At 44.7% G+C, this 142314-nt stretch overlaps 7 protein-coding genes and 3 long non-coding RNA genes across 15 annotated transcripts in view; 3 read left to right on the forward strand and 7 right to left on the reverse strand.

Moving 5' to 3' along the window:
- Positions 1-13291: 13291 nt before the first annotated feature.
- On the reverse strand, positions 13292-27474 carry PCYT2 (phosphate cytidylyltransferase 2, ethanolamine). Of its 2 annotated transcripts, none has more exons than XM_083726173.1 (13): positions 27255-27474; positions 22420-22508; positions 21774-21935; positions 21209-21275; positions 20747-20831; positions 19622-19666; positions 18437-18575; positions 17201-17283; positions 16997-17074; positions 16723-16788; positions 16136-16201; positions 15681-15769; positions 13292-14471 (listed from the first exon to the last, which is right to left on the reverse strand). In XM_083726173.1, exons 1-13 carry the CDS (start codon positions 27335-27337, stop codon positions 14348-14350), a joined length of 1176 nt encoding a protein of 391 aa, XP_083582299.1. In that variant the 5' UTR covers positions 27338-27474; the 3' UTR covers positions 13292-14347. The 2 variants fall into 2 exon arrangements, with proteins under 2 accessions (XP_083582299.1, XP_083582300.1); XM_083726174.1 differs by lacking the exon at positions 27255-27474 and adding an exon at positions 26474-26698.
- Positions 27475-28606: 1132 nt separating this feature from the next.
- Positions 28607-44257, reverse strand: SIRT7 (sirtuin 7). Its single transcript, XM_083727680.1, has 12 exons — positions 42981-44257; positions 40791-40926; positions 37932-38845; positions 37610-37747; positions 36363-36467; positions 34111-34181; positions 33896-33968; positions 32820-32918; positions 32497-32733; positions 30625-30705; positions 29490-29596; positions 28607-29089 (listed from the first exon to the last, which is right to left on the reverse strand). Exons 3-12 carry the CDS (start codon positions 38025-38027, stop codon positions 28888-28890), a joined length of 1209 nt encoding a protein of 402 aa, XP_083583806.1. The 5' UTR covers positions 38028-38845; positions 40791-40926; positions 42981-44257; the 3' UTR covers positions 28607-28887.
- Positions 41078-54369, reverse strand: MAFG (MAF bZIP transcription factor G). 5 transcript variants are annotated; one of them, XR_014561381.1, is made up of 4 exons: positions 54194-54369; positions 47533-47594; positions 45844-47447; positions 41078-45475 (listed from the first exon to the last, which is right to left on the reverse strand). XR_014561381.1 is itself a non-coding variant. In XM_083727851.1 (3 exons), the coding sequence occupies exons 2-3, from the start codon at positions 47566-47568 to the stop codon at positions 46995-46997; spliced, it is 489 nt and encodes a 162-aa protein (XP_083583977.1). In that variant the 5' UTR covers positions 47569-47594; positions 54194-54369; the 3' UTR covers positions 41078-46994. The 5 variants fall into 5 exon arrangements, 4 of the variants coding, with proteins under 4 accessions (XP_083583977.1, XP_083583979.1, XP_083583976.1 ...); XM_083727851.1 differs by having other exon boundaries at positions 41078-47447; XM_083727853.1 differs by lacking the exon at positions 54194-54369 and adding an exon at positions 53882-54029 and having other exon boundaries at positions 41078-47447.
- Positions 54370-54444: 75 nt separating this feature from the next.
- On the forward strand, positions 54445-58663 carry LOC310839291. Its single transcript, XR_014561397.1, has 2 exons — positions 54445-55040; positions 57408-58663. It is a non-coding gene; the product is annotated as an uncharacterized lncRNA (long non-coding RNA).
- A 3342-nt stretch (positions 58664-62005) lies between these two features.
- LOC310839295 lies at positions 62006-74644 on the forward strand. The gene is made up of 3 exons (XR_014561402.1): positions 62006-62405; positions 73640-73767; positions 74138-74644. It is a non-coding gene; the product is annotated as an uncharacterized lncRNA (long non-coding RNA).
- Positions 65631-73800, reverse strand: PYCR1 (pyrroline-5-carboxylate reductase 1). Its single transcript, XM_083727794.1, has 7 exons — positions 73661-73800; positions 72118-72188; positions 71239-71418; positions 69801-70022; positions 68440-68532; positions 67838-68001; positions 65631-67749 (listed from the first exon to the last, which is right to left on the reverse strand). Exons 1-7 carry the CDS (start codon positions 73725-73727, stop codon positions 67605-67607), a joined length of 942 nt encoding a protein of 313 aa, XP_083583920.1. The 5' UTR covers positions 73728-73800; the 3' UTR covers positions 65631-67604.
- Positions 74645-81283: 6639 nt separating the features above from the next.
- Positions 81284-83602, reverse strand: LOC310839377. Its single transcript, XR_014561479.1, has 2 exons — positions 82226-83602; positions 81284-82169 (listed from the first exon to the last, which is right to left on the reverse strand). It is a non-coding gene; the product is annotated as an uncharacterized lncRNA (long non-coding RNA).
- A 4707-nt stretch (positions 83603-88309) lies between these two features.
- Positions 88310-92112, reverse strand: MYADML2 (myeloid associated differentiation marker like 2). Its single transcript, XM_083727908.1, has one exon. It carries the CDS (start codon positions 90427-90429, stop codon positions 89527-89529), a length of 903 nt encoding a protein of 300 aa, XP_083584034.1. The 5' UTR covers positions 90430-92112; the 3' UTR covers positions 88310-89526.
- Positions 92113-97882: 5770 nt separating this feature from the next.
- On the reverse strand, positions 97883-114962 carry NOTUM (notum, palmitoleoyl-protein carboxylesterase). The gene is given in 12 exon segments (XM_083727895.1): positions 97883-99171; positions 100020-100067; positions 100688-100835; positions 101319-101419; positions 101769-101960; positions 103616-103718; positions 107472-107530; positions 108506-108566; positions 111338-111433; positions 112815-112867; positions 114090-114728; positions 114730-114962. Coding segments are annotated over 12 exon segments (1926 nt in total). The 5' UTR covers positions 114849-114962; the 3' UTR covers positions 97883-98864.
- An 8745-nt stretch (positions 114963-123707) lies between these two features.
- Positions 123708-142314, forward strand: part of ASPSCR1 (ASPSCR1 tether for SLC2A4, UBX domain containing) — a 64183-nt gene continuing 45576 nt past the window's right edge. The window contains exons 1-4 of the mRNA XM_083727903.1: positions 123708-124005; positions 125812-125867; positions 131935-132049; positions 140212-140312. Coding sequence (XP_083584029.1) covers positions 123907-124005; positions 125812-125867; positions 131935-132049; positions 140212-140312 — 371 coding nt within the window. The 5' untranslated portion in view covers positions 123708-123906. The remainder of the gene's footprint in view (positions 124006-125811; positions 125868-131934; positions 132050-140211; positions 140313-142314) is intronic.

Here is a 142314-nt window from a genome sequence, read left to right on the forward strand (position 1 = left end):
CAGAGGGGACGCGGGTAGCGCTGTGCGTTAAACCACAGAGCCTAGGACTTGCCGATCAGAAGGTTGGCGGTTTGAATCCCTGCGACAGGGTGAGCTCCCATTGCTTGGTCCCTGCTCCTGCCAACCTAGCAATTTGAAAGCACGCAGTGCAAGTAGATAAATAGGTACCGCTCCAGCAGGAAGGTAAACGGTGTTTCTGTGCACTGCTCTGGTTCACCAGAAGCGGCTTAGTCATGCTGGCCACATGACCCGGAAAAACTGTCTGTGGAAGTGGACAGTTCTCTGCCTGTAAAGCGAGATGAGCGCTGCAACCCCAGAGTCGTCCATGACCGGACCTAATAGTCAGGGGTCCCTTTACCTTTACCTATAGCTGAGTCCAGAGAGAGAGAAATTGCTGAAACAACGCACATAGAAGCCAGTGTAGCATTGTGGTTAGAGTGTTGCACTAAGACCTGAGAGATCAGTTCAAACGCCCAGTCTGCCATAAAGCCGCTCACTGTATTTTACCCCAACCTACCTCACGGGTTTGTTATGAGGATAAATGGGCGGAAGTAGAACTGTTGTGTGGTTCCTTGAGAAACACTGTGTTTTCATGTGTTCCACCCCCAAACCAGCTGTGATCCGATTTGAAAATGTAAGCCACATGGAGACATCCATGTCCCCACTCTGCCCACTGGTCTGGACAGACAGCAGGAGACGTGGAAACACATTTAACCCTACTGATGTGTACAACAACCAGCAAATGTGCTTTGAAACATGGGTGGGTGGGTGTGATCTCATTGCATTTTAAGCCAGCAATGTGTACACAGCCAAGGAGTGGAAGGGAGATCATCAATGAGTAGAAGCAGGTTCAAGAAGAAAATCAAGTCTAGCTCAATAGTGTCTGCTACACAGATTGGCAGCAACTGTCCAGGGTTTCAGCCAGAGATCTTTCCCAGGTGCTGTGGCTCAAACCTTGGAGTTTTTATGTGCAAGGTGTGTATTCTGCCACTGAGCCAGGGCAGGACATAAGTAGAATTGGCAGCTCCTTGCCTTCTCCACAACCGTTAACATCTTTGGAAGAGGAACATGCAGTTAAGAAGCACTGCCATCCACCCATTTGCTGCAGTCTCTCACCCACAGAGCATTGCTGGAGTTGTGCTTGCAAAATCAAGACAAAAAGAGGATGGACCAGTAGAGTGGTGTACCACCTAAGTGGGAGAAGCCATTCCTGAATGTTCTGATGCTGTTTTAAGAGTAGCAGTTGTCATATCTGGGTCCACAGCAAGCAAATCGACATGTGAAAGCACAGCCCCCACTCTTCGGTTTGGGAATCCCTTAACCAAATTACTCTTCCCTGTGTAAATGTGTAGAATTATGGGGGTGGAAGAAAGTGGTAGTGGGGAACATCTAAAAGGGATGGGGAGGTTTCTTCGCCACCTGGGTCATTCCAGGCGGGAGCTTAATTTGCATATGGGTCCATTAGATATTGCAAAGGGATTGTTAGCCTCAGGGTTTTTGTTACATATCTGAAATATACTCAGAGTCGAGAGTGGATTTCATGCTCCTTATTCAGCTCATAGTGGTGAGGAGGAATGGAACTTCCCCCAGAATGTCTGCTTTATATACATTATTTACACAATGGGCCCCACGTGATTGGCTACTTCCGGGATTCACCTGTGGGCCAATCAGGTTGCGGATTCACTTCCAACTGGATCTGGATTGGGTGGCTCCTGTGGACCAATCAGACTGCTGCATTTTGGATCCTATTCAATTCAGTACATAACAATATCATTTCCACCCACCCCACCCACCTAGGAAGGGTGCATCTGGATTAAATGGGAGGCAAGGGAATAGAGGTCATTATTTGGATGGCAATGATGTTGTTTGCAAAAAAAAAGCTTGTACGCAGGAGCAGGAACACTGATCAAACAAAAACTACAACAACAACCATCTGGAGTATCACCTTTCAGAAATTAGACAAGTCCAGTTTCAAAACCAGCAAAGTTCTTCATTCCCATAGCAATTCCCCTCTGTAACATCCGCCATTTGTCAAGCAGAACTTTTTCTTCTGTACTTACTGACAAGGAAGTGTCTCCATGGCCTCCTGGGCCCCATCAGGCCTGTGACAAGCATGAGTTTATAGGATCCCGCCAAGTGCCACCGCTGCTCAGCCAGTGGAAAATTACTGGCTGGAAGCGACTGACAAATTGGTGCTCATAAACTATGTGCTATGTCCTCCTCCTGAGCCCTGGCACTCATGGCTGCAGCAGTGGCTGAAGGCCCGTGAAGCAAGGAGGGGAAAGAGATGGCACACATGGAGGAATCAGAGAACTGGGGATCAGGAGACAGAGTGAGGTTTGGGTGCTACACAGGAAAATCCAGCACAGTGGTACCTCTGGTTGCGAACGGGATCCATTCTGGAGGCCTGTTCGCAATATGAAAAGCTCGCAACCTGAAGCGCTGTATCTGCGCAGGTGCGCGGCACGATTTGGTGTTTGTGCGCATGCGCGAAGCACAATTTAGCGCTTCTGTGCTTGCGCGAGCGGCAAAACCTGGAAGTAACCCTTTCCTGTACTTCCGGGTCACCGCAGGACACAACCTGAAAAAACGTAACATGAAGCAAACGTAACATGAGGTATTATTGTACTTTTTTCAGCCGGAACTCAGTTCTGGCATCTCTCAGGTGGGAACCATGGCCATTATAAGAGAACAAGAGAGGTATGCATGTTGAGTTACAGCACCTCTTTTCCGGGGGGGTGGGAAGCACAGGGAAAAATCCATAGACTACTGCAGGGATGGGGAACCCATGGCTCTCTAGATGTTGCTAGATTACAACCCCCATCATTCCTCAGTGGCCTTTGGCCATGCTGGCTGGGGCTGATGGGAAGAGGAGTTTAACAAACACAGCCTGGGTTAATGGCCCCATTGCATTCAGTAGCTCCTTAGACTGTTAAGGAAGTTCTCACCTTCACTGCTCTTTCATACTATATCCATGCTAGCCTGCCCCTCCACTTCCCCAAACCCTGCAACAGCTTTGAGTTTTCCACCACAAACATCTGGTATATAAACTTGATGAAATAAATAAGTAAACAAACACACACTGAACTCTGATATTCTCTCTCTCTCTCTCTCTCTCTCTCTCTCTCTCTCTGTTACACACACTCACATTCACACACACACACACACACACACACACACACACACACACACACATCAGCTCTCCACCCAGACCTCATAAGGTAACATAAAACGGTAAGGGACCCCTGACCATTAGGTCCAGTCGTGGCCGACTCTGGGGTTGCGGCGCTCATCTCGCTTTATTGGCCGAGGGAGCCAGCGTACAGCTTCCGGGTCATGTGGCCAGCATGACTAAGCACTTCTGGCGAACCAGAGCAGCGCACGGAAACGCCGTTTACCTTCCCGCCAGAGCGGTACCTATTTATCTACTTGCACTTTGACGTGCTTTCAAACTGCTAGGTTGGCAGAAGCAGGGACTGAGCAACAGGAGCTCACCCCGTCGCGGGGATTCAAACTGCCAACCTTCTGATCGGCAATACCTAGGCTCTGTGGTTTAGACCACAATGCCACCCTCACTTATTTTCTCTCACTGCCTTACTCTGCCTGTTGGTGGGGACCAGGTTAGCATCTCTTGTTTCCATCTTTTCCCCAACTACAGGACAGCCACACATACGTGCAACTTATCCTGCACTGAAAGTGATGCTCTCTCCAGAGCAAAGCTTAAATGCATCCTGAATTGGGTGCCTATATTGGGGGTGGGCAGAGGTGAGAGGCATTTAATCTCATGTGACAAGCCGTTTGCAATGGAAACAAGGTGTTTCCCAGCCTGGCGCACCTAAATCTGAAGGACTGCTAGTTCTTTCCCTTCCTCTCCTCCAGTCAAAATTATTGGGAATTAGAGAAATGTCATGACTGCCCATGAAGAGGGGGCTGGGGCTAAATGCACCACCAATGCACATCCCACATGGTATTAAGAAATCAATGGGTTTTATCCTACAACTAGCCTACTCTCCGGATTCAACTCGGTCAATAATATATTGGAAAAGTGTCCATCCCATATCTCGACTGCTCCTGTTCTTTCAGTGGTTATGTAATTAAAAAGTCCATCAGGTTCTGGAGATCCCTTCATCCATCTCTGCAAGTACTGGTCCAATGTAATCATGCTGCAATGTTGGGGGCAGGTTTTGGTTTTTTTAAGGGTGACTGCAGGCAGTCACACTGACACTTCAATTTCCTCAATAATATCATCCTATACTGAACACCTTACCCCATATCTTATCCGATAAGCATTTGCTGTTACTGTACAAGGTGAGACACCCCATTTCATGAATATAAGTTGAAAAGAAGATCACAGCATATATAAGCATAAGCTAAGGTGACCACAGTGTATAGTGGACGCAGGTGGTACTGTGGTCTAAACCACTGGGCCTCTTGGGCTTGTTGATCAGAAGGTTGGCGGTTTGAATCCCTGCTACGGAGTGAGCTCCCATTGCTCTGTCCCAACTTCTGCCAACCCAGAAGTTCGAAAGTATGCCAGTGCAAGTAGATAAATAGGCACCGCTGTGGTGGAAAGGTAAACAGCGTTTCCATGCGCTTTGGTTTCCATCACGGTGTTCTGTCGTGCCAGAAGCAGTTTGGTCATGCTGGCCACATGACCCAGAAAGCTGTCTGTGAACAAATGCCAGCTCCTCTAGATGTTAGATCCTGCCTGAGATCCTGTACCCGTACTTGCCTGGTTTCCTGCCTCGTGTCCTGCCTTGGCCCTGTCAGACTGACTCCTAGCGGAACCTTCGGATTCTGGACCAGTCCTGGACTGCGTTTCATGGGTTACCCCTGGGCCCAGCACACAGAGGTCCTTTACCTACCTTTTTACATCCACATAAGCTGAGAGGAACACCACAATGAACTAGTCTCAATTACTATGTTCTGCCTCCCTTCTCTGCCTCCATCCATCTTGGGAGACAATGCAGTTGTCCCACTTTGGGATAAGGACAGGAGTGTAAACATACTCGGAATGTGGCCTTGGGAGTACTATGAAAAAATTATCCTTTCTCTGCTTCCCCCCCCCAAAAAAACCCCCCATTCCCTCCCTTTTTTCTGTTTTCAGTTTAATCTTGGAAATATCCAAGAACTTTGCTGTAAACTTTCCCACTCCCCAAACTTCTTGGCCCCAGGGGACGTTTCCCCCCCCCCCCATGATTCCAAAAGCACAGCCATCTCAGACAGGCAGTGCCAGTTGCCCACCTACACATGGATTGGGTTCCTCTGTCTCCTTTAGGCTGCTCCATCATCCCACCAGTTAGCAGTTAATTCCACTGACATTTATTGACATTTGGAAGGTTGGGCGGAGTGGGGGGGGGACCCTGGCTCTGTGGAGGCTGCCAGACACAGCACACACCCTGCGGTAGCAATAACAAGCTAGCTCTACGCATCCTCCCATTTCCATACTAATCACCTCCCCAACCCCAAACCACCTGCACGCCCAGACAGCAGCCCCAGGCCCTGGAAAGAGCCAGTGCCAAGGAGCAGTCGCTGCCACCCGTGCTACAGAGCAGCAGGCAGGACAAGAAGTGCTCAGAGAATTCCACTGGCGACACTCAAAGATGAAAGAGTGATGCAGAGCCCCACATGGAGCCCAGTAACAAAGGGGTTGGGGAAGAGTACAAAGAAACACTCTGTGACACTGTGCTCACTCTGGTGCTAGAGAGGGAATATCTTTTTGTGGGCTTCTTTTCTACAGTTCAGGAATGTGCCCTCACCCCCCCCCCCCAATATGGCTCGACTACAACTTCCATCTTTCTTTGACCATTGGCTTCATCTAACAGAATCTAGAGAGCCACAGATTCTCCATCCCTGCACTGGCTCCCCTCCATAAAAGACAAGTGAAGTTCAGGGAGCATAAAGACCATGGAAAGTACCCCGAAATTCCTAATTTTGAGGACAAGCTCCCTCCTTGTTCTGGTTCTCATGTGCAGCTATCACTCCACAGCTCTTAAATGGCCACTGGGTTAAGCAATTTACACAGCATTGGGTGCACTTGTGTGAATTATCCAAGTCAATCACCATCCCATTTATTGCAAAGCTATAATTGCATCTGTACTGCCTTCCATTTGTGATAGCCTCAGGTGAGAGTAGAAAACCCAAATGATGAGTCAAGTTAGAAAACAACAAGCAGTGCCTTCTCAAAGGACCTTGCAGACCCTTTGATATCAGAACAGGAGCTATGAGCTTCACACACTAACACTTTCCACACAAATTGGGAGAGGGAGGGAACAGAGACACGACTGCAGCTCTGGTTTCAGAGTACCAGGTGAGGTGGCACTCTCAAAGAAAACAGAAGCAGCAGCAGTAGTTGCCTGGGAGGAGAGAAGGACTCCTTCCCAACCACTGAGTTCCTCCCCAAAAAGAACAAAGCCAGAGTGCTAACGATTTGGAAGAGAGGAGGTAGCTGTCAATTCCGCCTTATCAAAAGCATTCAGTATGTAATTTGGGGTGGCCAGTGGTCTGGGGTGATGGGGATTGTGGTTCATTCCAGCAACACTTGGAGGGCCCTATCCCTGAACTGTAAGAGGCAAGGAGCCCTCTCAAGTGCTTGATGGACAGGATGTTCAAGAGGATGAGGTGTCAGATATGATCCTTTGTACAGGATGAGTCCTTTAAAAGAGGCCTCGTGGAAGCAGAGTACACATGTTCCACAGGGCCTCTTTTAAAAGACTCACCCTGTATATAGACCCCTTCTGACACAAAGGGTGCTGTCACAAGCAGGCTAAGGATATTGACTTCCTCTAAAGGTAAAGAAAGTGTAAAGGACCCCTGGACGGTTAAGTCCAGTCAAAGGCAACTACGGGGTTGCGGCACTCATCTCACTTTCAGGCCAAGGGAACCGGCGTTTGTCCACAGACAGCTTTCCGGGTCATGTGACCAGCATGACTAAACCGCTTCTGGCACAACGGAACACCATGACGGAAACCAGAGTGCATGGAAATGCCATTTACCTTCCTGCCATAGTGGTGCCTATTTATCTACTTGCACTGGTTTGCTTTCAAACTGCTAGGTTGGCAGGAGCTGGGACAGAGCAATGGGAACTCACTGTGTCTCAGGGATTTGGTCTGCCGACCTTTTGATCAGCAAGCCCAAGAGGCTCAGTGGTTTTTAGACCACAGCACCACCTGCATCCCCATAGTCACGTTTGACTGGACTTAACCATCCAGGGGTCCTTTACCTTTTACCTTGACTTCCTCTAAGACAGAGTCACTCAGATAACACCAGTCCCAACTGAATTAATCAAACTAAATCTGAGGAGGACAGTAGAAACTATTCTAAGGAACATTATACTCAGAGGACAGCAGCTGTACCACAGCTAACAGAAACTTCCACAAGACCTTTTATCCACGGAGCTCAGCTCTCTTCTTCTCATCTTATATAATTTCCACTGTATCTGACACAAATCCATCCTTTGAATCTTGTTTATGTGTTCCCACAGACACACAAAGTTAGGTACACCCAGAATAATGGAAGGGATGAGGGGAAAGAACCCTCACAAACCAGCTACCAACAAAGCGCTACTGAAGAGGTGACCATAGATCACAATCACCTGAGTGGTTATTGAAGAGAGCTTGCTCTCTCACCATCACTTGTGCTAACCCCTCCAGCTACTGTTGTGCCACTGGGGTACTTCTAGATTCTTCCTGTGACATAAAATCAATTTCTTTGTAGCAGCGTTCTTCAAGCCCAAGCCTTGCTGGCTCCTGAAAGATACCAGACAATAAATAAAATACCCAAGTAGAGCATTCAGAAATAAGATTTTACATTTAGTTCTAGCAACCAGGGCCAGAGCTCCATGGTGGAGTGTCTGCTTTGCATGCAGAAGGTACCAGTTGCCATCCTTGGTGTCTCCAGTACAAAGACTCCTGCCTGAAATTTGTCTATAAAGCAACAACCAATCAGTATAGACAATACTGAGCCAGGCTTACCAATGGCCTCATTCAATATAAGGCATCTCCCTATGTAATGCATTGAAATACCTTTTCCAATAATTCGACAACGTGCCATTGTCATAACATATAATTTGTCACACAATGTGCTTTATATTAACAGGCATTGGTGTGCAGCTCATCTATTACAGTGGTAGGTACATTGGTTGTCGAACTTAATCCTTTCTGGGAGTCCGTTTGACTCCAGGAGTGGTTCAAAAATCAAGGCACGGCTTCCGATTGGCTGCACTCAACTGGAAGCCGTGTTGGACGTTCAGCTTCCAAAAAAGTTGACAAACCAAAACACGCACTTCCAGGTTTGCTGTGTTCGGGAGCCAAAATGTCCAAGTACCAAGGCATTTGACAACCAAGGTATGACTGTATAGCAAGTATCCCATACTGTCAAAATATTTTGGACTACAACTCCCATCAGCCACAGCCAACACAGCCATGCTGATTGGTTGCTGAGAGCTGTAGCCCAAAACAGCTGGAGGACATGAGGTTGGGGAAGGCTGATGTGTGTTTTTGTGTGGGCAAAGTTTTCATTCCCATTATAGTCTAACACAGTGTTTCCCAAACTTTGTAGTTTTTGGACTACAACTCCCATCATCCCTACCCTAGCTAGCAGAACTAGTGGTCAGGGATGATTGGAATTGTAGTCCAGAAACAGCTGGAGACCCAAGTTTTGGGGGAAATCGTCAAACATATACCCAGTTCTGCCATTGCTTCACATTCTAGTGATCAACAAAACAGAATCCTAGTAAGAGCAGGTTTGACTCTCAGCGGCTGGAATCACTAGAAAGGTGGGAAAGGTTTAGCACTTACTTCCACAGTGTCCCTAAATCATTCTTTCACTCCCTCCCCTTTTAATGAATAGTACCCATTCACATGTGTACCCATTCACAAATATAGTACCCTTTCACAAAGGAAAGTGCATGACGACACTATTACGGTGAGACCAACCTGCCCTCATCCATAATGGTGCCTTACATCTTCTGAGGGCCCTTGCATACAAACTGTCCTTCTGCATGCAACTCACCTGTATGAAGCCTATCTTACACCGCAGGCTCTGTATTGGTCTGCTGATGCTCTTGACCCCCAAAATTCACACTTGCTGCTCTGCTAATACTGACAAGAAAACGTGGGCCCCTCCAAACTGGTGTTTCATTGTGGAAGTTTTCTGCAACGTGCTCTTGATACAATAATAGCAGTGCCTCCACTCCTTAATATTAAGCAATGGGAAGGCAGATCAAGCCAGAATTAAGGACTAGTTAAGATTCACTTTCCCTTATTCCTTCCTACATAAGCACATCAGTCTAGGCTCCAAGATGAACGGAAAATTCCCCAAGATGTGTAGTGAACCCTTTTACAAACATAAAAAGTTCAGCACAGGTATATTTAAGCATATATTGTGGTCATTTTTAATAAGTGGGTCACAGGGCATTCAGTTTCATGGTATAGTGGAACCTTGGTTCTCAAACGGCTTATTTGTCGAACAAATTGGCTCCTGAATGCTGCAAACCCAGAATTAAGTGTTCTGGTTTGCAAACATTTTTCGGAAGCTGAACGTCCGATGCTCCTGCAGCCAATCAGAAGCCATGCCTTAGTTGTCGAACGGTTTCAGGAGTTGAACAGACTCCCAGAATGAATTAAGTTCGAGAACCGAGGTACCACTGTATCCCTGTAGGTCAGGCCAGTAGACACTTAGGGATTAAGTAAAGGTAAAGGGAACCCTGACCATTAGGTCCAGTCGTGACCGACTCTGGGGTTGCGGCGCTCATCTCGCTCTATAGGCCGAGGAAGCCGGCGTTTGTCTGCAGACAGATTTTGGGTCATATGGCCAGCATGATTAAGCCACTTCTGGCGAAACCAGAGCAGTGCACGGAAACACCGTTTACCTTCCCGCCGGAGCGGTACCTATTTATCTACTTGCACATTATGTGCTTTCGAACTGCTAGGTTGGCAGGAGCAGGGACCGAGCAACGAGAGCTCACCCCGTAGCGGGGATTCGAACTGCCGACCTTCTGATTGGCAAGTCCTAGGCTCTGTGGTTTAACCCACAGCGCCACCCGCGTCCCAGGGATGAAGTACTCTGTGTTAAACTTTACTGATTCTAAAAACTGGCCACAGGAACAGAATACTGGACTAGAAAGTGGACCATTGGGGTAATGTAGGCAGTGGCATTGGAAGAATCTTCAGTCCTCCAGATGTTATTAGGCTCCAACTTGCATCAGCCTGGCCAATGGCCCTGTTGTAGTCCAGGATCATCTGGAGAGCTCCAGGCTCCCCACTACTAGTTTAATGGAACAAGATTGCTCCTAAAAGTGAGCGAGCAATGACTGCCAGGTCCCAGAGCTTTTATTGAGACAGGCAACAGTAAACAGCCTCCATTTGAAATTCATGAACCTTCCCCATAATCTAACTCCAAGTTCGTTACCATCTCCCATTCCCCAAGGGGGAAACAACCCATCAGCAAATGCCAGCACAGAAAGGCAGGGACCCACAGGCACTTTAAGAGCAGGGAAAATGTAAAATGCAAAAGGGTTTGTGATCAGAAAGAACAATAAGGTGTTGTGAGTAACTCCAGCTCCGCCAGGCACTGCTCATTGCATTTGATTGAGTAGACCTGAAGTTTCAGATTCAGGCTGCGAAGCAGCAGGGAAGGCAAAAATTAAATAAGTCTGACATTTTTAATAACAATTTTCAAACAGTTGGAAGCCAGCGGCACCTTCTTCCTATGGAAATGCACAGCCCGCGGTAGATTTGCCACTTTGGGCTGAGCTGTTTGCATTTAATGACAAATCCTTTCCAAATCTCACACTCTGCAGAAGCGGCCGGGCCCAGAGGAGTTTCAAGTTTCAGAGAAATTAATTCAAAAATGGTAACAAGGCGAAGATTAAAAACAAACATGAGATGCTCAGAAGGAGAGGAGTTTCAGGGCATGAATGCCACTTTGTTAAGGTTCCAGCGAGAGGTGGGATGGGGCACAGAGCTCAGTCAACGGCCCATAGGCAGGTGGCACTTGGCTAGGAAAGGAGGAGAGGAGGTGCCCAGGCCACAGCAGCCCCTCTTGTCCAGGTGGGCAGTCAGAGTGGCAAAGGAGACTGAAGCCTGGAAGTGCTGTGAAACTACTCCGTGCTCCCCAAAGACAATCTTCCTCACCAAATATTACATGTTTGGTGGCAGGGTCTTGAATCTGCCAGCCACTCTCTGCAGAAACCACATCATCACCATCATCATCATCATCATCATCATCATCATCATTACTATTACAGCTGTTAGGATGAACACAACAATTTCCTCTCCCCCCAACCCCACTACTGGTCTCCTTCCCACCCACCCTTCTACTGATCCTTCAAGGCCACTTCCCACCACTTCTTCCCTAAAAAACGAAAGCTACCCCTAGAAATCAATGGGCCAAGTGTCGTTAACAGCAGAGCCAAAGAAGCTAACAGAGCCATTCCATTTTCTAATGGAAGCCTTGTCCAAGTGAGAACAAAAAAGGGAACACAAACTTTGGCCAAATAAATAAATAAAAATAAGGGTTTAATGTTGTTGTTTAGTCGTGTCCAACTCTTCGTGACCCCATGGACCAGAGCACACCAGGCACTCCTGTCTTCCACTGCCTCCCGCAGTTAGGTCAAACTCATGTTGGCAGCTTCAAGAACACTGTCCAACCATCTTGTCCTCTGTCGTCCTCTTCTCCTTGTGCCCTCCATCTTTCCCAGCATCAGGGTCTTCTCTTCTCATGAGGTGGCTAAAGTATTGGAGCCTCAGCTTCAGGATCTGTCCTTCCAGTGACCACTCAGGGCTGATTTCCTTCAAAATGGATAGGTTTGATCTTCTTACAGTCCATGAGACTCTCAAGAGTCTCCTCCAGCACCATAATTCAAAAGCATCAATTCTTTGGCGATCGGCCTTCTTTATGGTCCATCTCTCACTTCCATACATCGCTATTGGGAAAACCATGGCTTTAACTACACGGACCTTTGTTGGCAAGGTCATGTCTCTGCTTTTTAAGATGCTGTCTAGGTTTGTCATTGCTTTTCTCCCAAGAAGCAGGTTTAATAAGGGATACTAAAAACAGAATTTGAGGAGCACGTTGCTTAAACCATGAAGGCCAACCATAAAGACAGTCAACAAAAATCTTTAAATACGTTAACGACAGGAGACTGGCTAGGGAGGCGGCTGCCAAGGGAGTTAAAAGTAGGGCAAAGGAGGTTAAGGAGAGTGCAGAGAAGCTGAACGACTTATTTGCATTTGGCTTCACAGCAGACAGGGCCTGCCTGCTCATGAGGCACAGTGAGGCAGCTGCCTCAGGGTGCCAGGCTCCTGGGGCAGTGCTGCCACTGCACACCCAGTGTGCATTGCCACAGGGCGGTGGGCTCCTGCCACTTGCTGCTGCAAACACCCCCTGCTGCTTGCTGCTGCTGCCTGGTGCTCATTGCTTCATCCTGCTCCTCCTTCGCTGTGCCCATGCCACCCCACTGCTGCAGCCTACCCACTGCTGCGCCTTCTCCTCCTGGGGAAGCCCTGAAGGACTGGTAGTTGGGGTGTGTGGACTGTGGCGTGTGTGGCCATGGATTGGTAGTGGCAGGGGGGCACAGCTACAGCAGAGGGCGATCAGGAATCCAGGAGTGGCGAGTGTCTGTCAGTGGTGAGTGGCAGGGACAAGCTAGTGGGTGCCTGATGGCAACTAGAAGCTGGAGGGGGGGCACAGGGGGAGTGGGAAGGAAGAAGCAAAGTGGCAAAATGTCACAGGAAGGGCCTTACAGCAGAAGATATAGAGCAGAACCCTATGCCTAAAATGACTTCCATTGCAAAGGGAGTCCAAGGAACTGAGGGAAATAGTGGTTATGAGAGATTATGTTTTAGGCTTTATAAACAAAATGAAAACTAACAAATTGCTAGGTGGTGCATCTTTGTGTATGTCGTGTTGCCGCTCATCCCATCTTCAGACGTGAATTTCCCACTTAAAGAATACAGAAGTTTCTGGGAAATGTAACACAAGGCGCAGTCCCATACCCACCAACATTTCTCTGATGACAATAGGAATGTCCCATTCCATAATGTTAATTTTACTATTTATACCCTACACACATTTTATTGGGTTGCCCCAGCACTCACAATGACCAACCACATGCTTCTCAGGAAGCCCAAAAGCAGGGCTAATAACAATAATATGGGGGCTATTGTTTTTTTGTTTGTTATTATGGTATGTATTTTGTACTTTTACACTGTAAACTGCCCTGTGATCTTCAAAGGAAGGGTGGGATAGAAATTTAATAAATAAAATAAAGTAATCACTCCCACACAAGTAAGTCATCAACATTTTATTAATTTCCACCGCTGAAATTGTACAAGAGAGATAGAAAAGACACAGAGCCTGCCTGGACAGGGAAGAGCCCCATGGTCACATGTGCCCCCCCATGTGTTTCCCACCACACATGAAAAGATGCCTCAGACAGTGATCTGCACCTAGATCTCACCAGAAAGCATTCAACTTTAGCAGCACAAAGCATTTTAAATACAATACGCAGTATACTGGGCTCAATGTATCTGATGGCTCCATCTCTCCGCACAAGAACCACAAGGCCCATTTGGATGAGAATGAAGCCCTGGTTGTGAAGCAACATACTGGGGCTTTAGGATGGAGCTCCAAGCACATTCTGAAGATCTATGCGGTATTTGTGTTTTGTGAGAACATTGAGAATTGCAGTGCCACCAATCTCTTGCTTGGCCATAGTACAGAGTAGTGAGGGCCACTGTCTACCACCGGGGAACCCTGGGACTTGCCTAAGCTCCATCCACTGTTACAGCTTGGAAATATTTTGTAGGTACCAGATGCAAGGCAGTGTGTGCAAGCAGCAACAGGCCACTTAGAGAACCCTTTGTGCCCAAGCTAGGAAATGTAGTGGTCAGTCTGGCTTGGAGCCCAACTCCAGCAAGCACTGCTGTTGAGCAAATGCTCTGGGATCCTATTAATGCTGTAAGCAATGAGCCAGACCAGAAAGGACGGTTGTAAAGATTAAAAAATTGTCTCTGGCAGGCAGAAATCAGAGAGATGCTCCGAGATGCAGAGACTCAATAAGAAGTTGAGCAGAGATAACCCTGACTCCCCAGCTCCAATATGTCAGGTGAAATCACACCATGTTGCAAACATTCATTGGAATTGAAACCTGCTATTGAGAGGGCAATGTTAAAATCTTCCCATGGGAGTGGGCCTGGGCTAACTAGATAGCAGCATCCGGGATCTTCCCCACACACGGGAGAATTATTACCGCAGGCCTTCCTAAGGCTGGCAGCAGTATCCTATCCTCCAGGAAAATATTGCCGCTCCAGGAGGGAAGGATTCTGCTACACCGTTCCCCATGCTAGCTCTCATGATCTTCCTGGCCTGCCTTCCCCAGGGCCCCTTCCTCCTCTCTTCTCTTCATGGCCTCCAGCACAGCCAATTCTTTTGCTTCTTTCTTCTGGTTCCGGGCTTCAAACTCCAACCTGCAACGATCGAGAAATCTGTATCAGCATGGAATATTTAAATCCACTGTGCTCTTTCAATTGTAAGGACAATGATTTTATTATTTGTACCCCCACCCGTCTGGCTGGGTCGCCCCAGCCACACTGGGTGGCTTCCAACATGTATAAAAACATAATAAAACATTGCACGTTAAAAAGCTCCCCTATACAGGGCTGCCTTCAGATGTCTTCTAAAGGTTATATAGTTACTCATCTCTTTGACATCTGATGGGAGGGCGTTCCAGGTTGCCACCACCAAGAAGGCCCTCTGCCTGGCTCCCTGTAGCTTCACGTCTCACAGTGAGGGAACTGCCAGAAGACCCTCAGTGCTGGATCTCTGTGTCCAGGCTGAACGATGGGGGTGGAGACGCTCCAAACAGCCAAGACAGAAAAAATACTACTCTGCTAAGCCACTCACTTCTGCTGCTTCAACACTGATCCCTCCTAGGAGAGGCTCTGGACAAGTAAGCCATCTAAGGCAGCCATGTGGAAGACTCTAGTTGAGGACCCAATGGCTTCAGGGATTCAACATTCTTAAAGGTGCCTGGAAAAGCATGTTCAGAGCTCGGGAACCATCATGGGAACAGACATAGTCTAACCACTATCAGAATTGTGTGGGCAAGGACAACGGATTCGCTCCTGCTTCTTCAAACGGCCCTGGCAGCAGCACCAGACAGAATCCAGTATCGCAACAGACTGCTTGGCACAAAAGCTCTCCCTTGCCAAGACAGTCCTTACAACAGCAAATGCAGCGCTCCAGGTAACTATTATGCACACACCAATGGCTTACTCATACTTGCATAATAAATTCTGGTTGCCATATCTGTTTTCAAAGAATTCAGAATGTGCTAGTACTGTCAAAACTGACAGAGGGAACAGCAACTAGAATATCAGGCAGTGGATAGTTGTAGACTTGAAACTATGGGGAGGCAGCAACGGTGCAGAGCACAGAATCTTTGTTCCAAGGCCCACACTACTTGTTGGTTTTGAACATTGAAATGAAACTGTTGAAATTTCATCTTCAGGGATGTTGGAAAGTATTTTAGCTATTCCCATCTGTGAATTCGTGTTTAGTCTGTAATATGACTAGCATCGTACGGGACTCCAAAATAAAAGACAAGCAAGGAGTTACGGCACAGTAGAATCTAGGCCTTATTATGCCAACGTGAACCAAAGTCAAGATCAGCCAACCTGTTTTTAATTATTCTTTTCACTATCAGATCTGTTGTGAGATTGTTGCCACTGTCCACCAGCCGGAAGATATTGCGCTTTTTGGGTTCCTGCAAATATGGGGAAGAGAGATGAGAGGACACAAGGCAGTGGCTCTTTAGGGGCATTCCAAAGAAGTTAACAACAGGCATTTGCCAAAATAGTTTCTGAATGCCCAATATGTGCCACAGCTGCAGGAAAAGCTGACAACCCAAGTGCATTCAAGGGAGGAACAGAACTGCACTCCTTACCACAGCAAGGAGAGGCTTGCCACTTTGTCACACAAATGACAGGCCAAGCCTTATTGCCCAGTCACCCACATACCCATTTTTCAAAAACAGCCCCCCAGAAGAGAACCCAATTCTCTGCCATGCACTGTGATTTGGACAACAGATGGCATGAAATCGACACTAACCAGGAAGGAGTTTTCTGCTTACCTCATATGGATCTGACCCATTCTTGTCTGGTACCACCTCTGTCATTCCATGGCACACAAAGTCTACCTGCAAAGAAACAGCAATAGTCACTATCACCTTCACTCGCAGGCTCCCCTACAGTATGATGTGGCTACCTGTAAAACTTCAGAAGCAAAGGGACATATCTCTCAAGCGCTTGTCGACCACAGGTACAGTATGAAGGGAGACAACTGCCAGCAACTCACCCACAAAAATATAGGCAGTTACTTCCATGGCTGATCCAAAACATATTGGTACAATCCTTAATGTGTTCTCTTCCTCACAAGCATCCTGGTACTGTAGCCCACCCCTCATCAGATAAGGAACAATAGTCAGGCTGGGTACAGATAATAGCTTTTCAGAACCAGAGGAGATGCTACAGAGTAATTGCTGCTAGCAATACATGCATTCGTTCCCCTTTCCCCAACTACCCCAGCATGTTCCCCAGTGAAACTAATTTACAGGTGTGTATAGATACTTCCTTTTAACAACAGGTTCCCAAGAGCATACACTTCCCGCCCCAGTTAGTAGAAATCACACACACACACAATCAATGGAACTATACTCACCTTAAAATGATCCAGCAGATCAGCAGTGATGGAATAGGGGGCTCCAATCACCACCTCAGAAACATACTAAGAGGGAGGGAGAGAAGAAAACAGTCACTCTGGATTCCCACATCTGCCAATGGCTGTTTCAGTTACTGAACTGTGTATATCAGGCACCTTCCAGTGACATTTTTAAGCTTACCAGGTGGTCTACCACAGCCAGATGTGCTCAGCTTTATCTGGCTCATTCTGACCATGTCCTAGTTGTAAGAGGAAGATTTCTTCTAATACTCACCCTGCAGGCTAGAACACTGAGGGTTCGTTCATGCACATTCATGATTGGATAGTTCTTGCCTTTGTACAGATTCACCTCCTACGAATAAAATATGACAATCAGCACAAGTGGAAGTTTTGCATTCCCATCCCTCACTCCCTCACAGCTGAGGTGAGAAGGAACAAATGACCAACCCTGCCTGGGCAGTGTGAAGCTGATACCCACCTGGTCAAAATGTAGCCCCACAATTATATAAGGTCGCTTTGCTATCTGGTGCGCTTTCTCCAGGAAGTCCACATGACCAACATCTGGAGAGTGTATGTATTAAGGATAAAAGCCTGTGGCACAGAATGAGAAGTAGCGACTTTTTGTTTGCTTCTCATAGACTCTATGCTTCTTTTCCTGGTAGTCTCAGCAACCGCTGTGACAATCTGAGTTACTATGGTTTGGATACACACTGACACTCAGCACTGGAGCAACTGAGTAGCTGTGGAAGTGAACTTACTGCATTGTTTACAGACTTCCAATACCCTATATCAGGGATCAAACGCAGGGCAAACCAATTCTACAGTTGACATAAAAAATCTTGGCACAGCGCTGGTGGTTTGGCACTTGTGACCTATAACTTTAGAGTGATCTTGTAACTCTTTTAAAATGTGTTTTTCCTCTAAAAAATACTAATAAAGCAACAAATGTTGCCTGCAATGACTAAAACTGACAAGCAAAGACAGGTGGCTGAGACCAGCAGATGAATCATGGATGCGTAGGTCTATCAAATGCAAAGTGAAGGTCGGGGGAAGGTGGGTTTCCTTTTGGGAGGGGGGAAACATGGAAAGCCCTGTTTAAGGCATGTCTGTACACATCCTTTATTGTTCATGTGCCTTTCACTCAACCGTTGTTGTAGCAGCAGCAGCTGAAATGTAACAGACTGGGATGCATTGGAATGCGTGATACAGGATGACTCAGGCAGAGTTCAGCTTCTTCGAAGATGGTTGTTAGAGTTTATAACTCAAAGACTCCTGGGCTAGTTTGGCTATCACAGCAGAAAATTCTTAACACATATGGTTTTAAAGAGGAAGTGCAAAAGCCTATGTTTTGAGCTGACTGTATTTCTGGCACATCAGTAAGGAACCTGGGCTCAAAATGCACTCTCTACTACAGTAGCAACTGTAGAAGGGGTAGCAATGCCTTGCAAGGTCTGAGTCAAACAAGAACAACTATAGCTGACTTGTTCTCCTCAGAGTGGTACAATCCACAGAGTTCCATGGGAAGAGTGATTGATTGTTAAACCACTCTGGGAAGGGAATAGGGGTTTCTTAACAACTTTCAACAAAACAAAAGCAAAACACAGCAGGGCCATTTGAGACCTGGGGTACAGTAAGACCAAATACAAGGTGGCAGGAACCCGAAATTTGCCTCACAGACACCTCCTTCCACCCGGCCCAAAAGGAAACAGGATACGAAAGAGGTCAAAAGCACCAGCCACATAGATTATAGTATCTCCTGGTTGTGGCTCCTTGCCAGATGCAAACTGGATGATCTTCTGGGATGTCTGCAGAAACTGGGAAACTCCGGTCCAGGGGCTGTGACTTTTAGGGCACTGGAGAAAAGAGTACAACTTTAATACCTTGGCAGGCTTCAGTTGGGATGAGTTGTGAAAGAAGCAGACTGAAATGTCATTGAGAACACACTCCTAGCACAGGCATGCCACATAGTCAACACAACATCCCACCTTTATCAATAGGTGCTTGCAGACAGATGTTTACTGCCATATCAATGCACAAAAGTTTTTTGTTTTTTTCAGTGTCCATGTGATATTGTGGACAAAATACCAGCCCATATTTTTACCCCATTTGATTTGGATTTCCCCTTTCTGGGAGAAATCTGGAAAGTAAAAAAGAAAACTTTGATGACTCATTTGAGATATCTCAACAACCTATTTGTAGAATTTAGCTCCACCACGCGGCAGCAATAAGTACTGCTTCTACAGCTAGTTTAGTCAACTAATCTGATATACACACATTACAACGCTGGTGCCAAAGCACACATTCCTGAGGCCAGGAAAAAAAGCACAAAGTTTTTCCAAGACACAATAAGCTTCCACATGACTCTACTGTATAACTTGGCAGATACTAAAGGTATTTCAATTGGCAGAAATAGATATTCCATTGAAGTCCTGGTGAGACTAGAAATCAGCTGCAAAAAACCCCAAACAATCTCCTTGATCACTGAGCTGATGTTCACACCAACAAGCTTATCTTTTCACAAAACAACAGGAATTAACAGTTAACACCAGATGAAGCTGCATGTCTGCTACGATTGTCAGGATGAAAGCTGCAATTCATGTCTTTTAATCCTTCACTAAATTGGGAGATAAAACCACTACAGCTTGTCCCACCCATTCTCTCTGTGGCTTTTTCATCTTCATTTTACCCTGTTGTGAGTAGTGTGTTGCGTATCTAGTAGTTACTTAACCATGACATTGTCCCAGATTCTGCCTGTTCCCATCACACCCTCCACTGTTGAAGTCAGGTCTGCTCAGGGTAAAACCGGGCAGGGAAAAGCCACAGTAAAAAATGCAAAACCACACAGCATGCAGGAATCACATCCCAGGCTTCATTTGCAGTCACTGGAAATGGTACTCACTTTCCCAAAGTTATCTGTGTGCTTCCGATAATCCATGTCTTCATCCTAAGAGAGAAAGCAAGCATGTCAATGTATTGTGGGAAAATGCCTATACGACTTTCTAGTTAAGGAAGGAAACACAGGGTGCTAGGGATCAGAAATGGCAAGGGTGGAAAGTTTATTGCCCTCCAGAGGTTGTTGGACTCCAACTCCCATCAGCCCCATCCAGCAAGGCCAATGGTCAAGAGATGATGGGAATTATGGTCCAGCAACACCAGGCCAGCCACAGGTTCTCCACCATTGTGATAGGAAATAGCTGCCATTACTCAGGTTTTCCCACCCTAAGTACATAAAAGGAGTCCTGCTGGATGAGACCAAAGGCCCTTCTAGTACAGCGTCCGTTTTTCACAGTGGCCAGCCAGATACATATGGGAAACCTCTCCCCACCTGTGATTCCCAGCAATTAATATTTGGAAGCATCCTGCCCCTTGACACTGGAGGTAGTACAAGCATTTCACATCCATGTAAAGAAGACAATCTCTCAGTTCAAACTAAAACAGACACTTAATGGGACAGTGTTTGGTTTCCGTCTTCAGCCCACACACATCAAGATGCAAAGTGAAACTCAAGATCAAATGCTTCAATTCCACAGCCCCATGTATATCTTCAGGACAAGCCATCTTGCCCACAAGGCAAATGGCAACAATCTGACACCGACACACAAATATACATGTACACACTCCTGACCTGTGATGTCCTGTACCATTCTCCAGGCAGCCCACCTGAAAACCCTGCTCCCTAATCCCAACGCTGCCATCTGATGACCTACATGAACAGCTTCTGAATCCTTTTCTTCCCTCCTTGCCAGTCCATCAACACAGCACACGTGGTCTAAACACTAAGAGTGATAATTCTGTGCAGATTGCAAAGGCCACTTCATCAAACATATGTTTTTTCTCTTTGCTTTTGGCACCTGCTGCCTCAAAGGCTTCTGCCAAACAGCTTCTAGTCCTGGCGCACGCAAGCAGCAGAGCTTGATACAATCTGTCCAGGAAGCAATCTCAGATCAGAAAGCCCGGATTGCCTTGGTAAGTCAGTGTAGCCAAGAAGCCCCGTTCCCCACCTCAAACTCTTTCATTGACTCACAATGTTGCTGTGGTGAGCCTTGGTCATGAGCAGCATGCGGCCAACCAGATCTGTGGTGGATACTCCCTGAGTGCGCTTACATTCCCTGCAATAAGACAAGCTCAGAGTGAGACAGGGGCCCTTGGCAATGGCTACTCACCATGTTCACACTACGCTCACATTCACATCTCCTTCCTGCCCCAAGATTATCCCTGAAGCACACCACATTTATATGGGGACAAGGGAATGGCACCAAGAAGCCTAATGTAATATTGACACTGAAGCTAAATGGGCTCAGGCACGGCCAGCATTTCTGCAAGAGGCCACCTGGGAATTGACATGTACACAATTCGAACTATATGGAAGGAAAGCAAGATACAAACGCAATGAATAAAATTAACCAATCCGCTTGGCAATGTTTCGTTATTCTGATACGGGGACGGATTTTGAGCAGGGCAACAACAGTCCTAAGCAGGGCGTCACCTGTATCTCCCAGCATTCTTTACTTCCTCGTAGGTGTCCTTGCCATCCACAGTAAGTGTGATATCATCTGTGAAGGGAAGGGGGGAAAACAGATCATTGCTGGCAGATTAGAGAAGCTCCCTAGGAAGACTAATCAGCAAAAGCCTAAAACCACACACCACAGTTAAGTTATGGTGAACTTGTGTATATGAACAGGCCTGCCTTTTTTAAAGCTGGGGGAAGCTTTAGTTCACTGCCCTTCCCAAACTAGATGAGAAAGAGCACTGTGGATCAAACAGAATCCTTTGGGAACACGGATGTAGTAATTTTAGATAACTTGAGTGTTTTTCTGCAGACAGTATTGGTTTCCATTTATTTCTGTTCCCCAAAGCATCCTACTCCTTTTTGGAGCACACCTCTATGGTTTTAGTGTATGCTGAGGAATGGATAAAGTCCAGGATAGTGAATGAACATGAGAATTATTGGCAAAGACAGAAAACCATTTATTTCCGCCTGAGAGCCACAGTTAAATGCAACTGGGCCGATCATTCACAGATAACCAGCTAGAAGAGTATCAGGTACTCACTCCCATGTACACAGAAGTCACAGTTGTATTTATCCAGCGTTTCCAATGTTGTGACATAAGGAGCTCCTGGTACAATCTCGTCCACCCACTTGATGGCCTTCACCATTTTGTATCTCTCCTCTTGAGTGAAGACAGGGGGTCCTTTATGCTTGGAGATCTCCTCTGAGATTTAAGACAGAGAGAGAGAAGTTTGTTAATACCAGGTCTGCGTGCGTTCAACAGGTCCATACGTTTCCTAAGCAAACTGGCATCTCGCATCCTAAAGAGTTCCTAGTCCTCATTGCTTCAGAATAAGCTTTGGAAAAAATATGGGCAGTAGAAGGTGAAGTCTCAAAAGGCTAGACATGGCTTTAAGCGGACAAAAAGACAGTAATTCATCCCTCTCCTCTCTCACAATACACCTCTGACTACTAGATGCTGGAGAAAATCAACACTACTGTCATGCTTAGGCTGTGAGCATCTCAGTGGCATCAGGCTAGCCACCCCCAGATTGTGGACTGTGAAATCATGCAGATGGTAGGGGGAGAATCTAACCATATTGTTACATATTCTGACTGAAAGGAATTTGCTGCTCACAATTTCACTTTCTGGGTTTCTTTCCAGGGGTGTTTCTGAAACAAGGAGAAAAATGGACCAATTTCCTTACCATCTGTGTGGACTCCTACGATCAGATAATCACCCATGGCACGAGCTTGCCGCAGCTGGTTGGAGTGCCCATAATGCACCATATCATAGCTACAAAAAAGAATAGAAAAGACAAAGGGGCTTTTGTGAAGAACTTGCCCTGGTACTGACTGTTATCACAAGACTCTCATCTTGTAATGCTCATAGTACACCAATCAATGCATCATTTCAGCCAGCTATACCACTACTGATGATGGAAAGGTGCTCACAAGCAGCAAAAGATTTTAGTCCTCGTTACATTTATGCTCTTCTGTTAAACATAGATCTGCTCATATCTCTGCATCTCATTTTTGCTCATTGTTACATCATCTGCACTGAGAGGCCCATTGTATTGCTTGATGAATGGAAAACCACAAATGTGCATGATTAAATTATTCAGCCTGAAGACAACCACAAGTGGAAAATCCCAACTTGATTTTAATATTGCAGGAATCTCCAATCTGGACAGACAACTGGCAATAAGGTGAAGGGTTTGCCTGCCTTCAGTTGCCATTTTCAATAGAGAGGCAGGCCTGTGAGGGCAGCGATGGTCACACATGTTTTGCTAAAATGACATAGGGAAGAATTCATAGACCACTTTTGCTTATAACTTGGAGAAATACTCATGGTAAAATCAAAGGTGTAATGAGAGCAAAATTATGCTAATATGGGTTACAAATTAATGAAAAAGACAGCAAAGCCTGAGGAGAGCATGAATTCTTCAAGTTTAATCTAACTCTGGTCCAGAAGGTAGCAACTACATAATTAGACTAAAGGCAAGCAGTTACTAATAGGGCTCTTAGTTATGATTTTGCAATTTAGAATGTCTCTTGGTGCCAGCAGTCCCAGGGGTTATATTCCAGAAGCCACATGGCTTCAAACCTAGTTACCATGACAGCACCTGGAAGGGTTCCAGGTGCCATTTGCCCCCTTCCTCCAACCCTCATTGGAGTCACAGAGGTAATTGATACAAGCAGCTTCTACGCTTCAGAACACACCAAGAGAAGAGATCGCATGCAAGATGTTGGACTCATTGTGCCCCACAGCTCCAAAGAATTTCCTGGTAACATAAACCCTTTGCTCAGTCACTGGAAGTATTCCTGGGACCTTCCCTTAAGGTCCTAGGCTTACTCCATTTCAATAAGGACATGCTGTTCCTCCGTGGAATTCCTTCTCAAGGCTTATCGTACTATTAAAATATTAGACTGCTGTAATACCAGATAATATCTATCGCTAACAAGGCAATTGAGATGCTTAATGAAAATTGACCTTGCCTGCTCTCACATGGAATGCACCCTCCCACTCAGATTATGCAGGAAATTTTAGTCCCACTTCTTAAAGCAGAATGCTATGAACAAACTGCAAACCAGATGGCAAGGAACCTTGCATTAATTATGACTGCATACACAAATATTTCTGAATGCCAGAGTAAGCACAGTACTATTTGTTAATCAGTCTCTCCCCAACAGTTTGATCCCTCCTCCCTCCTCAACCACCCCCAAATGTAGTTTCTGCCCATTGCATCTAAACTCCCTGGTGCTGCTTAGCTCCACTATATTGGCTCTCTACTCCAATTCCTCTCCTGAACCCCGAAAGGAGAGTGGAACCCCTCTGTATTCCGCTGAAAACACCCTCAGCACAGAAAGTTAAACCCAAAGGCTTCTACTCATTTCACATCTTTCTTGACCTGTCACCTTTGATGCATTTAATTACTTTCTATTATTTGACTTCCTTTGTGACTGTCCTCCAGTGATTCTCCTACCTGTCTAAACAATCTTTGAATGTTTCTGTGAGTAGAACCTTTCCTTCTCTTCCTTGAAGATATGTTTTTGAGCCTCTACTATTCTTTCTACACACTGTCCCCAGGTGACCTCATTAAATCTCATGAATTCAGTATCACCTATACACTAAGAGGACATCCAGCTGTTTCTCTCTACCTCAGAACTTCCTTCCATCAATCACTCATCTGCCCATCTTATATTTCTTCTTGGATGGTTAACATAACTTACTTTACACAGTTGTTGAGAGGGAGAAAAAGTGGGATAGCTGCTGTGTGGAGGGAGGGGTAGCTAATGACACAGAAGACAGAATCAGAATTCAAAATGACCCCAACACATTGGAGAACTGGGCCTGGGCTAACAAAATAAATGTCAATAGGGACAAATGTAAGGTTCTGCACTTAGGAGGAAGAACCAGATGCACAAATATAAGATGAGGGACATCTGGCTTACTAGCAGTACATGTGAAAAGGACCTAGGGGTTTTGGTGGACCACAAGCTTAACAAGAATCAACAGTGTGATGCAGCAGCAGCAGCAAAAAAAAAAAGCCTATTCTAGGTTGCATTAACAGACGTATGGTGTCTAGATCAAGGAAAGTAATAGTACCACTCTGTTCTGCCTTGGTCAGACCACACCTGAAATACTGTTTTCAATTCTGGACACCACAACTTAAGAAGGATGTTGACAAGCTGTAACATGTGCAGTGGAGGTCAACCAAGATTATCGAAGGGTCTGGAAACTAGGCCTTACAAGGAGCACTTGAAGGAGCAGGGTATGTTTAGCTTGGAAAAGAGGAGACTGAGAGGAGATATGATAGCCATATTCAAATATCTTAAGGGCTTTCACATGAAAGATGGAGCAAGCTTGTTTTCTCCTACTCTGGAGGGTAGGACTCGGACCAATGGCTTCAAGTTACATGAAAGGAGATTCCGACTTAACATTCAGAAAAACTTTCTGACAGTAAGAGCTGTTCAGCAGTGGAAGAGACTCCCACAAGAGGTGGTGGACTCTCCTTCCTTGGAGGTTTTTAAGCAGAGGTTGGATGGCCATCTATCATGGATGCTTTAGCTGGGATTCCTGCATTGCAGGGGGTTGGACTAGATGACCCTTGGGTCCCTTCCAACTCTTAGTCTAAGATTCTGTGATTCTATGATAGAGAACCTACATCTAAGCAGTATACAAAAATAGTACAACAGACCGATCCTACCCGTGGTTTAGGACATGGGTGGCGCTGTGGGTTAAACCATAGAGCCTAGACTTGCCGATCAGAAGGTCGGCGGTTCGAATCCCCACGACGGGGTGAGCTCCCGTTGCTCGGTCCCTGCTCCTGCCATCCTAGCAGTTCGAAAGCATGTCAAAGTGCAAGTAGATAAATAGGTACCGCTCCAGTGGGAAGGTAAACGGCGTTTCCTGCGCTGCTCTGGTTCGCCAGAAGCAGCTTAGTCATGCTGGTCACATGACCCAGAAGCTGTACGCCGGCTCCCTCGGCCAATAAAGCAAGATGAGCGCTACAACCCCAGAGTCGGTCACGACTGGACCTAATAGTCAGGGGTTCCTTTACCTTTACCTTACCCATGGTTTAGAAGCTAATAGACAGACGGGGGGGGGGGGGACAGTAAGGAAAGGGAGAGGCAAACAGGTAGCACTTTATAAATTGCTCCAGAACCGTCCCTGCAGCACCAAGTTGATGAAACAAGGATAACACGGAAAATACTGAACTCAAAAGTTAATGCACTTGACTTCCCACACCAGGTGGTGACCAGAGGCAATAATAAGGGTGGGCTATTTGGCATTTCAGAACTTTGTACAGAGCAGTGTGACTTTGTATCATTTCCTGCTGAGGTGACGTTTATGCCAGTTACAACCTCCTGGCCCATTTACAATCATGGTGAACAGGCCCAGGGGGGAATTTCATTGAGGCCCAATAAACCCAACCCATAACAATAAGGTACAATTTAGGCCATAGGGTAGTCAAAAGATAGCGATGAGCAAACATCATTTTGCAGCCATGAACCGTACACACCTCTCGGAACAAGGGGAATTCAGGGCATAGGATAATCCAAAAGCGCGTCTCAACGTGGAAATTTATGTTTACAACCGTATTCAAGCTCCAAAGTCCCTGCTACGTAACCCCGAGACGAGAACATCCAGTCCCTTCAATGGGATAAGTTTAGTAGGGCCACGGGAACCAGCCAGCTTCGGGATCGAGCCAATCAGGAGCGACGGCGCCACCCACAGAAGCTTCGCTGCCCACTTACCAGCGGGATCGCAGCCAAGAGCCGGGGCTCTGCGATTGGCGAACTCCAACCGCGAGCGCTCAGCTGATGCGAATTGGCCCGCCGATCTCTTCCACCCACATTCAGAGCAACCCGTCGCAAACCCTGCGCTAGCAGCGGGTACCGTAGAGACAGAAGCCCCGTCGAAACGCAGAGAAGGGGGAGCCGAAGAGGGTCCGCCAAGAGAGAAAAGCAAACAAGAAGGTCGGAGCCTGCCCGGGCTCCGAGCATGATGCAGGAAGCCCTCCCTCCACGTGCATGCGGCACACACACACGACACACACAACGCGCGTTTTCCCCGTGAGCGGACGCACGCCGCGATTCGGCGGCTCCTCTACCCGGAAGCAAGCCTGCCCGCCCCACCGAGCTTGTGGACTCCCTCCGCTAAGCGCGCAGGGCAGCAGCAGCAGCAGCCTCCTGCTCTGGTCCCCGCGCTGCCCGCGTCCCCCGGAGGAGCTTTGGCAGCGGCGCACAGAAAGCCCGAGGGGGCACCTGCAGTGGAAATGCCCCACGGCGGGTGACAGGAGCGCCGCTGTCGCGGACGCGAGCGCAGCCCAGCCGAAAGCAGCGCGGACGGGCGTTGCTATGGGGACAAGGGGCAGCCGCTTCGGGGCGACGGCGGCGGCAACCGCGGCAAAGCGAGCGGTTGCCATAGAAATACCCGGGGAAGCGTCTCTGCTGCTGCTGCTGCAGGTGGGCCCCGTCCCGTCCCCCTCGGGAACGGGCTTGGCTGCCTCCCCCGCCCGCCCACCCAAGCGCTCACCATCCGTCGCACCACACGCGCACGGGCCGGTTGGCGCCTTTGCCAGAAGGGGAGGAGGCCCCAGCAGCTCCGTTCCGCAGCATCTCCAGCCAGCGAGTGCCGGGCTCTTGGGCGGCTGGCCTGACCCCGGCGCTGTCACTCGCTGGGACCTCCCTCGTCACGTGGTCAGGGAGGAGCCGCAGCTCTCGAGCGCGCAGCCATCTTCGGTGGCCGTCACCTGACTAACAGGCGGCGCCTCCCCCCGCTGCCTTACGTCGCGCGCGTCGCCCCGCCCCCTTCACAGGAACCCTCTCCTTGAGTGGGGAATGGGCGCCCCGTTGGCGCCGCCGCCGCACCATCTCCCTTGCGCCGGACGCTCACCGGCCTTCCTCCGCTGCTGGAGACATTTGAGCTCTCTTCCACGCCAGATGTCAAGCTTTGCATCATAATAAGCAAAGTGGCGCCTATTCCCTACCCCAGGACCCTCAAATGCTGTACAGTGGTACCTCGGGTTAAGTACTTAATTCGTTCCGGAGGTCCGTTCTTAACCTGAAACTGTTCTTAACCTGAAGCACCACTTTAGCTAATGGGGCCTCCCGCTGCGCCAACGCTGCGCAATTTCTGTTCTCATCCTGAAGCAAAGTTCTTAACCTGAGGTAATATTTATGGGTTTGCAGAGTCTGTAACCTGAAGCGTATGTAACCCGACGTACCACTGTACATGATATTTTGTAGGACTGCCTTGCTGAAGGGAGACCAAAGCCCTTGTGATTCTGTTTCCCCTGGCACCCACCCTTATACGTCTGAGATACACACTAGGGTTGCCACTTTTGTTCTGGCAAAATACAGCACGGTGGGGTGGGTGCAATTTCCACCCCACATCTGTTGCTTGAGTGATTTCAAAACAATCCATTACAATCAATTGCAGCCTAACAGGATGGCCCCTCTGAAATCTGTCAAACACACTCACACACACACACAAGAATTTGTAACTCTGTCTTTGCTTTGCTACCCAGGGCTTAAATACATGACCTTTCGCACACATGCATTTGGAGAGGATCCCTAACTTGGCAGAGAAAAAGAGCGCTGAGGAAATACAGGACAAGGTGTGTCCTGTATTGAATGCAGGACGTAGCATTTTACACTGAAATAGAGGGTGATCCTGTATTATACAGGACGGGTGGCAACCCTACCCTCAAGACCACTTGCAACAATCTAGCACGATTGTACTGCACATCTTCTGAAAATGTAACCCTTGTTGTAACAGACCCATGTTTAGATAAAACATGCACACCCAAATGTGGTAGTTATCAGCGTTGCTGACATCAACACAAGTCTGGGAATATAAGCTGTGTGCTACAAAAACCATGGCCATTGCCTTTTATTGTTTTATTTTATTAATAATATTTAATAATTGACAGCCCTGAGTATTAAACACCAACCCCTCCTCAGCCACAGCAGAAACCAAGCTAGGCTTCAGCCTCTGTTTACAAACTGAATAGTTATACAAAACATTTATGAAAATAGCAGCTGTGTTTTTCCAGTTAGCCCAGCAATTCTGGTCAAATCCAGTGCAGGTGTAAGGTCTTGTCCTGATTTTAGCAACTTCAGTTGGTCCTCAAGGTTAAAAAAAACACACCCTTATAATGCCATTATCAAGACATTTTTCTTTTCTTGGTGCCTTTTGCACAGCCCCTGCCAAACCAGCCGCCAGAAAGGGGTCCCACGGGTGTCTGCTGTTGCTCTCCCAGCTGCACTTCATGAAGACCTACTGGTGGAGCCACAGCTCTCCTGCTATGACTGCCTTCTTCTTCAGGTTGCAGAGGAACAGCCAAAGAGAAAATGGGGTCCTTTGTTCTGCAAGCACAATAATATGTAATATTAAGTTTGCAGCACGCAGAGAATTACCATAAAGCCCAAGTATCAAGTGAAAGGGTGTGTTTAGAACCATGCATGATATACTCCAGTAAAACAGGGCTGGACTGCAAGTCCTCACAAGTGCAAGTATGTTCAGTGCATATTTCTTTCCTGATACAAACCATGTTTAAATTACATCACATTATGAAGAAACAAGAAGCTATATTTAATTATAAACCTCCGTATGATATTGTATAAGCAGACAAGAGCCAACATTTAGATTAAATGTAGAAGAGCCTACATTTAGCATCTGCTCATTCAAAAATCTGCTACTATCTACAAGAGTGAAGTATTAGTGTATAAGGGCACAGTGCTCAAGCCAAGCATTATCTCTGCTGACCTGTCATAGCAAGGGACGGGAAGCCCCAGCTCATCCATCAATAGCTTCATCACATCATCACATTTCCCATGAAGTTTCAGGGCTGCCAGATCATCCTTTGGTGTCCACTGTAGACAGAACAGTAATACTGTGAATGAAGTGAACTGACTTAGCACTGCTACCATGACATTCACAATGATCTTCACATGTCACGTACTAGGTTTTCACTTTTATTGTAGAAACGTTAGTAACATGTTTATCCCATGGCAAAGGAATGAAACTTCGATATAAACATGTGAACAACATAAAAATTTATTTGAAATCTGACAATGTGGCTGGTTACAGAATTACTTTCAACCAATGATAAGTAGGAATCCACCAGATGGCTTCTAGGCAGTGGCATAGCATGGATGGGACCACAGGGGTTTTTGCCCTGGGCACAAAAATTCAAGATTTTTTTAAAAAAGAGTGCTCCCTGGCCCAGAAAATCTCCCAATGTTCGCCTGGGCAGACTGAGGAGCAGATTTGGGCAACGGCTGGTTGCTACGGAGCCCTCTGCATGGGCTTTACAAAGATACTTGCTCCTGATCAGTTCCCAGTCCCACTCTCTGCCATGCTCGATGCTCATGGGGCACCGCAACTGCCACTCGGGAAGGTCACCAAGCTATTGCCCCTTCATTCCAACCTATCAGCGGGCAGAGCTGAAGAGCTCCGCCCTGCAGCCCCCTTGCTAGCTGGTGCTGCTGAGGTTACCAGTGACAACATGGAATAGGAGTGTGTTAGCCATGGACCAATCAATGAAGAGAGTTTTGGTCCATAGGGATGTTCCATTCATTACCATACATTCTACTCAGACACGTCAATTGCTTATTTTTTGTATATCCTTTAAACCTAAACATTTCTTTTCTTATCTATTTCTCTTTTAGAAACTACTTAGCTTCTTATTCAATCCCATATGCCCAACTGCACAAAAACATATTTCACATTGCACAATTTTTTTGATAATGCACACAATTTGTCCAGCTGCATGACGGAATAAACCCTGAACTTTGGTCCTACCCTATAAACACATGGAAGCAACTAAAGTAATCATATACACTTGCATATATCACCAGAGCAAATTGCTCTGCCCATAAATGACAAGGCTCAAACTAACCTGGAGATTTACAATGTAGAGTTTAGGGCGGCGTCTCGGTGGTTTGCTCATGCACCACAAATGTGGATACTTCTTCAAAACCTGTTGTGAGAAGGACAACACAACCAAAATATTTATCAGTGCGAGAAGAGGGAAGGAGTCCCAAACTTTGAGATACTTGGCAACACAGTTTATCTTTAGTCATCTGTGGTCATCTTTAACCAATGCCTACTACAAACTACTTAGAAGGGGAAGTAGGAAGCCAACTTCCAGGATTACATGGTTGCCAAGGCTTTTGCAGGATTCAACATCTGTAGCAGAATTTCTATCAAATGCAAATGGCCAGTGTACTGTCTCAAGTGTACTGTCTGGATTAATGACGGGCAACACACATGCTTTTGCTAAAATTTAAGTGATCATATTTCTAGTCCAATGGCTAGCATGCCCAAAAGACTCAAACCAAACACTTCTGCAGGTATTGCAACTATTAAAATACACATAACTAGCAGTCACCTCAGCTAGACAGAAGTCATACAGTAAAACAGGTCTAGGCATCAAGTTCCAATGTGGCTTCCTCCCAGGGAAATGTACTTAGGACTACAGTCCCACTTGGCAAGAAACATGAAACACTTTCTAAACTAAAAATACTTTCTCAAAACACCCTCAAGCATGGAGATGGATGGGGAGAAGTAGAAGTGTAAGCAGGACATGATCCTCTGGTAAAACACTGGCCAATTCCTGATGGAACATCTAGTAACAGCTAGTTGCTGGGATTGTTGCAAAGCATGCTGGACTAGATGGGCCTTTCCTTATTGCGCTCTCTAGCAAGTGTCAGGATCTAACAGCAATAAAGCTATACAGCAGACCTGCAAATTATGCACATTTAACTTGTGCGCATTCAGCTCGACACCCCTGGCAATTAAATAATTAATAATAAATAATAATAATAATAATAATAATAATAATAATAATAATAATAATGGAGGTGTCCAGGAAACCTTTGGCATTCCCAACGTGGTTTGACTGTATGCAATTATGGCTTTTTATGCTATGCTTGGAACACAACCCCACCACCACCACAAGTTACGGGTCCACTGTATTTTAACTGTAAGAGATCCAGAATACACATTCTGGATTTATATGATTATATTTAAAAAATAGTGATCTACTCAAATATGGTATAAGGCCAATTCAGGTATCCTTTAGTTCATTCTTACATTTCTCATTTACATAGAGAGGCAAACACTAACATGTTGAAATAATACAAACTGCCTTATTGGGAAACATAAAAAATATATATCCTGGGTTATTTAGCTATGAACCACTTAACTGTATACATCCTTACTTTAATCCAGGTTTGGGGACCTTTGGCTCGCCGGATGTTGCTGAACTACAACTCTCGTCATCCCTGGCCATCAGCCATGCTTGCTAGAGCTGATGGGAATTGCAGTTCACCAATGTCTGTAGGATCAAAGGTTTCCCACTCCTGTTTTAATATCTAATTTAAAAGGGGGGCGGGGAATGTTTTTATTAAAACGCTTGCCTTTTCAGACTTAATTTTTTTAAAGAGCTTCCTATCTTTGACCAGATATTTGAAATCTGTTTTCATAACCTTCCCCTGGCATATATTTGGCTATAACCAATGACACCGGAAAATATTCTCAAAGGATTGTATTGTTACATTTCTAAGAAACTCCAAAGGAGGAAATGCATACATATTTGTGCCTAAGTTGCAGCAACTTCTATTTTTACAAACACTTTCACAATAAACCTTAAAGACTATAAATTGAGGTGTCAGCCTGCTGATTCCAATATAATTCTAGAATTTTTGAAATAAAACCATTACAGAGTATAGTGGAATTGTACATCGAATGACATTTTCTCCCGTCTTACCTTCAAGCTAGATCCCAAGCACAGGATCACATCTGCTTTGCTTGCAGCCTCTATTGCTGCCTCCCAGTTCAAGGGCTGCTGCAAGATGCCCTTCTCCCCAAAGTGTACAATTGTGTCTCTTAGTTGTGCCCCACATTTGTGGCACACTCTGCCGGTATGGTGCCTGTGCAAGGCTGTGCGCTCCGTCACGTCAAACACTCGCACGTATTCACGATTGGGTGTGCAGGATGTGCAAACCTAATTTTGAATGGAAGCACAGAATCTGTGTTATCGTTCCCTATGGCACTATGGTACACTAAGCCCCGCTCTCTGCATATGCTCACCTCTATATACATGTTTCCATGCAGCTCAGATAGGGCTTCCCGAGGGAGCCCACTGCGCAAGTGGAGCCCATCACAGTTTTGTGACACCACATGCTTTACCTAAAGAGGGAAAACAAGAGTGTTAAGCATGGAGAAAGTAGAGTTAAAAGCAAGTCACTTCTTGTTTCCCTTTATCAGCAGTTAAGATATGATCTGCACAGTTTGCATGTTAAATAGCCAACCTTCCCCTCCCTTTCTCACTGCTCTGCCAAAATAGCTGGAGGAGATATAGCTGATTAGCAGGAGCAGAGAGACAGTGGCTAAATGTGGTTGCCTGATAAAGCATGGGTGGACAATAACTGCTCAACAGGAGGGAGCACTACGGTTTCACCTCTATTTGAGGTGCCAGTTAGCGAAAGTAGCAGAGTTAATGATAAAAGACAGCATAGCCTTGCATTCAAAATGAGAGAATATCGTCAAAAAGTTGGGTGGTTTCGCAGACTGGTACCGAATCCATCATTTCCTAATTTAAGAAATTGCATTCAAGAGCAGACAGCTCTTGAAGGAGTGCGTCAAAATTAACGCTATGTATTTGTAACCCATATGCAGCATCACTTCTATGGTGCTGTCAATATACAGTGTCATACCGCAGTCTTTTAAAGTAACCTAGAAAGTACAGAGTGTGTTAAGCAACCTATAAACCTCCCATACAATATGCCACAAACCTGTTAATTCTTCGTGGATTTCTGCTGCCTTTTACAGCAAGTAATATCTATTTATGTGCTATCAGTTCAACCTATAATTCAATCCTGTTCAGGAACCAAGTAACTAACAGGGAGGTTCATTTTCGGAGTCCTAAGTGCCAGCCTCCAACACACATACAAAGACTGTCTATCTCCCTGCTACTCTAAGCCCCATGTCTGATTCACTTTGTCTAACAATACAGCATTTGTGCATGGCTTTATCCTCTGCACTGAGAGGCTCTCCAGCATCCCAGATTCTCCAGACATAATATCCATTTCACATTCACATGTTCCCCACGGGTGCCATCTCTTTTTACCCCTGGGAGTATAGGATTGACTAATATGCAGCCTTACCAGTTTGTGGTTGTGCAAACAGGCGATGCTCATGTGGGTGAGTGTGGGCTCTGCCTCACTCAGATCCACGGCCCTGGCAAGCGGAGAGAAAAACTGTATTAAATAACAGTAATCAATCTCACATGTTCCAGTGGAGCTTTCTCTGAGGAGGCGGAAAAGATCTAAGAAATTTCCCAAGCACCAGGCAAGCATCTGAACGGTCAAGTTTTGGTTACCTGATACTCCTCCCTTTCTGCAGCATTGTCCACACCCCATTAGGGCCTCTGTAGTCAGGAATTGAGGCTGCCTGTTTTACCAGGAGACATAAGAGAAAAGGGACCTTCAGCAATACACAGCCACACTCATCAGCAACTTTGTCTGCCACATCCTAAAAGCCCTGCCAACCCCCATAGTCTCCTGCTCAGACATCTCTCCACTGCTACCATCATCCAAAACTGAAAGCCCTTCATGATACAAGCACCTGCCCCCATCAGTCAACTAACACCATACTGAAATCTGCCTGAGAAATGGCCTCAACATTTTCCTCCATCAGGAAAAATCTTATTCCAAACTTCTTCCTAGCTAGGGCACTTAAGGTTCATATGCTGCTCACATGGCAAACATGTGATTAATCTGCCCTGCTCTTCTGCCTCCCAAATTGCTAAGGCAGATTACCGTACTTTTTCATGTATATACAGTTTACGCCCCTGTGTATAAGACGCCCCCTATTTTGGGGGACTCCAAATTAAGAAAATGGGAGGAGATTGCCAAGAGTTGTTAAGCTTTTTGGGGAGAGGATTGCCCAGAGTTGTTGAGGGTTTTTTTTGAGGGGGATTGCCCAGTTACAGAGCTTATAGAACAATAACTGTATTGTTAGACATTCTCACATATTGCCAATGACACCAATCGTAAGCACGGTCGCCAACAGCACTCACCAATTGCCCGCCAAATTGCCACAGCGGCAGCAAAGCCACAACAGATCTTGCCGCATCCACCAATCAACCACCCAATCAAAGATGACAATCTCCTGCAAGCTGCAGCAACCTATCGCCCGTCACCACACTGCACTATCCATGTATAAGATGAACCCCAAATTTTAACTTAATTTAAAAATAAATAATCCTCGTCTTATACACGGAAAAATACGGTAGTTGTACAACATAACAGAATGGAAAAACCCAGCCAGCCAAGCAGCATCTCCCACTGTCCAACAGCTGCTTTGCCATAGGCAAGTCTGATAAAATGCTATTTTCTTCCCAATAACATGAGACAGCTAGAGGCAAGAACATGATGATTCTGCAGCTTTCCTGCTAGGGACACCTTTCTGAAAGGAGTCTTCTGTATTCTAGATTGAAAGAGACATGCTCCTTAACATGAAGAAACATAATATGCAGACTGGCTGTGTAGACTGGTTCTTAGGTGGGCATGCAAAATGCTAGTTGTTTCTCTGAGACACGAGGAATCAAAGTGACAGTTAAAACTGGCGTTCCTTTAACGTATTTAGCATGTTACCCACTTATTATCCAGAGTAGTTCTAACACAACCTCTTCTATGGCAAAACCTTAATCTATCTCAAAGGGTGTCAGGCAACTAACTAACTATCCAATGCAAAATCAAATGAATTCTGAGACGCCAGAATTCCCACCCAATCAGTTAAAAATGCTTCTGAAATGCTGAAATCAGTATTTCATGCAACTCCACAATGTTGTCACCACCACCTGTGCCTTGCATGCAAAAGGTTGCAGCTTCAATTGGGCTACAAAAGTCTCATCTGAAGTGCTGAAAAGTCACTATCAGTCAGTATATTTATTTATTTCATGAAATCTATATACCATTTAATAGTAGAAAAAAACCCAAAGCAGCTTACAAAAAGAATAGGCAATACTCAGCTAGACATACCAATTCTATGATTGCATATAAGACAGCTTCCCATTGTCCTGCATACATTCAAAACAGTTGTTCCATCATCTCAGTATCCACACTTCCCATACTTCAGACTGGGAGTGCCTCTTCACTACCTCTAAATAAGAACGCTGTTAACAATACTACAACAAACTATTTTCATAAGTTCAAAACAATTGTTCTGTTTCACTTGTGAAAGTGGCCCAACTCACATCAAGAGTCACACTACATGTTATACTCACCACAAGAGAGCAGTCTAGCTCTTCTTGTTCTGCAAACTCCCCAAACAACAGACAGAGAACACTGGACAGGAATCACAATCAAACATGCATGGATGAAAAAGCTGGTTTTATTTTTGCTTACCTCTCTCATTAACAGGTAATTGTCCCTAGGAGGGAACAAAAGCAGTTTGAATACAGTTTCTTCTATATTTATCTGTTGCTGAGGGAGCCTACAGGATTCTCAACAGTCAGAGCTGGACTGCTCTTGCATGGTGAACATAATGTGTAGCCACACACTAATAAATACAAACCACTATAGGATCTTGTACCAGGTGATTTTAGAACAGCCAACCACACAGTCTTACCGTACTGATGCCAGCTCCTGTGTAAATGATGAGATGCTTTGCTCCCTGCACAGCTGCAGAGAGCTTACTGACTTTTCTTTTCAACTCTTCAGGTTCATCACAAACCTAAGAGTGGATGAATGAGGGACTGAAATTATTTCCAAAGGACCACTTCAGCTAAGCCCTGTACAATTCTAATCACATGACATAAACTCAGCCATGTCTTTTAGTCTCTTCCCTTCGCTCTCTTTCTTTTGTCCTCAACTCTACAAGCTTTGTAAAGGAAGACATGAAATAGAAGAAAGAGCTTCAGTAGAAACGTCTTACATGTCAGAAAAAGGATACATTAATGACATGTGGGAGTAAGTGAGGGGGGACCAGCTCATCAAGAACAAGGAGATGGCTAACAAGAGCATTAACCCTAAACATTTTTCTTTAGAAGGCATTCTGATGTAACAGAACTTACTTTCAAGCACATGGACCAAATCAACTTTGGGCTGTAGCAGAAGTTTGATTTTGTAACAACTGAAAGCCAACTTAAATGCTACTCTAACAGCAACTGGCTCCCTTGCCTTAAAGCCCTCAGTCAAATTACACTGCAGGGTTTTCAGAAACACTTTTCACTTTTTAACTGGTCTTCCGAATATGACATATATCAGCTAGGTAATAGTCTGACTGAACTATGTTCTTCCTGGCTCTGCTTTAAAAAATGGGTGGGGTTGCTGTTAAAGGATAGTTCTAAGTGTATATAGGTTTTGAACACAAGCTGCCATGGATGGACATTTGCCCAGAAAAACAGCCTAAATATATTAAATTGAGTAAGTTTTCTCGGGTAGTAAAAATAGAATAATCAGAGGCCTAGGCAAGTCACACTAAGCAGTGTTGGAAAGAATTTACTTTGGACAACGAATTTCTTAAGCAGGCCACATACTTTCCACTGTGTGTTTTGTCACCAGCAGGTAGTAGCTGAACAAGCAAGATAAATGTATACATGGGTAATACCAGATGCTCATCCCCTCCGTCCTTCTCACTAGCTCACTCGTTCACTCTAATCCCAACAGAAGTGAAGCGTCGCCGTAGCACCGTAAAGGCTAACAGGCTCGTTTGCAGACTAGCGCCCACTTAGGGTGCCCCACGCGTGACTCGGTGTTGTTTCTGCCGCCGGCGAGCGACTGACGTGGCTGCCCCGCCGAGAAACCCTCCTTCCTCCGTACTCACTCGCGCTCGTTTACGCATCGAGGGGGGCAAAGCTAGCAAGGCGCACACACCTCCTCCAGCCGCCGCCGCAGCCTCTCGCGCTTCTTGCCAAGTCGCTCCAGATCCCGGACGATCTCCTGACAGCCGGAGAGCAGCGCAGCCTCGTCGGGGCTCCGCTCGGCCGCCGGTTTGCGCAGGATCCGCGACACCTGGCGCCGAACGGCGGGGGAGAAAGAGACGGAGAGAGAGAGAGAGAGAGAGAGAGAGAGAGAGAGAGAGAGGAAGGGGGCGGTTGATGAGGAAGGAGGGGGCTTAGGCGCAATGCAGAAACACCGGCGCCCACAAGCGCTACAGAGACCCACAAGCCCCTCGCCCAACCGTAGGTCCCGATACCTGTCTGCGTCGCTCCCGCTGCTCTTCCTGCCGAAGGAACTCGGCACGAGCCGCCGCTTTCCGTTCCGAGCGGCTCAAACTCCAACCAGCCGCCATCGTCCCGGTGGCTTCCGGATACCAACCAGCCCTGCCGGTGGTTTCCGCTATTTCCGCTTCCGGCCTCCCGGAGCAGCGACCGAGGAAGCTAGAGTGCCCTTACTTTGCGGCCATTCAGAGAGACAGAAGGTGACGAGGCTCGCTGTCAGAACTCCTCACAAAGGAGGCTAGAAGGGCCAACGAGGCTGCTCGCCGGAACTTCCGGTCCAATGGCGACAAGGGTTCCGCCATAGAGATGCCAGAATGACGACGCTCTATAGCCATCTCTTTCTGTGAGATTCTGAAACTCAGAATGAGTTTCATGGACTCGCAGTCCATGGCGGCTTTCACTCCTCCGGCTGGAGAAAGCGTCGGAGGCTCTCGCTTTCCGAGCAGTCGATCGAAAGCGCCGGTCCGCATGCGGGCTAGCCTGACGCCCGCCTCTTCCCGGGATCTTTCCGCTAGAATCTCGCTGCTCCGCGCTGGCATTGAGGTGGAAAGGGTGGTGGCAGCCGAGCACTTTCCAACCTTAGGCGCGCCGGAGCTGCGCTAGTTCTGGCCAGGTAGTTCTCAGATTTGATATTCACCTTCCCTCCTGCCGTTTTCCCGAAAGAGGGGGCCGAAGTCTTAAGCCCATGAACCGTTGGCTGATACAATTTTGTCTAACAGTCCTGACGGTCGAGCAAGAAATTACAGCTAAAGGAGTCAACAGCTGGCATTCATAACTGCTGTGAAGCACCAGTTTTCTGTGATTACTTTTTCCCCAATGGGAAATCAGAAATCGAGGCAACTGCGCAGATCTGGTCATTTCTATACAATTGGCAGCATCAGAAAATAATCTAAGGAAGGCAGAGAAAGTGAGCAATTGACCCTCTCTTATTTGACAGCTGTCAAATGTTCCTTATTATACCCCATAAGCCGTGCACATCCTTGCTGCTATAGCTGGACACAAGCTTTTCTTTTTTAATTACAGTAGAAATGAAAGCCCCATGCTGTAAGTCAGCAACTTTGCTGTTACCAGCATGGTCCTTCATATATAAAGCAAGCGCCTCCAGTTCTACCTGCAGGTTTGATCCCTGCATTTTCAGGTAGGGCTGGTAATGTTTCTTTCTGAAATGCTGGAGAGCTGCTGCCCGTCAGTGTACTGTATACAATACTGTATTGAGATAGATGGTCTAATAATCTGACTGTATAAAACAGTTTCCTTTGTCCCTTATGCTTATTTCCCCTCTTTTTCACTTACAGTTAAACATAGAAGAATATTGCAAGTTAAAAGAAGAGACACAAAGAGAGACAGAGCCATCCATATACAGTGGTACCTTGGTTACATACACTTCAGGTTACATATGCTTCAGGTTACAGACTCCGCTAACCCAGAAATATTACCTCAGGTTAAGAACTTTGCTTCAGGATGAGAACAGAAATTGTGCTCCGGCGGCGCAGCGGGAGGCCCCATTAGCTAAAGTGGTGCTTCAGGTTAAGAACAGTTTCAGGTTCGACCTCCGGAACAAATTAAGTACTTAACCCGAGGTACCACTGTACTGTAGAGGCTTAAGCAGCTAGTTCTGCCCTGTAATTCCAGATGCCTGACTTAGTCCTGACTTACAGTCCTGTTATGACTATAAACAACGTTGTGACATGAGCAAGCAAAAGCCACACAAAGTCAGTAGCCTATCACAGGCACATGGAATACTTATCATAATAAACACATTAAAATAAGTCTTAGTCTGTTTGGTTTATTTTTCAAAATTGAGTGGTGGGGGGGGGTGCGGAATAGGTCTGGAAAATTGTTGATGGGGAAGTGGGGGGCTAATAAGGACTGCTGCCTTCAGACAGAAAGTGTGTACCCCCCCCCCCCAGCAGCACTGGCCTAAACCAAAATACATGGAATTCTGGTGTGATAGCACAGGTTTTATGCATTACATTGTTAATTATGATTTGTTTCTCATGCTAATTTACAAAAACAAATTCATTATGTCTCTTTTATAGTACTTTAAATAACTATCATGTGACATATTGACATATACTGTTTATGTTTTATGTTGTAAACAACCCTTTGGTCTTTCACAAAGGGTGGTAGATGAATTAATCATCATCATCTCAACATCCACTGTGGAGTAAAAACCACCAATAATTTTAAAGTGGTCTGGGAAATAGGAAGATTTTGATGCTCTGATTTTACCCAATACAAGAGAACAGAAATGGACATTTGTCTTGTGCTTTGACCTGCTTCTGAATCACAAAGTTGAGGTCAACAGCATTTATGGCCCCATCCTTGGCCCATTTACATGTAAGTCAATCACACAGAATTAGATTGACCTCCAGATGTACATAGGACTGAAGGACCTGAGCATGTCCATACAAAAGCTAGCCACTCTCTTAAGCAATTAAATATCATCCTTAATACTAGTCAAACTCTAGCTCCAGTAGTGCAGTACCTTATGTCTACTTTAGTAAGGAAATGGCTTTGCTGCAATGTCTTTTTTTTTTAAATTACAACTGGCTTTTTACAAATCAGCAAATAATTGTTTCTTTTTTATGAAGAGTGGTTTTTTTAAAAAAAATAATAGCAGGGTAGTGGATGAGGAACGCAACAGACTTCATGCTTTTAAAACTTTTTCTAAGTAGTGAAATGTTCCAAGTGCTCAGCACAACTGGGGATGCAGTTCTTTTTTAAAAAAGGAAAAAAGTATGAAAAAATTATTTGATGCCATGAGGGATGACAACACAATTCCACACAGCAGGCAGAACAGCAACATAAATGCTAATTGAAGAAAGACTTACAAAGGTCGAAAATGTCCATCCATTGCGGGAAGAAGGCATCAGAAGTGCAAATTTGAGGGAAGTTACTTGGATTGCTTGCAACAAATGGGTAATAATTGCACAAGTATTGTGCTAAAATGGATTGTCTGGGAAGTCCCTAAGAGGAAGCAAATTTGTTTTTTCTTTTCTACAGCAGGGAAAAAAGGTACATTCCCTGCATGAAATCAATCAAGCCTCAGTCAATTCAGTCAGCAACAGGAAACAAATCTGCCAGTCTAAATTTAGTCAGTAATATCATAGGAACCAGCCTCTTTAAAGATTTTTATTGGTCATATACAAAATAAAGAATGCTTCATATCAACAAACATACACTATATACATAAATAAATTAACAACACCTCCACTGGGGCTGTGGCAACAAATCCCCAACAGTTATCAGATATCTACAGATTGAAAAAGGACAATAATTTAGCAATAAATACTGATTAATTCATTGGGCTCTCCCATTGTATAGAAGAGCCCCAGGACTTGACAATATGCTATTACACCCCTGGCACATAGAATTAATCTCCAGTTTTATTAGCTTTGGAGACTGAGATTTATTTATTTATTTATTTATTTATCAAAATACTCCTCTTCCCCCCTTTTAAGAAACATTTTAAAGCAGCAGTGTATTTCTTTTATCAATATGTTGTAAGGACTATCCTCAACATCTGGAGGTTGGAGAGGAAAAGTCCTTAGCCCGTCTCATTAAGTGCTCTGAATATTCTTATTTGTATTGTTTTTCTCCATAATATTCCTTTTGGCAAAGGGTGTAATAAACTCAGAACAAACTGCAGGTGAGGGCAAGAGCAACGACAAGTAGGATTTGTTTTGGAACTCTCTGAAGATAACAACCCCCCTTGCCTTAGCAAGACAGTAACATACCTTAGCCAGACAGTAACATACCTTCATTGGAAAGAGGAGTCTATTCACTTCAACTGCTCAGTGTTCATACAGGTGACAGCCATAAGTGTCCAGAGCTTGTATACATCAGATAGCGGGAGAGGAAAACATAAATACTCATCTCTTGGAAGAACCTGCCTGACGTTCACAGCAAGACTGCCATGAGATACTGTCCTGGTCTCTCAACATGGGGAAGAACCTCTGTTTTAGCAGCCACAGCTACCTGCTACTGCAGGTATCAAAGAAAGCAGCAATGTTATCAAACAGGAAATGACCTTCCTGTGCATTAGCATTTTTTCTGACAAAATATAGCTTGAGACATCAGGAAGGTGTGTGTGTGTGTGTGAGAGAGAGAGAGAGAGAGAGAGAGAAAGGGGGGCTGTCAATAAGTGCTTGCGTTTTCCAGTGGAAGGGAAGGCAAGATGCCGCTGGAGCTCAGCTACAATTCTGAGTGCAGCTTCATCAATACACAGGATGCCAATCCTGTTTAAAGGTAACATATGAAGAAAGCGTAGAATCATAGACTTGGAAGGAACCTCAAAGTCATCTAGTCCAACCCCCTGCCAAGGCCAACTTGCAACATCTCTGGAGTGTGCCAAAGGCACAAGAGATGCAAAAAGGAACACCTGACACAAGGAATGCATGACTTTTAAGCATGAATGCATGTGATGTGTGTGTCCATGCACTCACACACTCCCAGCTATCCAACCTGAGGGCACAATGCGCAAACGCTGAGCAATCTCCACCCATGCCTAAGTGTCAAATACCCTAGTCCTAGCCTGCAGTCTTGCTTGCTTTTTCCAAAGCAAAATAATTGTTCCATAATCAAAGAGATCACTTTTACACAATTCACCACGACATAAAACAAGCCCCCCTCCCTCTCCCCGCCACAAGCCAGCCACATGTGGGCGGAATTATACTTCACGTATTTGCTCTGCATCTAAGTAGAAAGCAAACAAAATGCCCCATAATAAAAAAAGGAGAAATAAACACACAACACCCTTCACAGCAGAAAAACCAAACAAACAAGCACCTCGAAAACAAGAACCATCACACTCCGAATTCTATATACCAGAAAGAGAAATCAAGGGGAAGGGCTTAAGAGGGGCACCTGGGATGGAAAGAACTCATAAACAGTAGGAGACGGACTGAAACTGGGTGAAGGAAGATGGGAGGTCTGAAGGGCCCCTTGAGTGATTGGAAGATTCATCACTTTCATTTCAATCCTTCCCACTTTCCAAAGCCAGAACATGCCCGATAACACACCTGCTGTATTCAAGGTGATGCACCTGCAACTTCTTCCAACAAACCCAGCTGTGGACAGCGTCTCGCCTCTTTAGGCCTCGGAAAGGGCACGAGTTGCAACTCTAGAGGAGAGACTTTCAGTAGGAGCCCTTCTTGCTATCCAAGATCTAGATGGAAATAGTAGACAACTCATTAAGAGGAAGCAGCAATGGAAGCCCGGCCAACTCCAGCAAGCTGTTAAGAACTGTTCTGGACAATAGTCCATGATAAAAGTCAACAAGGTTTGTTGAAAAGAAACTTCTACCCCAGAAAGACAGCCCCACTCAATCACTTTCTCATACAAGCTGTGTTTAAATATCAAAGTTACCACCAAAGGTGTCGTCGCCCTGCTTTCCATGGAGCAGTATACAGTACAGAGAAGCACACCAATGCCTATGGAGAGGCAGGCAGAGGTCAGACAGCTGACATTCAAGAGTTGTTGCTCATCAAGGGAGCAGGGCAGCCCATGGAACTGCCCTTCACGTGACTCTCAAAAGCCAGCTATGACGTGACCTAAGATTTCACTTCACACACACATCCCACCTCTCGCTTGTCAGTTTGGTGACCAGGAAACCCAAGTTACATGCTATTGTGGTTTCTCAGTTTGACAAGTTTGCATAAATATTGCTTCCTCATATTACAACTGTTTGGTTTTCACAGAATTTGGATTTCTTTGGCAAGGACTAGAAAATGGAAGGCAATAAGGGGAAGAAAATACGCACAGCTTGAAGATGGGAGGGAAAGATGTACAGAGAGGTAGAAGGATTAAAAAACAATAAAAGGTAGGACAGCTCTGGACCCAGCAATCCTACATAATCAATCCTCCAATGGTTTCTAAACCTTTTAAACCAGGAGTGAGAGACATAAATCCCTGGAGCCTTACCAGACCTTACAAGCTCACATCTGACCCACAGCAGCCCTAACATACTCCATACAATTCAATCATTTTCAGGTCGGACACCTAACAGCCTTAGTAGGGGAAAGGTGCTGCCTTGCCAATAGCAGCCTCTTACCTATTCTTTCTAAATTTGCAGTATGGAGTAGCCAATATAATTTTTGGTGGAATCTCCAGCAAAGCTAAGTATACATCCACACCAGAGCTCATTTATTATTTAAACACACACCTTCCACACTTTTTTACAATTTGCTCTTCCTTGTTCCTGTACTGCCAACTGCAGAAAAGCACCCCAGGTTGCCATGTCGAAAGAATGGTTGCGATATTTACAAGAACCACTGGTGGTAGAGAGCAGCCCTGTCTTTACATTGTAAAACAGCAAGCTTGCAGTTGGAGAGAGCTCAAGAGGAGGACTTTCGACAACTAATCCTCATTTAAAGCTTTATTTATTTCTTGCACCTAGGAGATGTTCTAGGCAGTGAAATTCTTACACTGAGTGGGTTATTTGGAAGATGACTCCGGGGAATTAATGTTCACCAAATTGAGATGGAAAAAACATTTTCAATGGAAATTGTTGAGTGCTGTTCCCTGGGTATCTGCTGGGTAGGAATTTGGCCCTTCAGCTTATATGAATTTGACCTCTTTGCTTCAAAATTGGCCATTAAGTTTTTCTCTTTAGCCGTGAAGGCCAAATCTAGTAGAATGCCAGTTTGAAAAGCCACCAGATTCTGTACTGCCCAGCCTGAGCTATGCAAGTTTCTTGATCCTGGCAATATCGTAACAGCTGGAGGGTTCTAGTGTCTGCCAATTATAATGCTATTCTTATGCTGCTTCAGTCAAGATTTCTGAACGTGGTCTCAACTAGGACTCACTAGCTGTGCTTGCTCTGAAGAACACTGTTTTCTAGGCAAAGCCCCAAGTTTTAAGTGCACACCTAGAGAGACAGCCTGACAAATATATACTGCCAAAGTCCCAACATGCTCCTCTTGATAATGGGATGACCACCTGCTCCCTGTGAACCAAACACTTCTGGGCAACTATTCTCCTCCTCTCAGAAAAGGGCAGGCTGCCAGAAGGTTCTCCTTTGGAGAACCTCGTGACCAGGCTTCCAACAACACTTTATGAGTATCCAGAGAATAAATAGTAAAGCTGGATTTTCCTGGGTCACACTGACAATCACACACTCATGAATCTCTATGGAGTTTCCATTGGCGCTTCCCAAGTACTTCTCAACATGCCCAATAATAGAAAACAACAGCCAGGAGGTAAGTTGATGGTAGCATTGACAGCAAAATAATTCTTCCCAAGGAATGAACCTAGATATATGCATCCTGTGGCCCAACCCTAGGAAATACTGGAGTTAGTTACATTGCCAGCTCCACTAACTGATTCATGTTGCTGCAGCATGGGCGGTGGCCTCCTCTACCCAACCTTTTTTGAAATGTAGGGACTGACCATTGGAGACCCAGTATCCACAGGAAAGCAAACTCTGTGATGCAAAGTGCCATGGGGGAAGGCAAGAGTGTCTGCCAGTTATAATTTATGCCAGGCATAGGCAAATGGTCCTCCAGATGTTTTGGGACTACAACTCCCATCATCTCTGACCACTGGTCCTGCTAGCTAGGGATGATGGGAGTTGTAGTCCCAAAACATCTGGAGGGCCAAGTTTGCCTATGCCTGATTTATTCAGTTTCAGCAACACCCTAGAAGAGCCAATTTACCTCAGACTTCAGTAGCCGAGGAAGTGAGGCCATCATACACAGATAAACCTTCTAATGAGAGGATGGTCAGAAGGTCATTGGGAAATGCCCAAGAAAGCCCTGCCCTCAGCCCAGGAAAAGCAATAAAAAAAAGACTGCTCACAGGACATCCACACAGCAAAGATGGCCATTGGCACCATCACATCACAGCGCCACACAAGACCTCAGAGCACAGACAACTAAACACAACAGGAGCACAAAAGAAGCGGGTGAGGAGTTCAAGAATAAGTCACTTTTGGTACAATTGCAAAAAGATATCAAACAGGACTAGCCTTTTTTTGTCTTCCCCCCCCCCCTACATTATTTATAAATAAAAGTCTGATAACTCTTTATAAAAAACAACCTTGGAGCCACAAAGACTTAGCGAGAAACTTTTAAAATTTGCTTTTCTTTTTCTTTTCTTTTAAATTAGCAAAGTCTCCAGGAATATGACAGTCAAATATTCTCACCCTTCTCAGGTTAAAAAGGAGACTATTAAATCCAAGTTGTTCATCCAGTTTTACTTTTGAGACTTAGATCATTTAAGAATTCTTTCAAATGAATGTTTCTCTCTTAAATAAAGGGCTATTTAAAACCACATAGACTTGTGTAAACCATCACACTAGAGACACTTGATACTCTCCAAACACAGGAAACAACTAGTGATTTTGGTCTTGTTCAGTGCAACACATTAGGCACGAAACCGGCCTGTAGTCACCACGGTAGAACCTGCCTTTTACCTGACAGGCAGGCTACAACAGTGCCCATTCCTGGCTCCTTTCCCTTCTCAGCAGCACATACACCAGGAAACTGCAGTTTTGCCCCTTCCCTCCCCTTTTAGGAAAAGTCCTAAGGAATCCCACCTTTAAACATAAAAGGCGCAACTAGATGTTAATATAAACATGGTTACACAAACTACCCCCATTATAGCCACTGATACCAAGCAATTTACAAGCAGCAGACTGGACAGCTGACACACAACCCTGGAAGAATGGTATAAGTCATCACTGACAGCAGGTCTTCCAACTTTCTATGACCTCTGCCCTCCCCCCTTTGGGCGATTTCTCTCCCCAAGAATTTATTCCATGCTGCTGAGAATCTCTTTGGCTAGAGTACCGAGGTCCTTCAGTCTCTGTCCCCAGAATACCTCTGGGTGGAAGGTTCTGCTCACACAGAAGGGTTGCATTACCATCAGTCACACCAACCAGAACAAAGCTAAAAACAAAGGGACTGCAGTGACAAGCAGGCCAGCGTGTGCCTGTGTGGGCTAGGCCATCTGGGAGAGGGTTGTGCTTTGGGGATTCCGGATGAGCTTTGTGCCTAACTGCCCTGCACACACAAGCCCAGGCAGTGCTCCTTTCACTAAGACCGGGCGTCCGTTTTGGATTTCACTATTGTGATGACGCTGGTGGTGGCCACCTTGCCGGGCACAAGGGGCCCCATGCTGGCGGCAAGGGGGCCCCGGGCAGGGGTGACAGGGCTCCGGGCCACGGTCCGGGCGAAGTTCTGCAGCGCCTCATACTTGGAGCGCAGGGCATCAAGTTCCATTTTCATGCTGGCATTCTCCGAGGCCAGTTTCTCCACCTCCTGCTGAAGTTCTGCCTTCTGCTTCTCCAGCTCCTCCTTCTGTGTCACCCTCTTGACACGGCAGCTAGCGGCGTAACCCCTGTTCTTCAGGGTCCGCCGGCGTTGCTTTAGCTGGATGATCTCCTCCTTGGACAAGCCCCGCAGATGCTGATTCAGCTCCCGCACAGACATGGTCACCAGCTCTTCATCTGTCAAGCTGGTCCCATTCTCACCTGGCTCCCGCTTCACCTGTGGGGACACAGAAGGGAACACATGTATCACGGGAGCTCTGGTAGTGTCCACGGACGGCTCAGCCCCACTCGTGCCCCATTACCTTCAAGGCTTTGTTTCCTTTGTTGGGGGTCGTCATAACACGCAAGCCTTCACAGTCAGATTCTGCAAGAAAAGAGAACGGCCAGAGGTCACCATCAAACTCAAGATCCTGAGCCCTCATTTACAGATCCCTACTTATCTGGCTCAGGAACCAGGCAGGGAAGTGGGCAGGGCTCCCTGCTGGAACAAATCCCTATGTGCTCCACACAGCATGAACCAAGCAGAGAGACTTACAACAGCTCCTTGCCACCTCTGTCCCTACCAGCCCCACAGTTCTCTATAATACTTGAAGGCAAATGGCAGGGGGGGAATTCAGAACCCTGGGAGGAGCCAGAGCAGGATGAAGCCACATTTAAAAATAGCCTGGCAGCCAGGGTCCTGCACGCCTGTGCCGAGCCAGTCATGCTGACTCAGCATACTAACAGCCTTGCTTACAGTACATGCTTCGTAGTATAACCAAGCAGGAGAGTTGTAGCCCAAGAGGCTTGCCAGGGAACCAGCCTGTCTCTCTTTCCATGATTGGGCTGAAAGCTACACGAGCTACGATGACACCCCATAAACTAGAGAGTTTGTGTGGGAGCAGTCTTCATAAATACTCCCTATGACAGAAGCTGGTGCATATGAATTGACCCAAGCTGTCTCAAGTGTTTCTTTGTCTGGGAAACTGAATAGCAAGACACAGGGGGTGGCGGGCAGGGAGAAGATGGAATGATAGGGAGCATACAGGCTCCTAGAAAACTGCCCCAACCTAGTGCTCTCCAGATATTTGCAACTAACACCTAAGGGACTCAACATTTGGGAGCCATTTCTGGGTTGGAGGAAATGCACAAGTGTGTGTGTGTGTGTGTGTGTGTGTGAGAGAGAGAGAGAGAGAGAGATAGAGGGGGGGGGAGGAAGAGACAGAGAGACAGAGAGACAGAGAGAGACAGAGAGAGAGAAAGAAAGAAAGAAAGAAAGAAAGAAAGAAAGAAAGAAAGAAAGAAAGAAAGAAACTGGACAGTTAGTAGATGGGGTTCAAATAAATAAATAATAATATGACTACAAATTTTATAAGATACATCCAGCATAGGCAATGTTTAGGAATTATGGGAGTTGTAGTACAGGGTGCAAGATTAGGAAAGGCTGGTTTACTGGTTTCATGTCACTATGTTCTAAGCTTCCAGAATGTGTGCCGCTAGGGAAATCTATGCCAAATGCAACTTTTTTAAAAAAAAAGTTTAAAGATTCTCAAGATTCCAGCAATTATGATTTCAGAAATAAGCCTGGGAAGTGTAATCAGGTTTTTATAGTTAAAGCTCAGGAAATCAGAAGGCAAATTGAAGAACCCACACTGATTATACTTTTACATTTAGTAATTTTACATCCATTGTGCTAGTCTAGCGAGAATAAAATTCAGCGTTGCAATGCCAGAATTCACAAGACACATGGGACAGCAAGTACATTTGCAAGCAAATTTTTACTGCCGAGTACATTATTAGAATGTTCTTTTTGAAACCAGCAGACAAAAGTGGATTCATAAAAAAGACATCACATACAGACATGCCTTGGTGTAGCTGTCGGTATATGCCAGAACAGTCTACCACATACCACAAACAAAAAAGAAAGCAGAATCCTGTTGTGCTACTCTTAAGGCTTAATCTGGAACTTTATGCAACACTAGTAATGTTTTCCTGCAGAAGATCTGGGATTGCAGCAAGAGATGAGTCGTGTCTTACAGGTCACATGCATCCCCAAAATGCACACACACTAGGCATCATAAATACTATACCTTTGGCTACTTGTCTGGAATAGTTCAGAAGCCACGGTTTTTCCCTAAGCAAGAAGAAAATCTGCTGGTGTGGCCAGGACTGTGTCAGGGACAGAGGAGTCACTATGCACATCCAGACAGGGATGTTTTTACATCCACCTCCCACCAGGCACATCATCAGCACTTACATGGCATAATAAATGCCTCTCCCACACAGCCCATGTTCTTGTTTGTTAAATGCATAAAACATCAGTTCACATTTATAGCAGAGAATTAAGACAAGCTAGTGTCAGCAAAAGCCAAGGAACGGTCCCCCAGCAGCACCCCCAGAAGGGATGGCTTCAGCGCTTTCCAAGATCACTAATAGGCCAGCAACAACTCTGATATTCCTAGAGCACCGAAAACTGCTGACAAGCAAAGTGCTTATGCCCAAAGGATATGGCTGTGGTCACTGATTAAAGGCTTACTGCACACTAACACAGTGGGTCCCAACTGTCTTACTAGAGGGTCCTACCAACTTATTTTTGTCTTTAAAACTGACAAGTAGGTTCCAAACAATTACTGATCTTGAAGGAAAATACACTTAGCTTGCTGCCCTATAACATCCAAAACCTGATTGCAGGCAATATTGGGACTCGCCATTTGGGAGTCAGCATTCTAAAAATACGTGGGGGGAAGAGACATTAATTGCTAGTTAAGTTTTTTAATTCAGAGAATAGACTAGGAGGAACACAGTATTGCCATCCCCCAAAACACAATTTGCAACAGGGCAAAGGCTTCCCTCTGACACCACAGTAATGCTTTAAAAAATCATGTTCTTTCAATATTGGTAAAATAAATGCTACAGAATGCACAAGTATGCCTCTCAACAGTATAACCCTTTGCTTTCATTTTTTTGACTTTGCTCCATTTAAAATCATGTGCAGTTATAGGTCTCCAGCAGCAGAACTGTAAACGAAAGTCCCCCACTCACTGAATAGCCACAGTACTAGAACTGATACTCCAAACACTCTGAACATTTCTAAAGTACAGAAGCTGCTTAAGCAAAGACCCATCATATGTTTGTAAATCCAGCAAAGTAAGGAAATAATAAAATTCACCATGTCAAGTATAAGTGATGTTCCACAGATATCCCAGGAAAGAGATACTTAGTGGGAGAGTAAATACGCTTAGTGCCCTGCCCAGCCAACTCAAGAATGTCTTTCATAGGGCAAGTCCAGGACTCTAATATAATGTCTAGAGATCAATGTTTAGAATGCAAAGTTACTTATTATAATCTGGGAAAAGAAGAGATGATATAAAGGCTGCCTGGAAATAATCTTTAGTGCTCATAGTTCTCTTTCATTGCACAGGAAATTATTGGGGAAGTCTATGTTGTGAGAAAAAGATGAGACACAGCAAAAGTAACCTCAGTCACTCTGATGGGTCAAAGTATGAAGATACTTGAACTCATCTTTGTATATGAGACTTAGGCATCTTAGTTTCATCAGAAGGAGTAATGTGTGCTGCGTCTGTGCCTAGACAAGCACAACCTTCCTTACTAGAAAGATTTTAAAAGGCCAAAAGAGGGCAGTCAAGAAGTGGAATCCCTACAAAACTTAGCATGTTCTGTACCCAGCATAAATTGGGATGGCACCAGACCCTTCTACAGTCCTGACTTGCTGGCCACAGAAGGACTTATTAACATCATGCAAGGAGGACGGCCGGAGAGAACTGGCATCCAGACAGAGACAAACTTGGTCTAACTCCCCAGACTGCTGATTTCTCAGCTTTTTGACAGCTTCCCGAAGAAAGATCACACTGGAAAGTGCCAAGTGCGACGGCTGCAAAGGGAAAAAGTGCAACCTCGACACATTTTGCCAAGCTCAAAAGGCCTGCACTCAGCACAAGCACCGCCAATTCTTCGCTCACAACAGAGCTGACAGCAGAGCGCATGATTCAACACAGGCCCCATTCTCAACATTCCTGATTCACAGAGCTGTGCCATCAAACTAGTGTAAACATGGTGACGTCACCCATTCCAGGAGCAGAGACAGCCCCATCAGAGGAGGCCCAGCTGCAAGGGATGAGAAAGGAGATGGGCATCACGAGAACAGCAACGGGAGGCTTTTCAACAGGTGAAGTAGGAACAGTAGTTTCAACACTACACTGTACATATCTGCAAGTATATGACTTTCATGTGTTTTATGAGGGCTTGTCTATATATAACTTCTCACTTATGGAATATTTAACCTGAAAGTAGATGCTTACCCTCAAAGCAGACCTGACTGGCCCCAGCAATATCCCTGCTATGCTTAAAAAGTGCCTCAGAACTGCTGTTTACACAAGTTTTCTTCTTACTCAGCAGAACTGAAGTAAAGGGGACCAAAAATCAGTAACCTGACCTCTTCCTACCAGACTGCCAGACTCCTTAGTTATGATCACTGAGGAGCTCATCATATTTATACTTAAAACTGAGCTTGCTCATTTCTCTCCACACCTTTGAATCATTATTTTCAAGTACTGTACAATGCTTCTAGACAAGGCACATCTATTTTGCTTCCTATTTGCCACAAGCTTTGTAAGTAACTGCAATTATCTAAATATCCAAGGAATAATACATTGTCCAGGTTGCCATGTCAGACACCCAGAATGAGAATCAAGACAGCTGTTCATCATCTCCTATCCTGCTACAATGAGACCAGGAAAGAGACATGCTACGCATCAGTCTGTTAGGAACACTAGGTTTGAAGTATCCTCTTACAGAGAATGGAATCAGACTAGATTAACTTTCTCTGTCCTTCTAACATTACCGTTTTAGAATTAGAATCACTTTGTGGAGATCTCCGTCAAAAGGACATCAAACCACAGCTAGCTATTGTCACACAAACCATCTCCATATAATCACAATCTAAATATCTATGACATACTGATTAAGTTGCCCAGTCCCCAGTAGCCAAGCTGCTCTCAAACTGGCAGAGGACAGATTGCCCTCCAGAGTTGTGGCTGTAGACAATAGCATGCTTCAGCTAGCTTCACTGTGGGAACTTCACACAAGGGACTCAGGGTAGGACAGCATGCACTTGTTGCACAGACGTGCTCCATTATACAAATCAAGCAGAGCTGTGCAGGCACAAACAAGGGAATCTGCATCTCTGTGCCCTTCCCACTTCAGTGTGACAGCATGCCAAGCACCTTCACAGAGTCCTTGAGGACATCGTGCCTGTCTGACAAAGACGGCATAGACAAGTAGCAGCAATTTCCATAAAGGTATTCAGGAACTACCATTTTACAAAGTCTACAAAGCTAGCCAAAACAGTAAAGTTAAGACCTACATGTACAGAAAGAGAGAGCACTGAGGACACGTGAGCAGACAGGGCAAACATACATACTGACATAAATCTACAAGCACTTAGGAATGGGTCTCTCACAAAAGTTCTGCCAAGTAACCCTTTTTCTCTCTCTCCCTCCATCACACACAAACACACACACACACTCCCCACATACAGTTACTTCTGTCCTAATGCACATAAACTGCACATGGATATACACTGTATGACATACGCTCAGAAAGCTACAGTTGTCACAACATTTTGAATGCAGGCAAAATATAGACAAGTAGCAGAGAGAAAGAATCTCAGGTGAATCCCCTTCCCAACCATCTCCTGAACTTGCACCCTTCTCTGCTTTATCACCCAGTGAGAAAGTGAGTCAGCAAGTCACCCTCTCTCCCCCAGCTAACCCTTTTGACAGGTCCCATCAGCCGGTCAGCCCCTACCTCCCTTTGTGCAGCATATACCTAGTGGTGACCTCATGTTGATGAGTCAGCAGTGTCTGGGCTCTGCACACAGTAGGCTGTGCCAGGGGATGCAATGGGGTGATTTAGATCGCCCCCCCTCCAATCCCGAATACTCTCTACATATTTCCCTTCCTGTGCCCCACCCCACATAGACTCACTCTTTCCCCCACCCAGACACCTGATGAGTCAGCACGGCAAGCCCTTTAACATTAGCAGACATGGCTGCACATCCCTGGAGACACACACAAGTGTGTAGGGAGCAGCTCCTCCCCCCCCCCCCACTCTAGGCAGGGGAGAGGGAGCACCTGCCCTAAGAAACGGAATAATAAGGTGCCCAACTACTTTTTCATTCCCACTACTTGAGAAGCAAACTCAACAACAATAAGGATCGAGGCAAAACCGGGGGTGGGGTGGCAATGGCATTTCTCTCCTCCTAACGACAGCGGTGGGGAAATAAATACGGCCACCCACGCCGCAGAAACCCCTCAGAAGGAAAGAAAGGGGGAAAGCCACCCACCCATCTGTCAGCAACAGAAAATGAAGTCAACGAGCAAAGGAGAAGAAAGGAGGTGGGGAAACGAAGATCGGCTGCTGAAATACGGAAGCCCGCTCACCTAGACCCACCTATCCCTCCCCACACACTATATTATCATTATCTCTCTCTCTCTCTCTCTCTCTCTCTCTCTCTCTCTCTCTCTCTCTCTCTCTCTCACACACACACACACACACACCCGAGCGCACCCCCCCCCCGAGCGCGCCAGAATATTCCCGGGTGGAAATTGGGGAGGGGGGCCCATGCTCCTGTCAACAGAAGTCTCCACCTACATTGCAAGAGTCGCTTCTTCAGATAATAATCATGAAAATAAATAAACACCGTGGAGAGAGAAACGCTGAACTCCACGGCGCCCGAAATTCCCGGGCGCAATTGGAGAGCGAGAGGCAGGGCTCCCCTAAAAAAGACCCCCCTCCCCGCTTCTATGTCAGACGCGCCCCCCCCGCGCTTATTAATGCTCGCTCGCTCCCTCCCTCCCTCCCTCGTGGAGAAGGGGGGGTGGCGGCGGCGGCGCTGGCTTGCCTTCCTCCCTCTCCCCCCAAAGGTGGAACCCGGGGCCCCAGGCCGCCCGCGCAGTCTCTCACCCTCTCCGCTCGGTGCCGCCGGGGGAGGGGGGGAGCCGGGGCGGGGAGGGGGGGAGGCCGCCACGCAGAGAGGGACCGAGAGTCCGGGGTCCGCCGCTGCCGCCGCTCACGGACACGTCACGTGATGTTTGGGTCACGTGCCTCCATTCATGAAGCCGTTCGGTGCAACCGCCCCGAGCCTTAAAGGGGAGGCGCCCGGAGGTTTCCCCCTCCGACGGATCAAGATAGACGCTCTGAATATCGGCTATATTCAAGCGGGGGTGGGGGGGGAATAGGTGGACGGCGGAAATAAAGAAGAGCCGGAAGGCAGGAGTGGGGCTGCGGAGCCGGTGGGGAAACAAGTGGCTCGCCTGGCGGGCGAGGACAGAGCCAAGGCTGAGCACCTTAAGCGCGGATCGCGCCTGGAGCTCCTACAGGGAGTGGGTTGGGAGGGGGGCACCGTCTCGTGGGTAGGCCCCCGCTGCTTGAGCCATTTGGGGACAAATCCGAGGGAGCCCCGTTGGGCTTCTGGGATTTGAACAAAAGGAATGAAATCAAGGCCGAGGCTTGGATTCTAATAAACAGCCCGCTAGACGAGGTCCAGCTTCAGGAAGGGCTTTCACAGACGAGCGATTTCTGCGGGGTGGGTGAAGGACCGGGAACTCAGGGAGCCCCCCCCCCCGTTTGTGCCTTCCTTCTTCTGTTGCTTCCTTGGAGAAGAAACTTTTGAGAGGGGGCAGCAGAAGAGCTGTGTGGGAAACCCAGGGCACCATGTGCATGTCATGTAGGCATGCATGCCTTTGTGTGGCAGAGAGCACACCCTAGCCCTGGTTCACAGATTAAAAGTTTGCTAAGCACGGATCCTAATGTAAGAGGAGCTCTGATGGAGCAGACAAACGACCCATCCAGTCTAGCATCCTGTCCTCATATAGTGGTCAACTGGATGCCTCTAGAGGGCCCACGAGCAAGACCCTAGTGCAATAGCAGTCTCCTCATTTGTGATTCACAGCAACTAGTATTCGGAGGTATTCTGCCTCCAACCGTAGAGCTAGAATGTGGCCACCATTCTTAGTGGCCATTGGCAGCCCTATTCTCAATGAATTTGCCTAAACCTTTTTTAAAGTCATCCACTGTTGGAGGCACCACTAGAATCTTGTGGAAGCAACTTAAATGCACTTTGTGCTTTTGTCAATCCTGCATCTTCCAACATTCAGCTTCAATGGATGGCCCCAAGTTATAGTTGAATGTGGAAGACTTCTCACTGTCCACTTTCTCCACAGCAGACATGGGTTTGCACATATCTATGATGTCTTGTTTTCTCAACCATAAAGCTCAATTTGTGGTAGCCTTCCCTTATAGGAGGGTTGCTCAAGATGGTTGATCATTTTGGTTGCCCTTTCCTGAACTGTTCCAGTACTACAATATCCCTTGAGGTGAGGCAACCTGAACTGTACGCAACATTCCAAGTGCGGTCACATGAAAGATTAGTATACAGCAGTACCTTGGGTTACAGACACTTCAGGTTACAGACGCTTCAGGTTACAGACTCCGCTAACCCAGAAATAGTACCGCGGGTTAAGAACTTTGCTTCAGGATGACAACAAAAATCGAGCGGCAGCAGCAGGAGGTCCCATTAGCTAAAGTGGTGCTTCAGGTTAAGAACAGTTTCAGGTTAAGAATGGACCTCCAGAACGAATTAAGTTCTTAACCCGAGGTACCACCACTGTAATATAATTATTATGTTGTTGGATTTCAACCCCTTTCCTTATTATCCTCAACACTGAACTTGCCTTTTTCACAGCTGCTACACACTGGGTTAACATTTTGAGCTATTCACCACAACCCCAAGGTCTTACTCTTTTGTCAGTCACCATCACTTCAGACCCCAGCAGCACTTCCATGAAGCCAATGTGCATCATTTATACTTGCTTACATTGAACTGCATTTGGCATTTTAATGCCCAGTCTTCTCTATTTGGAACGATCCCTTTTTAACTCATTGAAAATCCTTTTATTTTAACCACCCAGAACAGTCTGCTATCATCAGCAAACCTGGCAAACTCAGTGCTCTCACCTCTAACTTCTGGTTGTTTATGAACAAGCTATAAAGCAAGGGTCCCATACCACATCCCGGGAGACTCATTTCCCATATTCCTCCACTGGGAGAACTGCCCTTTTATTCTACACTCAGCTTCCTGTTCCTTAAGCACTGATCCATAAAATGACCCGTCCTCTTATTCCATGACTGCTAAGCTTATTCAGGAGTCTTTGCTGTGGGACTTTCCACATGTAAACTGAATTACCCCTATTTTATGGTTGCTGACTCTCAAAAAACAAAACCTCTAAAGGTTTAGTGAAAGGGCTTACCTTTACAGAAGCCATATTGGTTCCGTTTCATCGAGGCTTGTTCTTCATCCTTGGACATTCTTTAATAATGCTTTCCACTAGTTTTCCAAGAATAGATGTTACGTTAACCAAACTGTACTTTCTCAGCTCCTCTCTGGATACCTTTTATAAACGGTGTTGCATTGACCAATGTCAAGTCCTCCGGCTGATATAAGCAACAAGTTAGATATTCTTGTTCAATCAGCAATTTTATATTTTTGCCTTCCATTTCCATTACTGGCATGGAGATGGTCAGATTCTGAGGGAAGGCTGCATCAGTCAGGCACACTGAATTGGTGTTTTTTTAAAATGCATCTTCAGCACAGAAATATATTTTTAACTGAAGAAAACACTGACATCCCCCTCGCCTAGATAGATTTGGTATAACCATTCTATGAACCTTTGTTAATTTATTCAGAAAGAGATACATGAAAGTATTACTCCCTGCCCTTAAGATGCTGTGATTATTCAGCAGTGAGCAGGAGCAATTTGGCATATTTTTAGAGGCACTGCTCTCCAATATTCTGCATGCTCCAGGATAGAGCCAGGTAGACTGTGGGTCTCAGCCTTGGCTCTCATTAAGCCTTGCTTCTAAAAAAAGTATACTGGTCACTGCTCCATATATAAATTGGTGATGTGCAGGCTGGCTGGCATAGGGATAAAAAAGTGAGGAGACAGAGTTGCTGTTTGAAAAGCTGTCCAGTGGGGGATTCTTTTTGCCAAAGGCTTCTTTAGTATTTAAGTTTCCAAAACAGCAATTCTATGGCTGACCCATCCAGATCTGTAAGGCTTAGAATGCCCTTCTATACACCTTGTAGGATGACTGGCATTTCTTATTCTCTTGCTCGCAGTTGGTACTGTACCTGTTCCGCAACTTTACCACAAGGAGTGTGCCTGAGCCAGCACTTTTGCAATTGATTTTCTCAAGCCAGGGAGACTTGCTTACTGGAAAGTTTTCCAAACCAATTCTGCCCATCATTGTATTTTGCCCAGCAGTGCTTGCCTCATGAGTGAAGAGATCATCCACCCAGCTGCTCTGCAACTAACCCCTGTTAAAAGACCCCTCTGGCTCCAGATTTACTGCTGATATATAAAGTTTGCTCAGAGCCAGATGATTGTGCAGCAGGGGCCTTTCAGCCTGCAGGTGCTTGCCTGAACTGTCATAAGGCATTTTGGTTCACTTGCCCAGAAGCTAGCTGACTGAAGACAAGCCCTCATATCCCAAAATACACAGAGACCCAGTGATACATGCTCAGCCATGGGCAGGACTCCTGGCAAACACATCATTTCTCCAGAATTGCCTGAGCTGGATCATCGAGCAGCATGCACCATTTATCTACATGCAGGAAAAGCAGCAGGGCAAGTGTGCTCCAGAAATAAAAGCTCCACTGGCTTTTGGCTTCTGTTTGGAAATACTAGAAACCCACTGTCTGATGCAGGTGTCAATTGGCACCTGCTGTAGGAATTGAATTGGTAATTGTTATCTAATTGCACTGTTTTACATACTGCATGAGAGAGAAAGATGGAGCTGGGGAGGATGAACACTGAGCACATTTCTTCCTTTCCTCTCTTCACCTTCCTGCGCAGCCAGCCCCAAATCTCAGCCCATGTTTCTAATGCCCACTCTGCAATGCTGTCCCCCCTCCCTTAGGAATGCTCCCCCTCCCCACGCTTCTGTTCAGTCTTTGCTGTGTCTACACTTTCTCAAAACTGCGGAAATTGCAGGGAGCAGCGAGGTCTGGACTGAAAGTGCTGATGTAGGGAAGCAGCGCTCACAGCTGTTTCTTGCTTAGGTGCCTGGGACAGGAATGCTGCGGCATGCTCCAAGCCCAGAGATGAGGCACTGCATAAACTACTGTAGCAATGGAGAAAAGCCTGAGCCAGATCCGTTTTCCCCTCCGGAGTTCCAACAGGAGACAAGGCACCCCCCTTTTTTCTTTCACACGCACACTCTATTGATACAAGATTTCATGCAAAAGTGAGAGGAAGCTGAACCTGATTCTTGAAGAAAAGACCACCTTACACAATGCTTGGCACAATGCAGCAGCTTGCTGACACTTCCCTTTTCCCACCCACAGAGTTTTAGCAATAAAGTTGTCTGCCTAAATGTGCTGAGTCTGTAATCTTGTGAGGAGCAGGAGATGTGTTAAATGATGGTGGTACTGAAAAGCCTGATGAGATCCGATGGCCAGATTAAAGGAGGAGCAGGAAGAGGAGGATTGAAGGGTAGATGGTTCAAAAGAAACTCTGACCCACATCAGACATTACTCTAACAGCTAACGCCAAAAAGAAAAGCCATTTGTGTGCAGGGTCTCCCCATTCTGGATGCTGAATTGTTGCTCCAGACACTTGGGTTTGAAGATATTATTACAAATAAAGAGTGGAATGGAGTGCCTTTAAGTGAAATTAAGCACTCAAGAAATTCCAGTCTAGGTTGTCGGTTGCTCTGTAACTCTTTGAAATGTAATTTGGTACTGGCAATTCAATCTTTGAAATTGTGAATCAGCCTTACTGCTGCTGCAGGTTCTATCTAGTGATAGTTCTGGGTATATAATCCATCCTGTTAGCTAAGTCTTTATCTTCTGCCTTTTATTTCTCTTTCCTTTCACTTTTCACATTTCCCTTCTATCTAGGCAAGGGTATAGGGCCTAGGAAGAACAGGATTGTTGGGTGAACGTTTAAATAGATTATTTGCTTTAAAACCTTTTTGAAAAATCCTCATAATGTAGATAAAGGGGTGCAGAGTTTACAACCACCAAAGTAACAAACATCTTTTGGGGGGGAGATACACCTATATCCGAGTAAAACTGGTATTTGTGCTTGTTAAACATACAGAATCCATAGATGTAATAGTAAACAACAAACTGCATTCTGACATGTCACACTTCTAATGTACACTGAATAGAAATTGTTCTGGTTATATTAATGAAAATAATAAAAACAAATTATTTAAAACGTTTTAAATGTCATTTAAATTTAATTTGTTTTTTTTTAAATTCAGTAAAATGTGCACAGCCCGAGCCTATGTTTTGGCAAACTAAGCTTATGGCTGAAGGCTACATCACACATGTGGTTGTGTTTTTTTTACTTTTGACTGGTTTTTTTCTTTTTGGTGAAGTAACCAAACACCCTTCAGGCACTGAGAGTTAAGCAGGAAGAGGAAAGAATAAGAGCCCCCTTTACTCTTTACCTGTCAGGAAAGTCCCAGTATCTTTCCCTCAGCAGGTGAGGCAACAGATTGCCTTCTCAAAATCATTCCCCTTATTGCATGCTCTTATTTCTTGGATTGTGATAAGACACCCAAGGACACAATATTCTTTCCTACACACTTGCTGTGTTTCCTAGTTCCTACTTGTTCAGATGCGTGGAGATGGGAAGCATATGCTCAGTCTCTCTAGACAGATTTTCCTCTTGTCCTCTGGAAAATAAATCCTGTGATTCTCAACCTGAGATTTGGTGTGTGGATTGTGTGTTTATTACATGCATTCCTTGTTCAGAAACGCTAGTGCATGGGAACTTCTTTCCATTCACAATGTTATCATTGTATCAGAAGGGCAGGAAGAGCCACATTTCTCATCCCATTTAGTTAGGCCCTGAAAGTGTGCTGAGGACTGCAGCCATTGCTGCTTAATCCATGGGACAAATGGTAAAGTGCACACAGTACTCACAAATTATTATTATTTTAGTCGTTGCTGGTTCTGGTGTACAGTGGTACCTCAGGTTACAGACGCTTCAGGTTACAGACTCCGCTAACCCAGAAATAGTACCTCAGGTTAAGAACTTTGCTTCAGGATGAGAACAGAAATTGTGCAGCAGTGGCGCAGTGGCAGCAGGAGGCCCCATTAGCTAAAGTGGTGCTTCAGGTTGAGAACAGTTTCAGGTTAAGAATGGACCTCCGGAACGAATTAAGTTCTTAACCCGAGGTACCACTGTACTTTACAATAGGGAATGAGAAAGAAAAAGATGGTTGTGTCCCCCGCCCTTTTTAAACCACATTGTAAGTTGTGTTATGCTTTCTCCAGTATCTCAAAACACACCTATACTTCCAGTTACAGATAGATAGCCGTGTTGGTCTGCCTATACTGTACAATCATTTGTTGTATTACATACATGTATTGAATTGAATTGTTATAATATAGACACCTGTACAGTTAGGTTTATAAGCAAATTATTTAAAAAGGTAATAAACTGATTTTAAAAACCACAGATGCTTAAGCCATTAAACATTCCTAGGACAACCCTAGTGTGCTCATGCTGTCAGGTACTCATTAGTTGTTTCTGCAATGGACCATTATAATCACCCACCAGCAACAATGTATCTCAATAGTCCAAAATCAGCAGCCCCCATTCAGACATAAGAAAGTATGTGACAGTCCTCTCCCCACCCCCCAGAACTATTCCACTTGTGCTCATTCAGAAGTAAATATGGAATAGGGTGTCATGCCATGTCACCTTGACCTAAGTTCCAGCAAGCGTATGGAGTGTTTGTGGAAGTAACTGAGAAGCCATACATAAATGGTTTAATAGCAGCAAGCAGACATGAAAGCTAATGCCACAGGCAGGCATGAGGGCTAATGCCAAAGTGGAAAAGTACCCACAGAATTCTAGATTGATCCATTATCATTCTAGCGTTCTTTCTGTTCCAGATGAACCAAGTTTCTACCCCTACAAAGCTTAATATGACATATACATATGAGTCAGGGAACCTTTTTCAGCCTGAGAGCCACATTATCTTCTAAATCTTCTGAGGGCCACATGCCAGTGCTGGGCGTATCCAGAGGCAAATATGGTTGGAGGGTAATATGCACATTTCAACTTTGTATAGTAGGCTTCTTTCTCCAGCTGTCAACTTTTCCCTTTTCTTGCGAGGAATCCTATTCGGAATAAGGGAATTTCCCTTAAAAAAAGGGAAAAGTGGACAGCTATGCCACCTATCCTTCATCCAGACAAGTAAGAGGATACATTCCAGCCAGGCAAAAACTCAGGGTGTGAAGCAAGAGTCAGTGAGGCGTGTGGCCTCAGTAGGCATTTGAAGGCTAGATAGGCCCAACTGAGTGCATTAGGTCCCTGGGCCTGAGGTTCCCCACACCATTTACAAGGACTATACAGTGGTACCTCGGGTTACATACGCTTCAGGTTACAGACTCCACTAACCCAGAAATATCACCTCGGGTTAAGAACTTTGCTTCAGGATGAGAATAGAAATTGTGCTCCGGCAGTGCGGCAGCAGCAGGAGGCCCTATTAGCTAAAGTGGTGCTTCAGGTTAAGAATAGTTTCAGGTTAAGAACAGACCTCCAGAACAAATTAAGTTCTTAACCCGAGGTACCACTGTAAAAGGAACATATAGGTTAGGGAAACAGCTCCATGTGTGCAAGTGGAGAAAGAACAGGGCTTTTTTTTCAGCCAGAACTTTCCGGAACTCAGTTCTGGCACCTCTCAGCCATCTTGGAGAATCATGGGTTGCCTCAAAGTACTCTTCTTTGGGAGCAAGCCTCTCACAACAGCAACGTCCTGTGAAATGGAGAGACCAACTATATTCAGCCCTTGCAATTACTGAGGATGCAAGCAGTAGCCTTCAGAGAAAAGAGCCGCTCAGCAAATCTGCAGCTTCAGGGCACAAACTGCTCCTCAAGGCAATGTGTACAGATCAGCGTTCCTTGTGGGGTAGCTCCTCCTCCAGCCATACCCACAGTTGGATGGAAAAGAGGACCTTGCCCTTGAACTGGAAGAACTTCCGCCCTTTGCTCAGCAGCTGCTAGGCATTATGGAGAAGGGACAAGGTGGCCCAATGTACATGACGAACATGGCATTTGTCCCGCAGCAAACAGAGGCTTCCCTCATCACAAAGGTAGGTCCTTGGGTTATTCTTCATGCTTGGGTGGATGGGTCATTCACTTTCAAGGCTGGATTCAGACTGCAATCGCACACTGTGGGCCTAGTGCAAATACTACCCACTCCAGGCCTTGTGCCATAGAAATGGAGGCCATAAACGCGACAAAAATCTACAAGGCCATTTCTCTCCCTTTTGTGGCAGCTGGACATCCTCTTGGGTATACAAACTTCAGCAACACACCATATCATAAGGAGGTTAAGAAGCATGGCTCTCTGAAGAGGTTTGCCTTCCAGGGCCAGGCATTCACATGTTGGGGTATCACTCTATTATACACATTCATCATACCCCTTTACAGATGTGGTGTCAGGGTACCTAAATACCGCTGACCATTCCTCCCCTGCAGATCAGGCACAAATTATTACCAATGGGAAACTTTGAACAAGCTCAAATAAAACCATCTTCCCCCTTTCCCTTATAGGGGTATAGAGCAGAAAAACTTGGGTCTCAAATCTTCTCTTCTCTTCTTATTCTGTTGTAACTTTTACCTCGTGTTTCACCTGATTGTACAACTGTTTGGTGATCTGTTTGTTGAACTGCTAATGAGCAGCCATTTCCCACAGACAAGCAATCCAAGGACCATCCATAAAACGTATCGCACACCAAGACTGAGGAGATAGCAAAGTTGCAGCAGGAAAAGTTGAACATCAGTTAAAATTGGGTTGGGCAGATGCGACAGGCATAGGGAAGGTGCTTAGAAGGCCTTTAAAAATGTGGCTTCCTTTATGTACAGAACAGACCTTGCCAAGTGCTTTCACTGAACTGTGTGGCATTTTAAAAAACGAAACAGCAATCCAGAACCTTGGGAGTTCTGACAGGACACACTTCAGTAACACTGACAACTGAGGAAAGTAAGCTGCTTCTATTTGCCTCTTTAAAGACTCCATCACAGAAAATGGTTGCCTCCCCAGATGTAGACGTGTTAGCTTATCCATGAGCAAAATGAGAGGGGAAATGGATAACAGGCCCCCAAAAAGATAAAGGTGTCAGATATAGCATCTCCACTTGTACACTGACCCACCCGATAGGCAGGTATAGGAAATGCTCAATATATACATGCTGAGATTCCTGCATTGCCGTGGGTTGCACTAGATGACCCTTCCAGCTCTACAATTTTATTATTCTATGGCCCTCTAGATGTTGTTGGACTCCAACTTGCCCAACCTGCACAGTGAGAAGGGATGATGGGAAGGTGTAGCCCAACACCAGACGGTCAACAGGTTCTCTATCCCTGCCATTTTACATATATACCTCTCCACCAAAACTCACTCCTCTTCTTACATAAATGAGATATACAATACACTCTACTCTGTCTACACACATGCGCACCATAAATTCTTTTGTACATCAGGTATGCAAACCTGCTCTAAAGCATACCCTGATTTTCATCCTCTCCCCATCATTCACTCACTTACTCGCACATGCATTATACATTACTCCAACTGCAAGGCTGAAGAGAACTCATTCTGTGCTATTTTTTCCAAACTTTTATGCAAGAAGCTTCTTTATAAGCTTCTAGGTCTGCTGTGCTTGTTGACATCATCAAACCATGTTTGAATTCCAGTCATGTTGCACAGTAATCTGACACTTGTAGTGCAAGGATGGTGCAAGCTCCACAGGTTTCAAAATTAAAATCATAAGAGTAAAGCAAGATGCAAATACAAACATTAAAGGTCTGGTGAAAATTATATTAGCTATGGCTTCAGGCAGGGGAAAAAAACACAAATCAGATGCATGGTATGTTCAAACCTAAGCAACCATATTCCTCTATTTGTATTACCAGTACTGATTATTCAAAGGGGAAAAAAATGTCATTTATGCATAATGACTCCCAGTGCTTTTTTCTGGCAGGATGCAGGGGTACACATACCCCTAAACATTTTGTGAATCTAGATTTGGCCTCATTGAGGGGCAAACAAGCACTGATGACTCTTAATAGGAATAAGAAAAATAAGCGACTGCAGGAGCAGAAGGAATGTAAAAAAAGGTTACTTTCAATTATTTAGAAAAATGACAGATTTAGGAGCACACAACTCTTCCCAAACCATACCCTGGCAAGAAAAGAAAAAAAACCCCACAAACCCTGCAATATCTTCAGGGACTGGACTGAGGCTTATGTAGAACAATCTTTAGCATGCTCACTCAGAAGTGAGCCATAGTTAAGTGTGTTTAGAATCGCAGCATTACAGCAATTTATCAATAAGGTACTGGACCCTTAAAATTATGTAAGCCCTCCCTCTGGTGGAACATCTTGTATAGCATGTTTAAACCCAGACAGGAAAAAGTTCAGCATTTCCTGCTTAAGATTAGTATACAGAGTTGTTTCAGCATCAGCAGTTTTTGGGATTCTGGCACCATTAACTGTGTGCACAAACAGTAATTATGCACACAGAATGTATCTCTTATGTTTTTCTGTGTATGGTTGCAACAGTTCTGCAGGATCACAGTTGTCCTGGTGAAGTTATGGAACCCTGAGCCAGATGCACGCAGGAGCAGCAATATCAGCAACAGGCAGAAAGAGCTGGTTAAGAATAAATGTGTTTCAAGAAGTTCCACTAAAAAGCAATACAAATTATAATTCCTCCACTTTTAAGAAAACAACTTCCACCATCAGAAAGCAGCTGCAGGCTAATCAATGGACTGAAGTAACTGCAGTTCATTATTTGAATAGATCTACTCAGAAGTATTATTCAGGATCCTGTCCCTTGTTAGACCTTCAGACTTCCCCAAAGATTTGTGTCTTTAAAAAATATACAGTAAGTGAGGAGGCAGTCTCTATTGGGAGTATTTTTTAAAGTTACCAATTACATAGAGATCTTAATCAGGTGAAATGAAAAAGTATGTATACAGCATATCCACACACATTAAAAGAGATAATTAAGCGTACTAATCTTGCTGCATCTATTGCCCATTCAAATTATCAGAAGTTGACAGAAGTATTGTTCTGCGTTATGTGTGGTCTTGGCAGGCTGACCATTTTTTCATTTTAAGTGGAACATCCATGTCTCCCCACTTTCACAAATAAATCATTCTCTCTCTCTCTCTCTCTCTCTCTCTCTCTCACACACACACACACACACACACACACACACACACACACACACCGTCCTTGAGAGAAGTTATCATGTTCTGGCCTCTCTGAGCAAGGAACACAGGTAATAAACACACAGTCCACACACCAAGTCTCAGGCTGAGAAGCACAGAGTTTATTCTCCAGAGGAAAATGGGGGTTGGGAGTGGAATATGCCCCTAGAGAGACTGAACATAATGCTCCCCATCTCCACACCTTCCAATAAGCAAGAACCAGGAAACCCAGCAAGTATCTAGGAAATAATACTGTATCCTCAGGTGTCTGTCTTATCATCTATCCAAGCGTGACCCTGGTCCACTGTATTTCTTTCACCCACCCGCCAGGTTCGTTATTCCAATCATTACCATATGAAGGGGCTAGAGGGGCAGAGCCTTGAAGGACAAAGGCTTTCTCTTGAAGCTGGGGAGGAGGAGGAATAGAGAATGTCTGAGGAGTTAGCTCCTGAGCACCTTGAAGTAAACAAGTTACAAATAACAACCAACATATTTTGAAAGGATCATGAGGTATTCTACATAAAGCTTCCCAGAGGTTAAGTGTTTGTTTCTAGAGCAAGTGTCATTAGCAAAAACAAAACAAAACAAAACAAAAACCCAAGACCACCAACAACCCCAAACACATTTTTAAAACCTCTTCTCTATATATGAAGAAGCACCTTTGAAGGAAGATAAAAAGCAAGCAAATGTAGTTGAAACAGCAGGCCAGTTCTGACACATCTGGAAACCACGGTTTGATTCTAGCTTGTCATTACTAAACCATACTCACAGAGCTAGAGCAGGGATGGAGAACCTGTGGACCTCTAGATGTTGCAGGATTACAACTCCCAACAGCCAGGGGGAGCATGGTGAACTCCCTGGCATGTCCAGTTAAAAAGGGCTGGGTAGTGGACAATGTAAAAGCCCTTCCTCTGCCCTGGAGAGTTGCTGTCAGTCAATGTTGGAAATAATACAGAGGTAGATGGGCAAGGAGTCTGGCCTGGCATAAGGCAGTTTCCTAAGTTTCTCTAGTAGCTGAGCTACACCAGACTTTTAATCTATATGGACATCTACTTCTGCTGGTAACAAGAGAATGGCATATATGTAGCCAATGCAAAAGTCCTAGCAAGAATAGGAGAAGTTGGAAGGAGGCAGAAACAGAAAAATTGTGAGAAATTTTATTTTACTACTATTGTGGGCAGCATGGTAGGGGCTGTCCAGGTGGAGCTGCCAAGGAAATTTGGGGTCCTCTATACAAAGTGAGACAAACAGTGTGTGGGGAACAGTGGCAATCCAGTTTGCAGTGAGGAGTAAAAAAAACAAGGCCGCTATAGCCCGAAGCCCAGAGTGCCTTGCAGACTGTACAGCAGCCACTATTTCATGAAAATGGGATATACAACAACTGCCAGGACTTGAAGGGCCTGCCTGGGGTCAAGTCCCTGGCCTATTAAATAAGAAGTGTGCCCATACCAGTGAATGTCTACCAGCCTGATACAGCCACAGAAGAAAGACAGCTGGGAGAGACCAGGTTAAAATCTCTGCTTAGACATGGTGCTCCCCAGGTTACCTTGGGCAAGCCATTGTCTCTCAGGGCAATGTACCACACGAGCAGGGCTTTTTTTCAGCCAAAACTCTCTGGAACTCAGTTCCAGCACCTTTCAGGTAGGCACCATTGCCATTTTAAAAGAATGAGGGAGGTGTTCATGGTGAGTCCCAGAACCTCTTTTTCTAGAAAAATAGCACTGTTCACGAAGTTGATGAAAAGATTAACCAAAAGGGTGTGCCCCGGAGGAAGGGAGGAGGATGTAAATAACAAAACACCATAATCACAACTACATGAGCAAAATTCCTCAAGGTCAGAAGTACACACAGTCACCCACCCAATGGAAAGTGGTGCTGGTGACAGTCTGCCTCCTGCTCAGCCCCCAGAAATGCTGGTCCCTGCTACCCTTTAATTAATCACATCTGGATGCTAAAACCCCGTTCTCCTGCAGCCGCAAAACCAGGCTAGGCCCCACCACAAAAAAATGGCTTAAGCTACTGATTCCCCTGAAAGGGAAAGGAAAGTGTTGGCTAGGCAAGGCCCAGGCCTCCTCATTGCTTCTTGCTGCCGGGATTCTTTTTGCTGAATAAGCTGACCTTGTTGGCAGAAGACGACTCCAGTTTTACTTTATCCATTAAGGTCTTCTTAACAGCGGCCGGGGAGACCTTCTCCTGGTCAGCCAAGCATTGTAGTTCCCTGTTGGGGGAAGAGGGAAAAGCTTGTGAGCTGCTCAGGAGGCTCACCTAAGGCAGGGCAGCTCTTAAGACTCCATGCCGGCATGTACCTTGTCCTGATGCAGGATGCCTCCACAGCATTGATGAGGAGTGAACGGAAGCCACCACTCTCCAAGAAGTGCAGGGCGTAGATGGTAGCACCCCCAGGTGAGCAAACATTGTCCTTCAGCTGTCCGGGGTGCTGCTCTGAATCCAACAGCATCTTGGCAGCTCCCTGCAGCATTGAGAAGATGAGTTGAAAAGCTCATCAGAAGTGGCAGCTACACACACACACACACACACACACACAGCCTCTCTATGGAAATACTCAAGGCGATTTCAAAAACTATTCACAAGTATACAAACCAGAAGAATTGCAACACCTGCTTCAAAACTGGAAAATTCTGAAAAGATTGCAAAAAAGCCTGACCTGCATTGCACAGGACTGAAGCCAACACCATCACAGACATCTGCTGGGCTTTCCTAGAGTGCCTTTGTTTCCTTCTTGCAATTGCAACAAGAAGAGAAGAAAGCAATGTGGTGCAGGGTGCTTTCATAAATACTGCCTTTTGAGATAAATGGAATAGAAGCGCTGGGAGATCTTTCCAACCAAATATTGAAAAGGCAGAGTGGACATAGCTTGAAGAAGCAGCAAACAAGGTGAAATACTGACCAGCAAAGCTTGAGCTCCTAGCCGGACGGCTAGCCTGCGAGGAAGGCCCATCTTCACACCTCCATCTGCCAGGGCATCCAGGGCTGTGAATGCCTAGGACAGAAGTTATCACAAGAAAATAAAGACATGAAATGCAACCAGGAGGACAGGGCGAAGAGACAGACTTTACCATCTAGCTTACAGGTAGACAATCCACAGGCTGCATGCAACCCTCATAGGCCTGGAGTGCTGCCTTGGGTGCCCAAGCTGCCCCTCCACTGCCAAATTCCCCAATGCCTGACTGCCTGTGATTTGCTTGGGGAGAAAGGTGTGCAGGGATATCCTACCCTATGCTGCCCTAATACAACTGTGCTCCCCCAGCAGCTGATAGGAAGATTGGCAGAGGGAGTACAAATACTACAAGGAGGAAACCACAGGGAGGGACATCCTCCTCATATAAAGTGAGCATGTGTGTGAGAATGAGTGTGTGGGAGCATCTGATCTGGTCCACGACCACCCACCTACAATCATAGTGTGGTCCCCAAAGTGGCCAAAAGTTTGCCCACCCACAAACACAGATTGTTTCTTAAGTGTCATCTTTCCTCTGCCAGAAAAAAGGAAGAAGCCAGGATAGACACTCTAAGGAAGGCAGACCTCATATTCCTGAAAGTTACCTCTGCATAAACAAGTTTATTTTGGAGGCAGCTCCCATCCAAACTGTGCCTATGACTATTGAGACTATTTATCCACCAAGCACTCCCAAATGTTAACTGATTCTTGGTCTTGGTTTATCTTCAAATCCATTAAGCAACTGAAAAGTCCATAGCTCAGACGATGTTCTAGAGGTTCAACATGCTGCTATAAATGCCTAATCAAAAAAAGGTAAAGGTAAAGGACCCCTGAACAGTTAAGTCCAGTCAAAATTGACTATGGGGTGTGGCACTCATCTCCACTTTCAGGCCAAGGAAGCCGGCATTCGTCTGCAGACAGTTTTTCCGGTTTATGTGGCTGCTTCTGGCACAATGGGACATAATGACGGAAGCCTGAGCACATGGAAACATTTACCTTCCCACCACAGTAGTACCTATTTATCTACTCGCGCTTGTATGCTTTCAAACTGCTACCTTGGCAGGAGCTGGGACAGAGCAATGGGAGCTCACCCCGTCACGCGGATTTGAACTGCCGACCTTATGACTGGCAAGCCCAAGAGGCTCAGTGGTGTAAACTACAGTGCCACCTGCGTGCCTAATCAAAAAAAGTACTGTAGGCTGATCTGCCTTCTGTGAAAATGTAAGGATACCACAAGCATCGTTTCTGCACTTAAAATCCCCCCTTGCCTAATAAGTTCTTTTTGCTTCATACAGGGAAGAGAAGGTACTTACATAAGCAGGTCCACTGCCACTGAGTCCAGTGACAGCATCTATCAAGTCTTCTTCCACCTCAGTGCAGAAGCCCACACTAGCCATCAGTTGTTCCAAGAGCTTTCCATCCTCGACGTCAGCATGGGTCCCCGTAGCGTAGACAGTAGCTCCTTCTCTTACAATCACAGGTGTGTTGGTCATGCACCTGATCACTTTCGGGGTGGGGCAGAAGGCAGAAAGTTTCTTGAGATAAAGAGAAATAGGAGAGACAAGTGAATATATTTAACATACAGCTTGCATTCAAAATGAGCTCTTCTAGCAAAGGGCAGAGATAACCATTTTCAGGGTTCTAGATCACATTGAGAGGCTATACATCACTGACACCATCCTGTGAAAAATGAAGAATGTGTCTGTGATGTGGCAACAAAGTGCTCTGCAATTGAGTTTGTCTGGGAAAGAAGCCTCTGCAGCCAATAGTACAATGGAGGTGTTTTAGTCTGCTTTTTTATTCTGATATTTGCTTTATATTCATTGGTGGTTTTTATTATTGTATTCATATGGGGATACAAGCAATGATAGTCACACACAGAGTCAGGCTCTCTAAGAAGCCTGGGGAGGCCTGGAACACTTCCAGCTTCTGAAGCCCCTCAGCCATAATAAATGCAGCCACAGGAAAAATGATGACACGTGATAACAAAACAAGGCGGCAAAAGAAAAAAAGAAGAGTGAAAGATTTTAAAAAATCTCGCTTTCATGCAATCTCAATGCTGATGCTAAGCATATGACAAAATCTGTATCAGTTAACAAAAAAGTTGCATGTCTTTTACCAAATCACATCTCCCATTTGCTTAAATTTGTCGTTCTAAACTGAGAAATTGTGTCATAATTTGATCCAATGAACATAAAAACCAGTTGCAAAACTTAACGGACGCCAAAAAAATTAGCAGGTGTCTAAATTTAAAGCCCCCTTTCAGCTTGAGGTCCCAGACCAAATGGTCCCCTTCCCCTACCCCCTCCCACTGGCACTGCTCAGAGTAATTCCACTGATATGGACTTTTAAACTTATGTTGATTAATTTCAGTGGGTGTACTCTGAGCACAACTTAGTCTGGTAACACCTATGACGTATGGAATAGGTTTATTCAAATTTCTATACACCACCCCAGAATTCTTCAATAAAGGGGAGTTAAACTTTGCTTTTTAAATCATGACTAAATAATAATTCAGCTAAGCTCCCTACTAAGGAGTGACTCTGGCTAGCAGGAAAGGGCTCCGGCAGAGGGGCTGTAAGAAAGTAAAGCACAGGTTGATCCTCACCCCTGTTGACCGGAGCAAGTCACAGGATTGTCACCATCAGTTTCTAGTCTGATCTTCAGAAAAGAGTCCAGAGGCTACCCTGTTCCTACACTCAGCCTTACCTGAAAAGACTTGCCAGAAAAGAAGGGTTGTGAGTCTTTTACCTTTTCAATAGAGCTGATCGTGACCCCAGCAGCGCATGAGACCACAATGTGCCGATCCTCTATATCTGAGCCAATCTCATCCAGGATGAATGGAATTATGGGAGGTTTCACTGCCAGAAACAGGACGTCACTGTTTTTAACCGTCTCTTTGTTGCTTAGAGTGAAATTCACACCCATTTTCTGGAATATAGGAGTTGGAACAGGTGAAGCGTAACAAGAATAACAATAGGATTTAGACATGCAGGGTCAGCCTAGAATTAGGCAGGATCTAGTTTACTGAAAATTTCAGAAATGGGATGAACTAAACGCACATTCTGCCAGTCACCATCAAGGTCACAGGACTTTGTCCTTTACATATCAAACAGACAGTGAATGTGGGGGGCAGAGACGAAACTGCACTACTGCTTGGATTTTTCTGCCAATATGGATGAAGTGTCCTAAATAGACTCTCCTAGATGGGGTTGCATTCCCCATAGAAGATCAGGTACACAATTGGGAGATGCTCCTGGACTTTGCTTTATCCTTAAATACTCAGGCAACATTAGTGTCCAGTACATTGTATCAGCTTCATCTGGTTCACCTACTGCAGCCGTGCCTGGATAAATAGACATGGCCTCGGTTACTTATGCCTAATTACATCAAGACCAAGAGCTGCAATGTTCTCTATGTGAAGAGTTCAGAATCTGCAGTCAGCAAAAAATGTATCCGGCAGAATTTTGGTTGCTGTGCGACAATCAGAACAATCACACCAATACTATTAAATGCATGGGCATAGCAGCTTAAAGTGCTGGTATTGATTTTAAAGCTAGGGTGGCCACATGCAGAGAGGACAGGGTGTGGGGTTAAGAAATATTAGATTTTTTAGTTCCTGACACTTACCCTCAACCCTGATACAGTAGGGAGATCAGTGTCTGGTGAACTTGCTGTTATCTTGTGAGCAGCCAAAACTCCTAGAAAGAAGAATGATCAATTTTAGCTTTAACACAGTCTTCTGCCAACAGCTATTGAACATTTTCTCCCTCTTCAGCATATCCCTTCCATTAAGACTGTTAGCATGAACAGCATTACCCTTCACGTTATGCAACCGTTAGTTGTGGGGTCTTATATGCCCCCCTGCACCTAAATAATGGATACATATATTTCTAGAAGGTGGCATACCAACAGGCAAATGCCTAGATAATTCGCACCTAGAATCACCACCCTTAAGACCTTTATGCTTCCCAGATCTGTGAGACGAACCAAGCCTACTTTTGCATAGTTGGCCTTTTTTTGTAATCAGTCTTATTACTTCATTCCTAATGACACTTGGCAAAAGGAGACAGAATTTTTCTTCTCATATTAATCCTTTGGAGGCCTTTAAGAATCCCCATTGTAGGTTTTGATTGCAGGCCATGGTTGCTGCAACCTGGACATTTAAAATGAAAGGAATAAATTCAAGGAAAACTGACAGTACACACCACCTACTCTTGTTTCTAAGCAGCTAGCATTTTTTAAACAATGCACATCCTTTAGTGCAGAACAGGTTATTCCAGAGAGGCTGATATTTATCAAGAACACCATTATGGGCAAAGTTTCATTAATTAGCTTACCATTCCAAAAATGAAGCATGAGATTAAAGTTGGGTGTGTACCCGACTTTTGCAATATACTAACAAAAACAAGAAGGTCTGAGCACATAATGCCAACGCTGGCCCAACTGCACTGGCTGCCAATTAGTTTTCAGGCCCAATTCAATGTGCTTGTTTTGGCCTATAAAGCCTTAAACAGCTCAGGACTGCAATACCTCAAGGACCACCTCTCCCTATATGAACTGACCCAGAACCCTGCAATCATCTGAGGCCCTCCTTCGGGTGCCTCCTTCATGAGAGATCCAGCAACACGAGAGTGGTTCTTTTCTGTGGTGGCTCCCTGCTTGTTGACTGCTCTCCCCAGGGAGACTCACCTGCTACCTTCATTACATACGTTTAGGTGTGAAGCAAAAATATTCCTCTTCTCCCAGGACTTTGTTTAATTAAAAAATCCATGGCCCTTTAAACTGTGGAAGGGGGGTTGTTATTGTTGTTGTGGTTAGTTACTATACTATTATTTTGTGCTTTTATATTGAAAACCACCTTGTGATCACTGGATGACGGGTGTTATAGAGAGTTAATAAACAAAGTAAATAATAAATAAAAGCACACCCCCACACCCAGGCCAGACACTTCTCTTGAACACAACACCTCACTCTAGATAAGGTTTGTGCCATTTGACAGGAGAAGAAATATGCATAATGGGGATTTAACATCACTTCCATTTTTTAAAAAATCAGAACTATAAAGTTATATAAATAAGGAACTTTGATACCAAGAATCCCATGCAGACAGCAGTTTTGACTGTTTATTTCATGTTACATCTTGTTTCAGGAAACACTGGGGCCTGCCTACCTGCTGCGGTGAAACCCCTAGCCAGGGAGAAGGCAAGCTGCCCCGCGCCGATGAATCCCACACTCATGGTGTCAGTTGCCTGGAGGTGACCTAATGGATTCTTGGGAGTGAATAAGAACGCGACAAATTAGAAGTTTCCCTGCCAGCGACCCGACTGTCTTTAGAGCCTGCGCTGATTTAGGGTACTCGCCAGACCAGGTGGGGCTCACGTATATCAGAATACAAAAATGCCAGGCGATTTCTCTTCTATATCACTCGCCCTTCACTCGCCGCCACAACTCAGTTCACCCAATTCTTTCCTTCCTTCGCCTCCACTTCGCTTCCCACTTTCCTCCCTTTGTCTCGCCAAGCCCCTTTCCCCTCCTTCCACCCGCTCCAAGTCTCGGTTTGATCCGTTCCGCGTTACTCGCAGCCCCCGCCCCATCCCCTGCCTCTGCTTGGGATCAACCTGCTCCCCAGAGCACAAACCTGATAGAGCGCCCACGTGGCCCCTCGGGTGGGAGGAAAAAAAGAGCAGACGCGGCGTCGCGTGGCAAAGGGAACAGAGCGATAACACCCCGTCCAATCCGAGGGAAGGGGGTGCGGCGTTGCTGGCATCCCGTTCAATCAAATGCTGAGGAGGCGGGTCACCAGCTGCCTATTGGAGCAAGCTTTGTTTGCGGTTGCATCAGTCGATGCTTTAACGGAAGCCGTGAGGGACCTATACCACGGCTTGGTTTTCGGCGTAATTTCTCAGCAGGTAATGGCTGCTGCGGCCCATCTGGGCGTTTCCGATGGCAAGCTATACGTACAACTTGAGGCCGCGCTGACCCCTGGGAATTGTAGTCTTGGGGGAGCAGATTAATCCACGAGGTGTGATAATATAGTTGCATCTTTCTAGTGCAGTATTCGCAGACCCTCCAAGTGTCCCTATTTTCCAGGGGCGTCCTTGATTTAGAGAAGCCGTCCAGGTTTCTGATTTGATCCCAGAAAGTCCTACTTTTCTTTAGGTAAAAGTAAAGGGACCCCTGACCATTAGGTCCAGTCGTGGCCGACTCTGGGGTTGCGGCGCTCATCTCGCTTTACTGGCCGAGGGAGCCGGCTACAGCTTCCAGGTCATGTGGCCAGCATGACTAAGCCGCTTCTGGCAAACCAGAGAGCAGTGCACAGAAACACCGTTTTCCTTCCTGCTGGAGCGGTACCTATTTATCTACTTGCACTTTGATGTGCTTTTGAACTGCTAGGTTGGCAGGAGTAGGAACCAAGCAACGGGAGCTCATCCTGTTACTTTTCCTTAGGTTGTCCCTATTTTCATTGGAGAAATGTTGAAGGGTATGAGTTCGTGATTTCTAAAACAAGTGTCTGCACTGAAAATTATTTAGAGATCAGATTATTCGAGTTAGAAACTTTGCCTCCTAACTGTAATTATTCAGCTATGATTATTTAGTGACGTTCACTTCGTATATGCTCAGAGGTGCCCTGAAAGCAGTAAGCTACTTGGTCCTTCCACACTAGGGCCTTTAGAACTACCGATGCACTGCTTTTCCACAACAAGCTGGAAGCAGGTCTATAACTGGTTGGTTCCATGCAGCATTTGAAAAACAGTACTGTAAGGTAAAGGTAAAGGGACCCCTGACCATTAGGTCCAGTCGTGCCCGACTCTGGGGTTGCGGCGCTCATCTCGCTTTATTGGCCGAGGGAGCTGGTGTACAGCTTCCAGGTCATGTGGCCAGCATGACTAAGCCGCTTCTGGCGAACCAGAGCAGCGCACGGAAATGCCATTTACCTTCCCACTGGAGCGGTACCTATTTATCTACTTGCACTTTGACATGCTTTCAAACTGCTGGGTTGGCAGGAGCTGGGACCGAGCAACGGGAGCTCACCGCTTTGCGGGGATTCGAACCGCAGACCTTCTGATTGGCAAGTCCTAGGCTCTGTGGTTTAACCCACAGCACCACCCTGAAGGAATCATGTAGGTCCTACCATGGGGCAGAGGGAGGCATCTGCCTCAGATAATGGATAGCAAAATTCTTCTCTATTGGAGGACAGAGTTAGTGTGCCACAGTCTTTTCACCATTCCCTAATCTGACTTGCTGCCCTCATACTGTAACACCACCAGAGGAAGAAAAAAAACATTGGGAGTGGGGACAGAAGGGGCACAGTACATTTTAGGTGAGTGAGTTTTGTGCCACATGTTAAGATCTCTGAAGAAAAATAACTAGATTAATAACAGGAGTGCAGCAATGGGGAGAGGGTGCAAGCTCCTTGACGGGGGTGCACTTGCCCCCCTCCCCCTTGCCACCCATGCTTTCAGGTGTCCTGGAGGACAGTGTTGAAGTAATATCTGTTCCTAGTCAAGTCATTTTTTGTGCTTGGAATGAGGAGTGGGGGACGGTTCTCTTTTGCCTCAGGCAGCAAAATGTCTTGTGTATGTCCATCTAATGCACAACCTCACAAAAAAGCCAAATTGGAGCAAATCATTAGTGCATCTGACATAGAAATCCTAAGCAATTTTTTTTTGAACCTTTCCTTGTTTTTCTGTTTGGTTTGCATATGTGCTTTAGTAGACACACAACACACACATACACAGAGGAAAGCACAAAATGTCAAAAAGTAACTGGAGATAGGGCTGTGTTGCATGACATTGCGGTGGGTGGACCAGATGACCCTTCCAACTGATACTATGACATGTAATGCCATAGTAGCTCATTTTGTACTTTGTTCATTTCTTGTCTTGATAACTAATAGGCAGTCATTGCAGATCTTTCAACACCACTGTAATATGTGTAAAAGTGGGTGTTCCATTAAGCACCCAAGCAGCTGAACTTGGCACTAGCTGCAGCTTCTGAACCAAACACAAGACTAGCCCCACATGCAGTACATTACAGTAGTCCAGTCATGCAGTTACCAATGTATGGAGCACAGTGACATACGCAATATGGTGGTTGCTGTGTTAAATATACATAGTTCTCGTAGAACACAGAAGTTGACAGATACATCCCGTATCTGTCATATTGCTGCAGAGCTGTCAGAAGCTGTAGTTGTCAAAACTATTATATATACAAACAAATGAGAAACCTACTCTTTGTATTTGGCTAAAACAGTGATACTGTAGAGCTAAATAGATTCACAGGTGACTGAAACATTGCGTCAAGCATTTAATGTGATTGTAAATCCCCTAGCTGCATTCTATTTCACGTGTTTTAAAAATATATGTCCTAATACTGTGTTTTGTGCTATTAGAAGCTATCCTGGCAAATTGAAAGATGAGGTATAAATGTTTTAAATAAATATTGCAATCCCATTGCCTTCATTCACTAGTGTTGTGAGAAATGTTTTTTGCTCCTGCTAATTCCTTCAATCATTCGCCAGGCCTAGCTCTTATTTTGCATCATATCAAAATTGTCATTGATGGCAGGAACTAAGGAATTAATTTCTCATAAACAAATGTACTTGTGTGGGTTTGTTGGTGAAGGAAGTAGGCTGTATGTAAGATTCTTCTAACCCTTGGATCCTGCAAGTGTTAAAATTTAAGTCAGGCTAGCTTCCTGTGTTGATGAGATAGCCTGAGTGATGGGCCATAAGGGAAGCAAAGAAAAGGAAAGGGGCTCTGTGTGAGATGGTAAACGGGTGGGGCCCCTCCCCACCTCCTCCAACTCACAGTTTGTTAGAAGGACAAAGCAAGAGTTTAAAGTTGTGTTTTCAGTGATATGACCTAGCAGCAAAGCAGTAAGCAGAGAGAAAGAGCCATGCCACTTCACTTCTGTGGCTATGGGTGAAACAATAACTTTTGGGGTGTTAATGCTGTGAATCTGTCCATCGTAGACTCAGGTTGTATACCGGTATATGTATAAATAAACCATGTATCCTAAAGACACCACAGTCTCCACTGTGCCTCATTTCCAAAAGGAAATACAAACCCTGGGTAAGTGCCTGGAACCCCAGGAATCTCACACTGCTCAGAGATTGGGGTGACATGCAACAATATGAATGGAATGGCCTATCGGAAGAAGCTGGGGTTTGTTTTTTAATTGGCCAGCTTATTGTGTTGCCTAAAAAAAACCCAACCCTGAGATTGAAAATAGATTCCATTTGTGATTCAGGTCTGGGAGCTTAAGAGCTTGGCAATTGTAGATATTTGGAGTTATGCAGTGAAGGCAATACAGCCTCCAAAGAAACCCTCTGTACCTTTCATTGGATTTACCAGTTGAGTAGTGCCAGTTTGAGACTCAGCTCTCCATGTGTTCACATGCCTCAAATTCCATCAGTGCTTTTCCTCATTTAATCTCCTGGAATCTTCTGAGTTGAATGTCAGTATCTTCTAATGCAGTTCCATGCAGTAAGGTTGATGAGACCTTTTAAATGGGGCAGCTCTCAGCTGTGAAAGTCACACGTGTTCATGCTTTGTGCTGCTCACCCAGTTTTCCAGTCCCGCAGAGCACACTACTTCCAAACTTAGGCAATGATTTGAAGCAATAAATAATTATTTTAGGCGTTTCGTGAAATCATTTTTACTCTTCTCATGATTGACTATAGTTAAAATTGTAGGTACAAATACATACATCAGTGGAGATATTTATTGTGAACTAAATGCATGAACACAAATCTCTTGTCAGACTGCTCTGGATTCCTTTCCTCTGTTATATGCAGGCAAGAAATTCCAGGGATGGTATTTCAGGATTTATTTTATTTTACATTAGCAGTCACATACCAGGTGTTGCTTGGGAATTCTAAGAATCTAAGAAATCATTTCAGTTTTGAAAGGTTTAGTCTGCCATCTTTATTGAAAATTACATCTAATTGTATATAAATACAGACAAAAAAATCCTGTTCCTTGCTCTGCAAAATGCAAGATTTGGTTATTATCAGTGCAGTTTTGAAAGGCTGATTCCACCATCTTGATTCAAAATGATATCCAAACATAGACGGCAACCTGCTCCTTGCAATTATTAACTTTCATAACTAAATAGCATACCTTTCCTTTTTATTTTATTTTGTTCAATTAAACTGTTCTTTAATAAATAATAAAACAATCAAAACCATCTGCTCCTTGATCTCAGGAACCATAATGCAAAAATTGGTTACGATGTTTTAAAAGATGTGCAAATGCATAGTGAACAATTCCCCAAAATATATAGTAGATAAGAGCACTAGGGAAACTCTTTCGTGTTATTAGCTCCTACTAATGACAGACAAACCAATAATCCAAGATAATCTGGCTTCTCCCTCAACTGCCATTAGCTGCTATCCCATCAGGAGTGTCTCTTTCATCTACTCTGCTTAAAGACCAGCTTCACCAAGCTCAATAGTCATCAGCAGCCATTTCATCAGTCTGTAGGAGAGAGACAGACAGACAGATATTGGACTGCAGGGCCTTTCTGTCCATTGTGCCAAAAAACTCCTCCTATTAGCTCCTCTTCTTGAAACATTTCCATTCCAGCTGGTTGTTACAAGAACTCTGTACCTAAAAAATCGTGTCTCAGCTTTCTTTTTTCCTCCTCCCTCGCAATACGTTTTCCTTTTCCTCCTGTGTTTTAGTTTGGATTGTAAACCTGAACATTTCTTAGCTGAAGAGGCACCTTGAAATGCTTTAAATAAATAAATATTGAATCCTGTTTCTGTCTTCGAAGCTACCCTACCCACTTTCATGTTGTCTGCAAATGTGGTTAGGATCCCTTCCACTCAGTCCAAATAGTGTATAAACATGTTAAATAACAGAACCCTGTGCTACTCCACTTGTAACATTGATGAACACTGCAAATCCACTTAACACTTGCATTGTCTAACCCACATGAATTGTCAGAATTCTTGCTGAAATCAATATAGTATTGTGTCCACAGTATTTCCCCTGATCTACCATGCTAGAAGTCCTATCGGAAAAAGAGAGATAAGGTTATTCAAATAATCAACAGTATTTGATGACTGCCATCCAATGGCATTTTGTATTTAACTGCATTTCATAGTTTGGATGCAATGGAATTTAATATTTGATATTTGATAGCTGACTTTATATGCATTCATAGCAGAGAACTGATGGGAAGATCACTTATATAGTTTTAATGTTAATGACTGTATAGATTTTAACATCTGTTTATCAAATTAGGTTTTTCTAATGTCACCAATAACTGAAACAAATTTGTAAATGATGTGCATGTGCAAGTATTGAATTCTGGATTTTATTTTGTACTGTTACTGTTTACTGCCAAACAAATACATTTACTTATCCTGTCAACATGGTAAAATTACGTTTGATTATATTTGCTGAATCAAATGCAACAATGTTTATTATTTGACAGCTGACAACTAAAAAAAGATTTCACATTTGACAACTGCCAAAATCAAAGCAATCAATAGATAGCAAGACCTAAGTGCTCAGATGTCTACTTTTGAAATCAAAAGGCATATCCAATTTTCTATTTTTAATTTATAAGTCAAAATTCTGCCATCAAAATTTATATGATATAATTTCACATTTTGGTACATTTCAAATCTTTGTAAATATTAATTTTAGTAGTATATACTGTATATATGCTAAAATTAATTCACAAAGATGAACAGAGAGGGGTGAGTTTATAGCACATTATCGCATGCATGTGGTTTTCTTACATGGAAATTATATCCATGTAGGAAACCAAAATGAGGGAAGCAAGCAACGACTGCAGATTCCCTGCAAATGGTCACCACCAGTGTCTGAATAGTAGGGTCCACTGTCCTGGTATACCATAATCATTGTAAACAGGTAGCTTATTTTAATATGTGCTGCCAAATGTGTTAATAGTCAAATTCTTTTACGACGTGCAAATATACTGTTGGGTGTTGCAAAATGAATCCTTGCAGAGTGAGTTCCTAACAGTACAAACCAATCTAGGATTCATTAACCACACTTGGAGGAGTACTGACACTCAACCAGTGAGGAGGTACTATGAGCAGTTCAGTTCTACTTTCAGGGCACACAAGCTACAACTGTAGTTTGAGTTTAAGCTCATTTGAGAGGGGCCTTTTCCAGCTGTTGATTCATAACATTCCCGACGTGCTTCTTCTGAGTTTTGTTTGATTTTTATTTTAAATTGCCTTGGAATCCTGCTGGTGTTAAACAGTATACACTTTGAGGAATGCATGTGGCATGGCTCCAACTGTCAATGACACTTTTAAAGAGTGGAAAGAAGATTTAAAGTGGATAGCAGGTGTGAGGAAAGGCTACTGTTAAAGTTGTGGTTTTATTTATAACGTGCATAATCTAACATTAAAAAAACACATTCAGCATTTTGCATTGAATGTCTTCATAGGTATTTATTTAATAGGAATTATATACTGTTTCATAATCAAAACCTCTACACAATTAATATACAGGTAGAGAGGTTATGTTATGATAATTCCCATTTTGGATATATTGGCATCTTCAATCAGCTTCCTCCTTGAGCAATGGTATCTTTTAAAATTATCTTTTATGTTCAAGAGGCCTGGAAATCCACATACCTTCCATCAAACTATTAATTGCAGAAGTTGACTTTCTACAGGCACACAGCAGTTTCTATGGGTTTCTAGCACACTCACTGTAAGGCAAAAGTGCATGTATTGGAGACATGGAAGCAGTTCTGAAAATGGCATCCCCAGACCCCTCTAATATGTCATTGTAATGCTTGGTCTGTGAAATATAATATTTTATTGTTTATGGGTTTTACCAGTTTTATATTTACAGATCACATTTTCATGCCTATACAATAATTCACATAGACACCCCCACCCAGCTTTCCATGGCAGTTCAGATACATCTTATTAAGGTATGTGAAATATCATCATTAGCATCATCATCATCATCATCATCATCATCATCATACCTGGTGCTTCTCTGTCCCCATCAATGACAGCTAAGGATGTGGAGCAGAGGCAGGAAAAGGTACGCTATAAAGAGATTCTGTCCAGGGCGAGCATGACTACATGTTTGGAAGGACCAGATGAGAACTACTCTCTAGTAACATGGTGCATCCAATTCTAAGTGCATCCAATTCTAAACAAAACTCATAACCTACATTCATCCATTGCCAATTCATGTGGGCAGATGCAGAAAATAATGGACCATCACACACATGGAGGGAAGCTATTGTCTTTGTGCTCAAAATGCTCAGACCTAATATTAATTTATTTCCAGAAATCACAGGAAGTTCCTGTGGAGATGTGCGTTTAAACAGATTTCAAGAAGTGAGAAAATCCAGCTCCTGTTGTTCTGCTGATAGAAATATTTATCTTTCATTGTATCAAAACCTGGGGTTTTATTTGCCCTGCTTTTACTGCTGACTCAGATCATTCTGCTACATCCTCCTCTAGGTTTCCTACAGTCCTCCCTGCTCTACTTGCAGTGCTATACTGAAAGTGTTGCTACCACCCTGTGGTTCCATAGGCATGCTAAATCCTCAGGGCACTGGGAACACAGCAAAAAAGGCAGGCAGCTCCATACACTTCCTCTGCCAACACCACTACCAGTGTCCCTAGCACCACGGCCAAACGAAATGACCCTTGGAATCAACTGCAGCTGCCCAGGACTCTCCAGCCCATGCACTGTGATGTCACCCTGCAGCCTTTCTTGACCCTGGACCCTCAGGGCCTCTACGTCTTCATGGGCAACAACAGCACAGTGTGGTTTGCGTGCCTAGAGCCCACTGCCCTCATCCACAGCAAGAAGCTCAACTCCACCAAGCAAAGGGGGTTTCTTATCTCTATGTGGAGGGTAAATGGGTTCACAGCACCACCCATCTCTAAGACCTGGAAACAGGTGCACATCAAATAGCTGGTGGTGCAACTCAGCTGGAAGTCTCCTGCAGGATGCATCCTATGAGCTGCTGAATACCTTCCATGGGGAGCTGGCGGATGACCTGGCTGGTTCCTAACACAGTGAATATGTGGAGGATTGGAGCATCCAGGCAGAAAATGGATTCCTGCATTGCAGGGAATTGGACTAGATGACTCTTGTCCGTTCCAATTCTATGGTTCTGTGGCTGACAAACGTAGCACTGAATTGGATAGCGGCAACAACACTGGGGCATCCTCTTGAGCATTATACAGCTTCCGGTGCCACCCCGATAGCTATCACTCTGAAAATCAGCAAAATGCCATTGCACTATTGCAGTTCCTCCATAGTTCCTTTACAGAAATAGTACTCCTTACTAATGTTCTTTGTATTAAATTAGCCAGTACAGGCAGGCCCCCACTTACACGTGTCCAACATGTGTGTGACCATGTATACATACAATGCACTGAACCCAGAACTGACGCAGAAGTGCCATAAAGATGTCGCTAAAAGGGTGGAACGGGGGCAGAACTGGATGTTTGCAGGCTTTCTCAATGGGTTTCAGTTATATGGGATTTCACCGACATGCAAGTTGCCTTAGAATGTAACCCCTATAAACAGGGGACTGCCTGTAATTCTAATATGAGCATTTCCCACCACCTTCCTGTTTGGTACTAATGTACCTAGCAAATATGGAAAACTATGGGGAAGTAATTAGATTAAATCCCAGAGCAAATTTTTGTTTTATTTTTGCTGATCGTACACAATGGAACTGCTTAGCTCCATCCTTCTCACTCTCTGCAGAAGTGATTCACAGTGATTCTCACTCTTTCTGCAGGAGCAGAGGAAAGCCCTAGGAGTTTATTTGTCCTTAGTTCTTGATTTAATTAGAAACCTAATTAATGCTAATTAATAGAAACTTAATTAAAACTTGGGAAACGTGGGTTAGCACCAAGGTGAGTTCCCCATCCCATATTTTATGTACCTGATCTATGCCCCCAATGGCCACTTATGCTACACAAATTGAGACAACACAGCAAACATCTCATCATCCTTTGACCTCTATCCCAACTATATTGCTATCCTGCCTCAACTGTGTTTAGGATGTTTGCTACAGGATTACAAAACTAACCAAAATCCTGTGTAAAAAATGTGCAGGAAAAATGAGGAATTATTCACTTGAGGCCATAGCTGTCAACACAGATTTGAAAATAAGGAATCAGCAGCCAAAATAAGGGGCCTTCAGCCTCACCTGTTCCAGGCACTCCAGTCTTCCTGTCCTCCTGCAGTCTGGTCAAACTCATGCTGGTAGCTTCGAGAACACTGTTCAACCAACTTTGTAACCAGAGGTTCAACTGAATAGAACCTGAATCACATGCACCACAAGGCCTATGCAGCCTCAACTTAAGATGGCTCCCCGGCCTGGCTTTGCACTGCAAAGTTTGCAGCAGCACGTGCAACAAAATGGCGTCCAGCATTCAAAAACCCCCTCAGCTTGCATTAACTAGCCACACACACACACACAGCCTCCCCCCCTCGCCACGAGATCACCAGTCACCCACCATTTTAGTCAACCAGCTCCTTTCTTTCCCCCCATAAGTCAATCGAAGGAGCCTCCAAAACAAATTAAAAAGCCCCCCTCCCATGAGATCTACTTTCCTTTTCCCCCACCATGTGCCCCCGCTCCAGATAGACCTTTTCGCCGGCAAGGGTGAGTGGGCCGTCGATGACATATCCATCTGATTCCGATCCGAGCACTCAGCACAGGTATGTTCAACTTCTGAGCCCCTCTGAGCCAAAGGCAGAAAGCCCAGCCAGCAGCCAAACGAAGCTTCAAGGACAACCACCATCACCTCTCCACTGGGAAGCGCTGAGCAAAGGCGAGTCCCCAGGGAACGCAGCCGATTTGATCAGCACAAGGCATGCAAGCTCCACCCCCCAGTCGTTCTTAGACTTCTTATTGGGTGAGCAACACAGCCAAGCAACACAGTTGGAGCCTCCCTTCTCCCTGGCCGGCTGGCAGGGAGGGAGAGGGGCTGCTTCCTTTGAAATTTAAGGGACATCATTAAAGGACATTTAAGGGACATCCATCAATAAGGGACAGCAGCAGGACATGGTGCTGGAATAAGGGACTGTCCCTTCAAATAAGGGACGCTTGACAGCTATGCTTGAGGCTATCCTGTGCTGAGCAGGGGCTCGGGCTAGGTGACAGTCAACCTCCTTGCCGTCATTTTCTATGGATGGTTTTGACTTCCAGTTGGGTATTTTTTTGTAATGTTGTGGAACCACAAGTTCAGTATTAATATTCCACCTTATGCTGCTTTCAAACTGCTGAAGTAGTGTTACTTTATGCTCTATTGGTTTATTCTGTTTATTAATAAATTATTTTGGTGTTTGTCAACTGTAGCTGATAGGGAAAAGAAGAAGTGTGGGAGAAGAATCACAAGGTTTTGTGGCAAGAGGAGAGTAACTGGAAGCAGGGGTGAATTTAGCTTCTGGCAAAGTAGCCATTTGCCAGCTATAGAAGGCACACACAGAGATATTATTTTTTTGGCAAGGTTTATAATTGTGGAAGGAAGCAAGCTTGACACATTCAATTTGGGGAGATGGAAATTAATGGAAGGACGGGATGCTCTGCAATGAAATGTTCCTCACCTCCAGAATCATTTTATCATGCATTCAGATCCTGACTTGGGTCTCATATTTTGCCTGGTGTTAGCCTCAAACTTCTCTCTCTCTCTCTCTCTCTCTCTCTCTTACTTCAGAGTAAGCAGAACTAGAGAATTGGGTTCCCCCCCCACCACCAATCAAAGCTGTAAATGTCAGCATTAAGAAGAAACAATCCTATTCTGCATTCAGAAACAACAGGATTGCAATCAGAAATCTATTTTGCAGATTTCTATAACTCCTTCTGGTATTATGAGGGTGCTCCCTTTCCCGCATTACAGCTGGGATGGCCACCTTTTAACCTGGTAAATTCACAGTAGTCAATCCAGCCATTCAGTGGGCAAAATAAGATCATCATTTAAATTATGAAATACAGAATTTACAAAACTAGGTCACTAATATTTAAGAGGCTTACTGCTACAGCTTGCATACTTCAGCCGCCAATCGTTCTGCTTTGCACAGGAACCAGAGCAGTTAACTGCTGTCTGCTCCCCCCCCCCCCCGTTAAGTCTGCTCAATGTAAAGGGGCTCCTGGAAAGAAAGGCTCAAGTTGTTATTCAGAATCAATTGGAGACATAGGTGGAATCTAGATATATAAAAAAAAGTTGTGAAAAAGCTTTTTAAAAAATGTTTTGAAAAACTATTGAATTTGCCATAGCTCACCATTACCATCTAGTGTCACATTTGTATAACGCACTTTACAACACACTTAAAAAAAATATATTTACAACTGTATAAAGGTAAAGGGACCTATGACCGTTAAGTCCAGTTGCGGACAACTCTGGGGTTGCGGCGCTCATCTCGCTTTACTGGCCGAGGGAGCTGGCGTACAGCTTCCGGGTCATGTGGCCAGCATGACTAAGCCGCTTCTGACGAACCAGAGCAGCGCACAGAAACGCCGTTTACCTTCCTGCCGGAGTGGTACCTATTTATCTACTTGCACTTTTACATGCTTTCAAACTGCTAGGTTGGCAGGAGCAGGGACCGAGCAATGGGAGCTCAGCCCATCGTGGGGATTCGAACCACCGACCTTCTGATCGGCAAGCCCTAGGCTCAGTGGTTTAGACCACAGTGCTACCTGCATCCCTTTTGCAGCTGTATAGCTGAGTCTTATTGTCCAGCTAGATTTTGTTTCATATACCACTCTGCTAGTGCTGTGGGTGGCGCTGTGGGTTAAAGCCTCAGCGCCTAGGACTTGCCGATCGAAAGGTCGGCGGTTCGAATCCCTGCGGCGGGGTGCGCTCCCGCTGCTCGGTCCCAGCGCCTGCCAACCTAGCAGTTCGAAAGCACCTCCGGGTGCAAGTAGATAAATAGGGACCGCTTACCAGCGGGAAGGTAAATGGCGTTTCCGTGTGCGGCTCTGGCTCGCCAGAGCAGCGATGTCACGCTGGCCACGTGACCCGGAAGTGTCTCCGGACAGCGCTGGCCCCTGGCCTCTTGAGTGAGATGGGCGCACAACCCCAGAGTCTGTCAAGACTGGCCCGCACGGGCAGGGGTACCTTTACCTTTACCTTTAGTGCTATTGTTAGGCAGAAAGAGGCTGTTGCTAGGTGCAATGAAACAACAGCAAGTTGTTTAATTTATCATTGGAGTATTTTTACTGCTAGGGAAGGAGTGAGACCTTTGTGGGATTTTCTGTCTCAGGTACCAGAATAACTTGACTGGCTCTAGGTACCATGCATGTTGATGGAGTGCCACTGCTGCACTGCCTTAGGTGGAAAATATCCTGGGCCGGCCCTTTAAGTCACACTGAAAATGTTGTTGTTGGTATATGTCCATCTCATGAGACAATGGAGTGTCTCTTCCGAACGTGAAGTCAAACCACTGCATTAGCAGCAACGAAGTGACTTTTCCAGAGCGCGAGCCTGGGCAGTGTGTATGCAGGTCCTGGGCTGCTCAGACGACAAGACGACCCCCCCTTGGCCTCGCTGATGCCAAAGAAGAAGAAGAGTTTGGATTTGATATCCCACTTTATCACTACCCGAAGGAGTCTAAAAGCGGCTAACATTCTCCTTTCCCTTCCTCCCCCACAACAAACACTCTGTGAGGTGAGTGGGGCTGAGACTTCAGAGAAGTGTGATTAGCCCAGCAGCTGCATGTGGAGGAGCAGAAACACGAACCGGGTTCACCAGATTACGAGTCCACCGCTCTTAACCCTACACCACACTGGCTCTCAAAGGAATGCAGAGCAATAAGTTTGGCACCAACTTGGCTGCAGGAGTTGCCAGAAGGAGACTACAAGGTGCCTCAGAGCATGTGTCTATTCATTGTGGTACCCCTGTTGGGTTTTTTTAAAAGCACACTATCTGTATTAAGTTTCTTACCAGTGCCAGAATGTCTCTGTTTTCAAATAATTTTTGTGTGTGAATGTGCACTTAATAACATAATTAACACACTCTGTACTTCTCTGCATTCCATTCCCTTTTTACCTCACTGTTTGCAATCCCACATTCTCTCCAATCAACTCAGGGTAGCACTTTACGCATCTGATGGACTGTAGTCCATGAAACCTTATGCCATAATAAATGTGCCACAAAACTGTTGTTTTGCTGCAAAAGACCAATACAGCATCCCCTCTGAGAAGATGAGACCTTTAGGACACACACCCACACCCTGTAACTTTAGCTCTGTTTCATTTTAATATGCATCTGAGCTATATTAGGGTGTGTTGACATTAGTGCTTATTCCTCATCCAGCTGCTAGTTTTTGAAGCAGCATGCACAATTCATACCAGTCCTGCAGTCTCTGGACAAATGCTGTTGCTTGATGCTTCCTTGCCCCTCTCAAATCAGCTTCAATCTGACTAGAGAACTGGATGCAGAGTTAAGCGGTAATGTGAACATACCCTAACAGCCACCACGCATGTGCAGATGACAGCTTGATGAGCTGATGGGAGGTAGTCATGAGCAGGGCCATGCATCAGGTGAAGACATCTTTGGCCCCTCTTGTGAACATTACTGTGCCAATGTGGATTCAACTGCAGCAGGCTGGGTGTGTGTGTTTGTGACCTTACTGCATTATAAGATACCAATGTGAGCATACGCTTAGACAAGGCAGTGGCATTCAAACACCATAAATCACTGTGTATTTCCAGACGGGAAGAAACTTGATCTGTGTTTCTGTGCATTTATGTTTAGGAGGAGGAGAGGATATACAGCGAGGGAGGAGAATAAATGCAAGACTAGGGTGCTCTGCCAATTAAGGAAAACACAGAATACTTTGCCAACTTGCTATTTTTATTCTAGATTGGAATAAAGCCTTCCTACCTAATTCAAACACATTTAATATAAGCTATTGGAATAAACTACTTGCTTTGGCTTCTTATATTTGAAAATGTCTCTGAATTCAGGTGATGATCCTGATCTACACCAAAGGAGACCAGCACACTTCTTTGCACCATGATGCATTTATACAGACATGTTTTCTCAGCTGGGAATCAAGAATCAGCACCTCCAGGAGTTGGACAATAGGCACTTGGTTGGATGTATTTAAATGTTACTCATGTCCTTTCAGCATTGTGAAAGACCAGCGAATCCAAGTCATGTTCTAGATCATTAAGTAATCTGCAGTTTGCACGGTGCCAAGCGTTTGCGGAATTAAACAATGTCTGTTGCCTAACTCTTGCAAAACGAAAACAACACAGTTTTATTTTGTCTAAATTAATATACTTTGGTTCAAAGTGTGGTTTTGGTTCAAAAGTCTGGCTTTGGTTCAAAACGCTAATGTCTTGTGTGTAGCCACAGTTTCCGCAGGCATAGCAATATCCCCAGATGCTTCTTTAAGGAATAACTGAGGGAAACAATCTGGAAGTAATTATTTTAGAGCTTGCCTACACCCATTGTCAATTACAAACTTGACAGTATTCACTTCACTTCTCAAACTCTTCCGAACGGGAATGTGCATCTCACCAACAACCAAGTACATGCATAAGGAAATTGTTATTTCATACTCTGGGCTGTGGACGAGGGTCTCAGTCTTCTTGGTGGTTGTGATCTCCCCTCTCTTTCTCCTGCCTCATCTGAAATTTCTGACAGAATCTATTAGGTTTAGTTATACGTTTTTCACTTTAACAGAATTTAATGGATTGAGCTGGGATTTTGGCAGTTGCTCTTTTGGGCCTAGATATTTTTCTATTTTTCTTGCAGTTTTAACTTACCCAACAATTTTGGGATGAACAATTCAGGGTCCAAAACCTGTTTTTCCCACCCTTAGTACTAAGCCTTACAAAACCTATTAACATGTAGAGTCACTGATGTATCAAGCATACACATCTGCTGGAAATGAGGGTGGTGTTGCAGATGCATCACTATGTTTCTTTCATGATCAGGCCTCTTTCGATCAAGACAAGTTCTTTTGGTGTGCCCTGGATGTCAGCTTTCTAGGCGGGTCCCAAAACTCCTGCTGCGTGAGTCATTATTGGCTTTTTTTGTGGCTACTAGGGGTGTGAGACGAAGCGGATGCGTTGTGAGTAGGCTAAGTCCACAATGTAAAGCACCAGGTTCACACATGTGAACACTGCGATGACCACCTGGCTGTCCCAGGGGCACTTGCCTCTGGAGCACTGGTAAGGGCGGTGTGGGGAGCCGTACTTACGGTCAAAGCAGAACACTGGCCAGATCACTGCGGCGCTCAAGTACATCAGGACAGCCACAAAAGTGTAAACAACCACAAAGCGCTCAAAGGGGCACTTCAGCATGGCTGTCTTTCCCGTGACACTGAGGGCCACCACCACCACTGTCACCACAAAGCAGAAGCTGTAGACAGCCACGCACCACTGCGTTGCCACATACCGGTCGTATTGGCTGCCGTTCACCAGAGCCCCAAATATGATGCAAGCTACGAAAGCCTGGACAATTTTCAGGAGGCCAGAAACGGTGGCCATGTAGCTGGTCACCTGTCCCGGCTTGGCCCTCGTGAGGAATACTTCCGCGGCGTACGCGAAAAAAAGAAGCCCTGCGAAAACACTGGCCGAGATGCGGAAATCTCTCGCCTCGCACCCGTTGGAATGGCAGCCAAACTCGACATACAGCGGATAGATCACGGCAGCTGTGATGGACATGAGGGTGGCAAGCATGGCGAAGGCGGCGGTGAAATTCCCCCAAGAGATGCTCAGGCAGCTGTGGAGGCGTGTGAACTCGCAGGTGACGATAAAGACGGTGACTGCAAAACAGAAGCACCAGACGGACATGCAGAAGGTGCCATAGGCCGCACTGAACCCTCCTCGGTGGGCCACAAGGCTGAACGTGGTACATCCAAAGGCTGCCTGCAGCAACCGGGCAGCTCCAACACGAGATGCCACAGCAGCCATGTTGAGGTGTGTCCCTCTTGCGCTCTCCATCTTCAGATCAGGACCCCCCAGAATGTTTCTTTTGTGGTCGGATGTCGGCTGCTTGTCCTTGAGTTTCTACCCGACGCTGGATGACTAAGCGGAAGCTGCAGGGTGAATAAGCCCCATATCCCTCCGCCAAAAACCTTTGCTGGCTGCTATTTATGCCGCAGAGCGTACATTTCTGGCAGCTTTTTGAGATAGTGTTGCCTCTGCAGTAAGAGTATTGACCTGCCCTTCTGGTACGCTGCAGTTATGATCCATCAGCCCTGCTCTTCCGGGGTCTGTGTGTTGAGTAGTCTGTAGGCATCCCTGTCACTCTCACTCCACCTCAGCTGATCAGTTTCTCCCAAGTGGCTAGCAGGACGCCTATTCCGTCTCGGTTATGCAGCTGTAGTTCTCTACTATGTTGCTGCAAGGAGCCAGCATATAAATAGGAAGGTGTATTAATAGACTTATCTGGAATGGAATGAACTGCGCGGTCTGTGCAAAATAACGAGAGGGTTTTAGTTTCACCCAGTGCTGCTTTGCATGTTACTTTTTAAGCTCTGTGTCAAAAACCAAGTGAAAGTAAATTGAATTGCCTAAGACTAGAGCAGGGGTAGGCAAACTAAGGCCCAGGGGCCAGATCCGGCTCAATTGCCTTCTCAATCCGGCCCGTGGGCGGTCTGGGAATCAGCGTGTTTTTACATGAGTAGAATGTGCCCTTTTATTTAAAATGCATCTCTGGGTTAATTGTGGGGCAGGAATTCGTTCATTATTTTTTTTCAAAATATAGTCCAGCCCCCCCCCCCAAGGTCTGAGGGACAGTGGACCGGCCCCTGGCTGAAAAAGTTTGCTGAAGCTTGGACTAGAGTCCCAGAAGAAAGTACGGGGAAGCAAGGAGTCCACCTAAAATATATCATTTGTTTTGTCATGTTGAACTTTTTCTGCATGGTTGATGGTGGTTGCGAGGAGACATTCCATCTCCTTTCAGGGATTCCCTGAAACTGACTATTTGACCGCAAGAGTGAACTCGAGAGAGCTAGTCACTTTTGTTGTTGCCATTTGTACTGAAGCTGGCTTACGCAAATTCTATTGCTTATTGTAGTGATGGCCACCAACTTGGATGGCTTTAAAAGAAGATTAGACAAATTCAAGGAGGAAATGGCCTCTAGCCATGATAGCTATATACTATACCCAGAGGCTGTATGCCTCTGACTGTTGGCAGTCACTAATGGGCAGAGTGCTCTGGCACTAAGGTCCTGCTTTTAGGGTCCCCACAGGCATCTGGTGTCCACTGTGGCAACAGACTCCTGAGCTAGATGGGCCCTGATCCTCTTAAGTTATTTAAAGCCCTTTAAAGCCCTATACCGCCTAGGACCCTCGTACCTACAGGACTGCCTCTCCTGGTATGTCCCATGGAGGACCTTACGGTCTTCAAATAAAAACATCTTGGAGGTCCCGGGCCACAGGGAGATTAGGCTGGCCTCAACCAGAGCCAGGGCTTTTTCAGCCGTGGCCCCGATCTGGTGGAACGTTTTGTCACAAGAGACTAGGGCCCTGTGGGACTTGACATCTTTCCGCAGGGCCTGCAAGACAGAGCTGTTCCACCAGGCCTTTGGCTGAAGCACAGCCTGACCCCCTCCTTTTGTAATCCTCATAGAACTCTAGCCCAATGATTGCCATTAATTTGACTCTGAATTGATTTTAGAATGTATTTCAATTAAATGCTTATGATTTTATGTAAACTGTGTTATTTTTACTGTTGTTAGCCGCTCTGAGCCCAGCTTTAGCTGGGGAGGGCAGGTTATAAATAAAACTACTTCTTCTTCTTCTTCTTCTTCTTCTTCTTCTTCTTCTTCTTCTTGGCTTGCTCTTATCAACTGTTGACTGGCAGTGGGTTTTGCAGGGCCTGAATTACCATATTTTCTAATCTTTGTTGTAAAAAGTTGAAATGCCAGGAATTGAAGCTGGGATTTCTGCATGCAAAACGTGTGCTTTACCACTGAGCTATGAACCCCGATACGTCTGCAGATTTGGAGGTGGGGAAGCTGGAAGTTAGCTTATCTCCTGCCCCTACAGGCAAATGGTAGCTGTAGCTTCAGAGGCACCTCCATAGAAACTGATCCCTGAAGCTACTGCTCACACTTAATGGTGCACACCAGCACTCTGCTTGGAGTAGATGTAGGCTGATGACAATGCCAGCTTACTTCTGCTCTGGGTAAGTAGGTGGAGGCCTGAAATGATACTCTGAGCTGTGAGGTCAGGAGGTAATTTTGCAGAGCAACCTGGCAGGGCACTCTCTTTTCTCCTCTCATAGTTTGGAGCAGCATTCTCAGTCAAGCATGGCTAGGGATCATAGACTGCACGGTGACCTGACAATCTCATAGAAAGCAGTTTGCTTGCAGGCCGGATTTCCTGGTTATTGTTTAACCCTCAGCTACCTATCCTTAGAGTGCTAACGACAGCTGCTTATATAGAAATCCATTGCTGGATTATGGTTGGATTGTTCTGTAGTGTTATGGTCTTCCACTCCAAAACACTGAAGCAAAGACTGAAATTGATGTTATTTCAAACTCATGTCTTTTGATATAGGGGAAATATGATATAAAATTATTTTTTGTGTACCTTAAAAAAATTAAAATAAATTGAATACATAACAGGAACGCTGTTAGCAATGTACAGCCCACACCAGATTTTGTCCAATATTTTAGACATCAGATTAGAGAGACCAAGATAATACAAACACTTTCTACTTCCGATTACTTTTGCTTTGTGTTACAAGCCCTTCATTTCTTTTTATATTCAACATATCAATGTCCCAGGTTTGCCCTATTCTGGTTTCAGCTAACCTGTTGAATAACGAGCTAGAGCAAAAAGGAGGAAGGATTTAATTCATTCAAGTTTAGGCCAAACTTGAACACCAAACAACCCATTAATTGCAGGAGCCCTCCAAATATTTAGCTCAAAAGTGTTTTTGGAAGGCTGTCATTCATGCACCCATCTCCTTAATATTCTAATTTTCACAGTATGCCAGACTATCAGTGCCATTCGAGTGAGGCCACCTGTCTTGGCCGCCAGATATTGCAAGACCATTACATAAGAGGGGAGCACCTTAGTACCATCTTTCTGTCTCATCTGTCGCTGGCTGCATGTACAGACCTCAATGTGTAATGAAAGGTGGACATCTGCACCAAGGGGCCTTTTTAGCTTGCTATAAGAATTCTAAGTTCTCAAATATATAATATTCACAAATGCACACATATCTAAATATATAAACCACGTGTCTGAAATAGTACAGAAGAGCAATCCTTTTTTTTTTTTTTATAATAATTTTTATTAAGGTTTTCCAAATTAGAACAAATCAAAGCAAATTAAATCCAATCTATTGCCAATAACTAGGACTTCCCCTCCCTACCCCCTCTTGTGTTCCAAATCTTCCAAATAAGCAATTAAATTCAACAAATTCTTATCCCCAAATTACACTCTTCGTCAATAACCCAATTTATCCAAATTCTCGTCCCCTAAGATCGATCTTTACCCTTCCACGGGTTTCCCCCTTTCAAACATAGTACAGATGAAAATAAGATAAATGTAAATAATAATTTTACAGCCTTTGGATTCCAATTTTCCCTCCCCTCTTTCCCCTTTGCGTTTCACCTATCCCTCCACTTCTAATATCTTCCTGGAGTTCCCACATTATACTATATCCCTCCGATTCTTTGCCAGTCTTTAATTACGGATGTCCAATCGTAGAAGGAGTCTATCAAATAAGGGCCCATTTCTTCTATCCAGGTTTTTATATCCAGGAGTAAAAACTCCAATTTTGTATCCATAAGCTTGTCAAACCTGAATATCCCAAATGTCCCAAATGTTCCCCCAGTTCTGTCCAGTTCTTGTTGTTTCCTTGTTCTTATCAATCATTCTCCTCCTTTTTATTTCTCTGTTCTCCCACAGAAATGTTCTTTTTCCAAAAGTTTCTAGTGTCTCTGCAGAGGTTTGTTGTTCATGAAGCAAAGCATTACATCATGTTCCTTTCATTTTCCAACAAATAGTTCCATTGTTTCCTGTAGTATGTAGACCTCTGTAGACAAAATAGTGTTCCATTCCTGCAGTTTCCCAGGAGATTGAAAGTTCCATTCAACTGTTCACATTTCCTGTGAAAAACACATGCAATGTCCCTCGGCTCCTCTAGGTGGATTGCGGTAACAAAGTTCCCTTCCAGGATCACATCCACCAGACCAAGTAGCTTGTTGACCGATATTTAAAACAGTTTGTATACAATTTGTAACAAATATAACTGGCAAAGTCCTCATAACAAAGTCTCTATTTTAATCTTCCTTTTTGACAGCTCTTTGACAGCTGTCAAAACCTCCATCACTTTTCTCCAGGCAGTTTCACGAATCGCTCCAGGGATTCCGGGGGGGTTGCTTTTTTTAAAAAACAATTCCACTTTTCTCCTCCAGCTCAATCTTATAATTTTCCCTCGCGAAGTTGCTGATTCGGCAAGATAAGGTTACACTCGATCTTAGTTGTCCAGTCCTTTGTTTTGGCTCTTCTACAATTTAGGGGTAGGCTGACTTCCTTTTTTCCACCTCCCCCGTTCGCTCCGAATTTTAAAAATTTATCCCCTTTTTTTTTTAGTCCATATTCCAATTACTCACGGGTTCTTCTTTAGAGCCGAATTTTCAATAGAAGAAGTCAGCGCTCTCCGCCGGATGGCATGCGGCTGCGCTCGGCAGGGATAGCAGAGAACTCAAAGCACCACGCTTCTCCCCGGCACCCGATCCGTAGCCTTTAAAAAGGCTCCTTCACGAGTCGGGAGGGCGCTAACGGTGCCAGCCGAGTCTCCATGTCCACGGCCTCAATCTGGCCGTGGTTTTTAAGGGTCCCCGCATCGCCGGTGCGGTAGGACCCAGCCCCTGCCAAGCCGGCTCCCTCCGGAGCTCGGAGGGAGCCCGCCATTCGGCGATGGCGCCGACCCGGAAGTCCCCCAGAAGAGCAATCCTGAAGCCATTTTGACTCTCCCAATGACCTCAAATATTCCTCTGCAGTAAGGGAGGCAAATAGGGGAAGACTTCCCATTGTCTTTTCGCTTACAAATCCTGTTTTAAGGGTGTATTTGTATATGAATAGGGTGAGCCTATGACCTGGATTCAGGAAATAAAGTATAAACCACTACAAAAGAATGGCCAGGCTACCCATGTAACGCAATCAGTGACCATTATCAGGTATCCTGGCAGACAGGATTTCTGCTGTAGACTGCCTCCTATGATGTATGATAATTTTGGGGTGGTTTTTGGCTAAGGGGGTTGGGCAATGTCAAAAGTCTTTAAAGGTTCCTGCACACTTTTGTTCAGGGTATTTCCCTCCATGGAAGGAGGGGAGGGAACTCTGTTGCAACAGAAAAATAAATATCTGCCTTGCTTTCCCCTGGGTCTTGCCTTCATCCATTCTTCTCTGACCAATCATGGACGTAGGGGACGCAAGAGTCTCATGGGGAGTTGGGCAGCAAAATCCAAACCTCACTTTTTACATCAAGCTCATGTTGGCTCCCTGTGTGATTTTGAATGCTGATATTTGAACTCATAAAGAGAATAAAAAAGGGAGAAATAGGAAATGGGGGTAATCAGAGAGAAAAGAGGCAGTGTCATCAGTGACACTTTAATTGATGCTTTTAGGCCAGGACCCAAGAATTTGCAGCTGTAACTGGACTACAACTCCCATCATCCCTGACCACTGGCCCTGCTGGCTGTGGCTGATGGGAGTTGGAGTCCAATAACATCTGGGGGAACTGCAGGTCACCCATCCCTGCCTTAGGCAATTAGCTCTCTCCCTTCTTGAGACAAGACACCCAAGTCAATTTCTGTCATCTCACCCCACCCAGGAACACCCTGTTTTACCCTTTCCCACACTGCCTTGTGATGTCAAGTCCTAGGGTAACAGCATCCTTCTGTATCAGATTTTTGTGATCGATCAAATAGCTTCTTTCCTTCCTCTGTTGTTTGATGCCAGACCTTCTTACCACTCAAACAATCTGGAGTACCAATTCTCATCTTTTGCCCTAGGAACATGATGAGAGGTGCCTCACAGAGTCAGTCCCTTGCTTCCACTAGCTCCAGCATGGTTAACATTGCCTGGCCATGGTAGTCTAGGTGTTAGACAGGGGTAGGCAAACTAAGGCCCGGGGGCCGGATGCAGCCCAATCGCCTTCTCAATCCGGCCTGTGGATGGTCCAGGAATCAGCATGTTTTTACTTGAGTAGAATGTGTCCTTTTATTTAAAATGCATCTCTGGGTTATTTGTGGGGCCTGCCTGGTGTTTTTACATGAGTAGAATGTGTGCTTTTATTTAAAATGCATTTCTGGGTTATTTGTGGGTCATAGGAATTCATTCATATTTTCCCCAAAAAATATAGTCCGGTCCACCACATGGTCTGAGGGACAGTGGACCGGCCCACAGCTGAAAAAGGTTGCTGACCACTGGTGTTAGACTAGGGTCTCTCCTAGTCCTATCTGGAAATCCTTGGACCTTTTGTGCTCTATCACTGAGCTAAGATCTGGGGCAGTTCATTTCAAGACTCGTGGCCTCTCTCAGCTGACTATGCATTACTGAAGGCTGCTTTTTCCCCTGCCCTTTTCTGCTGCATCTCCCCCCACTAGCTGACTGGGATAACCCAACCCAGCATTTACTTTCCTTGTGATCAGCTGGAATGGCAACAACTCCTGCATCCCTTTTCTGCCATTTGTCTGCCTAGGGCATGTAGTACATTACCTTTAAAACAAAAAACTTTATGGATTCAGTTTTTGCATTTGGTCTTAAATAAACAATCCTTATGATAGTAAATAGTCAAGTGCATTGCAACAGCTTGATCTTCTCCTATCTTTTAACCTACTAGGGCTTCCTAGCTAGTGTAGGAGTACAGGAGATTAAGGGCTTGCAAGACCTATGAGACTCAAAACCAAAATTGCTTACCTGTAGTAACCAATGGTGATGTGATTCTGTTTCCGACCATCTGAAGTAAATTAGAGGGAGGTGACAATAATGTACTCATTTGATAATATGAGGGTGCCTGGCAACTGAAAAAAAATAATATGTCTGGGCACCTTTCTATTCCTTTCATTTCCATTATTATTATTATATCCTTAAAGTCCAGAGAGAAAAGGCTCAACCAGATGTGAGTTGGTTCCTGGAAATCAAGCCAGAGATGACTGCAGAATATCTGCCAAGTCCTTGCTTGGTGTTGGAAGGAGTCTGGAATTTGCATTAGCCCTCAACCCTGACAAGCATGGAAGCTTTTAATGACATAATGCTGCAACTGAAATTTAACAGCACAGAAGAAATGTGATGGGCTATTTCTGAGCAGTAACATCCAAATCAGCTACTCCACTGTTAAGGGCAGAAATTATCTGGGATATCTCCAGGATCTGATTCACAGGTAAGGACACAGTCCTCTCTGAACAAAAGATGGAGAGAACGTAGGTGAGCAGGAAGGATAAAAGCTCTTTACTGAGGCTGTGGTTGATAATCTTTCCCCCTTTCACAAACAACAAGAAACATACTTCAAAAGAGTCATGGGGATCTAATAAACAATTTGAATAATAATAATAATAATAATAATAATAATAATAATAATAATGCCACTGCTGACCCTTGCCCTTTCTCACACATATGTGATCAGAAGGAAAACCTTTCCAAAGGAGAAGTATTTACAACTTTACAACAACATGTGAGCATATCTTGGGTCAGCCCTTATAAATAGCATTTACATATTAAAATAAATATTTTCACATTGCCAAAAAATAGCACAAGGTGTTTTTTTCTTCATTATTTAAAAAAATATGTTACAAAACAATATCATTAATCTTATATTTCTTGCTTATTTCTTTAAAAATTAATAAAAATCATTTTATAAAATAATACAAAAGTAAATTGAGTACAAGATAAGTCCTTTTCTAGCCTGTGTGCTCGGTTTGTACATTATTATGTTACATCGTGAGATGCTGGCCTCCAGGAAGTCATATAATCAGCTATACCTTCATCATTTCTAATTGGACAAATAATCCAGTCCTTTTCTTTTTGCCCCCCAAAGCACCTTTTGTTGTCAGTCTCATGGTGTGAAAAGTTCTCGGAAAAGGCAAAACGTATACAGTCCTTTTAACTCTGGAGAGGGTTCGTGAATTTCTATGCGCTCCCTGCAGACCGTTAGTGAATTATTGCAGACAGAGGTGACGCTTAGCTGAGACTGTCCCCTGAAGTAGAGGTAACATTTCAATCAACTGGTGTTCATTTTATCCTGATAATACTAACTGTGCCAGAGTGTGCGTGCATGACTTGTGCCTGTATGTGTCTGTGTAGATGCTTATGTTATGAAAGTGAGCAAGGAGGGCAGGAAGTTTGAGAGGGGAGCTAAAAGGCTCCTGCTCTATACGCAGTCATGCAGTCCTCCTTAGTGGAAAACTCTCCTAGCTACCACTACTCAGCATCCCCAGCAGTTTACTGGGCTCCAGACCCTGCTGCTGCGCCATCTTCTGCACATCAAACCCCATATGCATGAGAAACTGGATCACGTTCATCTCTTGTCCTGTGTACTGGTCCCGGATGGTAGGGCATGAGGGGTTGCAGTGTGGCCAGGGACAGCTGTCAATCAGATGGACAGGGCAGCCTTTCAGCGGAGCTTTCCCATTCTTGTTGCTGTCGTGGAGGCTGCGATCCCAGCAGTGCAGGGCGCGGGGTAAAGAGGTCCCTTTCACTTGGATGTCTGTCCAATGACTGCAGACACAAACCACACAAGTTGCATCACTGTTATTGTTCATGTTCATTAGCGCTTAACCTTTTGCACGCTCCAAAATAGAAAGGCTGTGATCAGAAGAACAGCTGCTCAACATGGGATTCCGTCGACGTGTTCTGCTAGTGGAAGCTCGCAAAAAGACTTCCACTAATGGGGTTCCTCCCTTCCCAGGTGCCCCACACAATTGGATTGGGGAAGTTCAGGAGAACACCCCCCCCCCGCGAACAACACATGGGGAGAGGGATGGGGGGGTTGTTCCACCTGGCAAGCTGAAATGCTTGCGCTGATGGAACAATTGCCACAGCGCTACATTGAATTCCTCCCACTGGTCACCAAGAACATGGACCTAAGTCACATGCAGGCATTATGCCATTGTGATGCGTCTGCAAGGAAGGGGACAGAGTAAGCTCTTGACAGATGCAGCACAGAAATAGTATCGGTGAGAATGTGGGCATTCTGCAATGCCTCTGAGGTCTCTGCGTCATTCTTTCCAGAATCAAATGCGAGATAACACAGGAGCCAACTTACATTGGCTCCTAGAGGGTTAAAGAACTTCCTCAAGATGTAGGAGCAATTACTTCTGCTTATCAGGACCTTTTGCCATTTTCTAGTGAGCCTTCCCAAGTGGGCGGCTGGGGAACTGTCTTCCCTGGTGCTCTCTTCGGTACCAAGGCTATAATCCTAACCCTACTTCCCTGGGAGTACATCCCACTGAATTCAATAGGACTTACTTCTCAGTAGACATGGCTAGGGCTGCACCGTAGCCCCCACAAATAGGAGAAAGTACAAAGCAAGAGGGAGAGTTCATCTCCCCAACCTAGGTACTTACTTGCGTGTGATGATCTCATGAGACAAACAAGCGGGAGCAAAGCTGGCACTGAAGCAGAAAAGAACAAGATATAGAATAGGTGTGATAGGAGCAATGCAAAATATTGATACATTTCCTTCCCAGCAACCCAGTGTTTGGTCATTCCTCACAATACAGCTTTGGGTATCCTTGTGCTTTATTTGTAGAGATAACTGTGACTGGACACAGTGGCTGCTACAAGATCGGCAGCGAATTTCAAGCAAAATTTCCTCCAATTGTTTTTGGTGGCTTACAAAACAAACCAGATTCCTAACACAGAATGAATGTAGACAGTAATTCGAGAATTTATCTGACAAAGTGTCTTAGGCTAAGTCCACACTATACCTTTAAAGTGCATCCAAAAAACATTATTTCCCACAAAGTATTCTGGGCACCATAGTTTACCCCCTCACAGAGTTACAATTCCCAGCAGCCCTTAACCAACTACAGTGCCCAGAATTCTTTGAGGCAGGGAAAGGTGATTTAAATGTATAGCGTATATGTAGCCTTATTGTTAGGATATTGGAAGTTCTCAATTTAAAAACAAAACAAAAACCACACAGTGATCTTAAAAAGAATGTGGTTTCCAGACCACATATTTAGAAGAACATATTGGAAAGTATTTAGGAAAGAGAAGAGGCAAGACTAACGTCACATCTTTAAGGGTGTTCCTAAGTTCACGACCCAAATTCTGGATGTATAGCCACTGCCCCTCCTGCACTGGCTGGCCAGTCAAATGTACATTGTCCACGGTGAGCTGGGCTTCATCGAAGAGCCACTGTACTATAAACACAGGACCTGCAGCAAGAAGAATTGAGGAAAGGTTTCCCCATTATCAGGGATGCAAACTTCCATTGGTTTAATCAGCTAAAGCTTAAAATGCACAATTTTAGTCAGTGAGGCAGAAATTTAAGAATACACTTTATTATCTTTCAAGGTTATTTTGATTCTGGTGTGTTACTGCAATAGGGAATGGAATCCTTTCTTAACAATGTAGTAGGTTTTGTTTATAAAACTAAGTTGTCAGCATTCCTTCAGCATCTCAAGAAACATCTATTCTGAGTGGTAATATTTATTCAAATCCAACAATTCACTTAGCTATTGCTACTGCTAAGCAACTGGGAGTCAGAAATTCTTTCTGTTAAAAGGCACATGACTATCCATTAAAGTCTTCAATGTGTTGACACTGCTGGCCCTTGCTAATACTGATAATGAGGAATCTTCTGAAGCGCATTTCAGATCAGCAAACAGAAAGCAGAAAACTCTCCGTTTCATACTTACATCGCAGTGTGGGATAGATTTTATAGCCAAAGAAACAATTCCATTCCTCTCCCTCTTTAAACTGCATCTTGCAGCGTTCAGGAACAAGTCCGTTCCAATACCTGAAAGATGACATGATAACAAGAGTTAATTACAGCAGCTTGTTCTGCAGTGGAGATCCAAAAATGTGCAAGTTACAAAAATTACAGACAGCAGAGGGCAGCAGAGCTGCAAACTGAACAAATCATACATTTCAGCAAGAAGAAAATTATACTTGTCTTACTTTCGTGCCAGTTTACTATTGGGGGGGGGGGACACTTTCTACTCAGCCACATTTCATTAATACTATTTCTTTTCCAAATAGAACTTCAGCAGCTAAAGGTAATAGATACTTCTTATAATTACAAAAAGAAAGGAAGACTAGGTGTCTCTGCCCAGTCTTGAAAAGGATACTTTAGAATAATTCAATACCTAATTCCTCTCCTGATGGCTTCTGTAGGGGCGCAGGTTATGGTATCAATGCAGTCTGTTCTACGATACTGTTTATTGTCCAAGAACCATCCAGAGTCTGCAAGGCCACGGACCTGAATTCCAGGATACCCCATCTCTTCCAGCTGCTCAGCTACTCGATCTACATTCAGGAGCACCCCCGTTCCACCAGCACTGCAATGACAGCATCAGTCTTTCAAATGAGACTGTAACACAACCACAGACATATTCAGGATTGCTTACAGAAGGGCCATGATTCTCTAAACACCTGTCATCCACATCTGATTCATAGGGTGCTCTTCTAGTGTGCCTTGTTTTGTAAATTGTGCTCATTTGCATTTTTTTATTTAACAAAAATTACTGCTTGATTGTAATTAAACCTTTAACCTTATATATTGGCTAGATTCCAAAGATGCTTCAGACAAATAAAACGGCACAGAACACTATGACTGTTTTGATTTGTTAAGGAATGTGGCAAGATAGGAAGCTACTGAATAAAAGGATTGGGATGGTGCCAATCCTGCCTTAGAGGGTTGCATTATCTTAACAGTGCAATCCTATGCATGCAGTTTGCTCCCATGTAAAAGGGTGCAAAATTGCAACCTTCATGCACCTTCCAACTCTAGAATTCCATTTTCTAGAAATTAAAGGAGTGGTGGGTGCTTGGAAAACCTAACCAGCAACCTTTTTCAGCTGTGGGCCGGTCCACTGTCCCTCAGACCATGTGGTGGGCCGGACTATATTTTGGAAAAAATATATAAACTAATTCCTATGCCCCACAAATAACCCAGAGATGCATTTTGAATAAAAGCACACATTCTACTCATGTAAAAACACCAGGCAGGCCACCCAAATAACCCAGAGATTCTACTAATTTAAAAACACACTGATTCCTGGACCGTCTGTGGGCCAGATTCAGAAGGTGACTGGGCCGGATCCGGTCCCCGGGCCTTAGGCTGCCTACTCCTGACCTAACCTAACAAGATGACTTCTTGGAAGAGACAGTGGCTGCTTGTGGGATCTACTTTGGATTTCAATAAAATCTGCTATCACTGGAGACAGGTGCAAAAGATACTCACTTGGACATTTTGTCACTGAACTGCTTATGAGCACAAGATTCTATCCTAGGTATCATAACTGATCTGAGCTCACAGTTCCCCCATATAAAAATCCTTTGATGGTTCTCCCAAGTTTTATTTCAGCATTCTAATTTGATGGGGGAAGGGGGCGGGGCTCATTTGGTGCTTGTTACTGTTAAACAATTGAAAGTCTAAAATCCTTGCTGATCTACTGCCACTCAACCCAGAGATCTACCACTTTAAGCTAGTGAGCTGTATCACCTGTTGGAAGGTTAATTTGAGGAGAATAAACCCAAGCACCTTGACATCAATATATTCCACTACCCAAATGTAATAACCAGTTCAGATACCCCCAATATTACAGCATCGGTTGTGGACATTACTGGAATCTCACACAGAAGTCTCCCTTCTTCCTACCCAAAAGTGCTGCTACTGTTCAAGAAGCATATTGAAATGCATCTTCTAACACCACAAAGTAGGACAATCACAAATATGCAGAAATCAAGATAAAGGTAGCCTTTGTTAATTTCAGCACTTTTTTCCATCAAGAGGGCAAGGGGGCCTGTGGTATAAAAGTCATGTCCATCACCAACCAGTCAATCGGCAATCTTCCCCCATACACACACACACACACACACACACACACACACAGAGAGAGAGAGAGAGAGAGAGAGAGAGAGAGACAGACAGACAGACAGACAGACAGACAGACAGACAGACACTTTCTAGACAGTCCTTGTATACACACACCTGCTTCCTGCTAGTAGGAGGACTTTGGCATTCCCAAGACCTTTTCCCACCAACTCTTTTACAACCTCTTGAATGATAAGGGCACCCATGAAGACAAATTCATCTGTGGGGAGGAGGAAAAGAAAAAAGTTCACAGTAAACAAAATTGCTTAAGCTGCTGTTTTGTTAAAACATTTTCCCATTCCTCTCCACTGAAGGCTTGTGGCCTATATGAATTGGAAGAACAGACAACATCTTTATAGAGTCTCAGACTAGGACCTGGGAGAGCAGGGTCACCACTCAGACTTGAAGCTTTCTGGGTAACCTTGGGCCACTCAGTATCTCTCAGCCTAACCTTGTTGCAAGGATGAAGTCGAGTGGGGAAGACTGTGGGTGCTGCCTTGAACTCCTTGAAGGGGAGGCAGAATGTAAATGTAATTAAATTTTGTTTTTAAAAATAGTTCTGTTGCAAACAAAATTCTGTGGGAACCTGGCTGGTGCTTGTGGGTCTAGCCATGTACCTCAGGTGTACTGAGAAGAATTAACAAAGTGCTATAGCAATTGTTCCATCAGCATGAGCATTTCAGCTTGCCAGACAGAACCATCTTCCCCTCTCTTTCTCCTGCACACTGTCCCGGCTTGTCCTTCTAATACGTCTCCGCCAAGGCAATTTCGTGGGATAGAGGAAAGTCCCACTTCACAAGCAGAGGCTCTTGTGTGGGTTTCTGCTAGCAGAACTCAGTATCTTTCGTCACCTGACGTCTCAGCCCTAAAATCACTAGAACGTAATTTTGCACAAGGTTATATCTTCCATCTCTGAAATGCTACCACCTCTAGGCAAAAGACAGAAAAGCAGCTCAACAACCTTCCACAACATAACAAGTGAAGATCCATTATTATTGGTTTTTTATTTACCTATGTGGTGAAAGCTTATGCCGTAGGGGAACTGTCAAGTTTTTAATGTATCAGAAATCCCTTTGTTGTCTTTAAGGCAAAGAGAAAAGATACAAACACACAGCCTAAAACGGTGGCAACCAATCCTGGCTCTCTGAAGTTACACACAAGGCCAGTGGAAGCACTAGATGCGCCTGCAGTTCAAATTTATAGCTACCATGGTGCTCACCTGAGGACCAATGCTACTTGGGAAACACCAAGATCAGCAGTGTAAGGGGGGAAAAACAATATCCTTTGTTCCTGAAGTATTTCAAGAAACTCTTTCTTAAGGAAATACAGATAAGGCAGTTGAATCTGCTCACCCTCTCAAAACTGGTGGCTCAAATAACTTCCTCTATCGATGTCTCTGAAGTCAAGGCAGTAGATCTGCTCAACCCACTTCAAAAATGCTGACTGACTGAAATAGTCTGTTGGAATAAAGGATATTGTTTTTTTTTTCTCTCTGTCCTTTTTTATGTCAGAAATGCTTCATTGAACCAGATGTTAACCTTGTACTGTTATAAGAGGCAGGATAGTGAAATGTTAAGTATTCTCATGCAGGACTGTTATGTTGTGATACATTATTACAGTGGTACCTTGGGTTAAGTACTTAATTTGTTCTGGAGGTCTGTTCTTAACCTGAAACTGTTCTTAACCTGAAGCACCACTTTAGCTTTAGCCTCTGCTGCCGCCACACCGCTGGTGCATGATTTCTGTTCTCATCCTGAAGCAAAGTTCTTAACCCGAGGTACTATTTCTGGGTTAGCGGAGTCTGTAACCTGAAGCGCCTGTAACCTAAAGCGTATGTAACCTGAAGTGTATGTAACCCGAGGTATCACTGTAGTAGGGTAAAAGAGACAGCACCCCTGTGCCTCTAAACCAGTGTTTCCCAATCGGCGGGCCATATGGCCCCCCTGGGGGCCCCCCAGGATAGTCTAAAGGGGCCACAGGTGAAAAATGTGTAAAGGTGGGGCACAGCACAAGGGTAGGGGGCCACAAAGGGAAGTGAGAAGTAAATTAAAAAAAAATCTTTTTAGTTTTTTAAATCCTGATTGGCTAGCTATCCACTTGGCCAATCACAAGCAGGTCAGGTAAGTACGGTGGTGGGGTGGAATGGGCAAGTCTGGGCGAGCCAGAGCTGCTTGTTGCTGTTGCCAGTGCTGGGCCAGACTCTACGAGGAACAGGATACAATCCACCCCAGCGTCTAGCAGGATCGGGGCCTTTGGATGTTGCCTAGGGGTGCAGGGCCCGTCAGCAGTGTCAGCCCGGCTCTGCAAGGCATGGGGTGAAATCCATCCCAGCGCCTAGCCAAGCGGGATCGTCTGGTGCTGCTGACTAGCATCTAGTAAATAACTAAGTGTCTACTCAGAAGAAAACCACACTGAGTTCACTCCTGGGTAAGGCTGTGTGGGACTATAGTGCTTTATCTAGGCAGCCCGGGCTCCTCCAGGTGACAAGATCTTTTTGCACCAGATCAGTGAGGACCACTTGCTTTTTAAAATTCTCCCATATATATAGAACTCCCTGTGCACCTTTTGGACTATATCTGTAGGTTTCCCCCTCTGTGTCAGATGACTGGGGTCAAATAAGTGTTGTTTGCTTTTTATAATACATGGAAGATGGACCTCTCTCGGGAGGTTCTGGTTTCTAAGCAGAGGTTGGGTGGCCATCTGTCATGGATGCTTTAGCTGAGTTTCCTGCGTTGCACTAGAAAGATGGGGTCCCTTCTAGCTCTATGATTCTATGTTTTTCTGCTTCAACAATATTTCATTATGTTCCTATCATTTTATGTACCAGTAATTGTATTTTGTATAAATGATAAATAATGCACATTCTATTTACAAACAAAACATTTAAATAGCTACCTTTCTACTGGTAGGATGGAGGGGCATGGGCGTAGCCAGGGTTTAAGTTGGGGGAGAGAACCTTAGATTTGTAATGATTTTTACTTATTTGGGGGGGGCTGCCCCCCATACCCCCTCCTTGGCTACACCAGAGGGGGGCACAGGAAGGAAACAGGATTGGAAATGGGCCACAGTCGGAAAAAGGTTGGGAAACACTGCTCTAAACAACCTTGTAGAAGAGGGAATTTCAGCAGGTGGACCTTGTCATGCCAGCTTCTGAAGCTCCCTCTCCTGCAAGGGTATTAAAAGTTCATGAGGGAGCCCTATCTTTTTACCAGAGGCACCCGACAAGCCAAGGTATCAGCAGTTGCCACCAAGAGGAAAAGAGTCATCCTGAAGAGACCAGCGAATTAATGAGAGGAAAGGACTATAATAGGATTCAGATTTGAACTGCTGCAGCTGTGGGAAAACCATTGCCCTTCCAGATGTTGCTTAACTGCTGCTCCCATTATCCATGGCCATTGACTACGCTTGCAGGAGCTGATGGGAGTTGCAGATTAGTAACATCTGAAGAGTCAAAGCTTCCCCAAACTTGATCTACTGAGCCAACGATGCTGGTAGCCCCAAACCTTTGAACTGCATTTAGGTCAACATCCATCAAAATACAGTTTTTCTCTGGCCTCTCTGTGTCATTTTTTGGTGATAGGTTTAGGTGATCAAGTCCCTCAAACCCATCCTTGGGAGCATTCATGATTCAGTCTGTGAATCCTGGCATTGTTTAGTTCTTCCCTACCAAATCCTGGCTGCTGCGGGGGGGGGGGAGTGGGGAGGAGTGGGGGACATTTAGCTAAACAGACTGGCTGGGCCTCAGACATTCAGGATGCAGCTATTCCCTTCAGGCTACTGCTGCGTGATGGGGCTCTGAACCATGACAAAGCAGAGTTAGCAAGCGGATGTTTTATCCGGAGAATATTTATTATTCCTTCCTGCCCATTGGCAAGAACCATTTCTTTATTTGCATAACTGTAGAGAAGCTGGGCCATATCCCCTTTAATGCATAATGTCTGTCTGGCAGCAGGAGCCTATCAGAAGCACTCACTTTTCTCAATCCTGGCAGAGGCTCCGCTCCAGACATCGCTTGAGCAATAGGGGATGAAACTGCAAGAGACAAGAGATATGTGAGCGCCATTATTCCTCTGACATGCAGGGAGGGGTGAAGCAGGGGTCAAGCAAATTAAACCCAAAGGGAGTCGGAAAGAAACCAATTTCATGCCCATTCAAATCTCATGGTACCAGCTGGATACTCCCAGAAAGAACTCACTCAAGGGGCACTGTGTTTGTTTAACGGACATTAACAGTGTGTTTTACACTTTGCAAAGCAGGCACATATCCCTGTGTACCACTGTCATGATAAAGGCATAAAGCCTAAAAAGGAAACACACATGCCCAAATGCAGATATATGTCACAACTTGCAGCTTGGTGCATGTCCACAGCACGCATGGAGACATGTGCCAGCCCCTTACATACTGCCAGTGTTTGCTACGGCAACCATGTCATACTTTTAAGTAGTCCCAAACCCTTATCTGCCCGCCATGTTCCTACATCAATGAAGAAGCTTTTGGGGGGTATTCTTGTTTTCTCCATCTAGTTTCTCTTCCCGAATATAATGCAAATGAAGGCATGGTAGCATCTTTGCTCCACCCAGTACCTCCTGTGTCTACCACTAGGGTTGGGGCTGTGAGAGACATCAGCACCAGCCACCCAGTGAAGACTTCCTGGACTATATAGAACTCTAGCTGCTTCAATAGCCAGGAGATTTGACTATATAGGATGGCATTTGCTGGAACATCAGAGAACAAAGGGATGGTGGGCTTTTTGCTTTGCTGTAGTGACATTTGTACCACCATCTCTTTTACTGTGTTTGAAATATATTGTAAGCCGCCTTGAAAACTTTGGTTAGTAGATGGGGTACAAATACCCTCAAATAAACAAACTGAAGTTGTCAATTATGCTATCCTACCCATTTTGACATTTTACAGCCACAAAGGACTTTGATTCCAGTCCCTGTATATTGCTTGCTTCATCACATCTGTTGTGTTCCTCCCAACTCACACAATCATTCCCCTACTTACACCATGTTTGCATTCCACCAGTGTGGATTTTCCTCTGGTTGCGATGACAGAATACCAGTTCCTGTAGATGGGAGAATAAAAATATATTCAAAAAGAAAAACATCTGTCAGATATCAAAGCAGCAATGTGTGGAGGACATTTGAAAGTAACAGAATAGCAAAAGATGCTAAAGAGGCAAGGACTTTGTACACATCTCTCCAAGAACAGGCCTTTAATCTGGCCCATGCCTTATGTATGTGGGTCTCAGCATTTGCAAGAATAAAGTGCAGACAATAAATTATTTCCTAGTTTCTCAGAATTTAAAAGAATACAGTGTATCCAATAAATCCTCCCCTAATGTATCCATGTTTGTGCCATTAAAGGAATAGAGAAGAGGAAGGGAATCAAGAAAGAGAGGCTGAAGTAAAATGATACAAATTATACACTTCCCAAACTGAAACTCTAAAATTTCAAATAAGAAGCTAATTCCTACTCCAGGCAAATAAGCAGATGCATACACATAGAATCATAGAGTTGGATATTTCACTAGAGTATGAAGTATACAAGAATTAAAGATGTAGGATCCCTATCTTTTTTCCAAATCTCTCCATCCAAAGAGACAACAGTATTATGCAGAATTTTTTAAAAAACAGAAACGGGAACTTGTGATCCTCTGGAAATTGTTGAACTACAATGCTTATCAGCCTGTATAGCTCAGCTGGTTAGAGCATGGTGCTGATAGTGCCAAGGTTGCAGGTTCGATCCCCGTATGGGACAGCTGCATATTCCTGAATTGCAGGAGGTTGGACCAGATGATCCTCAGAGTCCCTTCCAACTCTACAATTCTATGATTCTATGCAGGCTTTCTCAACCTTGGGTCCTCAGATGTTTTTTGCCTACAACTCCCATCATCCCTGACCACTGGTCCTGTGAGCTAGGGATCATGGGAGTTGTAGGCCAAAAACATATGGGGACCCAAGGTTGAGAAAGGCTGCATCTGATAATCCCTGTCCATTGGTCTTGCTGGTTGGGGTTGATGGGAAATTGGAGTTCCACACATCTGGAAGATAACAGGATGTGGAAGGCTGAATTAGGCAGTGAGGTCCCAACACCAACTGTAAGTGCTGGCCAAAAACCACTACCCATAGCTGTCAACGTTTTCCTTTTTTAAAGGGAAATTCCCATATTCTGAATAGGATTCCTCGCAAGAAAATGGAAAAGTTGACAGCTATGCCAATACCTGATCCCAGCCCCCATGGCTGCCAGATGTTTTTCTGAACTAGTGCTTATACCTGTGATGATGTAAATGTGCTAAGCAAGGAAAATAACGGATAGCTTTAGTCCTCCGGTGTCTGCTCACAATGTGCCATCTACTTCACCCTCCCTGAATAACACCCTATGGGATGTTTGTGTTTCCTGGAGCCAGAGAGATGAATGCAGGCTTGAACAAGCCTCTGGTAGAATTTGCTTAACAGGTCTCTCTGCATATCTTGAAGATTTATGACTTATTTAGGAGATTTACAACTCATTGCAATCCCTACAGGCAACTGATGAGGGAGTCACTATCATCGCTGCCCACTTTACTGAAGGTACGAACACAGAAAGTGTTCATGGGTCGCTATTCCCAGGTGTGCTCTTCCCCCAGGTGTCCAATACACTTCCAATCAGGTGGCTAAAAGGTAAAGGTAAAGGTAACTCTGCCCGTACGGGCCAGTCGTGACCGACTCTAGGGTTGTGTGCTCATCTCACTTAAGAGGCCGGGAGCCGGCGCCGTCCGAAGACACTTCCGGGTCACGTGGCCAGCGTGACAAAGCTGCACTGGTGAGCCAGCACCCATGCCGCACACGGAAACGCCGTTTACCTTCCCACTATAAAGCGGTACCTATTTATCTACTTGCACTTAGGGGTGCTTTCGAACTGCTAGGTGGGCAGGAGCTGGGACCGAATGACGGGAGCTCACCCCGCTGCAGGGATTCGAACTGCCAACCTTACAATCAACAAGTCCTAGGCACAGAGCTTTTACCCACAGCGCCACCCGCGTCCCGCTTCCCCCAGGTGTCCAATACACTTCCAATCAGGTGGCTCTTCACCATTAAAAATAATGATAGCTATTTATAAAAGGACAATACAGACAAAAACAAAAAGAATCAAAACTAAAAGGAGGGGGGAACTGATGCAGAACTTAAAAAGAAAAAAGAAAAAGATATTACTTTAAAGTTATCTTCAGTTCTCATTCACATTGTTTGAATATGTACTGCCCTGCTGTCAGATGCAATATAAATTAGCATTCCTGATTTCTAGAAACAGTATAAGTCTATTTTTATAACAATTTGAATTTTTAATGCTATTTCCCACACAGAGGTATCCAAGCCAAGAATAGGAAGACAATGAAAGGAACACTTATCAAAGCATCACCGTAAAAAAAGCCTACTAAAAAAATATTTCAAAATGTGACATAGCAGTCCAGATAAAACACTTCATTTCAATAATACTCACACTGTAATAACATCTCATTACAATATGTTAACTGCCCTTATATCAGGTCTGGGCAGCATACCCTCCGATAAGTGCACCCTCAGATCTGCAGAGAAAGCTCTGTTCCATGATCCTTCCTTGACTGCAGATAAGTCAGCAATGCTAGGGCACAGGGCTGGACTTTCTCCACAGTGGCAACTGCACCATGAAGTGTCTCCTCTGTTTGATTTAAAATGGCATTATGAAATGCTGCTTCACTGCTGTCATGGTTTGGACTTAATGAAGCAGGAAGGCGCTCCAGTAAACTAAAACGTAGAAAGTAGAAGCAATGTATAATTAATAGAGTAAATCCCAGGTTGGTGAGAATAAAGAATTTACCAGTTCTGGTAGTGGGCCACTCCTTGGAGCTCATAAGTCTCCTCATTGTTTCATACCGAGTATTGCAGTTCTCTCTGTTGAAGCAGTACCAGCCTCCTGATTCAGAAAGGAAGCAAAGCAAGAATCGGATAGTGTCCATTTCATCCTGTTTCACTTATTACATCTTTTTAGACTGTAGTTTGCATAAGAAACTATTAGTGTCATTATGTTAATTGAAAGAATTTATTTTTTTACTCATCCTGGTTCCACAGAGTAGGGTTTATAGTGCAGTGGGATTTTCAAAAAGCATAATAACACTTACATAATATCCAGCATAATGTGATAGTGGGACCCTGTTGTGACTTTAAGACTGTGATACTATGCACGCTTCCCTCCAAGAAACCCCAACTGAACACAGTGTTCCTTACTGCATGCGCAGGATTGCATTGCACAGTGCTATCTCTGAATATAGTGCAATTTAAAAGCAGTATGTGCTGTAAAATAAAAAGCCACTTACAGCATAAGGCTGTTCAAAAGGTAGGTTGCCATCATTTCCAAAGCATGATCTGCCTTGAAGTGCTCCTATGAACATTTTGCTAACTTCCACAAGCCTTTTCAGCAACATCTAACTTTCCTGAGAATTAATCTGATGCCTTCCGGTTTTAGATCTAGCCAAACTTATATTTAATATTCTGAGGAGCCTGAAAAGGCACGTCCAACCTTTCAACCAGGCCTGGATTTGCACTATTATGCAGAAGCACCCCAAAATGCTTGTTTCTCTATGTGGCTCCATCTACCTCACATGTGTTTAGTACCGATTACCCAAAGAACACTACTTCTGTAAACTGCAGAGAATTATGTAGCTGAGATGTTTGCATGGCAAAAACATGCAAAATGGTTTTTTGTTTTGTTTTTTTAGTAACAAATACTGTAGTGAAAAGTAACTATATTAATAACGATAAATCTTAGCCACAGTTTCATACAGTCGCTTGCAAAATTTTGAAAACACTATTTCTTGGACCACAGTACCATCAAAAGCAATGGGACATTTCCAAACAGATGATGAGTTCAGGACCAGAATGTAAGTACCAGTTAATTTATTTCATATTACGCAGAAGAAAATTAGAGAAAACAGCATATATGTGTAGACCAAAATCTGTTTGGAGACTTACTGCATGTATGCATTGAAACCTAGGAAATACAACGCCAAAAGTAACATTGCAAGCAAACAACAGCAAGAAGTAGATTGACTAAGTAGCTTTGATTAAAGTTTGGTGAGTAGTTAGGCTGCCAGCAAACCTCCAGGTGGCATGGCATATGAAACCGTAAAAGGGGGGAAAGGATGGAGACATTGGTTATAGTGAAGGCAGCCAGCACTCGCTATAAGTCTTTGAAGAAAGCAGCTGGGAAGCTCTTCCGCAATCCCTCGACTTTTTACAAAAAGAGCCTAAAATGATTGAACTTTGCTTAAATAAATTAAAAGAAAACTCAAGCTCACCTTCCAGGAAAAGCAGCCACCTTCTACTGCCTTTCGATTCTTTGAGGTAGTAGCTAAAATAAAAACAAACAGAAGGCAGCGTGAACTTAATTAGGGAGACTGGCTCACTCAGCCACAAGCCCTTTGATACACCAACTCATTATAATATCAAGAGGGTTACATAAAATACTTGGTTAAAGAACAAGAGAAAGAAACAGGACGGCTGTCAGAGGAGCTCCAAACGAAGTCTGATCAAAGGGCCTTCTCGGGGACCCTGAGCCAGGCTTTCATCTTGCTCCAAAATAAATGCATTAAACAAATTCCTAGCATTCCTAAGTATTTCCAGGCAGGAAAGAGTTATTCCACCTGTTACTGGCTGCATTCTTAGCAAAGGCCACATGGTGGAAGCAGAGCTTGAACACTAGGAAGGATTGTTTCAGCACTTTTGAAGTACTAAGGAGCAGAGAGGGACCAGCAAATGGTATTAATAGTAAACAGTCGTGTGCGTGCTCTGTCAAGCATCCCCTCTGCAGAAATGGTGCTTTACAAAGAAGCGGGTGATGTTATCCATGTTTGCTCAGCACATACACAGAGAGTCTGCGTGGAGCTAGTTTGAGAACTCAGAGAGTTCTTGTTTCAGAAAGCAGCTCATACTAGAGGGGCTGTGGTAGCTGAACTGAGATCTAAAAGACAACAGGGGCACCGCAGAGCTTCAATGACTATTCTACAGAGTTCCAAGGAACTATACTGCTGGGAGATAACTTTTTTTTATCTACTCTGCTTTGCAAAGCCCCGGTTTTCTGGACTAGAGCATATTCCTCGGAATAAGGGAGAGCTACTAACTTGAGACTACTGTATAAGGAAATCTAGCATATACAAGGATGAGGGAAAATAAGTGATGAGGGAAAATAAGAAAAAAACAATAGGTGCATTCAAAAAAGTTTTCTCTTCCTACTACCCACTTCTACTTTTGCTCTGTCTGCCCTCAGGCACAGGTTTAAGAGTAAGTTCATCTCCGATTCTTACTCTTAGTGGTATGAACTTGAGAAAAGAAAAACTGTTGGGCACGGAACGGGAGAGCACAAAAGCACACGCCGATGGAAGTGGGTTTGTGCGCACAAATTAAAAGAGACAGCAAAGAAGCAGAGAGGATGGAGAAGGGCTCTATTTTCTTAGACGTTTCTTTGCTTCCTACTAAGCACAGGAGCCACGAAGATGGGCTAAGGGGAGGTGCCTGAAGGGCCAGGGACGAAGCAAGGAGATCGCAGAAGGGTCAGGCTTGGCATGTGCACTCACCCGGCGGGGCTGCCGTCGTTGCAGGTGACCGAGCTGTTGAGCAGCATGTGTAGCCTCAGCTCCTGGTGCAGATTCTGCGCCGAGCAAGGGTACAGCGACTGCGCCAGGCTCTTGATCTGAGCCATGAAACTGTCCATGTTGCCCTCCACAGCGGTAAAGTCCAATGGGAAGCTCTCCACCGGCTGCCCAGCCGCCTCGCTCCGCTCCCGACCCGCCGCCGGTTGTTGTTGTTGCTGCTGCTGCTGCTGCTGCCCACGCCGCCTCCAGCTTTTTCTGCCCTCCCCGCCGGGGCCCCAGTGCAGCAGCCCCAAGAGCAGCAGCATCTGCACGGCCCCTCTGCCCATGGCGACGCGGAGCCACCTGTTGGGAAGGATGAGAGGGAGCCGGTGAGCGCAGCCCACCGCTTTGCTGGACGGCCGATCGGCGCTTGCTCGCCTGGCCTCGGGCGGCTGCTGCTGCTGCTGCGACGGCAGAGGCAGCGGAGGGGTGCGCGCTCTGCCCCTGGCGGCCCTTGGCGGGCGGCGCTTGGCGGGCTTTCGGTTGGGGGGCTCCGGCCTGTGCCTGCTCCTCGTCTCGCCTCGCCGAGGGTCTGGCAGCTCTGGACCCGTCTCCTTGGCTCGAAGGAGCGGCGAGCAAAGCGGCGTAGGGAGCGGAAGCCGGTGCTCGGGGCCCGCGCTGTCCGGGGTCTGCGGCGGGGCTGGAGGGCGCGCGGCTTTTCTTGGTGCACGGACTCGCCGCCTCGTCCCAAACCACAAACATGACAAGAGGGGCACGGAGTGCACGGGGAGCCCGCCGGGGGCGCCGCCAGCCCCGGCGCCGCGTGGGGCGGCGGCAGCAGCCGGCCAATCCCCGCCCCCTCCTCTCCGCCCCCACCCCACCGCACGAGGAGGACCAGAAACGAGGGGTGGGGGGCGTTCCGAGGCTTGACTTTCATTTCCCAGCCGACAGACGTCGCTCTGCCGGCCGCCCTCCTTTCTCTCTCCCCCCCCCCGCAACTTCCCCTCCCGTCCCGTCTGAAGAGACGCCCGGCGAGTGCCAAAAACACCTTCGCCACCTCCCGCCCAGCATCGCGGGGCGCCGCTCCAAGGGGCTGGCTGCCGCCGAGGATGGAGGAGGGATGAGGCAAGCGGGGCTTTGAAGTCCTCCCTTCCGTCCGCCTCTCCCCCCCCTCCATCCTCCTGCGAGGCCCCCCGCGCCCCAGCTGCGGTGTGCGCACAGGGATGAAAAGACTGGCTGCCTCTTGTTGGCTGCAGGCGGGGGGCTGTGCTGTGGTATTGGAGGGGGGGCGCCGAGGCAGAACAAGTAGCCCTTAAGGCCTGGGGCATTGCCACTGGGGCTGGACGGCCGCAACCCAACCCCCCTCGCCTGGGGATACCCCCCTCCCAGCGGGGATCCGGCTCTGACCCCCCCGTACTGGGGGGTCTCCCTCGGGGACTCCCCACGCAGATCGGGCTCCCCAGCGCTGTGTGGCCCGCTCGCTTCCTTTCCCGGGGTTCTCCAGCCACGTGCTGCGCCAGGCGGCCCGGTCGGCTTTCACGTGCTACCGTGTTTGTGAGGAGGAGCGAGCAAAACTTTGCTTGCGTGAACCACGGAAGGAGAGTAGGGGCTGGGAATGGGTGACCGTCCAGGCCTAGTTGCTTCCAGGACTCCCTTCCCCAACACGAGGGCACAAGAAGCGGCCTACTGGGGTTAGATGAGTGTCCCTAAAGAGTTCCACAGCCTTCCCCGTGCCTTCCAACAATGGCGAACTGGAGGCCTCTTTCGAGGCCCAGCCCGCCCTCCTTGTTTGTCCTCAGTATCTGGTGTTCAGAGCAAGGCTTCTCATGCCACTGGCATTCAGAAGTATTTGCCTCAAAACTTGCAGGTTTCGTTGGGTTTATGAGTAATAATCTGCCCCCTAAGAAACCCGCTGTGGTGCACGGATTAAAATGTTGGACTAGGGCCTGGAAGACCAAAGTTCAAATCCCCACTCAGGCGAGAAGCTCACTGTCTGATCTTGGGCCAGTCGCAGCTTGCCAGACCGGCCTACCTCACAGGGCTGCTGTGAGGATGGGGAGGGAGAGAATAGTGTAAGGGAAAAGTGGGGATATAAATGTAACATTAATAAATAAGAGCTGCTGGTGATGGCTAAACTCCCTGCCCTGGAAGGGAGTCCTCTAAGCTCTGCTAAAGGCTTGTTCGTTTCTCAAGTGCTGGACTGCTGGTCAGGCAACTTACTTACCGTACTTGTTTAAGGAGCCAGGCCTAGGCTGTCCCTGATGCCGGAGAGTGAAGCTGTTCAAATGCTGGCGCTTAGGAAGAACTGCAGGTCTGGGTTTGGAGAAGCAGGATGGAATAAGTCTGCTTAACATCATCTGGGTGTTGCTAACTGATACCCAGTTAGAGAAATCTTAATTTTATGGGTTCTTGTCAATCAGTTGTTTGCTGAAATGTGCACATATTCTCATATTGGTAAAAGGAATAGATCTGAAGCAGAAGCATCTTTTAGGTTGATGGAGAAGTGTATTTTAGTAGAAGCATTGCCTTCTGTGCATGGGAAAAGGGAGGGAATGTCTTAGAAGACAGCATTTGCTATCTGCAGTTTTTATAAATACTTGTATTGACAATACTTTTTTCCAGAAACCGGTCTACCCAATTAATCAATCAATCAATATTTTTAGTCAATCAAAAGACTTTCATCTGATCATCTGACTAATATATTAAGGCTGCAATTATCCTCTGCTTGTGTTTTGTCAGCCGAGGGGCTCTAGAATCTGGCAGAAGCCCTGCAACACTGGTGGAACTTAAGATACTGGAAGAACTCCTCCCAATAACACCAGTGGAAAACCTCACCAGTGAAGATCAGTGGTGGAGTGGCCAAAATGTTCTTGTCAAATCATACCCAACCCATCACTTTAGTAGCCACTTATCCTCCCATTCAGTCATGAATGTGATACTAAGTCTGAGCTCACATAAATGAGTACAGCCTTGGGTGACGACTGGAATATGCAGGGAGTGTGTATATGAATAAGTTAGGTTTGGTGGGCATAGGGGTCAGCCATAGCACAACCTATTTTATTTGAGGGTCAGTGCAACTAAATATCCCCTAAAGGTGACATACCCCTAAAGGTGGCTCTGAAGGATCTATCTATCTAAAGATTTTTTACCAGTTCCTCATCAATTAGATATCAGTGGAGTGTACAAAATAAGACCAAAAATGAATTATGTAGGGTGTATTCATCTTTTCCCTGATGAATTCATCTCTCTTCAGAACTGTAATGAGCTCCAGGTTGTAGTCCCCTTTCCCCTCCTCTGTGCCCCGATGCTTCTAATTTTATACAACTATTTCAAATTAGAAGTGGTGCTGGATATGAAATGTGACCTTTAACCTCTTTATAACAGTTCTGATTATTACATGCCCTTGGAAATTGGAGGCATTTCTTGAATCCTGCATCATGGATAATTCGACTCAAGTTACTTCAAAGAGTGCTGTTCTAACAGAAGTAATACAGTTCTTATAAGGATGTGCCACTTTCTGATGCAAAATAGAAAACAGCTGTATGCTTCAGACAGAAGATGGGGGCCATCCCAAATTCAAAGTGGATGAGGAAACAAGCTCTGGCTGTGCAGGCCTTTTTTATGCAAGCAACCAGTCCTCTTTCAGTTTATTAGAAGAACCAAATGTTTCCTTTTTTCTGTATAATAGTCTTATGGTGACATCTTACAGTATAATGTAAGATGTAATCAGAAGACAAGTCCTCCATTGGCAAGTTCTGTGTTCTGTTAATGTACGGATTACCTTATGCTGAATCAGACCACTGATTTATCTAGTTCATTGTTGCATATTCTGATGGACAGCAGCAGTTGAGGTGTTCAACTCTTGCATGGTAGGCTCCCCCCCCCCCCACTGTCCTTGTGGGGTAAGTGTGTGTGTTTGTGCTGGTACTGGGTGAGGTCAAAACCAATGATTAGTGACATTACAGCCAATAGTAGAAAGGGCCATTCTTTCTTTCGGACATCCCCTTCTCTCTCCTCCCTTGCAGAAGACATCTCTCCATTGCTGCATCCATTCCAACTCCTCCCTTCATTTCCTTCTGGGTCTGCCCCCCACCCCCACCTGCATGAAATTAGGCCAAGGACTGCAAGTTGCTCACCTCTGCTTTAATCGATTACATCAGCAATGGAACCTGGGAGTTCCCATGTGCACTACAACTTAGCTATGGCAGGAATTAGGAACCTCTGGCTCTCCAACACCCATAACCAACAGCCTTCATTGCCAATGGTTGAGGACGATGGGAGTTGTGGTCTAACAAAACATTTGGAGGGACATAGGTTGCCCATCCCTGAGCTATTGCATCTTCCTTTCCTCGCTTCCTCCCTATATATATCTTTCTAGTGTCTTGTCCAGGGTGTCTCCTATATGATCAGCATTAATTATACCCATGTTCATCACTTACAAGACAGGAATGGGAAAGCTGAGGTTCTCCAGATATTGGACTGCAACTCTTAGAACCTTTGACCATTGGCCATGTTGGCTAAGCTAATTGGCACTGGAATCCAACAACAGAGGCCACAGACTAAGCATTCCTGCTGTCAGACAAGAGCTATGGTAGGACATTAATTTTGCATTTGGTGCCCAATACACAGTTTGCTGAACTTCAACAAAAAGTTGCCTTCAATAATTTTTTTAATTAATGTTTACATATGTTTAATCAATGTTTACAAAACAGTTAAACCTACATCTACTCTAAATGCCTACTTTTCCATGCCTAGTACATTCACAATTGAAAAGTTATATAGTCCTAGCTAATAAACTAGTTGGAGAAATAAAGAAGCCATACTTGACCCTTTATTCTCAGAAAATACTTCCAAGATGACCTTGAGCCTTGAAATCCAGAGAAAGTGCAAGGAGGAGGACATTGTAAACAAGATGGAACCTTAAATGTGTCAGTCTAAACTTCAGATGGTAGAGATAAAGGTACAGGGATAGTCTGGGAATTTGTTCCCAAAGCTGGTATGATGGCACCACTTGTTTCTCACATCATCACTAGAATACTTGCATATGGTCCTATAATAAATTATGTTACTTTAGCAATTCCAAAGTGTTGGCTATATATGCCAATTTACAAAATAGGTTTAAGCCACATGTAAAAGTACTGATAGGGAAGCTTTTAATATTTGATGAATCATTGTATTTTAATATTCTGCTGGAAGCCAGCCAGAGTAGCTGGGGAAACCCAGCCAGGTGGGCGGGGTATAAATATTATTATTATTATTATTATTATTATTATTATTATTATTATTATTATTACTGATAAGCCTTTTTTGACAATATTGTGGCACTCACATTTGTTCAGACTCTTTCCTATCACGCCACCCCCCCCACACACTTTCTTTTTGTCTCCACTCCACAGCCTCCCACCTACTATCTAGGGATTCCTGATCTACACTTTTGAGAATTCTTTCAGGAAGATTATATAAGTTAGAAGAGACTGTTAAAGGTTTTCCATACCACTGCAACCCTAATTGTGCCAGAACTTCAGAAGTATTGAATTACTGAATCCAATGAGGCTTACCTTCAGGTAAATTAGGTTAGGATTGCAGCCTAAGGTAGAATATGAATAATTTGATGTGCAGGATAGAATGGATGAGATGGTACTTTAAAAAAGAGACGTAACTTGCAGTGCAAGCTAAAGGAATCTTAATGGATCCTTTTGGAAACTAGATGGGTGTGAACACACTGAACAAATAGGCTGATGAAGGTCATGTCAAATCTGTTGAGAGTATTTGCACTGGGGAAAGTATTTTTGATTAGTAAGGAGCTTTTTGTTTATCAATAAAGTTTAACTTACTGATGAGAAAATCTTAGCACAGATGGAGTACAATACAGTGGTACCTCTGGTTACGTACTTAATTCGTTCTGGAGGTCCGTTCTTAACTTGAAACTGTTCTTAACCTGAAGACCACTTTAGCTAATGGGGCCTACTGTTGCTGCCGTGCCGCCACCACGCAATTTTGTTCTCATCCTGAAGCAAAGTTCTTAACCCGAGGTACTATTTTTGGGTTAGCGGAGTCTGTAATCTGAAGCGTATGTAACCTGAAGCATATGTAACCCGAGGTACCACTGTAATGTTACATTTATTTAAGTTTAACAATGCATTCTCTTAAACATATTGTTCTAGCAATGTGAAAATTAGGAGCCCAGACTTCAACGTTGTATCCCCTCCTTGCTTTCATAAACTATCTGAGAAGAGGTTGGGTCAAGTGGTAGTAGCTTCTTGTTTTTTAATTTATCATGTAGGGGTCAATTATAGGTGATCACTGTATCTTTTATTTTGCTACTGACTGCATAAAAAAAAGTAGTTTTCTTTGGAATTTCTTATCCTTTTATTTGTCTTGATGGAAACAAGCTGCTCTGTACTAAAACCATTTTCTGCCCATTTAAACTGGCGTGTCTCATAAACAGAAGATGTTAATCCAGTCAATTTAGCATTTGCTAGCACCTACGTGTCATACCTTTTATACAAAATGGAAAAGATAAGATGCAACAGGTATCAGTTACCCTTGGTCTCATCTGTCTCAACCTCACTATCAGCTGGATCTAGAACCTTTCAGAGGCTTAAAGATAAACACATCAGGACCATGAACTGTTTATGCAGGACTGTCAGTTCTCATGTGTTGGACTGACTTGTTTCAACTGATTCTGGCTATATTGCAATGCTGGATAAAAAAATTTAAAAGGTTCCCCCCCCCCCATTCCCTCCCAATGATTTCATAAAATAAGCCAACCCAGAGACTGTAGGAAAGGTGGTATGAAATGAACTCTGTGTTGGCCTTGCAGGGTTAATATGTGTTCTGATTTCCAGAGGGATATGTGTTGGTTTCACAGTAAAAACAGAGATTTGCAGCACTGAAAAGTCTACCAAATTTGTTAAGGCATAAGAGTTCATGGACCAATCCCCACAATGTCAGATGCCTGAAGTAAAAGGAGAAATTTGTAAGGAGGGAGTTGAAGGGGAGGGGAATCAAAAGTTACAATCAGTAGTAACTGGATCCTGAATGCATGTCAAATAGGTTTACATTTAACTTTTACAGTAGTAAAGGTAAAGGGACCCCTGACCATTAGGTCCAGTCATGACTGACTCTGGGGTTGCGGCGCTCATCTCACTTTACTGGCTGAGGGAGCCAGCATACAGCTTCCAGGTCATGTGGCCAGCATGACTAAGACTCTTCTGGTGAACCAGAGCAGCGTATGGAAACGCCGTTTACCTTCCTGCTGGAGTGGTACCTATTTATCTACTTGTACTGTGTGCTTTCGAACTGCTAGGTTGGCAGGAGCAGGGACAGGGCAATGGGAGCTCACCCCGTCATGGGGATTCAAACCGCTGACCTTCTGATCGGCAAGCCCTAGGCTCAGTGGTTTAATCCACAGTGCCACCTGCATCCCTCTTTACAGCAGTAGATTAGTGATAATTTACTCAGAATTGCTGTGGTGATTGTATTATAAACACCTGTAATGGGCAGGGAATTATTCACAAAACACAATAGATAACACAGCTATTCTGTCAATGGTAAGCCAATCAACACATGTAGTATGGATTTTTAAAACCTTCAGTCTTTGTCTTGATGTAATCCACAAGCAATAAAACTGAATTTTTTTAAAATTGATCATTGTTTCTGGAATGCTGGCCTTATGATCAGTTACAGAATGCCCTGGGAAGTCAAACGTTTTCCTACTAGTTTATGAATATAACCATTTCTGAAGTTGGATGTGTGTGAATTTATTCGTTGCATAGGAGGGCCTGTCTCTTGTAAGCAGAATGTAAGAGGAAATTGTGGACAGATTATGGCATGTCATTGGAACAAGTGCAGTGAATGAACCCCTGATGTTGTGTAATCTGGGTCTGCCTCAGTAAAAAAAAAAAATTGGGCGAAGGAATAGTGTTGCAAGTTTGGGAACTCAGTCTGCATGATGCCCTAAGTCCCTCCCAGTTCTTGTGGTCCTGTATGCAGTGAGGGTCAAAATCTAATGGAAGGTTCTATTGTTGAAATATTTGTGGAAATAACTCATAGGCAAAAGGGGAAGCATCTTACAGGGGTAGTTGGAATAGGTAGGTAAGAATGCCAGTTTTCCTATGCCATTTATCTGGGAGCGGGACCTACTTCTGAGTAAACATTGACTGCTTTACAGTAGCATCAAATTCACTACCATGTCCTCCTGTTTCCTTTACCATCTTTATTCCTTAGGACATCCTTGTGAGTGAGGCAGATCATTACTATTCTCATGTTACAGATGGGGAACAGAGTCTGAACAATTTGGCAGGGGCCATGTGAGCAGTTATATATGGCAGGAGTCCAGTTCATGGATCCAATCCTACTCATCTAGTAGTCAGTCGTGACTGACTCTGGGGTTGCGGCACTCCTCTCGCTTTATTGGTCGAGGGAGCCGGTGTATAGCTTCCGGGTCATGTGGCCAGCATGACTAAGCCGCTTCCGGCAAATCAGAGCAGCACACGGAAACGCCATTTACCTTCCCGCCGGAGAGGTACCTTTTTATCTGCTTGCACTTTGACGTGCTTTCGAACTGCTAGGTTGGCAGGAGCAGGGCCTGAGCAACAGGAGCTCACCCCGTCATAGGGATTCGAACCGCCAACCTTCTGACTGGCAAGTCCTAGGCTCTGTGGTTTAACCCACAGCACCACCCGCGTCCCATCTATTACTCTCTGCCAATGGGTTGGCAGATTATACAGGACTCAGGATGCTGCCGCTCGTTCCCTGGCAGGATCCCGGTACATTGCACCTGCTGCGTGCCAGGCAGGCAGAAATTCAACAGAAACATATATGCCTCTGGGATAGAAATGTAGATCTGGGGGACCCTGGCACAGGGACCCTCCCAATATTAAAAGTAGCTGTATTGGAGCAAACGCTGCAGTGGTACACACATATTTTTCAAGAGAGAAACCCAGGTGGAAAAGTTGGGTTCCCCCCCTTTTCACTACTTCTTTGGCGATCACTTGTAGCCGAGTAAGATTGACTTCCATAAACACGGTTTTAACAATGAGTCCGTTAAGTGACTGGGGAGGCCAATTCTGGATCCACACGTCCTTCCACATTGGGCACGTTGGTTTCTGGGCGGAAGTTGATCACGGTGTAGAATAGCCAAGCGTGCCTTCCTCTTAACACGTTTCTGCCTTGCGTCCTGAGTTGTCCTGAGTTCGAGTGTCTTCAAAGCCCATATGACACCTTTGGTAAAGGCTGTTCTCCAATTGTAGCGCTCGCAGGCCAGTGTTTCCCAATTGTTGGTGTTTATACTGTACTACAATTTTTTTTATTTGCCTTGAGACCTCTTTTGTTGACCATTAGCATGATGCTTTCTATTTTTAAGTTGGGAATAGAGTAGTTGCTTTGGAAGACGATAATCAGGCATCCGCACAACATGACCAGTCCAAGGAAATTGATGTTGAAGAATCCAAAAGTTGGGTGTGTGTGTCCCCCGCCCCGCTTTTCACTAACAGTGAGGGCACAGCTGCCCCTCGACAACGAACGGAAAGCAAAGCACAGCCGTGCATACTCGGAAGAGATTTCTTTCAGGAACCGGCCGCGAGTCCTTTAAAGAAGGAGGAACCCCTATTGCAGCGAGCGAGCGAGCGATCGGGAGGCGAAGCGTAAGGCGGGGCGGCCTGAGTGGTGGCCGCGCCCCCTTGCCGGGGCCATTGGGCTGAACTACCTAGGAGGCTGGCTATAGACAAGTGCCGGGGCGCGGGGGGTGAGCCCGGCGGCTGAGGCGCTCGAGGGCCAGCCAGGGGTGGGGTCGGCCGGGGGCTGAAGAGGGGGGACGATGGCGGCAGCTGGCGGCGGCACTTCCGCGGTCTCCGTGCTGGCTCCGAACGGGAGGCGAGTGACGGTGCGAGTAGGCCCAAGCACCGCGCTGCTCCAGGTGGGTCTGGCCCAGGGACGGGGAGGCTGGGCGGATGCAGTCACTCTGATTGGCCCTGGGGCAGGAAAGGGGGGAAAGAGGCTCGTTCTGATTGGACCAGAGGGCACATAATTGTCAAGGGTTTTTCTCTCGGACCCGGCCGGGCCGGGAAGAAACGGAATGGGTTGAACACTGATAAAAGCCGGTGACGGGCTTTTTCCTCCTCCCTTTATCTCGGTGTCTGAAAGGAAGTTGTGCAATAATGGAAGGACTCCGGCCTCCTGAAATGGGGGAGGATCGTAGATATTTGCCCCTGGTGGGGAAAAGAAATGGCTCCTGACAGCGCAGTCATCTTGGCTGTTGACTTCGAAGTGACTTCTGTCATTCAGCAGGGGCTTACTCGCTAGTAAATGCGTTTAGGATTGCAACCTGAATGGGGTTATGTCGAGAAATGCATTTTCTGTAGGAGAAAAGAACTGAAAGGAGGGATCTCCTCCTGTAAAACCTTAGTAGACCCTGCCGGAAAAAAATAGACGCCTTCCGATGTAGACAGTTGCGAATGAGAGAGTTGAAAGTCCCCTTGAAATGTTAAAAGTATCTCTTCTAGTCTTATGTAATTTATGGGGGGAAACCAACCCGTAGTCTTGTGGCACCTTAAAGGCTACCAAATGTATTATGGCACATGCTAGTCTTTAAGTTGCTGCAAGATTCTTTTTTGGGTTTGCCTATCAGGGAAATGTAATTTATATTTTTTGGAGGTAGATCTTCTATCGCAGTGGTGGGGAATCTCAGGCCTTGGGGCTGAATGTGGCCTTCCAGACCTCTCTGTCTGTCCCTTGGGACTTTTCCCCAGACCATACTCTTCCCCAGGCCTGTTCTGCACCCTCTTCAGGTGTTTTTGTCTGGCTGGCATGTGCCCTTAATATGATCATGCCTCTTATTTAACTGGATGGAGAACAGAGAATGGTGTCTGTAGAAACTACCCTACCATATAAAGGTAATATTTACATTCACTACTCTGCCTCCTTTTAACCCAGCCCACCACTGGCATGTGGATCTAAAACTTTAAAAAGGTTTTCCACTCTTACTCTATCAGACTTCATCAGAGGTTTTCTTTTTTTATCGGACCACAAAGATTTTGATTTAAGCTTCTTTCATGTAAGGTCTTTTTTCTTTTGTTTCCCAACCTGCATGTTCAGTGGTCCATAAATGAGTATTCCATAAGGTTTCCTTGCACTTATTCATGTAAATAATTATCCTCTATAAAATCCCACAAGGATCAATGGGGTACCTAAAAACAACCAGTCAATTTAGCCTTCATTAAGAAAAATTAGTCCTCAAATCAATGTAATGTTGAGGGAGATTGCTACTTTCTGTCAGAAATGTATCATGTTAACATCCTGGAATAGTTTGCAGTGTTACCCCAGAATAAATGTAATTTTCCTCTGATTGTACTCTCACATTTGGCCTAAATTCTCTTGCCGGGCTGTGGGGGAGAATCTTCCTCTCATGCAGGTGGAATTGTTAATGTAAGTTAGAATCACAACTTGACCCATAAGCATGAGTTGAGAAGGGGGGGGGGGAGGATGCTGACTGAAGTAAATGATAGCTCACCTGTTAGAGCATGAGACTCTTCATCTCGGGGTCATGAGTTGAGCCCCATTTTGGGCAAAAGTTTCCTGCATTGCAGGAGGGGGTGGACTAGATGACCCTCATGGTACCTTCCAACTCTATAATTCTATGACTAATCTGCACTGAGTATGTTATGGGACAGAATGGGAGAACTCTCTGTTTTATATTAACATCTTGCCTTTTTTCTTTTTTAAGATTCTGGAAGAGGTTTGTAGAAAGCAGAATTTCAGTCCCAATGAATATGATTTGAAGTGAGTCTTACTGTTTTTTCCATACCTTTATAGCTTGACAGTTCGCTGTTTCTTTGCCGTTAATTTGGGGGACGGGTGGGAGAGAAGTGTAACATGGAGCCCACAATGGCCGTCCAGAACTATTCGCTTTTGAAGGCTGTGATCCCAAATTTGACATGTCTAGCAGAGTGTTCCTTGGCCAAGATCAAACTTCCATCTTAATTGGTCAGATGTAGTACCAGTTCTCATGCACCTGCAGCTGGCTGTTGAAAACAGAAGAAGAAGAAGAAGAAGAAGAAGAAGAAGAAGAAGAGTTTGGATTTGATATCTCGCCTTTCACTCCCTTTAAGGAGTCTCAAAGCGGCTAACATTCTCCTTTCCCTTCCTCCCCCACAACAAACACTGTGAGGTGAGTGGGACTGAGAGACTTCAGAGAAGTGTGACCAGCCCAAGGTCACCCAGCAGCTGCATGTGGAGGAGCGGAGACGCAAACCCGGTTCCCCAGATTAGGAGTCTACCGCTCTTAACCACTACACCACACTGGCCACAGGATGCTGGGCTAGATAGACCCACCTCCCTAATGTGAAAATACAGTCACTAGTTCATTCAGAATGGAGATGGTGAACGGATGGACCGCCAGATGTTGTTGGACTCTGCCTCTCATCAGCACCAACTAGCATGACCAGCGGTTAGGGATGATGAGTGTTGTACTTCAACAACCTTTAAATGGCCACAGGTTCTCCCTCCCTGTTTTAGCAATAATATATATTCCATGCATTCCATGCATACTCACCAACTTCTCTAGGGATTTATAGCCCCAAATTCCAAGTATTTTGGCATAATCGGTCTATGAAATAGGCATGTATTAATATCATTATTAATATTTCTTAGATGCCTTTCTCAGAGAACTCAAGGTGACTAACAAGAATACTAAAATATTTACAGTGCAAAATAAAACATTGAAATCCAATAATTTATCTGTATAATACTAAAACCATACCACCCCACGAAAATTAACAAAATCTGGCAACAATATAATCAATAATTACAGGTGAATCAGAAAATGATTAATAAGAGCCCAGATTTCAAATTTAGTTTTAAAAAAAAAGTGTTTCTCAAGTAAAAAAAAAATCCCCACAGTAGATTCCCTTTCATAGTTAGGGCAAGAAGCATCCCATTCTGGTTGGTACAGGTGATGTTAAGAGGCATGGCAGTCTAAAGGAATATTAAGTTCCAAACTAAATATTCAGTTGCTCAATGGATGCTGGTAAGGCAGAAGGCTCTCTGTGCCTTTGTCACTTCATCAGTTATATTGTAATCTAGCAGTTTCAGCAAGCTTTGATACATGTGAAACCTTTGATGATAAATGGTATCATTGCTATGAGAAGATTGTTCATTCCTCCATGTTTTGGGAAGTACGGTAAATGTAGCTGCAGGTAGGCCTGCTGTTAATGGTGTTGCTAGGGTTGTGTTTTCCTGCAGTTGAGTCACTGGGACAGTTAATACCCTTGTTATTGCAAGATCTCCTGCAATGCTTTTGTAAAGTTTTTTGCAGATAAAGTCGCTCAGATTCAGAAGAGGTAGACTCCACCGTGGGAGTCGGGCCAGGGTGGGAGAGTGCTAGAGTCCTGTCTAGTCATGTTACATGGGATCAATTCCAATCTGTTACCTCCGAGGATTGCTTGGACGAGTGAAACCGACCACCTTTCTCCTTGATCCTTGCCCATCCTGGCTAATAAAAGTGAGCCGGGAAGGGCTGGGCGATGGGCTCTGTGGGGTGATGAATGCTTCCCTCTGTGAGGGAGTCTTCCCAGACCCACTGAAAGAGGTGGTCATTAAACCACTTCTTAAAAAAAAACAACTTTAGACCCGGCCAATATGGCCAACTATTGCCCCGTCTCAAATCTACCATTCTTGGGCAAGGTGATTGAGCGGGTGGTTGCTGAACAACTCCAAGCACGCCTGGAGGATGCGGACCATTTAGATCCCTTCCAATTGGGATTCAAGCCTCACCATGAGACTGAAACTGTCTTGGTCGCGTTGGTCGATGATCTCTGGGGAGGGATATAAATAATAAATTGTTGTTGTTGTTGTTGTTGAAGCTGCAGCTATGGAGAGCCAAAGGCATTTACGTACCTGGGGTGGAAAATGGAAATGGCATTGCCTTCACTTGAACTAGTTCACAGGTCTAGAGAAAGCCATCTTGTGCATAACTAATGGATATGAATGGGAGCTATTCCAGATCCTGCTCATTTTAATGGGGCTCATGCAGGAACTGTCCTGGTGGATTGTGCCTTATGGTTTTGACCTGTATGCCTCCTACTCTGCTGTCCTTTGGAACACTAAATATCTGCTGCCCACAGATGCCATCTCACTTTGCCTATGATAGCTGCGATGCAGAGTTAACTGTTGTGCTGCTATTTCATACAGGCCTCTAACAAAGGATTCCACTGACTCCCCAGGTCTCTGAACACTCTGGTGGAAACAGCCCCTCTCATAACTGACATCACACGGCACTATGTGCAACTGGGTCATGCTGCTGTTCTAGACTATTCTTTTTACAACAAGCTGTTCCTCTATTAAGCAGCTGTTTGGGCCTGGGCCCCTCTCTGAAAATAAAAACACTGACAGTAGCGTTGTCTCTGCTTGTCACATGTATTTCAGCTCTTTCCAAATAGCAACTCCTGCAGCTTTTTTTTCTATTTTCTATCCAAATGTTTTCCTGATATGAAAATGCTTGCACCTCTTTCCATTGCTTTACTCTACAGCTTCTAAGCGTGTGGCCCTTTGTATGCATATTCATAGTTTGTTGAGAGTTGGGTGGCTCCTGTTGTTCCTAGTCTTCAAACAAAAACATCCTGAAGGTCCCAGGCCACATAGAGGTTAGACTGGAGCCAACTAGAGCCAGGGCTTTTTCGGCTGTGGCTCCAATCTGGTGGAACACTCTGTCACAAGAGACTAGGGCCCTGCGGGACTTGACATCTTTCCACAGGGCCTGCAAGACAGAGCTGTTCCACCAGGCCTTTGGTCAGGGCGCAGCCTGACTCCCTCCTTTGGCAATCTTCACAGAACTGCAGTCTAATGGTTGCCATCAATTTGAGTTGAATTAATTTTATAATGAAATGATTTTAGAATGTTGTACTATTTTATTGTAGTTAGCCACCCTGAGCCCGGCTTCGGCTGGGGAGGGCGGGCTAGAAATAATAATAATAATTATTATTATTATTACTAAACTGTGTTAAATGAAGCAAGGGAGAGGGGGAAGTAAGTAGCTGACCTAATATTGTTGGCTTGAATCCAGGGGAGCATAGGGGTGAATGTCATGCAGTGGACCTTTCCTGCCTCTTCCTTCCAGCCACAGTCCTTGTGCCCTCTGAAAAGCAGCCCCTGCAGGTCAGAAAGCCTTCTAGAATGACATGGGATATGGCAAGTGCAGAGATGCTGCTGGAGAGGGATTTTAGTGGATATTGGAACCACCAATTGCACAAGTATAAATACCTCTGGATTCAAGCCATTGTTTCTGTGAGCATCAGTAACTAGTACTAATTGTTCCATGATAGTCTGATTATGTTGGGGATATCTATGTGGAACCTAAAATCATGGTTGCACAAATCTACATGTTCTGTTTAGTACGCTATAAAATGTGGCAACAGAAAATAATATTTTAGGAGTACCTTTCAAGCATTACTGTGGTGCTGGGGAATTGCTTTTCTGTGGGTCCATCTCACAGCATTGTGGTAACATTTAAAGGCCCATAACCACATGAATGGTGCAAATTGTATAAATCCTTGTTGCCTGACCATGGCTAGGGAATCATGATATCATGCTAAGGACCTGTGTGGTTAGCACCCATGTGGTTTGGGGCCTTTAAATGTTCCCACAGTGCTGTGGGAAAAACCAGGGGGAAATGTCTCACAGGTACTGTAGTAACTTAATTTAATTTAAGGAAGATTGTCGGGGGGGTAGATTTAGAGATCACCTGTTTGGGGTAATTAATAAAGGACTTCGCTGGATCCTTAGATCCAGAGTGCAGGCTGAACACATTCTCCAGTAGTAAGAGAGCCCCAGCAGAGTTTAAAAATCACAAAATGTCACTTCCGGGTCGGCGCCATCGCCGAATGGCGGACTCCCTCCGAGCTCCGGAGGGAGCCGGCTTGGCAGGGGCTGGGTCCTACCGCACCGGCGATGCGGGGACCCTTAAAAACCACGGCCAGAGGAGGCCGTGGACATGGAGACTCGGCTGGCACCGTTAGCGCTCTCCCGACTCGTGAAGGAGCCTTTTTAAAGGCTACGGATCGGGTGCCGGGGAGAAGCGTGGTGCTTTGAGTTCTCTGCTATCCCTGCCGAGCGCAGCCGCATGCCATCCGGCGGAGAGCGCTGACTTCTTCTATTGAAAATTCGGCTCTAAAGAAGAACCCGTGAGTAATTGGAATATGGACTAAAAAAAAGGGGATAAATTTTTAAAATTCGGAGCGAACGGGGGAGGCGGAAAAAAGGAAGTCAGCCCACCCCTAAATTGTAGAAGAGCCAAAACAAAGGACTGGACAACTAAGATCGAGTGTAACCTTATCTTGCCGAATCAGCAACTTCGCGAGGGAAAATTATAAGATTGAGCTGGAGGAGAAAAGTGGAATTGTTTTAAAAAAGCAATCCCCCCCGGAATCCCTGGAGCGATTCGTGAAACTGCCTGGAGAAAAGCGATGAAGGTTTTGACAGCTGTCAAAGAGCTGTCAAAAAGGAAGATTAAAATAGAGATTTTGTTATGAGGACTTTGCCGGTTATATTTGTTATAAATTGAATATAAACTGTTTTAAATATCGGTCAACAAGCTACTTGGTCTGGTGGATGTGATTCTGGAAGGGAACTTTGCTACGGCAATCCACCTAGAGGAGCCGAGGGATATTGCATGTGTTTTTCACAGTGAAACTTGAACAGTTGAATGGAACTTTTAATCTCCTGGGAAACTGCAGGAATGGAACATTATTTTGTCTACAGAGGTCTACACACTACAGGAAACAATGGAACTATTTGTTGGAAAATGAAAGGAACATGATGCAATGCTTTGCTCCATGAATAACAAGCCACTGCAGAGACACTAGAAACTTTTGGAAAAAGAACATTTCTGTGGGAGAACAGAGAAATAAAAAGGAGGAGAATGATTGATAAGAACAAGGAAATAACAAGAACTGGACAGAACTGGGGGAACATTTGGGATATTCAGGTTTGACAAGCTTATGGATACAAAATTGGAGTTTTTACTCCTGGATATAAAAACCTGGATAGAAGAAATGGGCCCTTATTTGATAGACTCCTTCTACGATTGGACATCCGTAATTAAAGACTGGCAAAGAACCTGAGGGACATAGTGTAATGTGGGAACTCCAGGAAGATATTAGAAGTGGAGGGATAGGTGAAACGCAAAGGGGAAAGAGGGGAGGGAAAATTGGAATCCAAAGGCTGTAAAATTACTATTCATATTTATCTTATTTCCATCTGTACTATGCTTGAAAGGGGGAAACTCGTGGAAGGGTATAGATCGATCTTAGGGGATGGGAATTTGGATAAATTGGGTTATTGATGATGAGTGTAATTTGGGGATAAGAACTTGTTGAATTTAATTGCTTATTTGGAAGATTTGGAACACAAGAGGGGGTAGGGAGGGGAAGTCCTAGTTATTGGCAAAAAGTTTATAGATTGGATTTAATTTGTTTTGATTTGTTTTAATTTGGAAAACCTTAATAAAAATTATTATAAAAAAAAATAAATCACAAAATGTTTAGCAACAGTGAAGCATTAGGAATAAAGGCTGTTAGACCCTTTTAATATCCAGTCTAGTATGCTTACAGTGCTTCTCCATTTATCCCCCTCTTGTAGTGATCAGACCACACAGTTCTGTAGGTTTTAATGGATTTTACTTACAATTCCCAAATGTCAGATTTATGTGTTATTCCATGCAGCAGCCAGAAGAACACAAGTAGAAATTATCGGGTTACAAAATACAGGGGCCGGGGGGGGGGGGGGAATCACTGATAAGTAGTCTGAATTAGTCTCAGGGCAAAAGGATATCATTAGACTGTTTCTTTTGCAGGTTTCAGAGGACTGTGCTGGATCTCTCTGTTCAATGGAGATTTGCCAACCTACCCAACAACGCCAAACTGGAGATGGTGCCAGTCTCTCGTAATAGAGCAGGAATTGAAACTACGGTAGGTTCTTTTCACTTTATAACACACTGCTAGCTCACATTCCAGCCGTGATCATGGCAGGGTTTTGTCAGAGGGACAATGATAAGATATCCCCCTTCACAGGATTCTCAGCTTCCTTATGAACCTATATATGTTGCTTTGTTTTTAAAGCGAAATCTCAAGGCAAAGTGGAGGAACCTGTGACCCTCCAGATGCTGCTGGATTCCATCTAAGGCTTTTTGTACAAGATAAAGACAGGCACGATAAAGAAATGCCCCAGTTTCTCTAGGTACTGTACTGTAAGTTGCCTCTCATTCACTGTCAACCTCTTTACCTTCTTTCTGTCAACTCATTTATAATCTTAAATGGAGTTGATAAAAGAAAGAGTGAGAGATGGCATAGTAGTAGTAGGATCTCAGTCCTTTTTAGAAAGCATATCATACACAATGGTACCTCAGGTTAAGAACTTAATTAGTTCTGGAGGTCTGTTCTTAACCTGAAACTGTTCTTAACCTGAAGTACCACTTTAACTAATGGGGCCTCCCGCTGCTGCTGCGCCGCCCGAGCACGATTTCTGTTCTCATCCTGAAGCAAAGTTCTTAACCCGAGGTACTATTTCACGGTTAGCGGAGTCTGTAACCTGAAGCATCTATAACCCGAGGTACCACTGTATTTCTCCATAATTTTATTTTTAAAACTCATGTTCTTTGGTAATTACCGTCTGACATAAGGCTTAGTCTGACCTGAATAAAGTTGCCAAAAGAGAAAGGGTTTGGCTTTCCTTGTCTGGGATATACTATATTGTACTGCGGTTCTTATCAGTTTTGTAAATGAAATTGGATCTCCTAAATGGTTCTAAATGGTTGACCAGGCTAATATTGCCATTAGATGCTGTGTGCCACTTAGATTTTCACATATCAGTAATAAAAGTGTTGGAAGAGTGATGAAAAAAATGGGAGAATGCACAGAAATTGGTTTGAAAAGGGCATTAATATTGCTTTAAAAGCATAGATTAAGCTTTGCTATGAAATGGTGATATATGTTTGACTTACAATGCAGTCCAATGTGTATTTACCCCAAAATAAATCCCATGGTATTCACTGCGGCTTAATTCTAGCTAAGTGTGAAACCCAAACAATATACTTTTTCAGGGATAGCAGTTCTGCTCTTAAAATCCCTAAAAGAAGGAAGTTATTTACCAAGGCCAACTATATTTTCTTTAAAAAAGAAGAAGCCCTAAAGACTTACAGAAATTGTATATACAACAATGAACAAATGAAGAACCAAGGCAAATCCTTTTCAGTGGAAATTTGCTGGAGCACACTAAACCAATTAAAGAATCATCAATTTATGGTCAGTTAGCCAACAACTTTTCATAAAATTAATTGGCTGAGAATGCAATGGAGAGAAATTGCATTTGTACTGGCAACGTGAGTCAGTTAAGCTTTTGATGAAGAAGTATTTGGAAGGCTCGGCTTTGTTCTCTAGGTAAATATCAAATGTTCTCTCTACTCTCGCCATGATGTTTGGAAATCACACCAACAGGATGGGACAGATGGATTAAATTTACTCCACTTGGCCCAGCACTGTGATGGTTGTGGGCAGGGTAGGTGGGTGAGGAAGCCACTCACCTGTTAGGATCCTGACAGACTCATACCCTGGAGAGACCTCTTCAGAGGAAGAGATTTGGGGGTTGCATGCAGCACCCTGTTCCCACCAAATACTTAAAGAAACCCATACCAGTCCCAAGGCAACCAGAAGAGCCCCATCTCAACGATGCCTCCTTTGCTTCCCCTTCAACCCTATCCACCTTGATCTGCAGTTCTTCCCCATCATCCCCTGCGCCACAGGAGGAAAGGTGGTGGGAGAGCAGGTGGGAAGGCCTAACTTGCAAGGTAATCTTCTTGCCTTCCAGACAGCTCTGTTGGCAGGGTTCTACATGGGAGGAGTGGGGAGAAGACCCAACTGCAGGCTGTGACCCAGAAGAGGACCAGGGAGAGAGGGGGACTATGTACGTCCCTCAGACTCCTCTGGACCTTTGCTGGGTAAAGAGCTCCCTTCAGAGCTCCTCCGTGCTCCAGTTTCTGTGTTCCACCTCTTAGCTCCAGACTCCTCATTCCTTCGGCCTCCACACTGGTTCTGGTTGCAGACATTACCTTGGAACAGCACTTCTTCCTCTTGTGAGACACCATTGCTAGAAGCCTTTGGAGGTTGGAGCATCCGTTCTTGTTTCCTGAGCCTAAGGCCTTCCAGCAATTCTACTGTGCCAGAGGGAGAAGAGGATCTTCTCAAATTAAGAAGTAGTGCTTGATTTTGGTAAAGGGCTGGCAAGCTGCTAACAGTGGTTTTGCAGGCTGCATTGAGTCATTGGGCTGTGGATTTGTAACCTGTATTTTATGTTGTAGCGTTGGAAAGTTATTCCCCTTACCTAAGGGTTGTGGGCTTCAGACTTGGTAGTGTAGCTTTAGAACATCTGACGTCTGATTTTTTAGCTCTTGAAAAAATTATCAGATACATATTGTAATTAAAAAGAAATAACTCCCTCAGGAAACTAATCAATACTAGCAACTGAAGGATAGAACTAATTTAACAAAGCATATTATTTATTTATATTTACTTTTAGAGTGGAATGAATGGAACTAGATAGGGAAAATATATGGGGATTGATGTTTGTATATTTCAGAAATGTAAATGAATTCTCTGTGTATATCCTTTAAATGAATCCAGTGTCTAGCCTCCAGTAGTCAGTTGTTGAACTTAAGGAAGATATTGACTAAAACCACACATACATTTTTAGGTGGAGTGTTCAGGGGAAACTACTTCAAAAATAAGATATGTAATCCCAGAAACAGATTTAATTATTGACTTGGATATAAATAATTAATCAACAGTTTAGTCCAGTTAATCCTAAATTATTAATTACAAAAGGAACATGTTTAATTAATATAAAAATATTGCTATTAAGACTCATTACTAATCCTTTATCAATAATTCATGGAGTTAGATTTTATCTGTTGGAAGTATTGAAATTGTTATCTGCTGCATTAAACCGAAAAGGGAGACAGGTCATGACTAAATAACTAGTTCCAGAAATCAAGATTTATCAGTTGAGTTAGTAACAAGGCTAAGCAATGCCTAATTCTGTTAATTCCAAACTATTACTATAAGGAATGTGACTCAGTTCATTAGAAGTGGTTTGTTAAAGTCTGTGAAAGAGCTTCTTGAACCGAAACTGACAATTTCAGCGGGCAGAGACAACCAGTGGGGGAGATGGGCAAGGAGTGGCGTCTTTTTTTTTTATGTGAGACTGAGGGCATTTTTTGGTTGAAGAATGGGATTTTAACGTGCTTTAAATAAATAAGCCCCTTGTGCCGACTCTTGGTTTGTTATGCTGTCATTATAAACCTTGACTGCTTTGTTGTCTGCAACTCCGGAAACCTTGTTGGGCTCCAGTTCCCATCAGCTTCAGCCGGCATAGCAAATAGGGATGCTGGGAATTCTAGTTAAACTGTATACAGTGATACCTCAGGTTAAGTACTTAATTCGTTCTGGAGGTCCGTTCTTAACCTGAAACTATTCTTAACCTGAACCTGAAGCACCACTTTAGTCAATGGGGCCTCCTGCTGCTGCCGCCGCGCTGCCGCTGCATGATTTCTGTTCTCATCCTGAAGCAAAGTTCTTAACCCGAGGTAATATTTCTGGGTTAGCGGAGTCTGTAACCTGAAGCGTATTTAACCTGAGGTACCACTGTATGTCATTAAACTACCTTAACTTGAAAATTGGACACCTCAAAGGATGACCTTAAATTGTGTTGGCTGGCAATGGCCTGGGCGTGCCACATTAAACCATAGTTTAAAATGAGGAACCTGAGGAACCTTTGAGCCTCCAGATATTGTCCAGCTTCCATCAACTCCAGCCAGCAAGGTCAATGGTGATAGATGATGGGAGTTGGATTTCAATGATATCTGGAGCGCCCAAGGTTCCCCAGCCCTGGTTTTGGGTCAACCTGTTGGGATTTGCTGCTTAAAAGCTTCTCTGGGATACTTCTTTCCCTGCTTCTGCTGCACTGTTGTGTCTTCTGAACCTCAGCTTCTGGTTTGTTTCTCTCCAAACAAGCCATGAGCGATAACCAAGGTTTATTCTTGGTTTCCCACTCATAGTTTGGGGGAATTAGGAGCCAGAATTCAGATGATACGACATGTTCGGCTGTGACATATTTATTATATCGTGTGGCAACAGTGGGAAAATACAGGAATCTCAGCTAATTCTCGTTCCATTAAACTATAGATAGCTGAAAACTGTGGCTAAATGTGAGCTACGAATTGGGGCAATATATATATATTTAACGAACCGAGTATACTGCTTTATTGTAAGCAAATCTCCAAGCAGTTTATGAAAATCTGTTATTTCGCATTTGGTTTTGTTGGTTGGTTGGTTGCAAGGACCATAATATCGCATTCCAAAAGAGTTTTAAAATGGCTTTATAATTTCTTCAATTACTTCTGCTAAATAATAATACCCTTTTAAAATGTGGGGGGTTTTGGGGGGGGGGTTGGGTTGTTGCTTTTATTATGATTATATATTTTGTGGTTTTATATTTTGATTTTGTTCCGTGAACCATCCTGAGACCTCTGGGTATAGGGCTGTATTGAGATTCAATAAATAAATAATAATAATAAAGATGTCTTCCTCTGCGGCTGCGATGCTAGGTGAAGTTATTTGTATATTATTTAATTTCTGAGACCCCCCTACTACTGGAAAATAGTCTCAAGGTGAGTTACAACATATACCGTATTGGCCCAAATATAAGCCGCAACCGAATATAAGCCTCACCTTTAAAATTCACAGGGAAAAAGAAAAAAAGTCAATACCCGAATATAAGCTGCTCCCTTAAAATTACGCAGGCACTCACACCCGTTCCATTTTACCGTATGTCTGTTTCACCAGCAATATCGTAAAAAAACCAATTTTTGTAAGGTCGCAAATTTAAGTCGCACTTTAACTTTTCACGGTCGGAATTTCTAAAAAGAGGTGTGGCTTATATTCAGGCCAATACTGTAAATAATATATATTTTGTAGTGTTTATTGTATTTCCCAGTGGCCTTTACATGAGCTAAATCAGCATACTATGTCCTATATGCCAGTGTTAGTGCCTTCAACTGGTAAATAGTGATGGTGTAACTGAATAATTTATAGCTTCGATAGCATGATGAAAACACAGGATATGTACATCCTGACTGGAAGCAAGCTGTGAAATTTTCTAGACCACAACTGTTAAGAACTGTCCTCTTTAATTCATGTCCTCTTTATTGAATTTGGGTCCACATCTTCTTTCTTTCTGGCTTTTGAAATACATGTACGTAAGGCAATGAAAGCAGATTCCTCAGTGGTCAGGGGAAGTGTACTGTTACAAAGAACTAACACAGCACTTTAGCCGTTTATCAGTCTTGTACTCGTGTGTTTGTAAACTTAGAAACTAAATGGCATGGCTCTCTGTTTGCTGGATAAAAATATTAATATTTATACGTAGCTTGGGATTTCTGTGAAGTTTTCATTTAATTGCCTGAATATGACTTTCGTGTCATGACTGGCTTTGAACTGCTGCCTAAAAAACTGATGCAATTGGCAGAGTGGATTTCTGGGCAAGAGTCTTCTAGCTCGGTGATGTCAGTTGTCGGCACCCTTATGCAGCCAAGGATAATCCAGAGGCTGGTCTTGGGCAATGAAGAAACAGGGAAAGCCATGACAGTGATGGGATGAAACTACTTTGGCCCTTGTGCTTAGTGTCTGAAGCTCCGCTTCCTAGGGGCGTGCTGCTGGCTCCAAGCAGGTCACATCTCTCGGTCATGGTGCAATCATACCCTGCCAATGAAAGCACTAGGGCACGTTGGATTTTATGGTGTATAGGGTTTACTTTAAAAAAAACTCTTGTCAAAATCTTGGAAGGATTTTGTTGTGTCTGTCTCTTTCCCCAGAACCCTTAGATGCTTCCGTGATGAGGCCTATGTGCAGAATGAGTTCAGTGGGATGGTGGTTCAGCGCTCTTGCCCCATTGCCAACTCTGGAGATTTCATTGGTGTTTTCTCAAAGAATTTGCTTGTTAAAAAGAGCGTTTTGCCCTCCCAGTTACAGTGAAAGCTATCATTAAAAGAACACAAATTCTGTGTTCGCAGGAGTTGCTTGTTGTTCAGTGTTTATAGACGTCATTGGACCACCCCTGCATATCATTTACTGGCTCAGGCTTTCAGATTGCAGTTGATAGTGTGGATGGTTCTCAGATTCATGGCTTAGGAGGGAAAAGTTCTGTTCTCCATAAAGGAGATTTTTCTTGCCCATGTCAGTTGCACAGTTGCACAGTTATTTAAGTCAAGCATTATTTTATATCACAAAAATCCAGGGGCTGAGTTGACCATGTGGCGTGTCAGATGAAGAGTGTTCTCAAATGGAAATTAGGTTTGTGCTGGTCAGAAGTGATTGTAGTTTCTGACCAAACTTCCTCCATGATTGCTTCTCCCAAAGGGAACTTTTGATTGACCTTCCCTTTATCGTTTTGTCCATGACTGCCTTCGTCAGACACAGCCCCTTTTGAACTATGGCTGCCTCCTTCTGTTTTGGATCTACTAGTTGGCCATTTTTAACATTGTGCAAGTGAAATTCCTTGCTAAAGAAGTAATTAATTTACATTGGAAGCATTCAGCTTTTCTTAATTCTGCTTTCAGAGTGAGAAAGAAATCTACCTCTGAATGAAAGTGTTTCAGGTTCGGTTTTTGGATGGGTTGTTTTTCCCCAGTGGCAGCGAGATTTGGAGTGGCCTGTGACAGGATCCCAGGATCATGTGCAGTGGTGAGAACAGATCTAAAGTGTAAAATAACTTTCCTATAGACATAGGGAAGCTAATTATTCAGTGTCTTTAGACTTCACATGAGATCTAGCCTAGTGAGAAGACAAGCTATTTTGAATAAGATACCTTATCATGAGTTCTAAGGAACCTATACATGGGAGAAAACATATCTTATTGTGTGTGCCTGCACACAAACTCCTATGGATATTGGGATATCTCTACAAGGATTTTTTAGTGGCATTCCTTTGTTTGTTATCCCACCCTAATGGTTTTTTATCCTTAGTTGTGGATTGCTCTGACCTAGCTGTCTTTGCCCATGAAAAAGAAAACTTCAATAGCATATATTGTGTCTGCAGCTGTGCCTAACTACTAAGCCAATAAAACTATCTGGCAAAACCAGATGCGAACACACACAAAAAACTGTTGGCAAAACATGCACATGCTTGCTGTTGTGACTACCTTTGATTTGAAATTATTTTATAGTAGAGTAGACATGCAAACTGGAGGAGCTCTTCAGTCTGCACAACCCTCTATGACAGTTACCTACAAATGTTAATAGTCCAGTTTCTTAGCTACCCTAAGGAACTCTGTTTGTGATCCAGTCTTTTTATATCTCCCTGTTTTCTATGGAGCCAAGGAGGTAATTGCATATATGAAGAAACTCAAACACCTCTGATTATTGCTCATTTGAAGTATGTCAAAGTCCAGCCACATCGTGTACACCAGCATTGACCCCAGGCGATGAAACTGATAGCCAAGTTCATATAACTTTCCATTCTGCACTCCTGCTGCAATTCTTTTCAGGACCAGTCAGGATGCAGTTGAATGCAGATGGGTCAAGATTAGGTTTTGTAAACAGGCTGTATGGAATCAGGAACACTTCTAATCACAGAATGATAGAGTTCCTATGGAATAACTTGATTCTCTCCTTGATTCTCCCCTATGTTCCACTTTTCTGCACAGACGGCCATTGACAAATATCATCCCTCACTTGAAGTATGAAGTACATAGTGCAGTCCATGGACTCTGCAGTGTGGTTTTGTTCAAAATATAGTTCTGCCATCTAAGTCTTGTATGCATGTCTCTATAGAGACAATAATGGAACTGCAATTTGATCCACATGATCTGTTTGGTTTTTTGGGTCACTGTATGTGCTGATATCTATTGGTCTGAAGCATTAGTCAAAATTCTGGATGGGGAGGTCAGGATACAGTTGGCCTGACATGACCCTGGATGGCCGACTTGCCAGATGTGACCTTAAGCAACTTGTCAAATACCGTTCTGCCATTAGTTATTTGGGACATATATATTCTGTTCTAATTCCCTGGGTTCTACCTCCTAGGTACGGATTGTGCTGCAGCTGGATGATTGCTCTAGGCTCCAAGACACGTTTTGCTCCAGTCAGACCTTGTGGGATATTCTTAACCACTTTGCACAGACCAGGTGAGTGCAGACAGAGAGCGATGAGAGAGAAATGTTTCAGAAAGCTGAAGATGAAAAGCACAGATGGTTAAGATGTCATGAATGAATTGATTCTGTGCTGCTACTTGAATAAGGCTCCACTAATGAATACTTTTCAGATTAATGACTGTATTTAATATGATTGTTATGCTTCATAGCTCTTTGTTCTCTATTTGTTCACTAATGACAGTTGCTTTGGGCAGGACTAGGTTATACTGCAAATGGGATCACCTTTCATCATTGTCCTGGAACTTGGATTCATTCAGGGCAAAAACTGCTAGTTTCCTTTAAGGAAGCTGGAATCACTGCTTAAAAGCGGGGCTTCAGCAATGGAAGCGAATGATAGCTCAGTCTGCATTTGAGGAGAATAATGCTGGCAAGAGAGTATTGGTTAAGTACTTTGCCATTTTCAGACTTCTTATCCTCTTTCCTGTTTCGTTTAGTTCCCAGCAGAAAGACGGGAAGATACACCACTAGGTCCAAACTACTCATTACACACAAAGGCATGTAACTGCAGCCCGATGCCCTTTCTGTGAGTTAACAGATACTGTGGAAGGGTTCAGCTGAGAAGTGGTGAGGGAAGGGAGCAGCTAACCCTTTCCTACCTTACCTATCAGTTTCTTGCTTCAAATCACCCCTCCCTGCCCATAGTGTTTAAAATGTAGCCGTCAGTTTTCATGCATTCAGAAGAACATACGAGTACTGAAAATTAGGTAGAGTGTGTGTGCACGCACATTCACACCCCCTACCCAGTTTAAGTCTTCATGTGTTCTTTTGAGCACTTGAAGAGGACTTGTGCCTTTGTCCAAACATACCGTTTTATATCTCATTAGAGTGCCTCTTTTATATCTCATTAAAGTGCCTCTTTTCCTCTGCTTCTTCTTTGCTACCTCTTGCACACTTCCAAAGCAGCTTTTGATACACCCACACACCCTGTTAAGCCGTGTATGTGTGTGTGTTTTCTCCAGGGGTACTTCTTCACAGTCAGTTTATTGTGCCATTAACATGCATTTTGTATATCAATGACTGTACATTGTTCGCATGTCTGTGTGTGCCTGCCTCAGTATCCTTTGAACTGCCGCTTCAGACACAACATTTTTTATCTAGGATGATGTGATTTTTTTCACCAGGAGGGTACATTTGCTGCTGTTTTGGTTGCTCTATGAAATGTGGTTGCACAAGTGCCACGAGCTATTGTGCCGTATGACTGGCGAGACAAACACAACTTCCTTTCTCTTCCCACCCCACCCACAACACAGTGTTTTATTTCAGTCTTCAGTGGTTGTATGCTCCTGCTCTCCCCCCCCCCCATTTTTCATTTAAAAAATCATTTATATTCAAAAGTAATAAAACAATAGAAATGACATATTTAACAAAAAGAAAGCAAAGGAAAAGAGAAATTAAAACCCAGCCGTTCTTGTGTACATTTCGCAAGTTGAGTAACAGTATCATCATGTTATTCATAGTTATATTCATAGTTAATGATCCCTTTTTTGTTTTTGTTTGTTAGAAGGGTTGTATTGTATGCAATCCCATATGCACAGATGGGATTGAAAGGGGATGTGTAAGAGAATTGTGCCATGGCTAGAACTTGATTGAGCACACTTTTGACTGTGCAGAGAAGTTCCAAGCATGCTTGCAGCTCATAGTGTTGACTGAATGGGCTTTTTCAAACCTTTGCTGAGTTATGGTTATAGTGGAGAAAGGCCTTGTTCTAACCTGGAAGCGGTCTACACTTCCAATATAGCATCTCTGTATTAGAAAGCTTCTGTGAGGGTTTGCCTCCCTCTTGCTGCAGCCTGCATTTAGTGCTTTCCTTCTTCCTGAAGAGGATTCAAGAACAAAAGGTGCTCTTTCAAACCAAAATGTCAAACGAATGATCTGTACTCCAAGACAATTTTGTTGCTTAACTTGGTTTCTTTTTTGTGGCATGGAAGGCTGAACTTCATAAATCGAGGGTGATTGCTACAAATTCTATTGGAGC

This window comes from Podarcis gaigeae (genome assembly GCF_964106915.1).
Source record: "Podarcis gaigeae genome assembly, chromosome: 2".
Classification (NCBI taxonomy): domain Eukaryota; kingdom Metazoa; phylum Chordata; class Lepidosauria; order Squamata; family Lacertidae; genus Podarcis; species Podarcis gaigeae.

Bases quoted from the DNA above. Each gene is read 5' to 3' on its own strand.
- SIRT7 (XM_083727680.1), bottom strand. From the start codon at position 38,027: ATGGCGGCTGGTTGGAGTTTGAGCCGCTCGGAACGGAAAGCGGCGGCT. The intron at 37,748-37,931 runs GTATCGGGACCT...GTTCGGCGCCAG, and splicing joins AGCGGGAGCGACGCAGACAG to GTGTCGCGGATCCTGCGCAA. The intron at 29,090-29,489 runs GTCAGCAGAGAT...TTGTGCTTGCAG, and splicing joins CCCGTCCCTTGCTATGACAG to AACAAAGGACCCCATTTTCT.
- PCYT2 (XM_083726173.1), bottom strand. From the start codon at position 27,337: ATGCTGCGGAACGGAGCTGCTGGGGCCTCCTCCCCTTCTGGCAAAGGC. The intron at 21,936-22,419 runs GTAAGGAAATTG...CTTAAATCTCAG, and splicing joins CGTAGGAGTCCACACAGATG to AGGAGATCTCCAAGCATAAA. The intron at 17,075-17,200 runs GTGGGTATCAGC...TTTTATTCGTAG, and splicing joins TGGGGCTACATTTTGACCAG to GAGGTGAATCTGTACAAAGG.
- MAFG (XM_083727850.1), bottom strand. From the start codon at position 49,456: ATGATGTGCCTGGTGGGAGGTGGATGTAAAAACATCCCTGTCTGGATG. The intron at 47,595-49,299 runs GTATAGTATTTA...CTTTTCTTGCAG, and splicing joins TTCCAGACAAGTAGCCAAAG to AATCTGACTGTGAAGGCTTG. The intron at 47,448-47,532 runs GTAATGGGGCAC...GTGTCCCCACAG, and splicing joins AAGGAAACAAAGCCTTGAAG to GTGAAGCGGGAGCCAGGTGA.
- PYCR1 (XM_083727794.1), bottom strand. From the start codon at position 73,727: ATGAGTGTGGGATTCATCGGCGCGGGGCAGCTTGCCTTCTCCCTGGCT. The intron at 68,002-68,439 runs GTCAGTATTTCA...TCAATGCTGCAG, and splicing joins TAGGAGCTCAAGCTTTGCTG to GGAGCTGCCAAGATGCTGTT. The intron at 67,750-67,837 runs GTACATGCCGGC...TTCCCCCAACAG, and splicing joins GCATCCTGCATCAGGACAAG to GGAACTACAATGCTTGGCTG.
- MYADML2 (XM_083727908.1), bottom strand. From the start codon at position 90,429: ATGGAGAGCGCAAGAGGGACACACCTCAACATGGCTGCTGTGGCATCT.